General features: G+C 36.5%; 3 protein-coding genes across 4 annotated transcripts in view; 1 reads left to right on the top strand and 2 right to left on the bottom strand.

Moving 5' to 3' along the window:
• LOC121379484 (kelch-like protein 6) overlaps nt 1-402 on the bottom strand; it is a 1,623-nt gene extending 1,221 nt beyond the window's left edge. The window contains exon 1 of the mRNA XM_041508129.1: nt 1-402. This exon is cut by the window's left edge and continues 1,221 nt beyond it. Within this exon, the coding sequence (XP_041364063.1) occupies nt 1-402 (402 nt within the window).
• An 18,437-nt stretch (nt 403-18,839) lies between these two features.
• On the top strand, nt 18,840-53,628 carry LOC121379906 (epsin-2-like). Its single transcript, XM_041508578.1, has 9 exons — nt 18,840-19,028; nt 25,793-26,373; nt 28,164-28,202; nt 31,716-31,800; nt 32,795-33,003; nt 42,746-43,025; nt 44,092-44,316; nt 45,690-45,839; nt 53,399-53,628. Exons 2-9 carry the CDS (start codon nt 25,882-25,884, stop codon nt 53,596-53,598), a joined length of 1,680 nt encoding a protein of 559 aa, XP_041364512.1. The 5' UTR covers nt 18,840-19,028; nt 25,793-25,881; the 3' UTR covers nt 53,599-53,628.
• An 11,247-nt stretch (nt 53,629-64,875) lies between these two features.
• On the bottom strand, nt 64,876-121,577 carry LOC121378526 (TATA-binding protein-associated factor 172-like). Of its 2 annotated transcripts, none has more exons than XM_041506739.1 (40): nt 121,244-121,577; nt 119,269-119,392; nt 117,489-117,603; nt 116,526-116,669; nt 115,289-115,449; nt 115,023-115,147; nt 113,238-113,361; nt 112,551-112,709; nt 109,841-109,936; nt 106,822-106,998; nt 103,909-104,049; nt 102,296-102,420; nt 100,023-100,146; nt 98,599-98,856; nt 97,239-97,381; nt 95,795-95,969; nt 94,871-95,040; nt 93,973-94,131; nt 92,850-92,967; nt 91,748-91,904; nt 90,980-91,047; nt 90,301-90,396; nt 89,666-89,813; nt 89,071-89,162; nt 88,363-88,564; nt 87,123-87,271; nt 86,043-86,195; nt 84,557-84,694; nt 83,358-83,509; nt 81,213-81,290; nt 80,293-80,356; nt 79,376-79,583; nt 75,835-75,965; nt 74,931-75,047; nt 74,225-74,373; nt 73,069-73,218; nt 72,342-72,419; nt 70,756-70,885; nt 69,908-69,999; nt 64,876-67,928 (listed from the first exon to the last, which is right to left on the bottom strand). In XM_041506739.1, the coding sequence occupies exons 1-40, from the start codon at nt 121,252-121,254 to the stop codon at nt 67,661-67,663; spliced, it is 5,469 nt and encodes a 1,822-aa protein (XP_041362673.1). In that variant the 5' UTR covers nt 121,255-121,577; the 3' UTR covers nt 64,876-67,660. The 2 variants fall into 2 exon arrangements, with proteins under 2 accessions (XP_041362673.1, XP_041362672.1); XM_041506738.1 differs by having other exon boundaries at nt 89,071-89,174.
• Nucleotides 121,578-122,219: the final 642 nt, after the last annotated feature.

Raw genomic sequence — 122,219 nt, forward strand, 5'->3', positions numbered from 1 at the left:
CGTTAATGATCTCCATCTGAGAACGCAGTTTCCTGTGGTCAGTGTAAGACTGTTGTTCAGATATCTCAGACAGGCAGACTTGAGGTCATCCATTTGCATCATCTTGGCGAGGTCAAGCAATACAAAACAGTTGACGTCGTTGATGACGTCCTCACCAAGAATATGAAATTTCAGCACATCGTCAAAGGTTTGTTTAGACACTGTCGGTAACGTCACCACTCCAGTGTTCTTCTCCAACATGTCAGACGTCAACATCGCCTCAAAATAGGACGACAGTGCTGTCAGACACAGTCGACTTCCTGTCGTGGAGCCATCTTGAAAGACTAGTTTAATGTCATTGTGGTCACCTTGAACAAGTTTTTCGTAGATCTTTTTCAGAAAGGATTGTTGCACTTCCAACATTTCGTCCACTGAAACTAGATAAGACAGAAAAATATTAAAACGGAATGGATGTGATTGGATAACACTTGTCAAAGAGTGATTAAAATTTCATTTAAAAATTTCAATATGAAATATTTTATGGCTTAATATTTTATATTGTTAAAGGTTCCCAATACAAACTTCATAAAACACATTGTTTTGAGAGGACAGGTTCCTGATCATGTTACAACCCTGGTCCACTCGGTCTTATACACCAACATTAGTTTTAGTTTGCTCCTTTACTGTATTCAGTAATATCAGATTTAATCCCTCCCCCCATTTCTCTCTGTCTCTCTGTCTGTCTGTCTCTGCTAATTTTAAACTTCTCTATTACATTTTGGACCATAAAACGTACGCATGTGTGTTCATGTACATTCTGATTTATGCCATGTATTGTACTTAAGTATGTATGTGTGTGTATAGATGTATGAATATCTATATATTGTATCTATGTCAGGTTTTACTAGTGCATACAAAGATATAAAGGGAACGGACAGGGAATATAAATATTTTTGGCCTCACAAATTGTCTCATGCCATTTCTGGGACCCGAACCGTAGACACCGAATCACCCGCGGTTCCCAGACCACCATAACGAGCCGGCCACCGAGACGTGTGCGTGTGTGCGTATACGTGAATATGTATATATGTATTGATGTATGAATATCTATATATTGCATGTATGTCGAGGTTGACGATTACATACATAGATATTAACGCACCGATGCAGGGGATAATTAAATCCTTTCTAGCCTTACACATTGTCTCATGCCGTTGCTGAGACTCGAACCTGTAGCAGACTTGCCACAATATCTTCTGAGCTATCGAGACATCTATAAAAAGGATGCTCTTTAATTCAACCATATGCATGGGCCTACAAGCTACGCGGTCGATCCCGCTTAGGTGCATACATCAGTGGGCAAATCTGGCACTGGCTAGTATGTATTGATGTATGCATATCTTAGATGTTAGATATGTATTTGTCAGACTGTGAGGTGATATTTAATAAGTTAGCTGGATTTTAAAAAGACCATAAATTTTTATTTTATTAACTTGTTTTTCTTTTCTTTTTTTAATATATTATATATATATATATATATATATATATTATATATATATATATATATATATATATATAAATGGAATATACTTTGAAGTCAGCATTCTTAGCCTAGGTATTTTACAAGCAGAAATCACAACAAGCATTTAACACGACGCTGAAATCAACAGCAACAACATACACAAATTATGAAATTGTTGGGTTACTTAAAAAAGTTTTTTTTTTTAAAAGCAATTTAAACTAACATAAAGATTGCTATTTAAAGAAATAATGAGATCTAAATTAAAAAAAAAAAACTCAAATTTTTATTTGTGAAAAACAGGAAGAAAAAAAACCTCTCCATAAACATCCACCCACACCCATATTTCTGTATGTTTCTTAATTTAAGATCATAGGCCTTAGAAGTGGGGGTGGATGTACGGGGTACTGACTTCCAACTCTGAAGATAATGCACCCCACTCTCCTGCTGAAAAATCGAAGTAATATATTAATTGCTCCTACCCACATTGCTGTCTTTGATTTTGATGAGGTAATTCGGTTTTGTTGTTCAGATTTATTCAGATTTTTTTTTCTGATTTACTTGGAAGGACGAGGGAGGATTGGGGGAGAGGGGGTGGGGTGCCGGAATCGCTCAGCCGCCCACCTTTAATTTTCACCCAACGAGAACACCCTATGAAGTGGCGACAGCGGGTTTCCTCTCAAAATCCGTGTGGTCCGTAACCATATGTCTGACGCCATATAACTGTAAATAAAATGTGTTGAGTGCGTCGTTAAATAAAACATTTCTTTTTCTTTCCAACGAGAACACTGCCGGGTTTTAACAGAATGCTGACATAATAAACATAAAATAATAATAATAATAGTAATAAAATAAAATAAATAATATAAATTAAATAAAAATAATTAAAGAAATATAAAATAAATGATATAATAATTTTAATTTAAAAATAAAATAAAACATGATTAGCTGGATTGATGGCAAACACTTAATTGTTTTCAACCCACTACTCCACTTATTTTGGCTTGATTTGTTTTACTGATGCTAAAAATGTAAGCGCCTTAAAAAAAATCCTGGGGAAAGGCCTGTATAATCTATATATTGTATGTATGTCGAGGTTGAAGATTACATAAATAGATATTAACGCAATGGCGCAGCGGATAATTAAATCAATTGTGGCCTTACAAATTGTCCCATGCCGCTGCTGGGACTCGAACCTATGGCACCGAATTGCCCGCAAATTTCAGACTTGCCACGATACCTTCTTAGCTATTGAGGCATTCATAAAAAGGATGCCCTTCATGTATACAATGTATATGTATAGGTGTAGTTATGTGCTGGTGCACACGTTAATGTGTACGTTTATATTTATGTACGTGATAATAATATGTAACAGTACAGTGTCAGACATTGCCCTTTAAGGTGCGCGGGTGCGATCGCTCTCGTACAGCGCATGTAATTTCAATCTGGCGAGTGTGAAAAATAACGCACGTTACACTTAACAAACAGTGCACGTAAAATAATTTTGTATATTGATTGCCACTACTTACCTTATGTAGCTGATAGAAAGATCCGTTTAATAATACCAGAAAAAAAATGTTACTAGAACGGTAGCGTCCATGCAAGATTTTAATATATGACTGGTACTTATCTTTGCAATACAAATCTGAAAACACAGGTTTAATAGACATCTTTGAAGACGTACCAATCCGATCAAAACTTCTTTCCCTATTTAATTTGTTATTCATTAGAAACGGTCCACTTTTGTAAGGTAATAGATCACAACGTCTGATAAGGAAAACTCATTTATACTGTTCATATAGTTATGACAAAAAGAGAAAAGGGATTGAATTAAATAGTGGCTTCTGTAGCCTACACAAATGAACTCGTTACGGAAATCAGCGAAGTCGGTAAAATTGTCTCGATTAGTTCATAACTGTTAGCCTACAAAGCTTACGTGAGGTCCCGAAAACGACAATTGTGTAATTTTATACTTTCTTTAAAAAAAGAAACAAATGAAATTTAGACGGAATAATACAAGGAAGGAAAAGAAATGATAATAGGTATGTAGGAATAAGCCCAGGTATTTTTTATCTCTATTATTTTTCTTTTTAATCTTAACCACCCCCCCCCCCCCCCCCCCCATCAAATAAAACTTCATTTAACTATTTGTATTTCAGCCAAAGGTTAATGAATGTGCATGCTATTTATATATGTATATATGTACACACTATAGTAACAGTAATCAATGATTATTGCCGACTATTGAATTTTTGTTTCGTGTTAGAAAGTCACAGACCATGTGACTGGAACATGATTTGATGCGCAGAACTCTGTGGCATATTGACCTATCAGAGCTGTCGGGGTCAGATTATTTTACTCTTGGAATTCTGCACGCACGCTGGTCTACTTGACAACTTATTACGCATTGATGATGATGTCTAAAATTATGGCGTTTTTATTATCTTTATTATGGCATCCCGCGTTTAGAATAAAATCCTTCGTAATGACAGATTTTGTCAGAGTTTGTACCTTTTTTTTTAATCAACAACATTGGGGCCGTTCTAGATCAATGACGTCACGCTGTCAGAGCCATTCGTAACTTGTAGCGTAGGTCAAATGACGTGTTACAAAATGTTGAGGGAGGGAGACTGGTTGCATAATTGTTGAATTAAAAATGTCACGTGAATGTCAGTGTCCTAACCAACACTATCAATTGAAGTAATTGTAGGCTTACGTTTCACGAATTTTTTTTTTTAATGTTTTCATAATATACGTGGCACAAAAAATAAAGGAACCCCTATATCTGTATATTTTGCATCTGAAAGGACCATGTTACACTTGACCCAGCCAAATCCGAACCCAGGTCCATTGGCCATAAGTGTTGTCCCACACAGATGCAGCGTTCCTTACCCTTCATGGTTCAGCAGAATCATGCATTGCACGTGCGTTGTAGGGTATAAATTGGACAGGATAACCGGCACTCCTCATTGCAGTAAAAATGCCTCCACGACAATACCTGACAGAGGAACAAAAATAACAAGCAATTGGGATGGTGCAGGCGGGACAGTCCCAGAATCAGGTGGCTCGATTCTTTCGAAAATCAAAAAGCGTGATTTCCCGGCTTGTAACGTTATACCGCCAGACTGGTAACGTTACAATGAGGAGAGGACGGGGACGGCCCAAAAAGACAACCGTCAGACAAGATCGGCTGATACGGATTGTTGCTCTCAGGAACAGGTTCGTCACTGCACCGGATATTAAGAGGGAGTTCCGTACTGCCACGGGAATACGACTGTCCAACTCTACTGTGAGGAACAGACTTCGTGCTGCTGGACTGAAGGCAAGACGTCCATTCAAAGGCGTGATCATGACTTTGAATCACCGATGTCAACGTTACCGATGGGCTCAACACCACCAGACACGAGCTTTGCGTCACTGGCATCATGTCATGTTTTCCGACGAATCCAGGTTTTGTCTGAGGTTCAAAGATGGACGTAAACGTGTTTGGCGGCGGCGTGGTGAGCGTTATGTCAGAGCAACCATCATGGAACACGATTCTTACGGAGGTGGTAGTGTCGTGGTCTGGGGTGGCATCACCTACGACAGGAGGACTGATCTGATTGTCATTCGTGGTAACATGACAGGGCAGCGATACGTTAACGAGATCTTACGACCTGTAGTTGCTCCTATGGCAAACAAGATTGGACAGAACTTTGTCTTCCAAGATGACAATGCACGTCCACACAGGGCACGTGTTGCTACCGACTTCCTCAGACAGCAAGGCATCGCTTCACTTCCCTGGCCAGCCAAATCTCCTGACATGTCCCCTATTGAACATTTGTGGGATGTTTTAGGCCGATCTGTTCGTGCTAGACAGCCTCAACCAGTCAATCTTGACGATCTTAGTGTTGCACTTCAGGGGGAATGGCGGCGCATTCCAAGGGCGACAATCCGTCGCTTGATAGCCAGCATGCCGTCTAGATGTCGTGCATGTGTTGCTGCACGTGGTGGACACACAAGATACTGAGAACATTACGTAGTGATTCTTTGTTTACCTCTCAAATAAAGTTAACTTCCAGTAGTAAATCTGGGGTTCCTTTATTTTTTGTGCCACGTTTATGAGTCGGTAGTGCACACCCGAGATGCTTGGGTCGTAGTTCATGAACCACCTCCTCGGAACCAGTGGGTTTTTCTCTTCCCAACTATCCTAATCATATTCGTTGTACATAATAATGAAATTCAAGACAAGTTGATTCCTATATATGTTTAGCTGCACGTTCATCAAACCATCTAACACTGAAAAGGTATATATATATATATATATATATATATATATATATATATATATATATATATATATATATACGTATATACACGTGTATATATATATATATATATATATGTGTGTGTGTGTTTGTGTGTGTGTGTGTGTGTGTGTGCATCAAATTATCTGAATAGTACATATTGTAATTAAAAAATCAAATTGTCTGCATCAGTGTATACATGTCATAATTATATTTCTATAATACTACTCCTGAAACTTTTTAATAAATTATAACTCCATTCCTGAAAGGGAAAAGAAGTCCCGACTACACTAATGAACCTAAACAACATAAAATCTGAATTAAACATTATTGGTTTATTGGTTCATTTTTGCAACATATGTCTCAGCATTTACATGTACCAATTACTTCATAAATTAATGTTTGGTTTTGACTCGCCTTAGCATTTTGAAGAGTGCGATTTTTCACTCGCCTAAGCATTTTGAGGAGTGCGATTTTTCACTCGCCTTTGTTTTCCAAAAGCCAAGGACTGCAGTGACCGTAAGCCTAATATCGTCACAATGGTCTGGGGATATTAATAATAATAATAAATATACTACTATACTACTACTACTACTACTACTACTACTACTACTACTAAATAAATAATAAATAATGAAAGCAATGAAAACAATAAAAAAAATAAAAATAAAAAACAAACAAAAACACAACTGATTATGCAACAATATATAAATATTTCCATTAGAATGTTGTCATGTCAATAATATCCTCGTATTACCGATGTCAAAGTAACGGACTTGAAATTGCTAAATATTTATTACGTCAATAAAAGGACATAAAATGGAAGGACATATCGATAATGAATTTAAAATGTAACAAAACTTGAATACTATTTAATTCAGTTTATTGTTTATTTTTTTATGGCTGAACTTTGCTATGTTCATAGATCGATCAATTGAATGATTTGTGGTTTGACTGATCAAGCGTTTACAGTTCAGCTGTGTGTATATAAAGATACAGATAATACTAACATGCATATAACTAAGTGTAAACTGTACATGGGCGTACATGGGGGGGGGGGGGGGGGGTTTCGATGGGTTTTGACCGACCCCCCCCCCCCCCCCCCCCCGAAATCGCTTTTTTTTATAATTTAATATATCTGACATTGATATCTGACATTATTATATTTACTCAACATAGAAATATATGCCCAATATCTCTGCAATCTATTTTGGAACCCCCCTTTTCAAAATCCTATGTACGCCCATGCTGTAGACTGACGTCATCTAGTAAGTTAGGTGATATCAGTGTATGTCGTCAAACAGAGAATATTGACTTGTGTAAAGTTGTATGGCACGAGTACCAAAACAGGACATAAATAAAGAGATCAATACCAACACATTCGTGTTTTAAGTTGTGACAAAGTCTCCACGAAGTGTCTAACAACACGTACACAGTCACTGTGACCTACAAGTGTACACGTGTATATAACTGTAAAGACGAGTGGGCAGGAGTTTTATGTAGAAGGGGGTCTAGACTGGTGAGCGAAGTTTCGAAGGGGGTCGAGTCATGCTCTCACAGGAAAATATAGTGGAAAAAATAGCTTTGAGCACTGGGGGGACTGAACCTCCCCCTCCCCCCCCCCCCCCCCCCCCACACTGCCTGCTGCAACATATAATTATAAGGGAACACGTAACTCACGTTTATTTACGTTTCTTCCACGTGGGACTATAACCCTATTATACATCAACTGACAATACCGTTTATGTCGAAATGCGATTAATATAAATGCATTTACCTACTATGTTAGTCCGAAGGGAAGTAGAATGTGTGGTTGGCATAACGTGCCCCGTGCTCTACTACCAAGTCAAATTAGTATCGAAACGGGAAGTAAATAAATACACTGGAAAAGTATTGCTGCTTCAATATGTGATTTAGTATGGTATTCAATACGCGTACACTGTTATATAACATTGTTTTGATTTATTGAAAACGTATAGTCACAGGCAACAGTATTTGTATGGAAATGTGATTTGTACTTACATCGAAACGACCGTGAGGTATTTTCACAGACACAACCAACACATTGATCGACAACAGGTCACAAGGTGTGTCACGTGACAGTTTCAACGAGATCATGGGGTCAGATTGCTAGTACGACACGCATTTATGGGTACTGTTTATATATAAAGACCATACACGTTCGGGACGACAGGGGATTGCCGGGGGTGGTGGTGGGGGGGTGGGGGTGGGGGAGAGATTGATTGGGAGGGGCGGGTTATTTCAGAAGGAAATTGCTCCCCTCTCCGGTGCTGGAGCAAATCGTTTCATTTGGACATAAAAACGTGCCCCCCCCCCCCCCCACTCCCCACTTCCCATCCGCAAGTTGATGTTTAAGTATTTGCTATCTTGTCCTATCTTGATTATGCCTAGATTATGCCCACGCACCCCCTCCCCACCCCCCACCCCCGCAGCAAATGGTCCGCTATAGTGGTGCAAAAACAAAATAGAAAAAGGTCCACTTTGTCCCCCCCCCCCCCCCAGGTCCAGATCACGCTACGCCCATGGATCCCCGTCTGTGACCCATTGGGCTATTTCTCGTGCCAGCCAATGCACTACAACTGGTACACCGAAGGCCGTGGTATGTGCTATCCTATCTGTGGGGTGGTGCACATAAAACATCCGTAGCTACTAATGAAAAAATGTAGCGGGTTTCCTCTCTAAGACTGTACTTCAGAATTATCAAATGTTTCACATCCAATAGCCGATGAGACCGGCCTCGGTGGCGTCGTGGCAGGCCATCGGTCTACAGGCTGGTAGGTACTGGTTTCGGATCCCAATCGAGGCATGGAATTTTTAATCCAGAGACCGACTCCAAACCATGAGTGAGTGCTCCGCAAGGCTCAATGGGTAGGTGTAAACCACTTGCACCGACCAGTGATCCATAACTGGTTCAACAAAGGCCATGGTTTGTGCTATCCTGCCTGTGGGAAGCGCAAATAAAAGATCCCTTGCTGCTAATCGGAAGAGTAGCCCATGTAGTGGCGACAGCGGGTTTCCTCTCAAAATCTGTGTGGTCCTTAACCATATGTCTGACGCCATATAACCGTAAATAAAATGTGTTGAGTGCGTCGTTAAATAAAACACTTCTTTCTTTCTTTCCAATAGCCGATGATTAATAAATCAATGTACTCTAGTGGTGTTGTTAAACAAACACAAACACACTTTGATTACCAGGGCCGTAGCTGGGAATTTTTGTTGGGGAAGGAGGCAACTGAGTAGTTAATAGTCTACACACCCTAGTTACGGCTAGTTGTTAACCATTACGGCGTTGTTTTTCGCTATTAAACCCATTTTTTTTTCACAAATAAAATTGCACTTTACTTACCGTTTATTATTTAGAATATACATTTCCATTCACCTGAAGTGTTTTTTGGTAATCCTGGTAATCCTGATGTTTGTAATACCACAAAATGCATTTTTCGTATTTCTGAAAAACGGACGCACGTTTGAGAAAAAACCGTTGAGCAGACAAGGTCTAATCTATTTTTAGACGGGATATTTCGATTTCAATGTCACAGACGTTGGTATACCACGTGACCGTTATCATTTTGGTTCGGTTTGTTTTCTCGTGCACGGTTCGCGCAATCAACATCCGATTTGTTGTTGTTCATTTGTGAGATTTTTCTTCACAGTTCGTGAACATTTTCAGTAACAATAAAGTTTAGACAAGTAAGTATCTCAATACAAAACGTTACAAACCCTTAAAACCAATAATTTTGCTAAGTCTTACGATATCTGGAGAGGGGATACAACCAGGACAGAACAGTTGGAACATGTCCAGGAGAGGTGAAAGGAACGCACCCCAAGTCTGTGAAATTTGTCGTGACGTAGGCATTGTTGTGCTTCGAGCGACATCTACCGGTGAGATCAGAATACAAACTTTCAAAATTATTTCAAGCAATTGGGACATGGGGATTCCCATGGTATTTATCGATATAAAACCTGCTTTTTCACTCCATTTGATAAAAACGTGATCTAAGTGTGTTACAGGTTTGTAGATTAACCAAATTATAATTTATTTTCGCTGGATGGAACTAGGGTGTGCGGCTTTAAACGGTTAAGAAGAGAGTTTATATAATTTTTCCGTATTTCCCGCTAGCTACGGCCCTGATTACGCCTAGCTGCACAATCCTGCCAATGTATTATCAGAAATATAAAAATCGAGATTCGGACAATTTTGTTTAGAGGTTCATATTTCGGGCAAAAATCAACAGCACCCTATCACAATTTGAGTCCGTACGCCTATGATAAAGACAGGTATGTAGCTTGCTGAGAGAATGTCAGTCTTTTCTCAGTATCTAGATTGAGTTAAAAATAACAGCTTTAAATGGATGTAGTTAAACTTAACACGTGTGGCCCCTTTCTGTGTGTACACATATATAGTAGTACTAAACCAAATAACTTCCGGCTGGGTCAAAGTTCGAGGTGCATCAACTTTTGATAGAGAAGGAAGGAAATGGTTTATTTAACGACGCATTCAACACATTTAATTTACCGTTATATGGCGTCGGACATATGGTTAAGGACCACACAGATATTGAGGGATGAAACCCGCTGTCGCTAATTCATAGGCTACTCTTTTCGATTAGCAGCAAGGGATCTTTTATATGCACCATCCCACAGGCAGGATAGTACATACCAAAGCATTTGTTACACCAGTTGTGGAGCACTGGCTGGAACGAAAAATAGCCCAATGGGTCCACCGACGGGGATCGATCTGATAGAGAAGTTAACACCACAAGTCCTGTGATTGGTGATAAATGTGAATATGTTGGGTGTAATTTATGCAATTTTATTTCATCTAATACCACTGTGTCAGTTAGCCTTGTGCTTGAAACATGTATGGGCAATCTAATTAAAATTATCTTCACTATTACATGTGGATCTAACAGCAGCCCGTTGGAGCTCATGTCCAGTTGACCTTTTATTCGACCAATCAAAACCTTACTTGCAAAATCATGCCAGTGATTTGAAAAGAATTTGAAAACATTCGGGATTATGCCGAGGGTATACGAAATGATTTGAGTGAATTACGAAGTATGCTGTAAACTAATTGCAATATAAAATTTTATATAAAATTCGTTTCAAGACGAAAAACAAACCGTGATGCTATAGCCATAAAAGTTGTATATACTAGTATACAATCCAGAGTTTATTACTGCACTTTTCTCCGTTTTTTTCAATGTTGAAATAGACCAACAAGTTCGCCTATTGCATAAATAGTCTCAACCGATATTTTTTGAATTTTTATACTCCCAAATAACGCTATAAAAGACGAAGTGTAATTGGTCGATATTTAAATTGTTATTTATAGATGAAATGTCACCTGGACATGGGAGTCCACGCAATGCTGTTAAATCTACTGGTAGAGCTAATTTTAATCAGATTGATGTATGGGGTACCTGTAATAAAAAAAACCCCACTCAAATTATGTGCGGAACTAGGTTAGTCATAGACGTTAACCGTTATCTCTGAAATGAGCAGCTTCACCCCCAAAACAATTCTGATTCACTTTAAGGATGAGGGGTGGTAGTATTTATATCCGTAGTGTTTATGTCGATTGATACGCTGCAGGTAGACTTTTTAGCAACATGTATTACTACTGTCGTCTATAGGATTTGATTTGGTAGTATACACCCAGATAGACACTGTAGTTAATTAAAAACGATCGACAAAAGGACTCGTGCCAAAAACTATTAATCTAGCATCATGCAAAAGCTGGCTAATTCAATCCAGTGGACAAGAACAACTACTTTAGCACGATATGGACATGTATTGCCATCTAAAACCAGGATACACAACACCTGCAGCGGATGGCCGAATGAAATGATCCCTGTAACAAGACACTTGTCATTGTTCCTTTGAGCATGACATGGAAAAGGTTTTAGCAACCCACCGTATCCCTTCTCAGTCCATTACTGACCCACCACAATAGCGGTCATGCTTATCAATATACTAAAACATCGTTGTATCGTCTGTGCAATACCTGGACTCTGTGAAGAAGACAGATCCCCTGTCGTGTTGTATCCACTGGACGGACATGTTGTTGACTGAACAACAAACGATGCTGACTGTGTATAAGGGTAAATAGGATGCAGATACAGTCTTCATGACATCAGTCCAACTTCTCGTAAATTATTATATATGGTTTGCCTAGAAATATTGGTTCATCTAGTATTACATAGGTAATTTCTAAACGTTGTAGCCTTTCATATCTGAGTCACTAAATAATTAGTTTCACACTGGATTGTTAATCTTACAGGATACCAACCTTAAACTGTCTGCGCGAATTGGAAATATAATTATATCCTGTAAAATTGAAGTCACTCTTGTATCCTAACCATGTCTCAGAGAGACCAATAAAATGAACGTTAGATGTTAACATAGGAATGAAATTCACACTACAGGAATGCTGGTACACTGGCTATGTAACCCCTTTCTTTACATCTCTGACATACGCTGCACATTGTACATAAATGTATGAACACAAATATCTGAATAGGTTGTTCAGATGTTGGAGTACATATTGGGCACTCTGATGACCACTGAATGGTGGCCTGCTGGTAGCAGTCGCCGGAAAACCCCAAGGAACATTGATGCCTCTACCTGGTGCCTGGGCAGACTGTAATTGAGGTGAGAATAGATAATTGTCTAATGCCTGTTGACTGTTAATCCTGTCATTTGGACATGAGACGATGTTGGCATTATATGGATCATTGTTTGAAATTTTTTGACGATTCATCCGTTCATTGGAAGACAGGTATGCGTTAACAGGGGGGTGGGTTGAGACAGTAATACTTTCGTTGTGTTGGTGCTGGTTTCTGTCAGCATGATCAGTTTGTCCGTGGGGATACCTGTTGCTATTATTGGTTGTTGTAGCAGTAGTTGGATGGTGGTATGTATCACGAGAAAACAATAGGTAGATCTTGGTGGGTGTACCTGTGCTCCCTGGAATGCACCTGTGGATGGATGTCAGTACCACGACTTGATCTGTCTTTGACGTATTTATTTCTTAGACCTACAGATTCCAGGAATAAGTTGGCAAGAACACGATATTTGGATTTGCTGGGGCTGGACGTAGTCATGATACATGTTTTGGGGGCTCTTTCTCTCTCTCTCTCTCTCTCTCTCTCTCTCTCTCTCTCTCTCTCTCTCTCTCTCTCTCTCTCTGTGTGTGTGTGTGTGTGTGTGTGTGTGTGTGTGCACTATTCACAGTAACAAATGGAGCCTAGTTGTCAATTACTTCAATAATTAACGAGTGTGCTAATGTTCTTATTTTCTCACTTGCGCTGTTGGTGACTTTGTGGAGTTGACCTCGAGTTAAGGAAGGCAAGATGATTGAAAAGTAAATGGCTGCACTTAAAAAATTACTTTTTTTTTCAAAAGAAAAACCTGAAGAGATATGACAATCATTTACTCCAATGTTAACAATGACTTTCTTCACAGTTGGTTTTTCAAGGCAAGTGATTGACTTGTTCCGTAAGTTTTGCGACACCTTGTCCTGGGTAATACAACTCATTTGACGTACGGTTTGGAATATGTGACCGATAAAGCAAAGAATCGAAAAACCTATGAGAAGTGATGACAGTCCATCACTTATGTACTCATCGAGTGGTGGGGTGCTAACTGCCTAATTTGTTCGTGTTTACTTTCTTTTTGAAGTATGATGTTTTGAATGGTCTTTGAATTTTGCTGTTTGTTTTTTCTCATCCTTAATAATTTCCTCTTCTTCTTCTGTACTTGATTGCTCGTCTATGTTGTTAGTTGGGTTATTTGTTTCATTACACAGAACAGTTTCCTTTATCAGCTGACGTCTGTGGCATATCTGGTCTGCCCTCAAACTGTCCCTCTTTAATTTCTATCAACCTCTCCGCTGTTTATTTCTGTGAAGACTGGAGTAACCTCTACAGTTACTGCATTTATTTTAGACTGGTAGTAAGGACTTAGATTTTTGTTCAAGTTCAATTGTTCTTTCTAGTGTTTCGTTGACCTGTCTTATTTGGATATTGTTAGATTGTAGGGGTTTTATTTGTTTTATATAGATCTGTTATGGGATTCAAGTATTTCTTTTATGCGGTTTGAGAATTGCACTCTTATGCTGTTGATTAATTTTTCAGTGTTCCATATGTGGTCGTCTATTCTGGACTTTTGGGCGCAAACAGATTCGCGTAGGCATGTGACCTTTTGGCGAAAGTCTAATGTGGAGCCAGCACACTGGTTATCAACCGTGTTGTGGATTTTAAATGGTTAGGTTTCACTGGTGATTTGTTTGTTTTGTACAGGGTTTTTTAGGTTTAGTACAACTGGTATTATTGATTTCATCATCCATATCAACCCCAGAATAGCTTAATTATAGAAGTATAGTCATCTGAGTTATCAGTGGATACATGAACAGGCATGTTAGTTTGCGTGGTGTTATCGTTAATAGGATAGCTTCTGTTCAGTGGTCTCTAGAGGTTTTCTGTCCTCCAGTTTGATTAGTGTGGCAACATCTTTGTTACTATTTCTCGGATAGTTATTTTTTAGACAATTTACAACAGTTTTGGAGCTTCGTTCTCAACGCACAGCTGAACCTGCCATTTGAAACATTAGGCAACATGTGGTTCTGTGTATACATGCCGAGTTCCCCACTCAATGTGCTTTATGTAACAGTCCACAATAATTGCTACAGCTATCTGTCTACAGTGATTGGGTGTTTCATCTGTTACGTCTGTCCATGTGATTCGTAAATGTTTGTCATTTTCAAACTATCCCCAGTATGGGTAAAATATTGTTGGCTATATAACTGGAAAGTGTCAGGTTTAAAAATAACACTTGCACATTTATTGTTATTTTCAGGTGAAGTCAGAACTTTTAGATTTTTTCTTTTTTACAACACAAACAAATGTTGTATTTTGTATTTTGAACAATTCTTTCTCTTTTATAGTTTCTTGTTTCTGTGTTTTTGTTAGTGGTATTATGTTACCGCATGTGGGTACTATCTCATCTGTGTCAGAGTCAAACAATAAACATGCCTTATCAGGGGGGTCCAACACCGCCAAGGCCATCATGGTCGTACAGCATGGATGTTTCACTTACATCGTGTAACTCTGTTTAGGTCCAGCTGAGGAGTTTTCCATCAACACACACACTATCACTGTCCACTAAGTGGGAATTCCCTGTAATCATCTGAAAAGCTTCACACGTTTCAAAATTGTGGATAATCCAAAAATGGCTATCTTTAAAATAATACCTATTTTTCTATTAATGGGCGGGACGTAGCCCAGTGGTAAAGCGCTCGCTTGATGCGCAGTCGGTCTGGGATCGATCCTCATCTTTGGGCCCGTTGGGCTATTTCTCGTTCCAGTCATTGCACCACGACTGGTATATCAAAGGTAGTGACATGTGCTATCCTGTCTGGGGGATAGTGACTATAAAAGATCCCTTGCTACTTGTGACGGTACATGCTCTTACATTTCGATTCTTGCACTTCTACTACGGCTTACGATGCGGCAAGACGTGTGCGCCTGCTCTCTCGAGTTACCCCCCACCTGGGGGGACTCATAGCCAGTTATGGAGTGTTACTCGAATACCGCGTCACGTACACCGGGCCACGGGCAACCGTGACCCTGGTGTACGGTGACCCGGTCAAGAAGCCACCGAGGAAGAGAGGAAGGAGGAAGACGGACGCGCCAGGGATGGCCCGGGGGGGTGCAAAACCGGCAGCTCAACTGCCGGCGGAGGCCCCTTACGTTGGACATCCCCGGCACCGATCTACACCGGGGAGACCAGAGGATCCAGCCCAGCCGGAACCAACTGTCGAACCACCAGGGGCAGACCTTAACCAGGCGGTTATGGAGTCGCCCCCACAAACTCCAGTGAACTCAGCTTCCGGGACTCCTGCGATGCCACCCCCACCTAGGAAGAGTGCCGCAGTCGAGTCCCAGGCCCGAGCGATAGCCGTTGCCAAGCGGAAAGCGATTGCGTCACCAGGAGACCAACCAGTCAAGCCAGGACCCCCGACGCAACCGCCGAAGCCTGTTGTTGTTGAAACTGAGGAGCAGTGGTCACTCAAGGCCGGCAAATTACCAACGCGCTACTCCCAGTTAGTCAAAACCAACATCGAGGACGTGCGGAGCTTATTCACACAACCGAAGCTCAGCGCCTTCAGGCCGTTACCAGCAAGTCCGACAGAGGGAGAATTTTGTGTATGCGCCGTCACAATGCGGGATGGCCAGGGAATCTGTCTCACCGTACGCCGGAGTGGGAGCTATAATCAAGCACTGCTACTCCCAGAAATGGACAACCCGACCATCCATCGAATCATCAAAATCATCGCCGGGAAAGAATATCGAGCATTAGCCAAGTCGATAGCAGGATCCACTTACCGGCCGGGCATCCCGCATTTTGACGCCACCAACTTCATCGGCTCACCGTGACGTCCTCCCCTTTGCCAACATCCTTCACCTCCGTGAGTACCAACCTCTTTTTTTGGGCTAGTTAGACTTTAAACGTTTTGGAAGCAGTTCAAAATTCTTATGTTTATTTTTTTATAAGTAGTCTAACGCATTTTACTTTGGCGCCCGTTCAATTGCTCAAAATCACCTTAAAACCTTTTGGCTGAGCAGTCTTACCTACTTTGGGTTAAATTTTAGAGTCCAGACATGTTTTGGTATGCAGTTACTCTTCATAGACTTAGGTAAAAAACAGGCTTCACCGAGGAATCGAAATTCAGCCAATCAGAGCACGGCTCCCACTCGGTGTACTTCAAGCTTTATGAAGTGTCTGCTATTTGGTCCGCGCTCGCGCTGACCGTACTAAATGGCTTTCTTCCAAATTCCGCCCACTTCAAACTTACCCCCCCCCCCCCCCCCCCTCCTGCTCCGGAGTTAGTCACTGGCGAAGTCAGAGGCTAAATCCGTAGTGGGCGTGCCTGAACCTCTGTGGATAGGGGCACGAGAAAATAGTTCCCACACTCCCACATGCTCTTAATTTCTTTTCGCCTGTGGCGATATTAATTGTTTTAGAGGACCGTGTGCAGTTCCAAATGAGCTTAGCCAGATGGGCAACTTGTTACGTAATACCTTTGCGCGACGGTCGTCGAGCTGTACGCCTAATACACACCCAGAGCAGATGTGGAGGTCATATGGCTAGTAGTTACGTAATATCTACGGTAGTGCTGTTTATGGCCAGGGGATTGCTCGCGGAATGGCGACAGCCAGTCTGACGATCAGAGAAAAATATACCGACTCTGGTTGTGGTGGAAACTCACATGATAAGATTCGGTGCCGCGATGTACCCCCAGGCGATATTCGATTTATAATAAATAGCTAGTGTTTTAGAGTTATGAGGAGAAGCAAAAAGGACGGCTGCCAGGGAACGTTAGTCCGTTTGGACTTTGGTAAATATATTATTTCTGCTCTGTTGTACAACCTTGATGTGATTGATGTGACTTTAAATATTTTAATACTGTATTATACCAATATATTCTTAGACAGTGTCTTCGGTCATCTGACGAAGTAAATCGTAGTCTTACTGTTCTATATTTATACGAGTATTTGGTAATATAAAGCTTAGCCAGTCATCTTAGAAGACCTAGGTAAACTGTAGGTTATTGTCTTTATTGTGATAGGTACCAGTATTAATTCTGTGTTACAAGGTTACTGAACGAGTAGTAAGGGTTAATTAAAAATTAACCAGTTAGGAATAGTGTTGTAATTCCTTTATTAATTAAGTTCCCCTAGAAGCGTTTCTCAATTATCACACGTGTGGGTGTTGTGCCACGGTGAAGTGATTAGCATATTGTGTAAACTAGACACCTAGAGATTAACTAATTAAGTGATCAGTTCTGGGTTGTTATTATTGTTGTTATTAATTAACTACTGCGGCAGTACATTTGTCAGCGTAGGTTAATACAGATTCCAAAGTGTATTGTGTTTTGTTGTGTTTTCTAGTGAACTAAACGTGCTATAATAATATATACTTTATATAAGATCGTATCTCTGATCATACCTAGAGACGAGCCAACGCGGGTATATACTGCCTGCTACAGAGAGATCTAATAGATATACAGTTAGGAGAGATATTTTGACAATCGTGTTATTCAGTTACGGGTATTATAGAATCCCCGTGACACTACTAATGGAAAAAAAATGTAGCGGGTTTTCTCGCTAAGCCTATAATTATTATGTGAAATTACCAAATGTTTCACATCCAATAGCCGATGATTATTAAATCAATGTGCCCTACAAAACTGGAAATTGCGTATTTTAGTTCAATAAGTTCATATTAAAGGGACATACCCTAGTTTTTAAACACTAACGCATATTTTTGACTATTATAACCGTTTTTGATAACTTAAATCATACTTTACTTAGATTTTATTGGTTAGATTATCAATCTCCGTACATTCGAAGTGTTTTTGGTCATCCTGGTGTTTTTAATATCACAAAATGCATTTCTCGAATTTTAAAAAACGCATGTGCGTCTGAGAAGTAACCTTTATGGTGTCGTCGAGTTTTAGTCTATTTTTAGAGGGTATTTCGCCATTTCAAAGTCACAGACTCATGTTTCACTCAATTGTAGCTTTATTCAAATGTGTTACAGGTTTGTAGAGTAACTAAACTTAGTGTTAATTTTCACGGGTTGAAACTAGGGTGTGTACCTTTAAGAACATAACGATACTGGCGGGTGGTGCATAGTACAAAACAAGCTTTATTTTTCTATTAATCCGTTTTTGAAAATATTTTCACAACAGATTGCAACTTAGTGATACGAACAATTAGACCAAGCCATAGTTGTGCAGATGAAAAATATAAATATCCAAGTTTCTGTGGATCTAAACATTCACGACTTCTCTGTAGGGCTATAATAGCAGCCATTATCACAGCCCCGTTTATCACCCTCCGCCTGTTACCGACTCCGGCCGGGCTGCTGGTGATCTCTGGCATCGGGTAATGTTTTTACACCAAACTGGTAAGGGCTGTTCTAACGACCTCCCCTTTATTACTCACAGGAAGTTGAAATTCGCCATTTCTGGATGACAGAAAACAAGAGGAAATTGTAGTTGTTTTGGTGTAAATATTGATAATTCTTGACGTTTAAATTTAAATCGTTACATATTTTGAAACTATTATACAGACTTATAAAAGCTATTGTGTCATTTAAATGATACGTCAGTTCTTCTGATGCCAACCAAGAGATCGCCCTGGAGATAAAAGAGTGTGTGTGGAAATTACGTATTTTAGTTGAATAAGTTCACTTTAATAACATAACGATACTGGCGGGTGGTGCATAGTGCCATTATGAGTTAGTATAAACTCACCCGAATACCGAATTAATTTTTGAATATTTTATAGATCTTATAAACTATTTTAATTGATAACTGAATGTTTAATTATGTTAGGAGTTTTACCAAGCTCTGTTAGACAAGCTGCCCCCCCCCCCCCCCCACCCCCCCACCCCAGTCTGAAGGACATAGAAAGTGTGGTTCTTTCAATACATGTCAGAAAATTGTTACATTACCCAATTTATAGTGAACAAGGCACGTTCGCCGAGCTTTGTAATTATGGCGACCGAGTGTCACGAAGCTTAGCTGAATGTGGGTGCTGTCGGATTTCTTTCTGTAGTATACTAAAACGCAAAAGAAACGCAGGTTCTCATTAAATTGGATATAAAATATTAAAAAAACAAAACGAAATGAAGATTTCAACATTTATTTTGGAGCTACACCAATTCGGCACACATTGGTGTTGGAAATGTTTGATTGAATTCCTTTTTGGCTATTGTTTCATGTCATAAAGTAGGGTGGGGGTCCATGTTAAAAATGTGAAAGAGACGACCTGTAGCATTGTCAAAGTCAGTATCGCGTGTGACCACCCTGGGCATTCAAACAGGCAGTGCAACGTCTCCTCATTGAGTTGACAAGCCGTTGAAAGAATGCCTGAGGGAGTGAGTTCCATTCATGGACCAATGCTGCCTCCAGCGCCTGCATATTCTGAGGTTGTCCGCGAGCCTGAAGGCGACGTCCGATTTCATCCCAGACGTGTTCGATAGGCGCCATGTCCGGTGATAAGGCTGGCCACGGCAACGTTGGGATGTTGTGCTGAGCCAGCAACGCCTGTGTTGCCCTGGCAGTGTGCGGCCTGGCATTGTCTTGCTACAGCAAGCGCACACGTGGGTGAGCGGCAAAGAAGGGAACGACGTGATTGTTGATGATGTCATTTTGGTACACGGCGGCATTAACGCGTTGTCTGAACACATGAAGTTGTGTTCTGTGGTTGAATGAGAACCCACCCCACACCATCACACTACCCCCGCCCCATCGGTCGGCCTGCAGAACGCAGCAGTCGGAGTAACGTTCATGTCGACGTCGCCATACTCGGATTCGGCCATCAGCGTTGGAAAGATTGTAACGGCTCTCATCAGTAAACAGAAACTTGTTGCCACTGGCCACGTCGCCATCTTTGATGTTGTTGCGCCCACTGTTGACGTTGTTGGCGGTGCCGAGGGGTCAATATTGGTCCCACATAAGGACGGCGGTTACGGAGTCCTGCTGCCCTCAGACGGCGTCGGACGGTATCGGCGGACACTGGACCACGTGGACCACGCACCTGGTGAGCGGTGTTAGCTGCTGGCAGCATCCGATTCCTAAGGTGGGTCACCCGGATGTACCGGTCTAGGGCTGCGGTTGTCACCCTCGGGCGGCCGGTGCGTGGTCGATCGTTCACAGATCCAGTGATTTGGTGATGTTGAGAAAGGCGTGCGATTGTCGAAACATGACATCCCAATTGTCTGGCTACAGCAGTACGGGTCTGTCCGGCTTGCAACATCCCGATGGCCATCCCTCGCTGGAGTTGCGTCAGTCGCGGCATTTTTAAAATGTGATTCTGTTGTCTGTCACTACTCAAATTGAATTTATGCGATTAAATCCAGGTGTGTAGGCTTTATAAGCATTTCAATGAGTGTGTTTGCACTGGATTCATGATACGGATGATCCAGCACGTGCAAAGAACGTGTTTTGAGAATTCGTGACGTCACACAGGTAATGAAATTGACACGCAGGTGGGACTGCGGTGTGGGTGTGTGCCATGTCCTTTAACACAGTTGAGGTTCAATTCCACCAAAGATACTGCTTTACAAAGTGCAATTCTTTCGCATTTTCAGGACCTGCGTTTCTTTTGCGTTTTAGTATATGTGTATTAGTGATTAATATGTGGATTTTTGTTAACTCGAAAATGATCGATGTAACGGTATTTGACGTCAAACATAGGATTGGTGTGGTATTGGAGCGGGAATCTTTGCCAACTTTTTGGTTGTCAGGAATTGCCAGAAAAATACATATGTTGATCTCTGACTGTAATGAGAGCGTATAACTGTCCAAATGTCCGTCTAGCTCTCTTACAGTCAGAGTACTCGGGCTAGTTATCTCAATACTTTTCTTAAAGGCGCTCAATCACGTATTTCATGTATTTAGTGGACCGTGTTTCTCTAAATATCATAATATGGATTATAAATGGAAATTACATTTATTTGGAATACCAAACCTAGTTATTGTATGATCCAAAACATTTTAATTGAACTATGATCGAGGGAATTCCATGACATGCTTCATTTTTAAAATTTGGAAGTCTTCTTGTAAAAAGTCATAAAAATAAGGCAAAACAGACTCGTAGTGATGAGGTTATATATGACAACCGTATAATGTATTTTAGAATTTTATATAAACTACTGCTGTGTATAGAGACTTGGCAAATGAGGGCTGACTATATAATAAAATAATAATAATAAAAATTATTTCATGACGAAAATAGCTGCGAATATTATTATCAGGCGCGCGTGCATGGAATTTAGTGGGGGAGAGAGTCTAGATGGTTATGCTATAGTGCTTGGTTCAAAAACGGATAACATGTTTTCCAGCGTCACAAATGTTGTTTTTCGTTAAATGTTTACAAATTATTTTGACTAATTCGCAACGTGGTCATTCAGGTTTAATGTACAGCGTTAAAACAACAACAAACAAACAAAACAAAAAACAGTATAGGGGCCTACTGTTGCATGTTTTGTCGTCCAAAGGTTGGCTTGATTATTACTTAACCCAGATGAATCCAGTTCTAAGTGCAGGGCAGGGCTTCTAGATTATGGTAGCCCCAGTCCCATGGCTTGTGAATTTCAGTGTTGGGCTAGTAAATAACTACTATTGCCATGCCCGATGGCTAGTGGAAATAAAGAGGTCAAATGCTGCAGTTAAGCCTATTTTGTAAATATGAATATCCTACCCCCAACACCACCATCCAATGTTAGTGTTTTAAAGCTCTATCTCCCTCTTTAGGTTACATATTATCTGATTATTACCATTAATTAGTAAAATTGTATTAAATTAAAGTCGGGGTTCTCATTCATCCAAAAATATTGAGAGTCCATGGACTCGTGACCTTATATTTTGAGAGTCCATTAGGAATGTAGGAGAGTCCACATTTGAAGATGAATTGATATATCCAATAAACATGGCTGTTAACTGTCCGTCGTGAGACAGATTTCCGTCGTCAGAGAAATTGTGGAAATTATTTTTTCAGTCTTTTTTTATTTTATTTTTTTAAAATGAGAATCACTTCGGCCGTTTTCGGTTTCCGTAATGTCAACCCGATCACTTCGGCCGTTTTCTTTGCCCCACTGACCCCCCCTTTAGGTACCTATCGGATGGGTATAATCTACCATACATTTTGGGGCTGATGAACGTAAGATTTCCCCTAACGTAAATTCCAAATCCAATATCAAACCTTTTCCCAATTATGACCCAACAGTTTCCCAATAAAGATTCCCAAAGTTGCTCTTATCGCGGATACTTGAACTCATAAAAATGTTTTAAAATTTAGCTAATTGTATATTTTTCGATTACGAATACGTGATGAACAAGTCTGACCTGGATATGCAAATTAGTTTTATCCTGTTTTGATACAGTCTGTTGTGTCGTAGTTTTTAGTAATAATGCCTACATTGTCTGATATAAAAATAATACAGTTTTGGTAGAAGAATACAACTTTTTGTTTTAATTTATCCATTTGCGTTAACACATATTTGGGATCTATCGCAAAATGTCCAATCCGCTATTTACATAGTCCGAACGGACGGTGAAAGTAAAGTATTGACTTATTGTGCACCCTGCACTATCATTTGCTGTGCTATTTTAAGCAGACGATCTTATTTTGTAAAAAGGTGTGTACATATGTTTCGTACTTTTTTTCTCCAAATATTTTATTATTATTATTATTTAAAATCATTTTTGGTATGGTTTTTGTAATTAAAAAACAAACAAAAAAACGTTACTACAGTAGTTGTAAATTAAGTGAAAAAAACCCCACCTTTAATTTAAATGTGCTACTCACTCCCTTTGAAGTAATGGCCGTACCCGATATCACACCATGTGACGAACAGCACGTGCGAGTTTGAACACTGTTACAATGTAATAGTTCTGCTGGGAGATATTAGATTGCGTATTATAGATATTGAAACTTAATTAAAGTTGATCCGGTCAAATATAACATTTACCGACCAGCGGTATGTTACTTCTTTATTATTTACGATTGAATAATGGGAGCATTCGAGAACTACGCAATGTGCACTAAGGAGAGTGGGAATTATGGGATGTGACAAAACATAATTGGGAGGTGGGGTTGTGGTGGTGGTTATTGTGCAACGTAATGTTAATTCATAAAGTAAAATGCAACCAGTCATTGCCATTTTATTTTAACATATATGTATTACTAAAGACCCCAAAGTAAAATATGACACGGTCACAAAACGTTACAAGGGGAGAGGGGTATTGAAACTGCAAGATTTTGCGTTACGTATTGTTATTTGACACAAAGATCAACAAAGGACTATTCAACATTAGCGTAATGCAGTATCAGACATTGGCTTTTACCTAAATTTTTAACGACTCCCTCCCCCTCCCGCTCCCATAATGAATTTGCAATAACACAAGGGCCACCTGATGTAAATGTATTTGAATATTTGATTTGCCGTCCATCAGCTAGCGGTCAAGCCTAAATAAATAATATCAGGTAATAATGCAAACTTAAAAAAAAAATGCCCATACTAGGGCCGTAGCTTATGTAAGAACACCCTAGCAAATGTCAGCTTAATAGGACTATTTCCCAGTGGCGTAGCCCGGGGTGTGTGGGGGGCAGGGGGCCATGCCCCCCCCCCCCCCCCCGAATCCCGGAAATTTTTTACCTTTTCGCTTATTAATAACTAAAAAGGTTTCTGTGTCATATCCCACTACACAAGTGTCCCCCCCCCCCCCCCCCCCCCCCCAATACAAAATCCTGCCTACGCCACTGCAATTTCCATTAATATAGGTTCACTGCAGGACCCATCAAATTAATGTTTTTGTCCAATAAAAAAAATAACAGGGTGTGGAATGGGAGAAATACATGTTTAAAGTGGACTACAATTGTCATATAAAACATTACCATTTTGAATGCCCTGTACCTTGAAATTTCAGTCACAACATTTTACTTTTGTTAACAGCCATGAATAAAATATCAAGTGAATTGTATAACAACTGACAACACAAAAACATTGACATTTAAATGGTTTTATGTCATAATAAAAAGTACATGAACATGAATAAAAAAAATTATTATTAAAATGTATGATAAAATATAAAACAAAACATTTTTTTTCCATCGCGAACCAAACAGTTGATCAGCTGTGTGAATAAGCGCTGTTTGCATGTCCACGTGGCCAGTCTACTATTCAGTAGTCTTATGCCAGCTGCTTGTCTTAAAGCTAGAAAATGCGATTAAATAAAATGAAATACTGTTTAAGACATGTTGCATTTTTTATATTAAATGTTTGATTACTAGCGACAACAAGTTTTACTTTTTATTAGTCATGTTTTGTCGTACCGGTTAATGTTGTAAATCTGGGTCACATGGTAGAGTTCATTTCCACGAAGTGGGTGCATTGTTGAGGGCGGCTTTCTGGAGTGACCAGCTGATTGTACCAATTAACACTAATTTCCAAGAAGGTTTATGAATGTTGCCGATTTACTTTACAGTAAATTTATATGTTTAAAATAAAAAAATTGTATTGAAGTTAAATAAAAATAAAAATATACTGCGTCCACAGGGACGCACGTGTATGCAATGTGGTGTGTCCTATCCTTGATCGCTGTGTTAGGGACCCGGGTCTCCGAGTCCGTAAGAACCCTGAATATGGATAAATCAAATACTTATTTATCGCCGATATACATTTCTGCTGTGAATATAGCCAGCCCTCGTTAGCGGAGGCTATATACACGGCCATTGTATATATTGTCACATCGTATATAAACACCGTCTAGTTCAGAGTATTCTTTCAAAATGTAACAATTCCTATTCCAAGTCAACTGTTACGGCATATTTTGCATAAAATGAATTTGACAAGGTGGGAAATGAAGGTGTTTGTGATCCATATTTCTAGAGTTTTTTGCATACGTCTAACGATAAATTTACCTATAGATACTTGCGCCATTATTAACAAAATAAATCTTCCAACGACAACCTTCAAATTTTAAATTTGCTAAATAGAGGGAAGCAACTCGCCCTGCACATTAGGAAAATATTGACTTAATGTGCATCTGCACTACCCACCCCCCCCCCCCCCCCCAAAAAAAATAAAAACACACAAAAAAACAGGCTATATTCAAAACCTGGCCATAATACACCAGTCTGTTGAGGCCAGATATAACTAAATCCAAACATTAATCTGTCAGTAGACATCTAAAGAAAAAAGTTTTTATCATCAACATTCACATCACTACCCATTTATAGTCCATCCCAATAGCTGATTTATGTTTTATGCTTGGATGATGTGCATTTATTTAGCATCTGTTTTGATATATGTCATATAGATACATTTATATACAGGTCTGTATGTTACTGTTAGCAATTTAACTATAATTTTATTAATGTTTCTAAATCTTCGTTTTTGTTTTTTACAGAAATAATTCTATATTAAACATTATTATGCTTGTTTGAGATCAATCTGACGACACCGACGTCACTGTCCGTTATAAACAAGCACACAACAATGCCAACCATTCGCAGAACACTTAAAAATGTGGTTAAGAACTATTCGGACGCCCAAGTGAAAGTGCGGGAGGCGACATCGAATGACCCATGGGGTCCATCGAGCACGCTGATGTCGGAGATCGCGGACCTCACGTACAATGTGGTGGCCTTCACCGAGATCATGCAGATGGTTTGGAAGCGGCTCAACGACGACGGCAAGAACTGGCGTCATGTGTACAAATCGCTTATGGTGCTAGACTACATTATAAAGACGGGCAGCGAGAAGGTCGCTCAGCAGTGCAAGGAGAACTTTCACGCGATCAAGACGCTCACCAGTTTTCAGTACATAGACCTGGACAATAAGGACCAGGGTATGAACGTTCGAGAGAAGGCCAAACAGCTGGTGGCCCTGCTCTCGGACGACGAGCGACTGAAGAACGAACGCGCCAAGTCGCTGAAGGCGAAGGAACGATTTGCTCAAAACTCCATGGGGATCGGCAGTAACGGCAGGGTGGGCATTGTCTTTGAGTTGGCTGCAATTTATAATATAGTCTTGCAGGCCTCTGAAAATTGCGAGAACGATTGTTCCGTTAGCGTGTTGCTCACGCAGATCTAATTTTGCATAACCTATTTTTTTGTTTGCGCAAAATTTGGAGCACCATTTACAGATCTAATTTTGCTTAACCTATTTTTTGTTTGCGAAAAATTTGGAACACCATTTACTTGGATATAACGGGTTATGCAAAAAGGAACTGGCTTACTTGGATTTATTTCTGCGTAACCGATAAATGGGTCACACAGATTTTGAATTCTCAGAGGTTTGCATTGCATCGTTTTAGTTATTAGCACAGCTTCAGTATATCCAAATAATGTAATCTGCACATACAGTCAGATGGGGTATAGAGGCCACATTGTCTGTAAATGACATATTGTAAATGTATGTATGTATGTATGACATCCACCATAAATTAATATTCCATATTCGTTTATCTTGCCATTCTCTATAAATTTGTACTCTTGAGAATGGCAGTTACCATGTTAGACACTTTAATACTATAATAGTCTCTGTTTAAATTGTTCTGGGCTGTTGGTAAAAGAAACTTGTGTTCCTTTCATAATTATATGCCTTACAAACCACTTCAGTATTTCCATTTAGTGGCCACTGTAGCCATGTTTGACTGTATGTACTTTGTGTATGTTCAATATTATATAATATGTATTTTTGAATATGTATATATCTGACATCGTGTTAATAATGCAGTATGCATTTGTGCATTTTACGTTTCTCATTTGATAAACCTGACTGTTTGCTTTGTGGTATTTGCAGATTGAATGTATTCATTAACTCTAACAACAGTTTCATTAATAACTGTTACAGTATATTAAAACCATCTGGAATTGAGAATATACCATTAGAAATTTGGATAATAAATGTATATTATATATTTTTTAACCGTACAAATACGAAATACGGGCCTGTTTAAGTAGCTTTTCATATAGGTTAAATATGTCCAGAGTAAACATATTAAAAAATAAATGCTAAATTAAACATCATTTAATGTTTGGCAAATAACAACTTCAACCTTGCAATATTGACCATGTTTTTGCTGACTGGACATTAAAAGACAGGTTGCATTGATCAGTCAACCTTCCATAACACCCATCCCCCAAGAAAAATGTTTCTATTACATAGCCATTTCAAAAACCAGTAAACCAAACCCCCTCCACAAAAAAGAAGAAAATCCTAACTTCACCACAAGACATAAAATGTCCATGCTGCATTGCATGTAACTTGACCTTTTTTTCCACAGCAAGTTTATACATTTTTTTAATCCTTCCATCATATTATTGATAAAATATTTGTAATATATACTTATATATTATTAATACATGCATGTTCTAAAAGCACAACCAAAGTCTTTTTTTGTTTTAGTTTTTGTTGTAAATTGTTCCAAATTGAGTAACTGCCAATTTTGTTTAAGACAACAGTAGATATCATATTTTGTCGCCATAGGTGAAAATTGTATTATAAATGTTTTTAAATAGCTGGCAAGTTAAAAATGAATAGGAGATGAAAAAAAGAAAAAAGAGTTGAATTTGTAATTACAATGTAATTTAAATAAGGATGATGAGGTGGTTTTTTTTTTCCCTGCCTGTATAATATTACTCCATGCAGATCTATAGTAACCTTATTAACAGGGACATGACGTCGAACATACTGATGTTAATCTAGGAAACACAATGTTACAATGTATTTAATCTATTGAAGCGTGTAATCACACATTTCTTCTTTCTCCCCAGATTAAGTCCCCTGGACCAGATGCTGCAGAGACACATGGTGTAGGTTTTTACTCCAATATTCCATTACCGCTTCAGTTAATTCGTCTGTCATGGTTCTCTTTGTTTGTCGATGTCTTAGAATATTTTAGGTGATGTATTTAGATTTTGTAATTTTCAAATAAGATTTATGCACATCCATAGTGTGTTTCACAATTTTGATGAAAAATTGAGACATTTTGCTGCTATGAAAAATATGTAAGTTTATATATTTTTTGTATAAGATTAAAATACTATTCATATACCTTGTTAATATCATCTGATGTGCAGTTGGTTATAGGATCAATATCTCTCTCCCCCCCCCCCCCCCCCCCCCCCAATGAACCATTTATATGATGGATGTTTAGTGGCACTTACAATGTAATAGGTCTTACATTTAGAATTGGATGGCACTTACAATGTTTAGTGGCACTTACAATGTAATATGTCTTACATTTAGAATTGGATGGCACTTACAATGTTTAGTGGCACTTACAATGTAATAGGTCTTACATTTAGAATTGGATGGCACTTACAATGTTTAGTGGCACTTACAATGTAATAGGTCTTACATTTAGAATTGGATGGCACTTACAGTGTTTAGTGGCACTTACAATGTAATAGGTCTTACATTTAGAATTGGATGGCACTTACAATGTTTAGTGGCACTTACAATGTAATAGGTCTTACATTTAGAATTGGATGGCACTACAATGTTTAGTGGCACTGGCAATGCAATAGGTCATACATTTAGAATTGGCATCCCACCCCCAGTGAATACATTGGGAAATTGCTGTCTACAGGTAAACCACAGTCAAATATTAAACAATTTAAAAAAAATGAAATCCATATTTATGAAAATAAGAATGAATTTCGACATTGTGTTGACTGCAGGTTTCAATTATATGAACCAGATATTTAATCATTTTTAATAGCGGAGACCAGACACCCAATCTTATAAAACATTACATAGAAAATCTACATATTTTTTTATTGACTTACAAATAATATGGAGTTAGAAGTGTGGAGCCTTATAAATTTCACTTTTAAGTGCTAATTTTAAGAGGGAAGGTAATGTTTTGAATGTTTTTTCCCTTTAAGAAGTTTTGTTCCTGAAGGTATATTTTAAAATATATTGGTTTTTTAAAACTGACAAAACTTCAATATTACTAGTTGATAAAAAATCGTAATTGTGATTTACTTGATGATGTGGATGACACTAGTTTTTCCTGTTAAATTCTAAAAGGGGAGTTTTCAGCCATTTAAAATGTTCAAAACAAAGTCTGTAGTTTTAGATTTGTTAAATGTGCATTCACTTAAATTGTTGTTTGCTCTTTTTGCAACTTTCATTCTTTAAAAGAGAATGTGTTTTGTTTTCTTTGAACTTGTACAAATATGTTTGTTATGTTATTGAAAGTGTAGATATATGTGTTTATTTTAGTCGTAGAAATTTTGTTTTATAATTAATTCAACATTATTATTTCAGGTAATTGTTTCTTTAATTGCAGCATGTTTTTATTATTTAATCAGCATTATGTGCAGATACACCTTGTATGCATGGAACAGTAGTAATACATAATATGTAGTACTACTGTACATATGTAAACACACATGCACGCACACAATTTCCAGGGATTTATCCAAGATATTTCGCCAGAATTCCATGTCTTATGGGATTGGGAAATTAGTATGAGCAAAACATACTTGGGATATGTTTTCAGGCCACTGAATAATGTAATACGCCAGTTGTAAATTGATTTAATATAACAGGCATATATTGGGAATTTTTAATAATGAAATTGGGAATTTTCAGTGCCACTTTCTTTTGGAAAGGAGCCTATGTTCGGACCCAGTAAATCCCTACATGCACACACACAGGATATATTGGTGTGGTTTTTGTTGCAAGATATTGCAAGTAATATGTGTTTTAATAGCACGTAAATTTGTTGTTTATTCCACACAATAGGTTTACTTGTATTGGTAAATACTAACTCCACTAATGTATTTTTAGTTTAGTGTTTTTTCTTTAACGAATGCAGACCATAACCCAGTTGTTTTATATATGTTGTTTTCATCTTAGCACTAACATGGTTGCAGGAAGTGATTTACTACGAAATTGTTTAATTTTTCTGAAAACTGAGGTCCATCTGAAAAAGATATTGAGTTTGCTTTAACCAAACCAATTGTAAATGTAGGTTGGTCAATATTTTATTTTATTTTTAAATTGAAAAAAACTTTTTAAAATTTCATACAGAAATGAAAATGAGTCAGGGCATTTCTTTTCATGCTTTAACATCATCATGTCATATTAGCACAAAGGAAGATCATAATAATTTTGATTATGTTTATGGGTTGTTGTTTTTTTTTGGGGGGGGGGGGGGGGAGGACAGGATGGCAGTGTGTGGAAGATCCTTGGTTTTGAGGTCAAGTTAACTAAGTTTTTGTGGAAATAGAAAATGATTCAGGTTGTAATTTGTGACTAATATGAGTTTGGTTACAGCAAACAGTATTATATTTCTATGGTTGGTTTTATTATTATTTTCTTCCACACTGACTGTTCATTTTGGAAAATTAACAGCATTGTTCTTGCTATTTGTATTTTGATGACACTTTTGTCAAATTATATTTTTATTATAATCACTGTTTACATGTGTAATGTATATTGTGAAGTTATCATTTCTCTGTTCATTTAAAAACAAGAGCTTATTCATGAACAGGTACACATGTTGAAAGTCACTATCCGAAGTTTGTAGCCATTGTAACACAGTTTCGGCAATATTACGAGGTGTTGATAAGATACCTGCTAATTTAGCATGATTCCGTGCTTCCATGAATCCTAAATTTTGGGTCGGAATCATAAAATTATAAGACTGAATCCCAAAATATCTATATTAAATCATGTTTATGAATCTGGCAGAATCCTAAAAATAATTCCCGAATTATTTATCCTACACATTGTTTTAAAATTTACATGTCTACATATTGTTTCAAAACATGTTCTATTTATTATTTATCATAAAGAAAAAGGGTTAAAACAAAATTTAAACTTTTTTTCCAACTAAATTGTACTTAAGGCACTTGTGCTTGCAATTAACTTACACATCATGTAACAATCAGTTTTAATCAGAGCAATACATTTTAGTGCTGCTTATTTCATTAGATAGTATGGCTGTGGTGGCTGTGTCATCACCTGCATGTAGGCACATCCAGTCATATTTCTTTCAGTTGATAGCACGTTATTACCATGTGATATCATAGATAATGCATTATGCTCTCAATAATGGAGGAGTTCGAAAATTGCTATATTTTTATAAGTATTACACAGTTGTATTACATGTAAGTAGATTTATCCAAGTGTTGTCTATTTTAATGACTATAAATCGCGGATAGGCCCTTTATCGCAATAATGATAGCAAACTTGTCTGTATATGTGTTGACAAGTCTTTTATAAATACTAATGTACAGTATGCTATTTAATGTATATTTTTTGGGCTTGTTAACATGCATAATATTTAAGGTTGAATTTCTGTTTTGCAGACCCATTTTGGAAGTGGAAGTCCGACCATGCAGTCTACAGGCTACCCTGACACGATGGGTGGTGCTGGATCAGGTTATGATGACCGTAAGCTATTTCCTTCTCATAATACTTATCCTGACCATGTTTATATTGTAGATTGTGCTTTTATCAATTTCATGCATTTACTAATACCAATAAAGCAAATTATATGAGTGACCATGGGAAAACGATAGGAGGCAGATGTTGATTACAGTGATGTGTTATTTTAGAAGCAGAAGTGGTGTTAGCATTACAATTTGTGTGTGTTTGTGGTTGTTTGTGTGTTTGTGGTGTGTGTGTTTGTGGTTGTGTTTGTGTGTGTTTGTGTGTGTTTGTGGTTGTTTGTGTGTGTGTGTGTGTGTGTGTGTGTAAAGCGCAGCCAGATTTTGTAAATTTTTCTGCTGTCATTTCCGAATGGAGAGGCTTGTAAACATGCTCATTGTCCTATCCTGTAATCCTAAACTTTATGGTAGTCATAATAAACATGTTTGATGTCTTGTCTAATTGTTAGCTTTATTATAGGCACAGATGATTAATTAGTTTTATGGTAGTCACACTAAACATGTTTATTATTTTACCCATTGATGTTCATTAGCTTGTGGTAGTCACAATAAACATGGTCCTTTTCTTGTCCTCTGATGATTTTTGTTATTGTAATTGTGTCAATTTTTTTGCCTTCAGATGATTAGCTTTATGATAGTCACAGTAAGCACACTATCATGGTTAGATTTATGTATATGTAGTAGCATAAACATATTGTTTGTCTAACTCCCTGAATATTAGCTTACAATAGTCACAGTAAACTCATTCATAACAGTAAACATCAGGGTTGTCTTGTCTAGTTGCTCGGAATACAGGGTTTTTGGGTGTAAGACAAGTGACTTGTTGAATTGGACAGCTCAAATAGAAATTAATTTATATACTGCACGATTCCGTCAGTGGATGTATTCAGATGGGGCAAGCACATTTCAGATGAGTTAAGTAAAATGAACAGGAACTTGATAATTAGATGTTGAAAGTTTATAGAGATCCATGACCATGTTCTTTGTCTTTTTTGCAGTGTCTCCTGCAAGTAGCACCGCGGGTCGCCGCCTGTCGACGGACCTGGAACATGCGCGCCCCTCCTCAGTGGGTGAGGAGGAGCTACAGCTGCAGCTGGCACTGGCCATGAGCAAGGAGGAGCATGAGGAAGAGGTGCGCAAACAGAAGAGTGACGATATCAAGCTGCAGATGGCCATCAACGAGAGCAGACGGCATGCGGACGACGAGGTTAGTCTATGATTATACAATTTTTGGGAGGTTAGTCTGTGATCATACAATGTTTGGGAGGTTAGTCTGTGATTATATAATGTTTATGAGATTAGTCTGTGATTATACATGTTTGTGAGGTTAGTCTGTGATTATACAATGTTTGGGAGGTTAGGCTGTGATCATACAATGTTTGGGAGGTTAGTCCGTCATTATACAATGTTTGGGAAGTTAGTCTGATTATACACTGTTTGGGAGGTTAGTCTGATTATACAATGCTTGGGAGGTTAGTCTGTGATTATACAATATTTGGAGGTTAGTCTGTGATAATACAATGCTTGGGAGGTTAGTCTATGATCATACAATGTTTGTTTAAGTTAGTCTGTGATTATACAATATTTGGGAGGTTAGTCTGATTATACAATTTTTATGAGGTTAGTCTGATTATGAAATGTTTGGGAGGTTAGTCTGTGATTATGAAATGTTTGGGAGGTTAGTCTGATTATGAAATATTTGGGAGGTTAGTCTGTGATTATACAATGTTTGGGAGATTAGTCTGTGATTATACAATGTTTGGGAGATTAGTTTGATATGCAGATTGAGAGGTTAGTCTGATTATACAATGTTTAGTAGGTTAGTCTGTGATTATACAATGTTTGGGAGGTTAGTATGTGATTATACAATGTTTGGGAGGTTAGTCTGTGATTATACAATGTTTGGGAGGTTAGTCTGTGATTATACAATGTTTGGGAGGTTAGTCTGTGATTATACAATGTTTTTAGGTTAGTCTGTGATTATACAGTGTTTAGGAGGTCAGTCTGTAACAATACAATGTCTAGGATGTTAGTCTGTGATAATACAATGTTTAGGAGGTTAATCTGTGATTATTAAATGTTTGGCAAATCCAACATGGTTCTGGTCATGCTGGTGTTTGTAATGTAGCTTGTAATTCATTTTATGTGATTTTCAAAAAAGAAGTTGTGTGGCTCAGAAGCTAGGGTCAGCGAGTTTTATATGAGTGTTAATACGGTAATTACTTTTAGAAATTTCTCTTGGGATAATAAAATAGATTTCATGATTGTAACTAAGACTTATGTTTAGTAAATAGAATAATAATATTAGTGAATTACTTGATAAGATCTTCATAGATTGCAAGATTGATATTGAGATTGTGCTGTAGCCAAGGTCACACAATCTGAAATATATTTTAATATGGGTAAAATTTGCTTATTTTTTTAAATTAATTATTGCAATAGTAATGAAAGCAAAAAAAAAAAAAAAAAATTGTTATACTGGCACCATAATGTAGACCGGCGTCGTGGCAGGCCATTGGTCTACAGGCTGGTAGGTACTGGGTTCGGATCCCAGTCGAGGCATGGAATTTTTAATCCAGATACCGACTCCAGACCCTGAGTGAGTGCTCCGCAAGGCTCAATGGGTAGGTGTAAACCACTTGCACCGACCAGTGATCCATAACTGGTTCAACAAAGGCCACGGTTTGTGCTATCCTGCCTGTGGGAATGGCAAATAAAAGATCCCTTGCTGCCTTTCATAAAAGAGTAGCCTATGTGGCGACAGCGGGTTTCCTCTAAAAAAATCTGTGTGGTCCTTAACCATATGTCTGATGCCATATAACCGTAAATAAAATGTGTTGAGTGCGTCGTTAAATAAAACACTTCTTTCTTTCTTTCCATAATGTAGCTTTTTAAACCTAATTGTTTAGGATATGAAATAGCATACTACAGTTATGTCTGTTAGATACTATTTGTTACAACCCGTTTAAAAACGTATCCAACTTGTTTGCACTCATTAGATAATTTTGAAACAACTTGCAATATAAATGGTACATGTATCTGATGACCACTCGTAATATTCTCTATGTGGATGATGGATCAAGGGATTATTTGTGAAGTAAACTTTTTCATAACTGGAATTAGAATAACCTGCCTCTTTAACTTCTACTTTTGACTAAATTCTTTTCATCTCCCTAGAAATTATCTTTGAAAAGTACTTGTTGGCAATTACACAAGATTTTAGAAATAATTTAAACAGTTTGAGAAGAAAAATAACCCACTTATTTTTATATTATTATTTTTAACGTCCCCGAAAGTTTTATTTCTGATGTTTTCCTCTAAAATAGAAGAAAATTGATATGTATTTAAAGTAAAGGAAATGAGAAGAAAATGCATTTAAATTCCTACCTTTTAACTGACTGTTTACCAGTTTGCTAGAAGTAATATTTTATTTTATTACTTTTTTTTAATAGGACAGAAGGAAATTAAGAGTAAGATTGAATGACAGGCATGTTTTTTTTTTGCTTGCGAGTGTGTGCGGCCTCAGTCTCGTAACGAGTGACTCAAAGTGAAAGCTACGTTCATGTGCCAGCTTCCCTCGAGTAGCTTCAGTCTCTTCTCTCTGTTCTGCTCACCTCGGCCTTCACTTGATAATCCAACACAAATCACTTTCAGTTAATAGTCTAAATCATCTACATTTTCCATATAAAATCGTTTTATCAGACACTTTCATATTTACATTTTTTAAATGTAATGATTGTAATTTTAATATACTTTGAGATATCTGATATCTGTAACAAGATTTCTTAAAGTGCAGTGGTGAAGCGTTTTTGCCTGAAGTGCAGTTGGTTGTAGAATCAGTTGCGATCAGGAGAGCGGTTGACACCACGACTGGTAAATAAAAGAATTTGGCTGTCCTGTCCGTGGGGAAAAGAGTATTGAAAATAATTTTTACTGTTCAGTGGGATAAACCTATAGGTTTAATGTTTATTGGACTTAATAAGATTTTTGCTTTTTAATATTTCTCTAAACCAAATGATTGAATGTTGTATGTGGTTTCCAAAATATTAACTTGGTATTACATGTTAGCATGTTTATTATCATTATTTATTAACCACATCAGCATTTTATATTCTGTAACTTCTGATGTTGGAATCTACAGAGTTGGATTATCAAGTCACTGCTGTATATACTAACCACCAAAGCTTAAGTAAAGTTTTTTTTTTTTTAAATACTGTTTTGATAATGTCTATGATCTGCTAGTAAAGTGAAATATAACCTGTCAAACATTGATGTATTAAAAACTATAGCTAGAGAAGAGCTAGTTAATACGCAAATTTTCAACATACACACAATGCAAATGACTCCAATGTAACCTTTAAAAATAGCGTAAAATTGTTGAAAACTTGTATGATACAGCCAAATCAATGACAGTGTGTGTAGCGACCCACTTGGGTCTTCATGAGTTTGCCATTAATGCAGGTCTCTGAGAATTCAAAATTGGCGTAAACTATTTGCGGAATAGCGTAAAATTCGACCCCTGGAACTTAACTCCCTTTCGCAATTTTTAGAGGCCTGTTTATGTGTTGAGGATTAACCTGTTCCTTGTGCAACTCTCTGATAGCTGACTCCAGACAGTTTTGTTGTATGTCAAATCCAGGTGTTACCTGTCAAAATATAGTGACATTGTTTGGTATTTGAACTGAAGCCTAACGTTTAAACATAAATTGAATCTTTGATAGCTGTAGTGAAAAATTGTGATTTCCCTATAGCCTGAAAGTGTTATACTAAAGGTTTGTGTAAGCAGTGTAGAAACCATATCTTTAAAGAATGTCGTGACTAGCTTCATTGTATAACTCACATCACAGAATCAACCACCCCAGCACTCCATCCCCAACCCCATCACTCCATCCCCCACCCACCCCATCACTCCATCCCCCACCCACCCCATCACTCCATCCCCCACCCACCTTTTTAATTTTAAACAAGGTTTTCCACTGCAGAAAAGAAGCTACCCTATATATTTTATAATTAAATTTTTATGTTTTGAGACAAAGAAGAAAGTAAGCCTTTGTTAAAAGTTTTTTTTTTTTTTAATGAAGGTAATAGTGAAGGATTCGGCAACATGAATGACATTTTTTGTACGTCCCTAAAAAGAGATGGTCGGATGTACATGTATAGTTCATCCCATCCTTCTACAAACATTAAAAAGAGATGGTCGGATGTACATGTATAGTCCATCCCATCCTTCTACAAACATTAAAAAGAGATGGTCGGATGATGTACATGTATAGTCCATCCCATCCTTCTACAAACATTAAAAAGAGATGGTCGGATGTACATGTATAGTCCATCCCATCCTTCTACAAACATTAAAAAGAGATGGTCGGATGATGTACATGTATAGTCCATCCCATCCTTCTACAAACATTAAAAAGAGATGGTCGGATGTACATGTATAGTCCATCCCATCCTTCTACAAACATTAAAAAGAGATGGTCGGATGATGTACATGTATAGTCCATCCCATCCTTCTACAAACATTAAAAAGAGATGGTCGGATGTACATGTATGGTCCATCCCATCCTTCTACAAACATTAAAAAGAGATGGTCGGATGTACATGTATAGTCCATCCCATCCTTCTACAAACATTAAAAAGAGATGGTCGGATGTACATGTATAGTCCATCCCATCCTTCTACAAACATTAAAAAGAGATGGTCGGATGTACATGTATAGTCCATCCCATCCTTCTACAAACATTAAAAAGAGATGGTCGGATGTACATGTATAGTCCATCCCATCCTTCTACAAACATTAAAAAGAGATGGTCGGATGTACATGTATAGTCCATCCCACCTTCTACAAACATTAAAAAGAGATGGTCGGATGATGTACATGTATAGTCCATCCCATCCTTCTACAAACATTAAAAAGAGATGGTCGGATGATGTACATGTATAGTCCATCCCATCCTTCTACAAACATTAAAAAGAGATGGTCGGATGTACATGTATAGTCCATCCCATCCTTCTACAAACATTAAAAAGAGATGGTCGGATGATGTACATGTATAGTCCATCCCATCCTTCTACAAACATTAAAAAGAGATGGTCGGATGTACATGTATAGTCCATCCCATCCTTCTACAAACATTAAAAAGAGATGGTCGGATGTACATGTATAGTCCATCCCATCCTTCTACAAACATTAAAAAGAGATGGTCGGATGTACATGTATAGTCCATCCCATCCTTCTACAAACATTAAAAAGAGATGGTCGGATGTACATGTATAGTCCATCCCATCCTTCTACAAACATTAAAAAGAGATGGTCGGATGTACATGTATAGTCCATCCCATCCTTCTACAAACATTAAAAAGAGATGGTCGGATGTACATGTATAGTCCATCCCATCCTTCTACAAACATGGTTTTTGTTAATAATTTTAGTTTGGTTTTACGTAAGAAGAAAAGTAAAAGTGTTTTGGAAATAACACAAAATTACTATTTTCGATCAAGTTAAAAAATAATCTGATGAGAAATAAATACATGTAACTTGTACCAGACCTTAGGATTTCAAATTTCATAGGAAACACTGTTTCGGTTCCGTACCTTGTGATTATGGGAACTCATCAGAAACTGTTTTTAGACTCCATGAAAACAAGTCATAAGAATCCACTTTTAATACCATTAATTTAAATTATTATTATTGCAAAAATCCATGCAAGGAGACATGTTTTCAAACTCAATATAAAGCTGATTATACACATGCTGTTGTAATTTTGACAGCTAAATAAAAATAATAGTTTGGTGATACGTCATTTCCTCCCATAATGAAACTAAAGGAAACAGTGGGGACTATTCCATTGCCACCTTTAGTACTCAAGAAAATGTGTGACGTTGACTTTTTCGACTTCAGTGATTGTAGTCAGAAGGTTAAATATTTTCTACAAAATTACATTTGAAATTAAATACTATTTCTTGACTGCTATATTTAAGACACTACAAATAATTAGTACCAGTAATTTTGGTTCAGATGTGTAACATGTTTGATTGAGCTTGTGTTTGAACTCTGATTCGGGTTTACCTGAACCGGAACACTGAGAAGTTTGGTTAACACAACTATCCGAATCGGGTCTTGTGATTGTGTCAAACACATTCTTCAGTAGTGTGATATTAGAAACATAATAAAAATTTAAAAAAATTATATATATATATATTATTTTCGTTGAATAGTCGTACTTGATATAATAATTGTGGGAAACGAAATTTTGGTTCTGTGATTTTTACCGACGCACTACTGATACGGTACCGGAAACGATCATTACCGTGAAATCCCAAGGCATGTTATAGTAAACTTGATAGTATGAACAGGGCTTCTAGAATTTGTATAAAATCCACTAGTCATGGGATCAGTGATTTTATATATATATACTAGCTACAATTAAAAATTCACTAGCCCTACTTTAGTTTACATTAATACAATTTTACTAAATAATAGTAATAATCAGATATGTCACCTAAAGAGGTAGGTAGAGCTTAAAAACACAAACACTGGGGGTTTGGGGTTCGGGCAGGATATCCATATACTCTTCAAAAGAAGAAACGCAAAACCACATTGTCGTAACATTTGGAGAATTGATTTAATTATTGAATGGTGAGTCCGATAATTACCAAATGTTGCAGGATTGTTCACAATTCACTCTAGTCCATTGTGAGTAAGTGATAGGACACACCACCAAGGTCAAGGTCATCTGGAGTCAATACCAGGTGTGGCCTCCGCGTGTGTTGACAACTGCCTGGCACTGCCTGGCACCGCCTGCCCATTGAAGCAACCAGAGTACGGATGACGTCCCGGGGGATGGTGGCCCACTCGGCCTGCAAGGCTGCTGCCAGCTCGGGCAGGGTCTGGGGCTGTGGTTGTCGCTGTCGGAGGCGTCGGTCCAACTCGTCCCATAGATGCTCAATTGGGTTCAAATCCGGTGATATCGATGGCCAAGGAAGGACATTAATGTTGTTGTTCTGTAGGAAAGCCGTTGTGAGACGTGCTGTGTGAGGCCCGGCGTTGTCATGTTGGAACACTGCGTTGGCGTTGGCCATAACTGGAACGATGTGTGGCCGGAGGATCTGGTCAATGTAGCCCTGTGCATTCAGGTTGCCCTGCACGTGGACCAGGTCAGTTCTGCCAGTGTGTGAGATGGCTGCCCACACCATGACACTACCCCCGCCGAATCTGTCCACTTCCTGCACGCAGTTTGCCGCATAACGTTCACCACGACGCCTATACACGCGACATCTTCCATCATGACGTCGGAGCAGAAATCGGGACTCGTCACTGAACCACACCTGTCTCCATCGCAGTTGAGGCCATTGTCGATGAATCTGGCACCACTGCAGTCGGAGTCGACGGTGTTGTGGTGTTAAGATGACACCTCGAACTGGACGTCTGGCACGAATTCCTACCTCACGTAGGCGGTTCCGTACGGTCTAGTCGGATATCCTGCGCAAACCTGGTATTGCTGCGGCTGTGGAGGTGGCAGTAGTCAATCGTTCCCGAAGGTGACGTACCCGGATGTAGCGGTCCTGCCCGGGGGTAGTGACCCGTGGTCGACCGGATCTAGGGAGGTCACGTGTTGATCCATGTTGCTGGTAACGGTCCCACAGTCTGGAGATGGTGCTTGGGGACACATGGAATGCCCTGGCAACGGCCGTTCTGGATTCGCCTGTGTCTAGTCGGCCGATGGCATTGTTTCTCTGCGGTTCACTGAGACGTGGCATGTCCTGGATTGTCAACTGTCGGCCAGATACAGAGGCCAGGCAAGCGAACACCCTGCACTTTTATACTGTCGGTGTTCATGTTGCACGTGCAGACAACGCACGTGCAGTGGTGACATGATTTGCACGTGGCTGCGTTTTTGCGAATATTCACATTTTGGAACTTTATTGTACAGTAGCTGCGTTTTATCGAATGTAACCGTGGGAATGTGTTTGGGACATGCAATGACCTTATATTCACAAAGCATGAACCGGTAGGAAACATAAAATCGGAGTTATAACCCATTTGAACCCTTTTGTGTTTCTTTTTTTGAAGAGTATATTTACAAAATAGACTTAACTGCAACATTTCACTTTTCTTTCTTTTTTTCTAGTCCTAGTTATTCACTAGCCCAACATTAAATATCACTAGCTATGGGAGTGGGACTACCATAATCTAGAAGCCCTGATGAAAAAAGGCGATTCCTGTGGGACGGACTATAGGTTCTAATTTCTTCACATTTTCTTATTTTTCATGAACATTTAATGCTTGAAGATGACATGATGGCATGAAATACTTTAAAATGTTTGTGTGATTCATGTTTGGCTAGAAGTACACGTGTGTGCATGGAACTGTTCTGGAATTAACTTTTGTTTTAACAGTAAAATGTCTGTTCAGACCTGCTACGTCAAAGCATGACTCATTTCTTGTTAACCTTCTGACTACTGGGTTAATTTTTTGCCAAAACCACAATGAGTAGTATAAATTTACATCTTTTATTTGTGTTATTTTCACTTTAAAAGTTCACAAATACATAAAATAATGTTCAGTAATGTTAAATATTGTTTTCTTGGTTTTTTTTTTATTTTATGATATTTTAAAGTAGTTAATGTGGTTTAAAATAATGCCCCTAAAAAGTGGTAAAATTGTTACAGCCATTATTCTCAATAACTATTTTACTGACCACATTTTGTTATGTTTTTTTAAACATGATTCATATCCCAATATATTGTGATTTTCGTTGTTGGTAAAATGGTAAATTGTATTATAATATTAGCTGTTACAATCAGTTATCAACACCTCAAAATAACTGCAACATTTCACCTTTTTTTTAAAAAGAACATACTTGCCAAAAAAACAAACTTTTTCAGCTAAAACTTCTCAGATATCTCCTATAGAAAAACAAAAGTGTAAAGTGCCGATTTTAGTCCCAATCTAAGCTCTTTTTGGTTGTTTTATTATTTCCAGTGAGAAATATGAATATTAAATGCACTGCATGCAATATTCAGTGTGTCAGCTTGTGTTAATGCTGGCGAGATATCTCGCCTGTGGTAGTCGGAAGGTTAATGACATAACATTAGATCCAAGTTTAGAGTAGCATGTGAGGCAAATGAATATCTGTAAGAAGTATCCACGTGTATAGATTGTGTGGATCCTTTAGGTCAAAAAAAGGATTACTCTGTGACAGTTCAGTTAAAAAAGATTATGCAAGCTGCAAATTGTCTGTATATTTTTAGAATGAATTCAAAGTGTTTACAAACTCTTGTTGTATGGTTAACTAGTTAATATTGAAAATAAAAGTGACACAACCACAACCCAAGGCATGATATTTAAAGTATATTGTACATTGCAGAGTTCTTGATTGAAATCACTCATATGTGAAGAATTATTCAGACATACCTGTTCTCAAATGTCACGTGTAAATTTGCCTTTGACATGAGAGCTAATTTTATGTTACGCTATTCTATTTATCATTATCATATGCAGTACCTCAAAATTTCCATAAATGTATTGTATATTTACTAATACATGTACATGAAAATCAGTGTTGAAGCTTGTTAATAATGATGATGGTGATGATGATGATCATCATCATCGTCATCGTCATCATCATCATCATCATATGGATGTCTACTGAGTGATTGAAATAATTTGAAACAGTGTTATTTAATTCCTTTAATGAATATGGTTTATAGTAATGTACGTCACAGTTCTAGGTACGAGTGACATCAAGCCCATGTAAACATTTTGGTCCCTAAAATGTTTTTTAATTTTTGGGGTAGTTTCTAAGAATATAAATCACTGCCTCCTACTGTTAACATTATGCCGTGGTTATGGCCAATACCAATATTTTTAGCTTACCGGTACTAGTCATTTATTAAACCAATGGGGTGGTGTTAAACGTTTCTTTTTCTATTATCTATATTTTCAGCCACCCGAGCATCCTCAAAAGAATGCAAAACATGGACATGGCAGCCACACAGGGGCAAGGGAAACGACCGACCCTTGGGGTATGCCACTACAGAATTCAGCCCCTACTGACCCCTGGGGTGCCCCTCTTGCAGCTGGAGCAATGCCACGACTCTCACACTCTCCTCAACAGCAACAACAACAACAGGATGTCTGGGTGCCTCCGGTCCCGCCGGTTCAGAGCACAGACCCCTGGACTGTCCAGTCCGAAAGCAGTTCTTCCAGGACAGGTTCTCAACCAGGTACGTGCATGATCTTGTCACAAATAAACCTACAGACTTGAGTACAATTTTATTAATTAATCATTTAGAATTGATACAGTTGTTAGATGTGATTGAGTCAAAGGATCAAATCCCTCCCCTTGACAAATTCTCTGATTGTTTTTTTCCTGTACCAACTAGTATATTATAGTATATGACTGGTATATTAACGGTCTTGCTGTCCTGTCTGGGAAAGTGCATATAAAAGACTGTTTACTACTAATGGAATAACGTAGCATGTTTCCTTGGATGACTCTGTCATAATTACCAAATGTTTGGCATCCAGTAGCTGATGATTAATTAATTAATTAATATGCTCTAGTGGTGTTATTAGAACCAACTTTAAAATAGATGCTTAACATTAATTATATATATAATTATCTTTCTGTCTTGTGTCTTTCAATGTCCTCAACTTTGTACACTAGTATAAGAGCCAAATTTACACGTACACAAAACCGATCATGGCACATTTATTTTAAATGAAGACAAACTAAGATGTTAATGCATGACTAAACACCTGCACTTTTACTAAATAGGCACATATGGTTATTATTTTGAACACTATCACTATATTTGTAAAATTTGGGTATTCAAACAGCCTCATTACTTCGAACATTATATCACTATAGTTGTTAAATTCAGCTTTACAAACGGCCTTATTACTTTGATCGCTATATCACTATATATTTGTTAAATTCAGGTTTACAAACAGCCTCTTTACTTTCAACATTATATATTTGTTAAATTCAGCTTTACAATCAGCCTCATTACTTTAAACATTATATATTTGTTAAATTCAGGTTTACAAACAGCCTGATTACTTTCAACATTATATATATTTGTTAAATTCAGGTTTACAATCTACTTTCAACATTATATATATTTGTTAAATTCAGGTTTACAATCAGCCTCATTACTTTCAACATTATATATTTGTTAAATTCAGGTTTACAATCAGCCTCATTACTTTCAACATTATATATATTTGTTAAATTCAGGTTTACAAACAGCCTCATTACTTTCAACATTATATATTTGTTAAATTTAGGTTTACAAACAGCCAATCCTTGGAGCTCCCCACAGTGGGGCACGTCACCTCCGGCCTCACAGAACAACTCTAATAACGTGAATACGGTTTCATCACCATCACTGCCGGCCACCAACGGAACAAACAATATTGACGATGCATTTGATCTACTGAGTTCACGTAGTGCGGAGGGGTCACCATCAAAATCAGGAGCTGCTAGTGCGGCTCAAGCTTTCGATCCTCTAGGTATGTATTTAACAGGGATGACTTGGTATGTATTTGACAGGGATGGCTTGGTATGTATTTATCGGGATGACTTGGTATGTATTTAACAGGGATGGCTTGGTATGTATTTATCGGGATGACTTGGTATGTATTTAATAGGGATGACTTGGTATGTATTTAACAGGAATGACTTGGTATGTATTTGACAGGGATGGCTTGGTATGTATTTATTGGGATGACTTGGTATTTATTTAACAGGGATGACTTGGTATGTATTTAACAGGGATGGCTTGGTATGTATTTAACAGGGATGACTTGGTATGTATTTAACAGGAATGACTTGGTATGTATTTTACAGGGATGGCTTGGTATGTATTTATCGGGATGACTTGGTATGTATTTAACAGGGATGACTTGGTATGTATTTATCGGGATGACTTGGTATGTATTTAACAGGGATGACTTGGTATGTATTTAACAGGGATGACTTGGTATGTATTTTACAGGGATGGCTTGGTATGTATTTATCGGGATGACTTGGTATTTATTTAACAGGGATGACTTGGTATGTATTTAACAGGGATGACTTGGTATGTATTTAACAGGGATGGCTTGGTATGTATTTTACAGGGATGGCTTGGTATGTATTTTACAGGGATGGCTTGGTATGTATTTTACAGGGATGGCTTGGTATGTATTTTACAGGGATGACTTGGTATGTATTTAACAGGGATGACTTTGTATATATATTTAACAGGGATGACTTGGTATGTATTTTAACAGGGATGACTTGGTATGTATTTAACAGGGATGTGATTTTTTTTTTTAATATGCAATTTCAGCTTATCTGATTTGAGATAACTTCTTCTTTTTATCTGAGTTCAGCTTTTTTTATGTTTAAAGTAATGTACATGTAGCTTGGCAATGTAATATAGTGTATGATGCCCAAGAGAATATGGTTTTATTATCATGGATGATCCAGTGTTAAGAGCAGACCTTGTAAGCTGTGACACTATACCTGTAAGGGGGCGAGATGTAGCCCAATGGTAAAGCGCTCGCTTGATGCACGGTCTGTTTGGGATTGATCCCCATCAGTGGGCCCATTGGGCTATATCTCGCTCCAGCCAGTGCACCAGAACTGGTGTAACAAAGGCCATGGTATATACTACCCTGTCTGAGATGATGCATATAAAAGATCCCTTGCTGCTAATCGAAAAGAGTAGCCCATGAAGTGGTGATAGCGGGTTTCCTCTCTATATCTCTGTGGTCTTAAACCATATATCTGATGCCATATAACCATAAATAAAATGTGTTGAGTGGGTTGTTAAATAAACCATTTCCTTCCTTCTTATGCCTTTAATGATAATAATATATGCTTATTAACGACTTTTTAGCATCTACGTCGGAGAATTCTAACAGTAGCTGGAACATGGAGCCACTGAACCAGTCGTTACCAGAAAGAAAAAAGTCTCCACTGGATTTCCTTGGTGCACATACGGGACTAGTAAATTTAGATGAACTGGTCTCCAAAGAGCCTACAAAAGGTTGGTATGACTTGATGCTGTGGTACCGTCCTCTGTGGTGTCGTGGTTAAATCAGTAGGTACAGGGTGTGTACTACCAAATCAAGTCCCATAGACGACAATAGTAACATATGTGGCTAAAACTCCTACCTGCAGCGTATCAATCGACGTAAATGCCACGGATATAAATACTACCACCCCTCACACTTAAAGTGAATCAGAAAAAATTGGGGGTCAAGCTGCTCGTTTCTGAGATAACGGGTAGCGTCTATGACTACCCTAGTTCCGCACAAAATTTGAGTACTTTTTTTTTTACAGGTACCCCATACATGTTTCAAGCACAAGGCTACTTACACATTGGTACTAGATGAAATGAAATTGCATATTTTTTTTACCCAGATGAAACTTATTTTTTACAACCAACACACTCACATTTATAACCAATCAGGACTTGTAGTGTTCACTTCTCTATCAAAAGTTGGGTGCACCTCGAACTTTGACCCAGCCGGAAGTTATTTGGTTTAGTACTACCTACAGGGTTCACAGCCCGGTACCGGCTCCCACCGAGAGTTTTAATGACTCAATGGGTAGGTGTAAGACCACTACACCCTCTTCTCTCTCACTAATAACTAACAACTAACCCACTGTCCTGGACAGACAGCCCAGATAGCTGAGGTGTGCAGTGTTTCCCCCTGGATCTGAGTTCAGAGGGGTTCTGGGGCATGTACCCCCGAGAAATGTTTTTCAAAATTTTGTTGCTTTTAGATGTATTTTGGAGTACATATGGGTGTCATATACACATATTGTAGAACATTCTAATGAATAATTTGACCACACTAAATAAATATAAACGGTTTTATTAATTTATTTTATCAAACACCTAACTATAAACTAAATACAAACATGATGTAAAAGGTACAAGTAACATTGAATATTTTCATTAAAACACTTTCTGTACATCTACAAAACATACTACAATTAAAAAACAAAAAAAATTAAATTTAACTAAGCACAAGCACAAAATATAAAAAATAGTGACATTTAACTAAACTTAACTAAACACAAACCTGTTGTTCAAGGTAGCACTAAATTATTTAAACTCTCATACTGTACCTCTCGCTGAAGACTGGTCGTAATAGAATTCAGGCATCTGTATACCGTCTTCACTGCTCTCTCGTGTGACAACCATCGTGTGTTGATTGCTTTAATTAGCTTCAGATTTGGTTCATTCAGGAGTGACTGTATTGCTTCTAATCCCGCTGTCCTTACTGCTGAATTTTCATAGAACTGGAATAACTGTAGAAGAGTTGACGAAAACTTTTCTACCCGTGCAACCTCTTTGCTTGCCTGACCTGTTGCCACGGCTAACCGGTGGTTAACACAGTGATTGCCCATTTTTTTGCCCAATCATTACATTGGCTCCGTCACTTCCAACTGCTAACAATTTATCAGTTATTTGCAAGTCATTGTCATCGAAATACTACTTCACAGCATCAAAGATTGTTTGGGCAGTACCGTTTGGAATGGGTATCACCGCCAAGAATCACGTCATTATCTCTTTGTCACTCACATACCAAATATAAACTGACAGTTGTTTCTTGACTGAGGCGTCCGTTGTTTCATCAATCATGATACTGAATTTGGCAGATTTTCGAATTTCATCATGAATATCTTTTCTTATTTCACCACTTAAACAATTTAGATACTCATCTTGTATTCTCTGGCTGGTGTAACACGCATTCTTGCCAAGATTTATGTCGTCCAGAAACTGTAATCCCATATCATTAACAACGGTGACAAGTTCGTCAAAGTTAGTGGTATGCACAGTCTCATTGTTCACTAAGAAGTACATCAATTTCATTTGAGCGATGACAGCTTCTCGTTGCATATTTACTGTGGGTTCAAAACACTGAAGAATTCCGCCATCATTTTTTGACAACGTCATGCTGTTCTCTCGTGAAACAGCCGCCTTGTGGTTGGTACTTTGACTGTGCCATATGAGACTCTTTTTCACGAAACTTTGACACGGAACGTCAATCCATGTCATCTTTCCACGCCCGTGGCTAGTGGTTTTTAAGTTCGGGCTAGTGAGAAACGCAAAACCACTAGCCCTGCGGGTTAGTGGTTTCCCACCCCCATCCTTATCGCTCGATCGTGTTTTTTTTTTGGAGGGGTTTCTTTTTCTCTCGGCTGAAATTTCGTTTAATAAATTTGATTGTGACGTTTGTCATAGAATAATATCAACAACATCATCAGTATATAATAATAATCCACTTAAACTAGGTCTGCAAACTGCAGTAACATGCTATCTCTACATCGTTACGGTTACAGAATGCATTGTTTACTTTTCCCTTTCAAGTTTCTGGCACAGGAAATCAAGTCTAATGACATGAGTGTTTTGATTGGTTGGACACATCATGTGGTAGTTAATCTCGCACATAATTATGTTTTAGGCTAACTTGGAAATCACCAATCGCGACGACAGGTTAATCTCAGTCAAGTAAATACCAGTCATGCTTTGAATTTCAGTGTTTGTTTTATTTACCTATTGTTTTCTAATTTAACAGTTCGCTTACATATGGTTATCGGCAACCAGGAAAACAATTTACTTTAATGGTAACCACACATGCAATGACTCGGCTTGGGCTATTACGTTTGGATAATGTCTCATAGCTGCCGATACAAGATAATACCTTTTTTGTTCATCAATTAACAACGGATTAGATGTCGCCGTTCTATTCTTTTGATATCGGTCTGACATGGGATAATGCCCTGTATTTGAGCAATTGGCAGTACCATTCCTGGCGACATGAATACTAGGCCCTAAAAGCATAACCCACTACCAAATACACTCAACCATCTATTACCGTGTGTCACACTGTCGTACCCTCGTTTAAATTTAATTATTTTGATAGTGGTTTTAGATACCAACCATGAGTTTAATCAATTATTTTTCCCCGGGAGTGGGCCAAAGCGAAAACTGGACAATAACGATGGATCACACTGGACAAAAGACCAAACATACAACACGACAAAACTGAAAGTTACAACATAATTTAAGTGTTTGTTTCATTTTACTGTTATACTCGTAAATGTGTCATCTTACAAAAATTAGATAAAAATCCAGTTATAATTGATCAAGAATTTGGGCTAGTGCTTTATCTTGGTGGGCTAGTGGTTTTCACAAACCCACTAGCCCTGTGGCTAGTGACTTTTCAAAATATTTGTCATACTCTGCAAGTGGTGCACGTGGTGGACGACAATTATGTTTTGTACATAATGCACAAAATACCTTCAACTGTGAGTCATGTTGCTTAAGCTGGTGGTCATTTGGTGGTGTTACGATCACCCACTTTTTGTCAACCTTTTTCACTGGTTTCACCCACGTGAATTCTCCAGACCAACAAGACCAATCATAACCAGACTGTCTAGTTTTTTTATCTTTTAGCATTATTGTTACTATCATCCGGACTAGGTGAACTTTGCCTTTTTCTTACTAACCACTTTGTTAGAGACATTTTATTTTTAATACTACATATTGTTATTTCAAAATATGTGGCCAGTAATTCAGTGTTATATACCTGACATGTATTACTCAAAATTCTTTGAAGTAAATCACATAAAAAGATTGACAATTGGCACAATCAAGTTGTCAAAACATATGATTACTTTCTTTTCATTACTAGGTGTCGGCAATCAATTCATTCAGTAATAGCCACAGAAGCCATTAGCCAGCCGACAAAGAGATGAAATGGCTGCTTTTGTTTGATCTCATAATCTCATGACTGTCATTTATTTTCATGTTTACTGGTATAGATAAAAAATATAATCCGCAAAGGCGTCCTGTTAAAAGTAGTTTGTGAACATCAATGTTCTGGGACGGCAATTGAATTCGGCCGAAAAGAGCTTACGGAAATTAATGTTTTTAATCATGTTGACGGAAAATGGTCGCCATCTTTAATTCTTTAAGTCAACATGTGTTTACATTTGGCCTCAGATTACAGTTATCTTCCCATTTGGTTGTCCAAAATCCGGAAGTTTCACCGCGCAAGTAGTCTGCTGTTTGACTGTGATTATTTCATGGCAGACAGCTATGAAGTGGCAACTGTTTGACTGAAGTGACAGGGGATAGCATGTAGTTTGTAAACATGTGTAACTTGTTGACATTGAAGACTTGTTTGTGGTAATTCCGGCCCATGCAAAAGTAGTGCTTTTTGTGTAAAATGGGTGTACTCCGGCCAGGTTTAGAGGGTGTGTCTGTTTAAACCAATATGCTGGGAGAAAGAGCTGGACAACAGGGGTTGTCCTTTTCAGGTATGTGTCCCCCATGCAGGCAAAGGTACATACAAAACTTCACGGGCCTGCTGATATTAATAAAAATATTATAGCCACTAAGGCTATATAGAAACATATAGCGAAATTAATTGTGGTCTGAGGCCTGATATAGTTCACATATTACACCGGTTAAATGCTTGATTCTGATGAAAGTATTATAACCAGAGAGGTGAAATTACACAGACTGATTGTGCATACCACAAGGAATATGAAAACTAATTTATTTATTTTCTAAATATTTTATTAAATTAAAAAACATTTTTTTTGAATTTATTAAAAATTAAAATTAAAATTTTCAACTTTTAAATTTCAGTATCCTCCAAAATAGCATAAAATGACCTCTGATGTTACTACAGGTTGTTGCAATATTTTTTAACAGTTTTGAGCTAATAATTTGGTAAAAATGAGCAAAACTTGGATTTTGTTAGTCAATATTGAGATTTTTTTTTTTTTACATATTGAATTTTAATGAGTTTCTCAATTATTGCAATTGGACAGAAAATCTAAATATAATGAATATATCACTACTAAATGTAATTAAACACTTTAAATAAATAGTATACAGTTTTTAACAAGATTAAGTACTCTAATAATACATTTCACCTACATTTATGTAAATTACACACTTCAGTAATTTTTCAAAAATGGTCTTTTATCCTTAGAAAATCTAATAGGCTAATATTCTATGCTGTCTGAATGTATTTATTGTGTTCAGTAATCAGATGCTGGTATACTTGTCAAGTTTATTGCAGAAAATGTGCCAAAAAGGTTAACATTTGGCTTGTAATACAGATGGCAGAATAATCCATAATGCATATTCAGTGGTCATTACTACAAACATCCTTCCAATCAAGAAATACTACACTGAGGTATCCCAGACACTGGCACATGACTACACTTGTTAACAGTTATCACTGGAAACTGAAAAAATATGGTGCAAGTACCTCTTGGTAGGATTTATATCAGCATTTTGTGACAAAATCTTCATTTTCAAAGTTGTCGTCAACAAAAAAATATTATGGTGTATACCTAAGTAATATCTGTAGGGCATATTCATATTAATATGCATTTATATGGACTGTTTTGCCTTTTACAAAGTGGCTACATGTCTAATACAGTAAATGAAGTAGATTAAGTAAATACAGCAGGTCAAAATTGAATATGAGGCCTATCATGTCTAATTTTCCCTGAAATTAGTGTGTAAACATTTGTTGCAAATGGCCCCAATTTTGTGACTTTCACCATCCCTCTGACACATTTCTAATAATGTACCATGAATTCAGTCACCATATCTTTAATAAGCCTCCACTTATCATATCTAAAATGCAAAATTTTACAGTTTTAGATTTTTTTGTTTTTCAAAAATTTAAATTTAAGTTTAATATTTCATTAAAAATGAAGTAAAATCTAATGATTGATCTTTTTTCCTTTAAATATTTCAAAATCTTTCCAAGACAACACTGTGCAGATAGAACATATGTAGAAGAAAAAATAGCTGCTCATTGTATGAAGAAATTCCAAAATTTGATAAAGTTATTACATTTTGAAGTTGGTGTCACTCAAGTTTCCATTGCTAAAATTGGCCATGGCAAGGCACTGTGGTAGGTGTTTTAACACAGCCTCTGTATACTCTCAGTTTAAAGGTGACATACCGATACTTACCGAGCATTGCTTTAATATGTATATCATTGGAATGCATTAGTGTGGGCCAGATTTTAGGGGAAAAAATTGACTGATAGGCCTCAGATTACAGTTATCTTCCCATTTGGTTGTCCAAAATCCGGAAGTTTCACCGCGCAAGTAGTCTGCTGTTTGACTGTGATTATTTCATGGCAGACAGCTATGAAGTGGCAACTGTTTGACTGAAGTGACAGGGGATAGCATGTAGTTTGTAAACATGTGTAACTTGTTGACATTGAAGACTTGTTTGTGGTAATTCCGGCCCATGCAAAAGTAGTGCTTTTTGTGTAAAATGGGTGTACTCCGGCCAGGTTTAGAGGGTGTGTCTGTTTAAACCAATATGCTGGGAGAAAGAGCTGGACAACAGGGGTTGACCTTTTCAGGGTATGTGTCCCCCATGCAGGCAAAGGTACATACAAAACTTCACGGGCCTGCTGATATTAATAAAAATATTATAGCCACTAAGGCTATATAGAAACATATAGCGAAATTAATTGTGGTCTGAGGCCATTTCTTGACATTCATTTTTCATTATGGGATTGGGGGGGTGGGGGGGGTGCTAGATTCTTCAAAAAGGTGAGTTTCGTTTTTTTTTCAAGTTTACATTTTTTTACGGACCTGGCATAGAAATTCACGGGATCGGTGCAGTGTCCGAACGGGACCATGGGGAAACAATGGTGTGTACCCAGAATAGCGTGTTTGAACCTTAATTTGATATAAGCATGAAAATAAGTTGAACTACAAATAATGCTGTGGCGTTGTTGTCAAATGTCCTATGACTTGCCTTGCCTTTGCTCTCCTCTTTAAATTCCCCTGTGTAAATTCTCTTCCTTTTTTTTCTCTTTAATTCCCTCCTTTTTTCAGGGGATAATACTTCAAGATGTTGGGTAACCGATAGTCGTTTCACATGTTTTTTACCCAATTAACGATTTCTCACTTGCGTGAATTGCACAAATCTTTTACATTTTTATTAAGTATTTTCAAGTGTAAGCAAAATACAGTATATAATAACAATGCTGAAAATATTTTTAATAAACAGTTTCTTTGATAATTTGATAAAGTGTCTCTCAGAATATGCAAACAGGATGGCCGTTTACATGAAATATGCCCTGCTTTTATTTTCTTACACTTAAAAGAAAAACTTTCTTGTTATGTTTTAGAGATTGCATATTTTAACTTTTCAAATGCATATAAAAGATCCCTTGCTGCAAATGGAAAATGTAGCGGGTTTCCTATGATGACTACGTGTCAGACTTACAAATGTTTGACATCCAATAGCCAATAATTATTTGAATCAGTGTTCTCTAGTGGTGTCGTTAAACAAAACAAACTTTAAATTAACTTTTCACTTTATTAAAAAAAATTATAAATATATTTTTTAACTAAAAAATCTGCTTTATACATTATTTAATTTGCTTTATTCTCCACTTAAAGACATACTACCTTGCTGTGTGTAAGAGATTGTATGATCTCAATGTTGGCATTAAAGTATTTTGTAGGAGTATAATTATGTAGCTGAAAGTATCACCACATGCATTATTAATCTTTTTCTTTTTTAATCTTCAGGAAACAACCCCTTTACTAGCCCAGCTACAAACAACCCATTTGAAGTGTCAACGTCGCGAGTTCCGATGAGTCAATTACAGAACACGCAGGCGGGGTTTTCTCAGCCAGTGAGCGCAGGACTGCTCCCTACCCCCCTCATTCCACTGAACACGACACAGCAAGTGCAGGCACAACCTCAAGGCTATAACCCATTTTTATGAGAAGGAATAGGGATGAGAAAATAGGGGGGGTTGGCCCGGGGTGGGTGGGGGGGGGTGGGAGGAGAGTATTTCTTATATACTAGATCAAAATCTTGTATTATGGTATGCATCGTATTTATCTCCAGTACACTGGGGTAGGAGCAGGATTGAGGGGGTGGTGCTGCAGGGGTGCAAATGATCTGAGAGTATATTTGTTGAGCAAATTTGTACATTTGTTTTTATTGAAATCTGTCGGTCAAAGGCTGGAGACTGATACTTTGGAAGATACATTGATGTGAATGGAAGGTGCATGAAAGGAAAGATACATTCGTATTTCTTTTCTGTTCTTTGTTTTTATACGATTTAAGCACATCACACGTGTGTGTTGTTTGATACTGAGGTCACAATGACAAAAATCTCTGAAATTTCAGAAAAATGTCTTTCAAAAAACAATTGTCTTGTGGACCCTAGGAGGTCGACATTATTGTTTTAGCACATTCTTTAACAAGGGTTAAATAGATTTTTCATCACATTAAGAAATGGTTTCTTTTTTTTGGTGAAGAAATATGTGAATTTTGTACCTGAAAACGTTTTTATCTGTGTGTCACATTGTATTTTCTCACGATGGTGGCCATGCTTAAAAACCTGACTCTTCTGGAAGTTGACAGCTTTAAAGCTATTTAATCTAGGCTTTTAAGTTTTGTAATCCCAGGGACAGATTACATGTTATAAGCATCAGCCTAATATTTATAAATCATTGTTAAAATGTAATACAGATATTGTAGTTAATTCCAGATGTTTTTGGAATTTTTACAGATTTTCTTTTCTTGTTTTTTTTGGTGTTTTTTAAAAGCAAAAACACCTGCTAGTATAATACAAGAATAACACACAAAGGGTGTTTGAATTGAATTCTAGGGGTCAAAATAAACAATGAACTGCCTTTTTAAACAGTATGTACAAGATATGATTTTTTTTCTTTTTCATACCTGTTTATATATTGTTGCTTTTGTAATAACAAAATTAAGACAGAAACATCGACAAAAGTAAAAAGAAAATGTGTCATCGGTAATATTTATTATTTCAAATTAGGATTTAAATTTCATTTTGGTTGCAACCCGTAGATATTTCTATCAATATAATTATGTTCCATTGTTGTGTGGTGTAGTATAAGTATTATAGCTCCTCATCATAGCTTGATTGTATTACAGTGTTAAGGTTGATTAAGATTATGTATAATCTGTGATTATCATATATTTTGCCTTCTTGAAAAACCCATACTTTTGATCTTGGACTTCAACAAACTACACTAAACTCATTATATTAAAACTGAATGCAGTGTAGGTTTCAAGCTTTTAAAGTTCAAACTGACATTCTATGGATTTTGATTATCATATATTTTGCCTTCTTGATAAACCCATGCTTTTGATCTCGGACTTAAAATATACACTAACCTCATTATTTTAACTAAATGTAATGTAGGTTTCAAGCTTTTAAAGTTAAAACTGACATTCTATGGACTTTAACCCAGTCCAGTGAGAAACGTGACCAGATAGATTGGTTTTGGTGATGTGAAGCAAAAATATCAAATCAAACTGAGAAACGTTAGTCCGAGTGGATGAAATACAAAATCAAACCATTGCTACCATGTCACAGGGTGTTGTATAAATCTGGTTTTGCCAGTTTGCAAACCTAAGCAAAAAATTATTAAAGTAAGAAGGGAAGACCACTCTTAAATAGGTACATACACAGGCACAGAGACAGCCACAACTAACAACTAACCCACTGTCTTTGACAGACAGCCCAGATAGCTGAGATATGTGCCCAGGACAGTGTGCTTGAACCTTAATTGGATATAAGCACGAAAACAAGTTGAAATAAAAGAGACAGACACACATATAAATTTACTTAATGTGTTTTCATGCATTTTTCTTTTTTTAAATGTGCACAATTTTTTTTTGGGGGGGGGGGGGGGAGGAGTGGAACATAGATCTTTAAAATAAATTATATATGGGTGGCTGCACATGATTCAGTTTGATCCATGGCACGTGTGCAGGAAATTGTGTGGTTGAGGAGTGTGTCTAGACTGGTGAGCAAAGTTTTTAGAAGGGGGTTCAGGTCATACTCTCCAAAAAATACATTTAAAAGATAGGTGAAGTTTTGACCCCCGTCACCCCTCCCCCTGAACATGCGCATGTCTGCATGTCCCCTCCTCCCAATTGGTATCTGACATAACCTGAATTTAACCACTTGGTTGTTATCGTCTCACTTTACAAAGTAATAAAGCGAGATATAGGTGTTACTATTCTGATGGCCATGATGGCATCAACTTTATTTTAAAGTTTAATGTTAAAGTTTTACATTTACATAAGTTTCTCACAAACTATAAGTCCTAGGTAATTGAAATTGGTTTATAGTTGCACCTTATGGATGTCAAACACTGCTCCAAAAAATGTGGTAGGTGAGAAGACATTTAATGTTGTGGAATTCTTGTTAATTAAAATATTTACATGACAGTATCCCATATTAATACATTTCTAACAGTGTATTAACTATTGACATCCAACAGCTGATGATTAATAAATCAAGGTGTTCTAGTGGTGATGTTAAACAAAAACAAACAAACTTGTGTATTAACTTGGCTGGCGTTAATAAAACCATGTACTAACGTTCTTGTGGCTGGTTAATCCATTATAGGTTCACATAGTATCGGTTAAAACAAGTGAAAAGTTACATGTATTTTTACAGATATAGGAGCAAAAGCAGACTTTTATTTTTATATTATGATAAAATAAATAAAAATTTAAATGACATAGGAGCAGAAGCATAGTTAATCTTGCTAACTATATAAAAATGGAAAATATATAAAATGTTATTAAAAGAAAGGTGATTGTATAAACTTTTATTTTGGAGTCGTAAGTGTTTATAATGACAGTCCTTCATGTTTAAAAATACCAGGCAAGTGATACATCACTCTCCTCATAAGCTCCAGGCAAGTGATTTGCGTTCCATAGGAAGAATTTTGAGTAACGCTTGCACATATTGACAAAAACAAGTTTGAATAGCACATATTGAATATGAACATTAACGGAATCAAAATAATAATATTTAAACACTGGGGCCGGATGGGGTTAAGGGTTATTTTCAAACAACCATATTTTTAGGTGGACAATAAAAACGTTTCTAAGATAAAATTATGGTGAACTTGGGTGTGCAGTCGTGATCACGCACCTCCGATGTGAAGGACTGCTCATTGTAAACTGTCTGGTCTTGCATGATTTTAATGTTTGTAATTATAAAAGCTTTTTGCTGTGATGTAATTTAGTGGATTCTGATTGTTATCCTTCAATAAAACACTGAAATTGATGTCGTTACAAAAGATGATCACGAGGACGAAATAAAATGATTTTGTGTATTTTGAACTAATTTTTTTTTTTTTTTTTTTTTTGCATTTTGGGCAAATTTATCTCTCTATAATAGTCACAAATTTAGTATAAAATCATTTGTTACAAAAATTGACTTGTAGCCTATATATCTTTAATTTATGACTATTATACATTGATAAATTACCCCCCCCCCCCCCCCCCCCTCCCCCCAAAACAGTAAAAATTCTTATATATTACCCTAAAAAATAATTGTCAAAACATTATATACTGGACTTTCAATATTGTCAAAGTAATTTGATTAACTGATCCTCTGTTTACAAAGAAAACTAATTAGCAGTCTGAAACATTTGACAAGATGGACATTTCATATCAACAGTTAGTTTTTCATTATTTCAGAGCCAATAAACTTTTATGAAGTGCCTAAAGAAGCCTTTTGGCTCCTTTACAATATTTAAGTATTATTTCATGAAACATTTATTTTCCGTCCCTAAGAATAAAGAACAAAAAAAGATGAAGAAAGAAGTAACTTAGCCACAGTTTATAATCATATGTTTTTTTAATATATATATTTATTATGTGTATGTGTTTGTATTAGATTTTTATCTTTTGTGAAACACCGTCGGTTAACAGGTTTGCATAGTTACTATACTCAAATTCACCAGTTAATCCTAACATATTCAAAATATTATTTTTCCAAAATATTACAAATTATGGTAAACAATTATGATAGTTGCATGTTCATTCAAAAATTCGTAGTCGCAGCCATCAATTTTTTAAGTTTAACCTGCAAATGTGTTTGTTTAAATTCTATTTAATTATTATATATTATAATATGATATTGTAGTTCTCTGCAGATTTTCATAGTCTGTAGTATTTTCAGTACATTTGGTTCAACAAAACTGAGTTAATAATAATCCTACGAAGCACACATGTAATGACAAGTGTAATGAGGTAATTTTGGGAAGCGGCGTCATAACATGACGTTGCTTCTCCAGTCCTAGCTCAGACTGTGCATTTGAAATATGATGTCATTTTCTCATCTCCTTCTAGTTGTGGCTGAAACATTTTTAGTTGGGTTTTGTTATTCATAAAGAAAACAGCAGTAATAATATGGATAATAAAGGAATTATTACACTCGCATGCGAGTCATAGTGATTTTATGAAACTCGAGCCAGGATTCATGTATTACCCTTGCGTTTGCTTGGGCAATACAAAAATCCTGACATTTGTTTTGTAAAATCAGTACGACACAAACCTTGTATAATAATCTCCATTTATTATATAATATTTACAGACATAATTACTAGTAACGTAACTGTTGACCTAATCACAGACAGTAGACTTAATTGGACAATGCAGGACTTTCGATTGCCTCTTGAATTTAAGTATGGTCCAATACAATTTGAGGTCAACATAAATATCTAATCAGAGGATCTGTCCTTAATGCATTTCATGTGCATTGATTTAAATGCTTCAGTTTTATAAAATATTAATTATATTGAACACAACCTATTAAAATTGGCATCACTGAAACATAGTGATATTTTAGGTATTATATTTGATACACCAATGGCCATTTGAAACAGTGTGACTTGTGATAGATTGATGATGTAAATGGGTGACTGAAACAGCCAAATACAGACCCAGTTAAAAGATACAGGATTAAATTTTGCATTTAAGAAAAATGGCTGCAGAAGTGGGCCCAATGTTTATTGTTTTCAAGTTGTTAGCAAGGAAATGTGACTTACTATTAAAGGCATATTGTCACAGACCACTGACCTATTTAATGGTCTAACAGAGTATTACCTGAACAAAAATAATTTGATTTGTCCCCAAATGTACTTTATTCAACCATCTTCATAACCACCAAACTCCATTTATTAATGATATTTTGTAAAAATAATTTAATTATGGCAATGGTCCATAATTTAAAAACTAAAATTGCTGAGAGGGTTGACATGAATTTCACTCCATCATGGATCAGTTAAGGTGATGTAATAGCTGGATTTGGTTTCCAACAATTAATGTAATTTTTATTTATTATCCATTTTTAGAGAAATAAGATCCTTAAATCTGTGACAGTATGCCTTTAATGCAATTCATGTGCATTGATTGAAAATGCTCGAGTTTTATAAAATATTAATTATATTGAACACAACCTAGTGAAATTAGCATCACTGAAACATAGTGATATTTTAGGTATTATATTTGATACACCAATGGCCATTTGAAACAATGTGACTTGTGATAGATTGATGATGTAAATGGGTAACTGAAACAACCAAATACAGACCCAGTTAAAAGCTAAAGGGTTAAATTATGCATTTAAGGAAACCGGCTGCAGAAGTGGGCCCAGTGTTTATTGTTTTCAAGTTGTTAGCAAGGAAATGTGACTTACTATTAAACATTTGACCTTGTGGATAGTTTGAACAGTTTATTCTCAAATTATTGATAGATGGTGTTATTTGAAATAGAGAAAAACACATGTACTTCACTCTTCCCAGCCGAATGGTTAGAATGCTTGTAAAAATTAAACCACTAGAAAGTATGACTGACATGTCAGATACAGCTGAAATAGCCATATTTGTTAGAAATTTTGTTTTAGGTATGGACGACTGAATTGGCATGTTGAAACACTATTGCTGTGTAGACAATGTTTTAATAACTTTGTTTATGGTTGAATTTTAAGCTCAAAATCTACATTGTTTATGCATACAGTTTTCAAATGTTTATTTCTTTTAAAATCCAGTAACATTATATTGGGAAAAGGTTTTGAATATATAACTATAATTAAACACTTTTTTCATTTATTTTGTTGTAAACAAGATTTTTGCAGATTCAGAATACCTACAGGCTATAGACATTAGATTTTTGTTTTTTCAATCAAAAGTATACAAATTGTACAAGATCTTGAAATTGTAACTGTATACTCTAGATTTTCTTTAAAAAAAAGATGACATGAAATTGTGCAATGTTTTGAAAAATCGACTACTGGTATTGGCACTAAGAAGAGTGTAAGGTGTATGGTTTTCAAATTATTAAGTTATATTGACATTTCTTTTCTTCTTTTTTTTAAATTATTATTTATTTAGTCAGATTTCTGTACATGAAGTTGGTCTTGTCAATTTGTTCCTGTAACATTGTGGCCTTACGTATGCGTGCTGTTTCAGTACTGTTCCCTGTGTACTTCTGGCTGTTTACTGTGCTCTCATCATTGTACTTGCATTGCCATACATTTTGTATTTATTCAAATTATTATACTCTTTGTATCTCATTTAGAATCATGACCGTAGAACACATAGGTTTGCATGTCAGCCAATGTATTCCAAGTTTATGTTTCCTTGATCAGAATTTGTTATCTTCAGTAAAACAATAAAACAATATCTAATATTTTTAATCTCCTGCATTAAAGTGCAGTCAAGCTTGCTGTACTTGTTCACGTGCGTTGAAGCTTATACTGTTGAAGTGCAATGGAGCTTTTGTTGTACTACTGATGTGTAGTAGAGATTCAACTGGAGAGTGAAGTGCATTGGAGCTTGCTTTACTGTTAAAATGCAGTACATCTTGTACTTCTGAAGTGCAAAGTAAAGCTTTTCTAGTACTGCTGGTATATAATTACAGATTTTGAACACTTTTAAATTTTTTTAAAGAGCACAGATGTGGTCAGCTAACGATGACTAAAGTTACTCTTCTAAATAGCTCCATTGTCCATTCTGAAGTTTTAGGCCATTATTTTGTTGATTTCTCTTCAGCAAGGATGTACATTGTACAATAATATGGAACGGCTACTTTTTTAAATTTGATAATGCATCATTACGGCAGGACGTAGCTCTGGTAATGTGTTCTCTTGATGTGCGGTCGGTGGGCCCATTGGGCTATTTCTCGTTCCTGCCAGTGTATCAAAGGCTGTGGTATGTGCTATCATGTCTGGTATGGTGCATATACATATCCCTTGCTACATATGGGAAAAATGTAGTGGGTTTCCTCTATAAGACTGTATGTCAAAAGTACCAAATGCTTGACATCCAACAGCCGATGATTCATAAAATAAATGTGCTCTAGTGGTGTCATTAAACAAAACAAACTTCTTCGATATATCATAGGACATGTAGCACTAACTTGCCACAAATTTACTCACTGCTTTATCTGTGTATTCTCAAACCAAGCTGGATGGGTGTATTCTCCTGCTAATGAACATGACTGTTTCAGAACAGTGACTGGTTACTAAAAACACCAGGGCCCATGCTTATAAAACGTTTTTGAGTCCAGACACAATCTCTAATGACATCACAGACTCAATCTCTTAATGACGTCGCACACATACAATTTGTTTGGCATTGTCATGACATCAGTGTCTCGGAGTCTTAGAGTCCAGACTCAATCTCTAATGACATCACACACATACAATTTGTTTGGTGTTGTCAAGACATCCGAGTCTTTGAGTCCAGACTATAAAAGTTTTATAAGCACCAGGCCAGGATCCCATTGTAAACAATAGTTTTATATACAGATTTTTATAGAGTAGTAAAATTATTATATTTTTTTGTAAACCATTATGATCTGATGTTTAATACCCTATTTATATATAGCCTATGGTCTGTTTACATTTATTATTTACATTTTTCAGAGATGTTTTTAAATCAGATAATCAATATACAACTGTACTGGCACTTAGTTTTTGTTTGTTATTTTGAATGACAACGGTTAGTCGAAACAGAAATCACAATGCACTTTAATCATATTATGGGGAAATAAATATATCAATCTTTTTTTTACTGGGTGTATATACCTTGCCATTACTTATATCTAAGAACTTGACACAAGCCTAATATAGGATTTTAAAAATAAAATTTCAGACCAATTTTCCAATAAATTATGTAGCAGGCCCCGTGCTTATAAACCTTAAAGCCATTCAAATAGCATTACGTTAAAAGTCTGGACTTAAGTTCAGACTTTAAGTTTTATAAGCACGGGCCCAGGTAACTTAAATTCATCAAGTGTTTTTAAGACCTTGAATTTGTTTTAAGATGAAAGTATTTTAAATAAATTATTTAAAGACCTGTGTAAGCCTTATTTGACCTCTTGCAGACTACTTCAATCAAGAATTTTTTTTAAATACCCGATGCCTTAAATAATTAAATTCAACCACAACAATTGTTCAATAATTAATCAGTTTATGAAACCTGTGGTTAATTGGGGGTTTTCATGGACAGTATATTTGATTGTATTTTTTAAGCGAATGTTTTCATTGCAATTTTAAATATTATAAAAAAAGCAAACTGTCTTCCCTAAACAAAACTTAAAACTTGTATTTAATTTGGTATTAGTAATATTGTTTAACTTTCTTTTTAATGCTACTAAAGAGCTACTTGGATTAAAAATAAAACATTTTCACTGGTGCTGGTACTTTTTGTGCAGTTTTGAAGACAAGAGTCAAAATATTTTATTACGCATTCTACCAAGTATCGAGAACATTTTTTCTTCTGTTTTTTTAAAATGAAAACAGCACAAACCTTACATCAAAAGGGAGATAATTAGGCTTGAACAACATTCTTTTTCACTTCGTACCGATGCTTTTGAATCCTAAAACTTTCACTACTGGTACAAATATTGTCTAGCAGGTACATTGTATAAACAAAATGCATCATGATTTTCAGTGTTTACTGAATAGGAATTATTTTTTTCTGTTCAATTGAAATTTTAGGTTTTGTTCTTCCTTAAAGATTTTTTAAAAATTCCTTTTTCTTAAATTTTTTTTTTTAAATATTTGGTGTATTTGAAAGAAAAAAAGAAGAAGATATTTGCCCACTGGCAAAGTGAGGAATTAGGATACAGCAAATCAAATGTCTTAAGGATGGCTTCGTTTGTGTACCTATAATTCTATTTATCTTTTAAATGTAGTGGTCTTGTTCGTAAACAAAAATGACTTAACCGTGTATATTTGAAGATATATTTTTCATAGATATTATGAACTGCTGATCAAGGAATCCAGTGTCGTGACGGTGTATATTTAGTTGGTTTACATTGGATCACTGCTTACTTCGTCATATAAGTGCTTGGTTTTTTTGCAATGATGACATTTGCAATGAAATGTGGAGTATTTTCATCACACACATATATAATTATATATGTATCGTGTATGAAAGATAAAATGAAAAAAACTAACTGGCTGTTTGTTATTATTTCTTACAGATTTTTATATGGTGTGCAAAATGGCTTAATTTGGGGATAACTTTAATAACAATACTGTGGTTTCCAATTTATCGACTTAAATTGATGATCTTACTGTCACAAATTTAGTTTTATAGATAAAATAAAATGAGAAATTTGTGATGGTAAAACCAGTAATCTATTTTGGCATATTGGAATAAACAGTAGGGTTATCCCAATTATAGTGTCAACTGTTAGTTTATTTTATTCAAAATAATAGTTATCCGATTTTTTGGCAACAATAACAAACATCATCAGCTGATGTCAGTAGGTAACCCAATAATAGGAGATGTACGGTAAAACCATTAGTGGTTCTAACATCGATTTATAATTTTAGATTAATCAGCTGTCATGTTTATTTAATCAAAAAATGTAACACAATTGGATAAAGTTACTAGTGAAATATCCTCTAAAAATAGACCAAAACTCGACTCCATAACTTACGTATCAGATGCACGTGCGTTTTTAAAACCATGATAAATGCATTTTGTGATATTAAAAACACCAGGAAGACCAAAAACGCTTCGAATGTATGGAAATTGAAAAAATCTCTACCATAAAATCTAAGTAAAGTATGATTTCAGTTATCAAAAACAGCTATAGTAGGCAAATTCTGTTCATAATATGTACACTATCAAAATTGTCTTCATGATGTCGAGGGGAGGGATTTAGATTCATTCAACTGATTGGTTTTTTTCTCTCGTTCCAGCCAGTGCACAACTGATCAAAGGCTGTGGTATGTGCTTTCCTGTCTCTGAGAAAGTGCACATAAAAGATCCCTTGCTTTATTAGGAAAATATAGGTTTCCTCCGATGACCGTCAGAATTGATTAATCCATGTGCTCTAGTGATATTGAAAAATGCATTTTGTGGTATTGGAAACACCAGGATAATGAGGAACACATTATGTATGGAAATGGATAATCTAAACAATAAAATCTCTAATGTTTGATTTCAATTATCAAAAATGGCTTCACTAGTAAAAAAAATATGCCAGTGTTTTCAAAATCTGTTACTTTAAGAGAGCTTTGTCAATTCTCCAAGTCATTTTTTGTTTAATGGTGACAAACATTCCTTATCCTTGCTTATATCTAAATAAGGTTCAAGCACACTGTCCTGGGCACACCACTAGGCTGGTTGTCCAAGACCGGTTGATTCGAGTGGTTAGAGAAGTCTGTTTAGTTGCCTTACATTGAGTTATTGTAACTTCCTGTGGATTTGAACTGAATCATCTTTACAGCCCAGTCTTAAATACTATACCACCACAGCCAATATTCTGGACGGGATGTAGCCTAGTGGTAAAGTGTGCCACCATTAGTGCAAGATCGATCTCCATCGGTGGGCCCCACTGCACCATGACTGGTATATCAAAGACCGTGGTATGTGCTATCCTGTTTGTGGGATGATGCATATAAAAGATCCCTTGCTGCTAATGGAACAATGTAGCAGGTTTCCTCCAAGACTATATGTAAAAATTACCAAATGTTTGACGTCAGATAGCCTAAATAAATCAGTGCTCTAGTGGTGTCGTTAAACAAAACAAACTAACTTTTTTTAACAGCCAATATTCCTTTCCATCATTCTGTTGAACCTTTTTTAAGGAATACTTGTAGTACAATGGAAAACAGTTTTGCAACAAGAATATTATGGCCAATACTTGTCTCTAGAGGCATGATATTTAAAACAAATTAAACAAAAACAGTTTCAACAGTTGTGAAGTTTATTGCCAAGAACATGTCAGGTGTGCAGATCTGGGGCCTAATTCACTAAACTCGCAACTTTGCGATTTCACAGTGCAATGTTAAAAGACTTGCAAAGAGGATGCTTTGTTGTCTAGCAGAGCCTAAGAGACCTTTGTGAATTAGGACCCTGGTGGAAACTGTTTTTACATGCTCCCTGAGAGAAGTTTGACAACTAGCAGCACATAGCTAGTGAATATGAAATGTATGAAGAAAAAAAAAAAAAGAAAAAAATATTAATTTTTACATACATGTACCTTCCATGTATATTCTGAATATTTTAGCTGCCCCATTATCAATGTGAGTTCAAAATGCATTTTGTGGTGAACATTTGGTTTTGCCTGAACTAAAATACATTAAACAGGGATGTGATTCAGCTTTTAAACTATTTCAGTTCTTTCTCTTTTTTCTTCTTTTTCTTAAACACAAAATATTGACGACAGGCCTACATATATATTTATTTATGGTATCGAATTTTCAGTTTATTTAAAAATCACTTCAGTCTTAAATTAAAAAAAAAAAACAGTTTCGAGAATTCTCAAATCCTTAGGTCTGAATATGTAATACTTCACATAAACAATGTACATGTATTTCAGTGAGTTTGTATCTTACAGTAACAAACAAATTTAATCATCATATTGCAAAATGTATTCAGCCAAGCAACCTGTCCACTTTATTCAGGATCAAACAGGTCAACATTAACAACTACAGTACAAAAACACCCCAGGAGAACATTCTTTAACACAACAACTTTCAAAATATACCTAAACAAAGAAATAATTGAACACCAAATTTCAGTCATTATTATTGTTGTATTGTCGTACAAAGATGTGAAGTGGGACTGAATGTCAGGCAGACAAACTTTCTGACACTGACTCTATGCACAAGTCTTGGCATCGGTCACTTTTTCGTTAGCACTTATTTGATCCTTTATTTCTTTCCATCAGTATAATAAAATTAACAACATTTTAGTCTGACTTATGTAGCCAAACTTGAAAATTAACAAATCTTTTTAATCCACTGCACCCTAATGGAACTGGGACTTGAGAGTCTAACACAAAACATTCTGATTACTGAAATTTCCAGTCAATTGTAAATTGATTAGCAACTACTGTTTAATGTTTAAAAATTTTGTAGCGATCTCTGAACAAAATGTTCCCTGTCTAGTAGCATTATTGAGATGTGGAAGAATATTATTTACACACCAACAATATGTATCAAATGGCATATATTATATAAATTTATTATCATGCAGGTGTAAAAATGTCTTTCTGTATATAATTATCATTATAACTAATTATATAGCATGGTATATCTTTGAAACATACCTATGGCTGAAATGTCTAAAAGAAGTGAGTATATAAACCCCAATATTAATTTAGACATATGTTATTGACCTGTAACTGCAGTGTAAGGTATTTTACATAGGCAGAACATAAAATAAAAGTTAGCTTTTCAGTAAAAGAGGAAAAGATCCATCCACGTGCTATGTATGTTTTGTGAAAATGTCCTAGTATACTGTTCTCAGTTTATGATGCACAACTCGAACATCTCCATCTTAAGAATGAATTACACATTTTTTCATGTGCTCAGCATCCCAAGCAAAAATTATATACACCATTTTGAACATCAACAATTAAGAATCTAACTCTGTGCTTGCAAAACTTTAAAAGTCTTAACTCAATATATGTATTTAAAGTCTAAAGACTTCGTTATAGTCAATTTCAAAGTCCTTACTAAGAGTGAGCAAGGGCATGAGATACAAGGTATTACAATAAGATGTGTAACAATGTTATCGTAAATGGATTTCATGATTTTCTTTATTAACAGGCCCCTTAAGAACAGGGGGTGGGGTGCACCCACCCACATGAGCACCATACGATTTTTTTGGGTGGCCTACTATACAAAACAGAAGAAAACAAAACAACAACAAAAACCCAACTTTTAAAAAGAGCCAAAAATTATGATCTAAAATACTCATATTTTGTTCTCCAAATGCTAAGAAAGCAAATCTGAAGCCACCCCTTGCACTACTCCCCTAATAGGTAGCACCACCCTCACTCACTTCCAATACCCTTCCTATGGATGAGATTAAATCTGCTGACACACTATGTACAGAAGAATCTTTCAAACCACACCACTCTTAAGATGAGATTTACTACATTCTTATTATTAACACAGCATACATACATACAGGTATTTACAACAACAAACCCACTCTTGAGATGAGATTTACTACATTCTTATTATTAACACAGCATACATACATACAGGTATTTACAACAACAAACCCACTCTTGCACAAGAAACCTGATAAGGAATAGTAATGACATGTCTTAAATGAATGTGTTACAAGAGATTTCATGAAATTTATCAAAATTGTATTCATTAGTGAAGTTATTGCAAAGATTTCATGAAATATCCAAACTATATTCATAACATTGAAGTGGTTAGTTAAAAGATTTCATGAAATTATTCACTGTATTATTACATTGAAGTTAATCCAAAGATTTAATTAAATTATCCAAACTGTATTGATTACTTTGAAGTTTTTCCAAAGATTTCATAGAATTATCCAAACTGTATTCATTACACTGAAGTTATTTAAAAGATTTCATGAAATATCCAAACTATTCATTACAATATTGAAGTTAATTCAAAGATTTCATGAAATTATCCAAATTGTATTCATCACATTAGTTACTCCAGACATTTCATACAATTATTCCAAATTGTATTCAATATGATGAAGTTATTCCAAAGATTTCATGAAATTATCCAGATTGTATTCATTTTCATACTGTCGTTCGTCCCAGAGATTTCCGAGTTTTTCCAGGATTGTTTTAATACTGTCTTTCTTTGTGTTGGCCTCGGACAAGGGTTCTGGTGCTGCCGACTCCCCTTTTCTCCTGTCGTCCAGCGTGAACAGATCAAGCAGCTGGTCCGTGCCCATCGACTGCAGACTCGAGTTGTCCTGGGTGATCACTGTGTTGGCGATCGTCAGCTTGAACTTTTGTAACCTGATATAAAAAAACCATTTTAATCATTGGTCTCTTTATAAACTGTTCACTTTTAACTTACTTTTGTAAACTGATATAAAATAATTTTAATCATTTGTCTCTTTATAAACCTTTCACTTTTAACTTACTTTTGTAAATTGATTTAAGAATTGGTTGCAATTATTTTTTGGTTGATCCCGCGTAGAGGGTAATACAAAAGTGTGCATATAATTTTTTCGGTTCATACTTGCATGAACCAAAAAATAATTGCGGTCCAATCTTATAATTAAATTTATATGCATACTTTAACAATACATAACTGAATTTATTTTGTTTAGCTTTAAATACGCCTGTAGTATTGTTTGTGTAAACTTCATTGATACTTATGTCGCGTAAGAATGCGAACGTTCATTCACTATCATTTGAATCAGGTGATGTTTTTTTTGTAAATGACATCATTTCCTCTGAGTGCGTCGTTAAATAAAACACTTCTTTCTTTCTTTCATTTCCTCTAGCTGTGCATTTTTACGGATCGTTTAGTTATATTGGAAGGAATTGTCCTATTCGTGTTTAGTTTATATTTTATGACAGTGAGCAAAGAGAACGTGTCTAACATTTATGCTGTTGGTGGAACCGTTTAATTTTCGCCAACAGCTGTAGAACATCGCTTACAAGTAAGTTTCAGAAGTGAAGTTTCCTACATGATTTCTTTGGCCACTGACCGAGTCTCATATCATGATTAGCGAAGAGGTTGGGGTTTTTGGGTGTGTTTTTAAAAAAAAAATCAATGCGTATATATCTACATGTCTACTCTGCTATAGCATTTTCCATTAATTTATCGTATACATTTTTTGTCGCTTTCACGTGTTTTCTTCAAAATATCTAAATATGATTGCCAGAATAATCCGGCTTGTTGCACAAAAGTAGTGCGAGTCGGGTGTGTGTGTGTGTGTGTGTGTGTGTGTGTGTGTGTGTGTGTGTGTGTTAAGTAGGCGTGGCTTAAATTTTTTCGGTTCATCGAGATATGAACGAAAAAAAGTAAGCACCTCTGGACCAATCAGATTGCCGGAAAGTGTATAGATGCAAAGAAAATTTAATTATATTGATATAAAAATAATTTTAATCATTTGTCTCTCTATAACCTGTTCACTTTCAATTTACTTCTGAACCTCACAAGCTATAAAATCTGAAAAAGATTCAGTATTCCACCATTTATATAATCATAATAAAATGAAATTAAAAAAAAGAAAAAAGAATTATACTGTTTCTTCTATCACTTACCAAGAGCAGTAATTTTTCAACTTCTTACCCGAATTCAGTGTTTAAAAAAAAATCTCTTCAATGTTAAAAAGAAATTTAAGCATCTTTTCCAACTAAATTGTATCTACACGTATGGTCCTAGCAAGACTCTATAATGTCTGTAAACTGATCTGTCCACATGTATGATACAAATAATCTCACACAGTATTCTTTGCAACAGGTGTGTAATGAATTATTTGGCCAGACATCATTTTTTTAAAAACAGAAAAAAGAAAACTTCCCATGTTTTGTAAAATCAGAAGTTCACAAGTTTCATAAAAATAATATCTAACCAAAACAAGTGTGGTATTTTATTTATTACCCACTTTCCAATAATGTAATATCTAACAATTACTTTGAACATAATGAAATAGGCTAAGACCAGGGAAAATGACAAAATGATGTCATGCAACTAAAATGCAACTGGTGACCAACATGGAATGGGGGGAGGAGGGGGGGGGGGGGGGGGGGGTGGGGGGGGAGGGGGGGGGGGGGGGGGGGGGGAGGAAAATTTACAATAAAGTGGTTACTACAATTGCATCTGTATTGTACATTACTTTGTTTGCTCATATTTTCATGACGGATGTAGCAAATAAATGAACATCATTCCAACTCCAAAAAATAGCTCAACATTGTTTATACTAAAACAATCAAAGCAGCATTTAAACAATTGTTTTGATGTACAACAGCAAGCTACAAACCCCATGATCTTCTCTTCGAGAGTTCCTCGTGTAACGAGCCGGTAAACATTAACCACCTTCTTCTGACCAATCCTGTGAGCTCGGTCCATAGCCTGCAAGGGAATCCATTACTCTACAATGTGTTCTTACAATAGTCACAGAATGTGGTAAACAAATGTATACTTTTTTGATAAATATAAATAGAGAAAAGGAATGAAATATTTGTTTAATGACCCATCAGTTTTTTGGTGTCTAACATTTCTAATTTTGAGTGAGAGAAATAAAAAGAGATACAAGAAAGAAAGAAAGAAAGAAATGTTTTATTTAACGACGCACTCAACACATTTTATTTACGGTTATATGGCGTCAGACATATGGTTAAGGACCACACAGATTTTGAGAGAAAACCTGCTGTCGCCACTACATGGGCTACTCTTACCGATTAGCAGCAAGGGATCTTTTATTTGCGCTTCCCACAGGCAGGATAGCACAAACCATGGCCTTTGTTGAACCAGTTATGGATCACTGGTTGGTGCAAGTGGTTTACACCTACCCATTGAGCCTTGCGGAGCACTCACCCAGGGTTTGGAGTCGGTATCTGGATTAAAAATCCCATGCCTCGACTGGGATCCGAACCCATTACCTACCAGCCTGTAGACAGATGGCCTAACCACGACACCGGTTAAAAGAAATACAAAGACACAGATAGGGAGAGAGACAAAGACAGACAGAGAGAGAGAGAGAGAGAGCGAGACAGACAGACAGACAGACACAGAGACAGACACAGACAGAGAGAGAGAGAGAGAGAGAGAGAGAGGAGAGAGAGAGAGAGAGAGAGAGAGAGAGAGATTTTTGTTGTTCACACGAACCTGCAGATCTTTCATGGGGTTCCAGTCATGTTCTACAAACACCACAGTGTCGGCACCAGTCAGGTTTAGACCCAGTCCGCCTACATGGGTCGTAAGAAGTAAGATGTCTATAGACGGGTCATTGTTGAATCTGTGTAACACAAAAACCATTTAAGATCATTACATTTGATTTTTTTTTTAAATTAGATTTATTGTGTTGGAAAATGTGTTAATAGGGTACATAATGCAGTTCTCAGACTGGTAATGAGTTTTGAAGTAGTTTAAAAGAAAAACTCAACCTAATAATAATAATGTGAGTTCGATGCAACAAAACTGATTAATGTAACCATTACAAAACCCCCCCCAAAAAAAACTATAGTAGTGTCGGAAATAAAATAAAAATTATTTTCATCAATTATTTCTTTCATATTAAACTGACATGTAAATATTTTGTAAATACCTATTTAATGATACTCTACCTAATTTAGCATTTACTTGTTTTGGCTCTCATTGATGTACAAGGTGGTGTTTACTCTTGAAATTAAAATAAAGATGTCAGTAAACAGAAGATTGTGACCTTTATTGGAACAGACTATAACACATTTTGATCGATATGTGTCAATTTCATTTACCCTTAAACAAACTTTTAATTTAAAATTGCATATTAACTGATTATTTTGAATTGTAACATAAATTATTAATTAATTATTAATTATGACCAACATAAATACATTAGAAATTTACACAATCTTGCAACCACTTAAAGGTGCTATATCAGACGTTATATGTGAGCATCTGTTTGTAATAAAGATTCTCCAATAAAAACGTATTTTCTACTAGTAGATCAAATTATTTCCTATAATCATTTATGGGCATATAGTTAAAGGTGTAGTCTTTAAATGTTAAAGCAAAATTTAATAAAAACATGATTTGCAATAGCTGTCATTATGCAACTTTGAGATAACTCCTTTAATACCGGTATAATAGATCATAATCTCAGAATAGTTCTTGACAGTTTTGCTTAAAAGTTACTTATAAATATTTTGTTTTAGAGAGGGATAGGGATAAAACGTCATCAGAAACGGTCCCTCACATATCATAAAAGCAATGAAATTAAACCGTTGACCAAATGTTTTTATAGTCTGTTCCAATAAAGTGCACAAATCACCTGTTTACTGACATCTTTCTTTTAATTTCAAGAGTAAAGAGCCAAAACAAGTAAATGCTAAATTAGGTAGACTATCATTAAATAGATATTTACCAAATATTTACTTATCTGTTTAATATGTAAGAGATGATCGACGAAAATAATTTTTATTCTATTTCTAACAGTACTTTAGTATTCAAAATAACTGTTGTTGGAGCACTATGCACTACTCTGAAGATCTAGAATTTCTAACTGAGTGACTGAAGTGAATTTTTCTGTACGTTTTGTTCTCATCATATTAGATTCAATAATCTACTCTATGAAATCTGACAGACATACTCGAAATCTCTGTGGTGTATGAGCATGATCCAAAGTTACACACACACTCTATGAATTGAAAAATGCTGAACCCTTATGTTTATAAAAAATATGCAGTAAACTGAATCGTGTTAACTGATACCTGTGAACAATATCTTGTCTGGAACCAGCTGGGACACTGCCATCCAGTCGCAGGTACGTAACACTGGGCATGTGAGTTCTGAAAATACACACAATAAATTTTAAATTAACTGTTTCATAAAAATAAAAATTTAAAATTAAAATAAAAAGTTATTCACACATTTTTACAAGAAATGTAATATACAGAGCAAAACAAAATTTAGATATATCAAAAACCAAACAAACTCTTCACTGTGGTAACTGTTTTAGCAAAAATTTTAGTCAAACTAAATAATGCTAAATTAATACTTCAACTGTAAACTAGTTTAAATGTAGGGGTTCCCATTACCTAATCACACCATTATCACAATAGCCATCATTTGGTTAAGAAAATTATTATTGAAATTGTGTAGTCATCTTTTCATTGTATACCTTTTAGCCCCCAATTTACATACATAAAATTTGAATAATTTTATAAATATTATTGCTAATCGAAAAGAACCAATTTCAGAAACCTTAGAAACACTGTATGTATCATGAAATGCATTGTAACATTTAGATGTTAAACTTCATGACACTTTCATATTCCACCACACCTTTTGTTGATTTTCTATAATATAATTTCAAGCCTCGTAAAGTTGCTTTTGGTCGTCAGTATATAAATGATACTCTGACAGGGACGTTATTTAAACACATTTATTTTTGCTTAATACCATAATAAAAAGGAAGGAATGTGCACACAAACTGACTTGAGCAAATCGTGCTCGACGATGTCGAGTAAAGACTTGAGCTGGCAGAAGAGGAGAACTCGGTGTTGATTGACGACAGGGATCTCTGTTCCCAGCTGGCCGGGAACCGACGAGCCATTCACTCCAATACCACAGTCCTGAAGCAGCTGTCTGTAATCATGAAAACATTGTTCAGTTGTTGCCTAACATCACAACAACAAATAAAGGTCTCTATTATTTTGCAGCTGTCTGTAATCGTGAAAACATTGCTTAGTTGTTTCCCCAACATCACAATCAAAAATAAGGTCTCTATTATTTTGCTATCGGCCTCAATAAAATTAATACTTCTAATTTTTTGAAGGCATATTCTTCTCATAAATCCCTTTTAGAAAAAGAAAAGTTTTGTTGTGTGCAATAAATATTTTAGAGCTGTGAGTTTTGGTGTGTGTGCGCTACATACTTGAGAGCTGCGAGTTTTGGTGTATGCTACATACTGGAGTTTTGGTGTGTGCTACATACTTGAGAGCTTGAGTTTTGGTGTGTACTACATACTTGAAAGCAGTGAGTTTTGGTGTGTGCTACATACTTGAAAGCAGTGAGTTTTGGAGCGTGTGCTACATACTTGCGAGCTGTGAGTTTTGGTGTGTGCTACATACTTGCGAGCAGTGAGTTTTGGAGTGTTTGCTACATACTTGAAAGCAGCGAGTTTTGGAACATGTGCTACATACTTGAGAGCTGTGAGTTTTGGAGTGTGTGCTACATACTTGAGCAGTGAGTTTTGGAGTGTGTACTACATACTTGAAAGCAGTGAGTTTTGGAATATGTGCTACATACTTGAGAGCTGTGAGTTTTGGTGTATGCTACATACTTGAAAGCAGTGAGTTTCGGAGTGTGTGCTACATACTTGAGAGCTGTGAGTTTTGGTGTGTACTACATACTTGAGAGCCGTGAGTGTTGGGTGTGTGCTACATACTTGAGAGCGGTGAGTTTTAGAACGTGTGCTACATACTTGAGTGTGTTGAGTTTTGGTGTGTGCTACATACTTGAGCTGTGAGTTTTGGTGTGTGCTACATACTTGAGAGCCGTGAGTGTTGGGTGTGTGCTACATACTTGAGCTGTGAGTTTTGGTGTGTGCTACATACTTGAGAGCTGTGAGTGTTGGGTGTGTGCTACATACTTGAGAGCTGTGAGTTTTGGTGCGTGTGCCAGGTCATGTAGACTGGAGTTCTGTTGCTGAAGCTGGGCGGTGATCTCCTCGTACTTGGGGTGGTTGGGATTTAGCACCAGAGACGGGTGGTTACACACTTTACGCAGATACTGCAGAGCCTGTAAAATGAAGCATAACTTCCAGGTGACAAAATCTACTAAATATTTAGAAAACAGAAATATTGGAACTGTAGGCAGGAAAGCTACCTAATTTTGACTGATTACCCGATACCCTATACACACTGCAATCTTCTCTTTCCTTTATGCAAAATGTAATGATAATATGAAACTTATGATCATTCCTGGCCACATTTCAATATTCGACTGACTTACAGAGGCACATGCTGTATATAGCAACGTCAGATGGTGACAGCTGCCAACTATAAAGATTCACTCATAATACATCTAAATTCAAATGTGCAGTGAATTAATTTCGCCACCTGCAGAGATAAAAATGACGAAAAAAGCTGTGACAATGGGTTCAAACAAGAATTTGTATTATTTTCTTTACAGAAAATTCTTCATGAAATATTGTGTTTACTTAATTTATTAACGATGAGTATCATTTTATTTATACGTCATGCACCTAAAAATGTACACATGCAAGTATTTTTTCCATTTATAGAAAATGAATTCAAATAAAACTGTGCATCATTTCCTCTGTATGAAATTCTAACCTGAAATATGTGTGTTGTCGCTTGCATGTTGACCTTCTTTTCATTGTCGTCTTCTGACAGACTTTCTTCAACACCTTGCTTAGCCCGAGAACGAGCAAAATCTTCATACAGTTCTCGCTGTAAAAAAAAAAAAATTAAATCCCAATAAGTACACAGAAAAGTATAAGAAAAAACAAGTTAGAAAATTATAAAACTTTTTTAAAACTACACGTGATATTTAGAACAGTGCTGAATCAAAAGTATCTTACTGGTAAAATTAAATGAGCAAATATCTGACATCCAACAATAAATGACTAATAAATCAATATGCTCTAGGTTGCGTCTTTAAACAAAACAAACTTTGGAGAAAACCAAAACCAAAAGAGCGAAAGAAAAAGAAGGAAGTTACATTCATGTGACTGGAACAAGAAGGGGTGCGCAGTAGAAGAATTTTAGGCCATTGCATTGGCTGTTGTGATGTTCGAACCAGACTACTATCCATAAGGGAATATGCACTAGTTTGAGGACAGGTGATGTTGAAAAGAAATAGCTTTTCTACATACTGATTACAAATTGATACAGTTGTTGAAAATAGTTATATACCATTATTATTATTATTACTTAGATATTCTAATATTTAGCTTTACAATATTTTAAACATAAAAAAAACCCTAATAATATATTAGTAATTCTGACATGTCTTCAGAGGAAATCTGCTACATCTTCCAATTAGCAGCAAGATATTTTTACATGCATTTTTTCACAGCAAAACAGATAACAAAGAAGTCTTAAAACAGTCATAATTTATTATTAAATTCAAACCTTGAATATCCTCATCCAAATCTGTAAGTTTATATCTGTGATAAACAATGATAATTAAATAAATTATTAAATAAATAGAGTAATAAACCATTTTATCGAGTACCTGTAATGGACTGAGATCACAGTAGTAGTCCTGTATGATTTTCGGTGGTAGATCCTGTAGGACATCGTCTTTCAGTCGACGCAGGATAAACGGCAACACCTGACGGTGCAGAGATTCCATGGCAAGAGCACCTGTAACATTACACAATATTATTGTATAAAACAGGGTTCTCTTACACTTGCTATAACCAGGGCTTCTAGATTATGGTAGCCCCACTCCCATGGCTAGAGATATTTATTATTGTATAAAACAGGGTTCTCTTACACTTGCTATAACCAGGGCTTCTAGATTATGGTAGCCCCACTCCCATGGCTAGTGATATTTATTATTGTATAAAACAGGGTTCTCTTACACTTGCTATAACCAGGGCTTCTAGATTATGGTAGCCCCACTCCCATGGCTAGAGATATTTATTATTGTATAAAACAGGGTTCTCTTACACTTGCTATAACCAGGGCTTCTAGATTATGGTAGCCCCACTCCCATGGCTAGAGATATTTATTATTGTATAAAACAGGGTTCTCTTACACTTGCTATAACCAGGGCTTCTAGATTATGGTAGCCCCACTCCCATGGCTAGTGATATTTAGTATTGTATAAAACAGGGTTCTCTTACACTTGCTATAACCAGGGCTTCTAGATTATGGTAGCCCCACTCCCATGGCTAGAGATATTTATTATTGTATAAAACAGGGTTCTCTTACACTTGCTATAACCAGGGCTTCTAGATTATGGTAGCCCCACTCCCATGGCTAGAGATATTTATTATTGTATAAAACAGGGTTCTCTTACACTTGCTATAACCAGGGCTTCTAGATTATGGTAGCCCCACTCCCATGGCTAGAGATATTTATTATTGTATAAAACAGGGTTCTCTTACACTTGCTATAACCAGGGCTTCTAGATTATGGTAGCCCCACTCCCATGGCTAGTGATATTTAGTATTGTATAAAACAGGGTTCTCTTACACTTGCTATAACCAGGGCTTCTAGATTATGGTAGCCCCACTCCCATGGCTAGAGATATTTATTATTGTATAAAACAGGGTTCTCTTACACTTGCTATAACCAGGGCTTCTAGATTATGGTAGCCCCACTCCCATGGCTAGAGATATTTATTATTGTATAAAACAGGGTTCTCTTACACTTGCTATAACCAGGGCTTCTAGATTATGGTAGCCCCACTCCCATGGCTAGTGATATTTAGTATTGTATAAAACAGGGTTCTCTTACACTTGCTATAACCAGGGCTTCTAGATTATGGTAGCCCCACTCCCATGGCTAGAGATATTTATTATTGTATAAAACAGGGTTCTCTTACACTTGCTATAACCAGGGCTTCTAGATTATGGTAGCCCCACTCCCATGGCTAGAGATATTTATTATTGTATAAAACAGGGTTCTCTTACACTTGCTATAACCAGGGCTTCTAGATTATGGTAGCCCCACTCCCATGGCTAGAGATATTTATTATTGTATAAAACAGGGTTCTCTTACACTTGCTATAACCAGGGCTTCTAGATTATGGTAGCCCCACTCCCATGGCTAGAGATATTTAGTATTGTATAAAACAGGGTTCTCTTACACTTGCTATAACCAGGGCTTCTAGATTATGGTAGCCCCACTCCCATGGCTAGTGATATTTAGTATTGTATAAAACAGGGTTCTCTTACACTTGCTATAACCAGGGTTTCTAGATTATGGTAGCCCCACTCCCATGGCTAGAGATATTTAGTATTGTATAAAACAGGGTTCTCTTACACTTGCTATAACCAGGGCTTCTAGATTATGGTAGCCTCACTCCCATGGCTAGAGATATTTATTATTGTATAAAACAGGGTTCTCTTACACTTGCTACAACCAGGGCTTCTTGATTATGGTAGCCTCACTCCCATGGCTAGTGATATTTATTATTGTATAAAACAGGGTTCTCTTACACTTGCTACAACCAGGGCTTCTAGAATATGGTAGCCCCAATCCCATGGCTAGTGATATTTAATGTTGGGCTAGTAAATAATTACTATTGCCTAGCCCCGATGGCTAGTGGACTTTTCTTTGTCAAATGTTGCAGTTAAGTCTATTTTGTAAATATGAATATCCTGCCCTCACTCCAACCCCCCAATGTTAGTGTTTTTAAGCTCTATCTCCCTCTTTAGGTGACATATCGGATTAAACCATTATTTAGTAAAATTATATTAACTTAAAATAAAGTAGGGCTAGTGAATTTTTTTGTGACTAGTACATTTTTAAAATCACTCATCCCATGGCTAGTAGATTTTATAAACATTCTGTAATCCCTGCTATAACATTAAATACTTGGCGAGGAGAGAAGTAGCCCAGTGCCTAATGTGCAGTCTGTCTCAGATAGATCCCCGTCAGGAGTCTATTGTGCTATTTCTTGTTCCAGTTAGTGTACCACGACTGGTGTATCAAAGACCATGGTATGTGCTATCCTGATGGTGCATGTAAACGATCCCTTGCTACTAATGGGAAAATGCAGCTGATTTCCTTGCCAAGACTGCCAAAATTACAAAAATTTTGATATCCAATATCTGATGATTAATAAATCAATGTGCTCTAGTGGTGTCGTTAAAAAAGGAAAAAGAAAAAGAACGATACTTGGATATTAAGATGGGAAGAGGGGGTTGGGGTGGGGGGTTGAGGGATGACGTAATGAAAAGATGAGCTGACTAGAATACTAGCTGTATGAATGAGAGGGATATGATGTTGTTTGGGTGTAGTTTGCATCCAAAACAGAAATCTGGTGCCAAGTCGCTCCCTTCTCCACCTGAATACGATACTGAATATAAAAGACACAAAAAAATATATATTCTTTAATAGGCAAACATTTACAGTAAAATTTTATAAAACATTTTAGAATGGCTGTCATAAAGTATTGTTTTTTCTGAACAATAAATTCATGTACTTTTTTGATGTGGTAACAAGGTACCAGGGCCCGTTGCTTATAAAACTTCCGAGTCCAGACTCAATCTCTAATGACATCACACACATATAATTTGTATGGTTTTGTCATGATATTAGTGTCTCAGACTCTTATCGAGTTTTATAAGCACCCAGGGCCGTAGCTAGGATTTTTTGGGGGGGGGGGGGGGGGGGAAGGGCAACTGAACAGTTAATAGTCTAAAACTCCTTTTCTTTAACTTTCTATAATGCTTTCCGATTTTTTTCGGGGGTGGGGTGGGGGGGCAACTGGCCACCTTGCCCCCCTGCTAGCTACGGCCCTGGCACCAGGCCAGGTACTACTACAATTATAATGAAACATAAATGGTGCCACAGTGACTACAATGGCCAAGAACATCGTTGTATGAATGTATGAATGAACAATTGAATAATGACAACATTGAATGAATGAATGAATGTTTAATGACACCCCTGCTCGAAAAATACATTGGCTATAGGGCGGTTATTGGGTGTCAAATTTGTATGAAACCCGTTGCGGGTGTTGGATTTGACACTTATATAAGATAATCAAGATACCATATTTAAAAAATTATTTTCATATATTGAACACTAAATCTCACCAGCTTCTTGTTCCTTCGAGGTACTTTTGGCATCACGGCTCTGCAGAATGGGCTTCCCGTACCGTGACTGGAACTGTCGCTCGGTGCCGAGGAAGCCCGGCATCAGGAAATCAAACAGCGACCACAGGTCTAACACGTTGTTCTGGATCGGCGTACCAGACAGTATCAGTCGGTGGTTGCACGTCAACTGCTTCACAGCTTTGGACAACTGAAATAAAATATAATAAATAAAGTAAATTATAATAAAAAGAAAAAAAAAAGAACATTTAAAACAAACAAATAAAAAATAAACTAAGTTCAATCTCAGGGCTCTAAGAAGTGAAAATGTTCAGAAACATATTATGACCGTACAAGTGATATCCTAAATTTAGTGCCAAATTAAAAAATATGCAGAACTTAATTTCAGATTCCAATAGATAAATGAAATGGTTATTTGTGTCGTATTTACAAATTCATGACCAACATATTTTTCAAGACATAATTTAACTATAAATTAGCAGAACATCACTGTATACCAATTCCATTATAAAACTGGTCTGGAGGTGAAGTGACAGATAACAAAACCAATATCTATTTTAAATATAAATTAAAACTTTTTGCTGTTATACAATTTACTGTATTCTGATTGCACGAACCTCAAAAAATTACATCATAACTGATTTAAGTGTAAGTGTATTTTTAATCAAATAAATTGTGTTGTTTGTAATTATAAGACTTTTTTGTTATTTTAAAAAATTTATCAATGTATAACAGTCACAATCTTTAATGTATTATAAAATCACATGGCATAGCGAAGCAATTTTATACCAATTTGTGACTGTTATACATGTTTAAATTTACAAAAAATGACAGACAATTCTTACATTACATAACAGCACTCAGCTGCTACTTTCAAACGTAGCAAATTTATACATTACCTTTGTTTTTCCATTTCTGATAATGTGACCCTCATCAAGAATACAATAATTCCATGTTATATTGCTGTAATTACATAAAATAAAAAAATTAAACAATAATCATCTGGCTAAATCAAACACTATAAAAACAACTTGCTCTACTGAAAAAAAAAAAAACCCACTATGAGAATTATGGAAACGAATGACTGCTTAATGCAAATTGCCAAAAACCATGTATGGGTTACTTAGAAATCAAATTTAGCCAACCCATTGTGTTTTTGCACAACCCGTCATGACCATATAAATTGTGTCCTAACTTTAATGTGTAAATGAAAAATAGGGTATGCAGAACTAGACTTGAACAAGCGACGTGCGAACTCAACTATAATTCTCACAACTTCCATTATAGTGCTGTGATGACAACTCAGCACATTCTAAATTGTGGCTATTCGCTGTTTAGCATATCATCATTTCATGTTCAGTTTATACTTCATTGGTTGTTGCTTAATGTTTTTGAGGAATATATATTTATATTAATACATTAAACCACTTTAAAATCTGAACCCTGTTGAAGAATAAAGATAAAGTTTGTTTTGTTTAACAACAACACTAGAGCACGTTGATTATTAATCATTGACTATTGGATGTGAAACATTTGGTAATTTTGACATACAGTCTTAATGAGGAAATCCACTACCTTTATCCATTAGTAGCAAGGGATCTTTTACATTCACCATCTCACAGACAGAACAGCACATACCACAGCCTTTGATATACCAGTTGTGATGCACTGACTGGAATGAGAAATAGTCCAATAGGCCCACAGTTGGGGATTGATCCTAGACCGATCAGGCATCATGTGAGCACTTTAATACCACTGGGCTATGTAATACGTCTTGCATTAAAGAAAGAAGCACATAAGAAGACATTTGTCTGCTTACCTGAAGAACTCAATGTCATTTCTAACAACATCATAGGATGCCACAACAAGATCATGCTTCTCCACTTTCTTCTGAAGTCTGAACAAACAAAACAAGATCTCAGTTTACAGTCAAAATAACACATACATGTACCACAGCCATTGATATACCAATGGGAAAGTGTTTAGAATGGAAAATAACTACATGAGTACTTTTATCCCACAATCACTGTATACATTGGCAAGATATGGTGACTAGATAAATCTCTGCATTTTCGGTCACTGACCAAAAATATACGTCACGTGACATAAGCCCAACTTGAATATTTCAGAGAAGAATTTCAATAAACATACCCTGATTTTCCGACTATTTCTGTAGGATTGCAGGATAAAAGAAATAATTGGTTACTGTCTTAAGATATTGGGTTTATCCTGCTCAGGTCAAAGCCAATATCTTAAGACATTAAACAGTTATTCCATATTTATACCAAATAGCATCTCACAGCAAAGTAAAACCTTTATCTTGTCTTCTGCCTTGAACAACCAAAACCAAAAACAATGGCTTAAACAAAAAACCTATACTGTTTGAGTCTTGCTCTTGTTTTTCAGAAAGAGCACAATATCTTCAAAAATAGCAACTACATTGTACAGTCATGTACACAAATGGGCAGAGTTAAAATACTGAACAGACAAAACATAAAAGTTTTCATAAATTTGCATTTTTAATGGAAAATATTTGTAATTATAAAAATCTTCAGTTACTTTGCCAAACCCGGGCAACCTAGGGAGACATTTCAACACCTACTAGATCCCCTTAACGAGCTGCTAATCTTACAAAACTATACATAGCTCCCTTTTTTATCTTTTGATGGACCATTCAAAATTCCGTCAAACTTCCTTCACAAAAATGTGCACCATTTCTCTTTGGCTTAATCCCACGGACATTCCAAATTTCATAGCATCATATCACCCTCTGCCTGTTACCGGCCCTGGTTGGACTGCTGGTACTCCCTTGCACTTGCCAGTGCAGGGGGTCCCACCTCCAACCCACCCCACCCCTGGCACCTGTGCCAAGAACAGGCATGCACTACAACAGCTTGCTCTGAATGTGCACATTAAACACTCTGACCTGACCTGACCTGACCTGACCTGACCTGACCTTGCAAAACCTCCTTTGTTGAGAGGCCAAGTCTCTCTCCCTACCAATGTCCATGATTGACAGATGATTAAAAAACCCACAATGTAATAATTTATGTGTGTGCCACTTTACAATAATATGCATGTGATGCTTTACATAAAGATGAAAATGGATCAAAATTAATCATAATGAACTGTGTGCCAGCAATATGCATGCAATTTTGTAAAGAAAGGTTTCACTGTACAAAAACATAATTATTAAACTGTATGACAAAGAAATGAGTGCAATGCTATATAATAAAAAAGAGAGAGAGAGAAAAAGAGAGAGAGAGAGAGAGAGAGAGAGAGAGAGAGAGAGAGAGAGAGAGAGAGAGAGAGAGAGAGAGAGAGAGAGAGAGAGAGAGAGAGAGAGAGAGAGAGAGAGAGAGAGAGAAAAACAACCCAGAAACATGATACAAAATGATTGTGCCATTATGGAACAATCATGCTGTGGATATATGTCACAATAGTCAAACCTGTGTAAAGCCGCCAGAAAAGTGTGTATCAAAAAGTGGCCTTGTAAGACAGAGGCTGCTTAATACAGGTCAGTTTAAACTGCATTAGATAATTTGAGAGAACAAGCATTCTGAGAGTACTGCTAAAGCAATACATGTCCCCTACTGGGCTGAACAAATATTAATATCTCCGAAATTCAAGGGAAAATGTTTCAGTAAATTGCCATGAAAGTCAAACTTGATCTGTAACAGTACATGATAAAGCTATACACAAAATTCCAGCCCAATATATTGAGGCATTGCAAAAAAAAAAGTTTGGAAAACAAATATTTGTATCATCTAAGTTCATGGGCCGTAACTATCAAAAATGGGTAAATAACCATGAAAGTCAAACTTGATCTGTAACAGTACATAATAAAGCTATGAACAGACAGACGGACAGACAGGTAGCTGTTTAATAATGATAACTAGAATAGGTTTGATTGTACCAGTAAAGATTAACTCTCTTAACCCAAACTAAACATTAATCCTCTTACCGCTGTCTCTCTCCTGGGGGGCCGACATACATGAGCGGGTTGAGAAATTTCTTGTCAACAAACTTGTGAATCTCGTACACCCAGTGCCCGACGAGCGTTGGCGGACAGACTACAATTGATAGATGAGGTGCACAGTCCGGGTTTCCAGTAGCCTGGAAATAAAGGAAAGGAATGTTTTAAAGGCAAGGAAAGAAAAGTTTAAAGTTTGTTTTGTTTAATGACACCACTAGAGCACACTGATTTGTTAATCATCAGCTATTGGATGTCAAACATTTGGTAATTTTGACATATAGTCTTCGAGAGGAAACACGCTACATATTTCCATTAGTAGCAATGGATCTTTTATATGCACCATTCCACAGACAGGATAGCACATGTCATGGCCTTTGATATACCACTGACTGGAACGATAAATAGCCCAATAGGCCCACTGACAGGGATCGATCCTAAACCGACCGCGCATCAAGTGGATCCTTTACCACTGGGCTATATCCCGCCCCTGAAAGGAATGTTTATCGACACTGCACCGCATTTTAAACTACGGTTATTGTCTAGCATGTCTATTTCAACACATGATTAAAAAGAGAAAGAGAGGAAACCAGCTCCTACCACACAAAGATACTTCTAATGCTAAAGCAGCATGGGATCTTTTATATGCACTTTCCTATACATGACAGTACATACCACAATGTTTGAAAAACCCAAGTCTATAGAGATAAGTGCTTTACCTAGCTACATCCTATCCCACGAATGTTTGATCACTGACTGTACAGAACACTGAAGAAATATTTGATTGTTTCGCTTTTCATGAATAATTAACTTGACTGGTCTCTTATAATTTACCATGGTAGTGATCATTCATTTAAAATGTTTCATTTAACAACACCACTAGCACACATTGATTAACTAATCACTTGCTATTGGATGTCAAACATTTGATAATTCTCAGTTTTCAGAGGAAAACCACTATATTTTATCATGAATAGCAAGGGATCTTTTATATGCACTTTCCCATAGACAAGACGGCCCATACCACGAGCCTTCGATATATAAGCCATGGGGCAATAGGATAGGACAAAAAAACGAACAAAAACCAATGGGTCTGCTGAGAAGGTTTGTTCTTATGACCCAAATACTTCAGTTAAATGCTCTACCACTTATCCCGCCCACACATATATTTAATGTTAATGTTTACTTACTGCGAAGGCCTGACAACGGAGAAAGTGATCGCTAGCGAGAATACAGATGGACTGTAGCGTTTTGCCCAGACCCATGTCATCACACAGGATTCCATGTAGCTGATATTTGTTGAGGAATGCAAGCCAGTTGACGCCATCCTGTAACAAAGTATGACAGTCTATAGTACATGGCACCAGGAAAGGAAAGGAATATTTGTTCAACAACACCCCAGCACATTTTATCCTGCAACCACTGTTTCTACTGACAGATTATGATGACGGATAAAGCCAAGTCATATCCTGCTACTCTAGCTACATTACAAAATTGCTCATTTGACCTCTAGGTCATCGTACAATGTAGCTTAAATAACAGAAATAATAGCTTTTCCCCTTAGTTTTTATGGTCTGATAATGATAAAGATAATAACTAGTCAATGGCATTGGTTATCTGCTTTATCCTGTTCAGGCCGAATGAGAAATTCTGTGGAAATTCCCATTCTTACCTTCACAGGATAAAGCCGATATCCGACGTCATTAACTAGTTATTCTCTATTTAGACAGGGACTATTTGGTATTTAACACATGATTATTTCAATGATTGGTCTACGGTATGAAAATGAAAATGTGTTGCTGCCAGTCTACTCCTACTGAAAGGCTCTGTTCCATGAAAGAATTGTTGCTAAGATTAATTGTAGCGATGTACGGTGAGTTTTATGGCTGGCATGCTTAAGCGTTACAACTGTTCCACAAAGCAACCTTACAGTAGTCGTAAGCGCCCCTTTAACGATTAAAATCTTCTTTGAAAAGAAGTTAGAATAGGTTGAATAATAAATTGGTTATTCGGAACATCACTAGTATCAGACATCCAGGAAGAAACTTCAGTTTATTTGCTAAGCGATAATTGCTGAATGCATAAGACATGAGAGTTATCTCACATATTTGAAAATAGGTATCAGCATAAAAATAAACATTTTAACATTAGGCAACATATTTTAATTCATACCGTATACATATTTTATGGTACCCACAGTAACAAAATAATCGAACTAAAACATGGAAAACATGAAAGATAACTAAACTTTTAGATTTTAGAATATTTTCTTAGAAAAAAACCCACTTACTTTTTTGTCGCTAGTGAAATATATATAAACCCCAATAATATGTTAAAATTTGTTTTGTTTAACGACACCACTAGAGCACATTTATTTATTAATCATGAGCCAGTGGATGTCAAACATTTGGTAATTTTTACATAGTCTTAGAAATAAAACCCACTACATTTTTCCATTAGTTGCAAAGGATCTTTTATATGCACCATCCCACAGACAGGATAGCACATACCAAGGCCTTTGATATACCAGTCATAGTGCACTGGTTGGCATGACAAATAGCCCAAAGAACCCATCATCCGGGATCGATCCCAGACAGACCACGCATCAGGCCAGTACTTTACCCGTGCCCCTATAATAAGAGACTCAGTAGAGTTAAAATATTTTTAAGGATTCACGTGTTGATATTTTCTAAGTTCTGCCAAGATGGGTACGGCCACTTTGTAGTCTTGGAGCTTTGATCCATCAAGAAGCTGTTCTAAAAACTGACGCTCTCTTTGCTTCTGCTCAATCAGAGATATTTTCATTTCAGGTGGGTCAGGAATTCCAGCCTAAAACAACAACAAACTCTTAGTACACAATTCTTGTTCTTTTTCTAGTATTATAACATGACTGAAATGTAAAAAAAAAAATATCAATCAGAATTTGTTTTATTTTCTGATGAGATAGGAATTTCAGCCTGAAACACAACAAACTCTTTAGTAGACAATTCTTGGTAAATACACAAGTCATTTTCTATAACAGTACTGTAACATAACTGAAATGTAATTTTTTAAATAGTTATAATTGTAATTGTGACAGCACAAAAGTCTTTGAATAAATTAATGGACAAGCTGAAACATGCAATGATAATCATGTTCATTTAATAAATTCAGCAAAATATAGTGGAAAATGTCTGGCAGACCTGAAATTTACAATGTTGTGACTGCCATGCTAAAAGTTACTTAAAAGTTTGTTTTTTAAAACAAAGTATTACAATTATTGATTACATATTTATGGTATTTAAAGGCTACCTCAGGTCAACGTTTCTGCATCAGCCTGCGATTGTGCCACAATTGCATATCTTGTGGCATTTGTCAGCAATCAAAAAAATCAACAACAAAAATCATCCATCACAAGAGTTCAAAATGCTGAACATCTGTGATGCGATAAAACAGGTTCCCTACAATCAAACACAGATCATAGTCGACCAAAGTGTGCTTGCAAGTTTCTGTGATTCATTTGTGACCCAAGCATCATAATTTCTTTCTGATCCCCATCTGACAGGGTCTGATCTGCGTTAATTGTTAGGTCGAGTGGTCTACATATTTTATTCCCCTTAAACCTTTAGCGCCGAATTTACAAAGCCTATTTATGTCTTATTATACTTGTGTAACTACATACATTTACAATGCTTAAAGACCTGTGTTTAAGAAACACAGGCTTTGAAAATTCAGCCCATTGTGTCTGTGAAAACATTTTTTTTGTATGTCACATACCTCGAGCGGCATGAGGCGTATGAGCTGAGCGAAGCAGTGCGTGGCCATCAGTCTGACCGCCTCGTTGTGGTCACTCATCCGGCCGAGGATGGGCACCACAAGCAGGACGATATACGGCACCAGGTCCATCGCTAGCAGGTCGATAACATGTACCAGCAGCTAAGGAATCATTTCATATACACAAAACAGGTTTATTTATTATATACAAAGCCATCAAATATATAGATTTACAGAAACCATAAAAGTGATATTGGGTGAAAAGTCATATTTTCACTGTATATTAGATAGTGAAAATAAAGAAATCATATTTATACTTTTGTGAACAAAGTTCATCATTCAATTATCTCTCTTGCAAATTATTAGTTTAATTATTGAGGTCACTGATGTTACGTCGTTTTTATGTTTGATTATTATCAATGCATCTAATCATATTTGAAAAAAGAGAAGACAAAAATTTAAACTATTGTACCTATAAAAATGGATATTCAGTGCAATTATGATAAAATATTTAAAACTGATGGAGTATGAAGCTAAACAATGATGAAACAACATCCTGTCGTTGAGTGTAAGTTAAACTAACTATTCGATTCATGGGGGTTTTTTTAGGGTTTTTTTTAGGTATGTTTATACATCAGTATTATTAAATAATTATTAATGTAATAATTAAATAAAGACAATTTTAATTCATATTTCTTTTAAAAAATCCATGGTCAAGTAAACTTTCTGGAAAAGTTCCAACGGAACAAATATATCATGGTGTTATGTGTTTTCGTTAGGATAAGCAAAAGATATTGTTAAAAATTTGGAAAGATGTATATAATAAATAGACCATTTCATGGTGTTTTTTTAAATACAAATTTTATGTCATATCTCATAAAAGTTGTATTCGAAAAAAAAACACAAGAAATAGCCTCTATATATTAACTGGTTAAATTTTTTTTTTTTATAATGAAACTTTTTGAAAAATAAAAAATACTGATTTTGCCATATTCAACACAAGTTGGTTAACATTTCCTTAAATATACATCTTTAAAAAAAAAAAAAAATATATATATATATATATATATATATATATATATATATATACATATATATATATATAAAATGGAGGTACTGTGTTTTGTAATAATTAAATTGGCCACTTTGTTTGATTTTAGTATTATTAAGAAAATCATTCTGAAACAAAATTCATTACCCAGATTTAAACATTAAATAATACTGCATATCTATGTAAGGATATTTGCAAGGACTTCGGTAGCTCCCTGCCTGTGTTTGTCACTATCAGTAACCCCTAGCATCAGGAGAATGTCTTCAATGATGAACTGCATCAGCTGCAGTGTCTGGTGTTGTGTCAGAGCGGCAAAACATCGGGCGACCATGTGGCGAACCGTCGTAAACGGATGGGAGACATATTTCTGCAGTGCCGGCAAAACGTCCACAATCTTAAGTAAAAAATGAAACAAGTAGAAAGTAAAAACAAAAACAAGTAGGAAATGAAAAATAACAAAGTAAGGATAAAGTGAAAAAAAGAAAAGAAAAAAGAAAATTAAGTAAAATGTACAAAATAAAATAGAAGACTTTGTGCAAATGTGTTTAAGGGACACCACTACTCCACTTAGTGCAAAATAACTGAAGGGAAAAACTAAACAATCTGCTACACAGGTCAGCACACACATTGGTCTTTTGTCAAAAACACTGAAAATAATTAACAACTCCTATACAGTCAAATGAGTATTAAGCAGTCACCTGTGTAAACAGGTCATATTCGTAATCTTCCAAATCATCTAATACAGTATAAACTGACCTGTATTAAGCAGCCATCCATCTTATACGGCCAATATTTGATACCCCGTTTGGTATCTGATTAACACAGGATTGGCTGTAGTATTAATTAAATGGGATCCTTTTAAGGAATATCTAGGATTCTTGATCAATGTTAGCGACAAACCTGCAAGCGCAGTTTTTCATGTAGAGCTGGCAAAGTTGCCTCCAGCACATGAAGAGATGTCACCACACTTTGAGCAGTTTCGTCATTTTCAACTTTATCAGAGGTTACAAATGAAAATGTTTCAGTTAAACATCTTACCGGCATATATTAAAGGTATGTTACAATGAATACTATAGTAATTTAGAATTGTTTAATATAATTGTACCACAACTCAGGTGAAACAAGAATTAATAATATTTGATTAAGAATACAAATGTCTCAAGATTAAATTATATATAGAATACATAAAAAAATCATCAGGATATGCTTGTTTAATATTAAAGTCTAGACAAGACTCAAACGTTACAGCAACATCTATCTGTAAGTGACATAGGGAACAAAGGCTATGCCGTTCGTATCAACTAAGACGAGAACAGATCTTCAGAGCTTAACTGGTTTGTTCAACATTATAAAAAAGCATAACAATTAACAGATTCCACTTGTTGGAGTGACATCAACTCATCAGTTCTCATTAGATAAAAGTGAACCTGTAAAAGATTTCTGGTGTCAGTTATATGATATCACTCTATCAGTTTAATAAACAAAATCATAAAACCTGTGAACGACTCGACTTGTGTGAGTGGTTTCATGCACATCTCCCACAGTGTCGGCGCTTTGTGTGGCAGAGATTCTCCGAAGTGTCTACAGATCGTCAACAAGGCAGCTTCAGCTCCTAGACGCTGAGTTCGAAGCTGATTGGAAACCTGAAAACAATGCACATAGAGAAGAAGTTTGTTTAACGAAACCACTAGAGCACACTGATTTATTAATCATCGACTATTGGATGTCAACCATTTGGTAATTTTGACATATAGTCTTAGAGAGAAAACCCACAATATTTTTCCATTAGTAGCAAGGGATATGCACCATCCCACAGACAGGATAGCACATACCCGGACCTTTGATATACTAGTTGTGGTGCACTGACTGGAACAAGAATATCCTAATGGGCCCACCGGCAGGGACTGATCCTAGACTGACCATGCATCAAGTGTTTTACCAGAGGGCTATGTTCTCGCACCAACCCCAGATAAAAAGAAAAGTCAATAAAGGCCATTCTTGTGAGTTCAAAGGGATATAGGAAACCATTCTTTAGATGAATGTTAATAACAGAAAACATACTTAAGGATAAATAAATCTAAACTCGTTTAATGGGGGGAAATTAATGCAGACTAGAACTTGCAAACCTACTTCAGCATCCTCTTGGAGAACATCATCAGAAATATCAGTATCATTTTTCAAACTGAGATTCCGTCGCAAAAAACGCCGACTTCGCTCAGATGATGCCTGAAAGTATTAGTACCAGTTAGGGAATCACTTTGTTCATCACAAAGTTAAATAAAATTTTATAATTCCCCCTGCACACAACACCTACAAATGCAGATGCAAAATTCCAGATTGAAACTTTAATAAATGAAGCATTTTTAAACAATATAGAGTACAGAATTTACTTATGTAAAGTATGTCTCTTATTATCTATATATATATAAAGAGAGATTATGAGCATACATCTTGCTGTGATAAAAAGTTTAAAAGTTTGTTTTGTTTAACGACACTACTAGAGCACACTGATTATTAATCATCGGGTATTGGATGTCAAACATATAGTCTTAGAGAGGAAATTCACTACATTTTTCCATTAGTAGCAAGGGATCTTTTATATGCACTTTCCCACAGACAGGAAAGCACATACCACAGTTGTGGTGCACTGGTTAGATCGAGAAAATGTCCAACCAGTTGAATTGATCCGCTGAGGTGGTTCGATCCTACCATGCAAGCACCTCAGGTTAGCACTCAACCGACTAAGCTAAATCCAACCCCTGCCTTTGATAATGTCAAAGCCAGATGAAAATGTGTAATGCATACAAACCCTTTGCTGAATGACCAAAGTGAGGATTCCATTATGTTTATCACAAGTCACTTCATGTGGTTGTTGCTCTGTGAACAATAAACAGACAATAAATTAAAAGTACAGTAAAGTACACTTGTAACGAATATGCTTAGAATGAACTACTGCATAGAATGAACTGATCGTAAAGTCTCGTTTTATATCCCTATATATTAATAACCAACTGATGTAAATGTGTACAATGAACTATTGCTATAACGAACTAACTATCATGGTCCTTTCCGGTTCATTAAAAGAGTACTTTACTGTAGATAAGTATTAAAGGTTAGTACTAGTACTAGTCCATGTCAACAGCAACATTAACTTTTGAAATTATATGTGCTCTGCATTCTCATCCAAATCCACCCCTCATCTCAGAAAGACTGTTCCAAATTGAACACATAGGGAGGAGTGTAGACAATGCACAGGAACACAAATGTGGCGAAACCACCAAGCAACAACCATTATGGTTTCTCCAACCCCCTACTCCATGTAACCTCCAGCTTCTATCTCAACTCCATGCGACACCCAACCCTTTACGTTAACTTTTCCATCTAGGAGCCAAATGGTTCCTACTTGTATTTTTATATAGATAGTATGAAATGTTTTAGTTGCCAAACAAAAATATTGGTCACTATGTAGAGGGCTGGTGACACCCATCCTTTACTCTGAAACTATAAGCCCTAGTATAACTTTCTTAAAAAGTAAAATTTTTTAAATTATGTGATAAAATAAGCAGTATGTAACAACCTGTATGTTTGACAATAGCCGGCTGGGATATGGAAGGCGTTGACGACGGGTCGGAACAGAGAAATCCACAGATATTAGTGAGCACTTTGGAATTCGGACTCGGTGTTCGGTCAACGCACTTCTCAATCAGTCTCGCCAGACATTTTGAAGCTTCACTCTAAAAAATACAAAGATACAAAAATAAATATTTTAATAAACAAGCATTCTGAGAGTACTGCTAAAGCAATACATGTCCCCTACCAGACCCAACATATTTTTGTACCTACTAAGTTCAAGGGCCATAACTCTGTCAAAAATGGATAAATCATCAAAACTGATCTGTAACAGTACATGATAAAGTTATACACACTTTTAGCTCAATATCTCAAAAAAACATTCGGTAAACAAATTTTCATATCTCCTACGTTCAAGGGGAATAACTCTGTCAAAAATGGGTAAATGGTCATGAAAGTCAAACTTAATCTGTAACAGTACATGATAAAGCCATACACAAAATGTCAGCTCAGTATCGGGAAAACTATGTGTAACAGCCCGATGGACAGAGGGCCAGACCGACAGACAGACAGGACATAGATGAAACCAATAGTTCCCTCTGGTTAGTGACTAATAAATAAATAAATAAATAAATGTGTTTTTACTATCCTGAACAGATAGTTCATACAGCTGAGTAGGGCTAAAGCTGCCGCTCACCAAAGGTTGGATTTGGCAATAAAATTTCATTACTAAAACACCAAAAAGCTGATCCAAAAATCATCTGTTGTTTATAGATGTACTGCTAGTTTTGCTGTTTGGCTAAATGAACTTGAATTTGGCAACAAATTTTCTTAGCAAATTTGCCAAATTGCTAATATTTTATGGGCTTCAGCCTAAACCGTATCTGAGGTGTGTGCCCAGGACAGCATGCTTGAACCGTAATTGGATACAGGTACAAAAATAAACCGAATGAATCTGGTGAGATCACTTCTCATTTCATGTCTTTTTTTCTCTTGTACAGTTTGGAGTAAGAAAATGAACTCTAGCGACTAGCAAAATGTAGTTACTGTAGTATTAGAGCAGAGTATAGGTATTTAATTTAATGGTCTTATAAAGAGAAGATGTTTACCTGTATTTCTCGATTTGGTTCTTTCTTTATGCACTCCATAAGGGGTCTGATAACAGGGTTGAACTTTTCTGGCAGCACATCCATCATGACAACAGCCATAGCCAGACTGGTCAGAACTCTATATAAACACAACAGCATATACCATTATTATTAAACACACCACAACCATTTACCAGGAAAACACAACACTCAGGATTCAAGTTTTAATAAAAAATATTTTCTTTTTTACTAACAATCCTGATAATGGTGCATTATGTTACAAAAGCTCTGACTCATCAAATAAAACTGTAGTACCCCCAACCCACCCCATACTCCAACAGCTCTAACTCATCAAATAAAACTGTAGTACTCCCAACCCACCCCATACTTCAACAGCTCTGACTCATCAAATAAAACTGTAGTACCCCCAACCCACCCCATACTCCAACAGCTCTAACTCATCAAATAAAACTGTAGTACTCCCAACCCACCCCATACTTCAACAGCTCTGACTCATCAAATAAAACTGTAGTACCCCCAACCCACCGCATACTTCAACAGCTCTAACTCATCAAATAAAACTGTAGTATCCCCAACCCACCCCACACTTCAACAGCTCTAACTCATCAAATAAAACTGTAGTACCCCCAACCCACCCCATACTCCAACAGCTCTAACTCATCAAATAAAACTGTAGTACTCCCAACCCACCCCATACTTCAACAGCTCTGACTCATCAAATAAAACTGTAGTACCCCCAACCCATCCCATACTTCAACAGCTCTAACTCATCAAATAAAACTGTAGTATCCCCAACCAACCCCACACTTCAACAGCTCTAACTCATCAAATAAAACTGTAGTACTCCCAACCCACCCCTTACTTCAACAGCTCTGACTCATCAAATAAACTTGCAGTACCCCCAACCCACCCCATACTTCAACAGCTCTGACTCATCAAATAAAACTGTAGTACCCCCAACCCACCCCATACTTCAACAGCTCTAACTCATCAAATAAAACTGTAGTATCCCCAACCCACCCCATACTTCAACAGCTCTAACTCATCAAATAAACTTGCAGTACCCCCACAGCTCTAAGCACCCCCAACCCCAATTCCTTCCTGAAACAGCTCTCATATCAACCTGACAGTCCACATCTGTTGCTCGTGACTAGTGCTGGAGACTGAAGTCTGCAGCTGGCGACATCGTTCTTCCAGTGTGGCAGCAACACGCGGCTTGAAGCTGGCTTTCACTTCGTTATACACAGAACTCAACTGGGCTGCTTGGTCCAGAGTCAGTATGCTGAAACACGAAGATATTTCTATTAAAACTAAATGACAAAACAAAATCAGAATGACACACCAAAACACTATGGTTCTGAAATTAAATGCACAGTAATTTAATAGTAACACCATTGCTTACAAGACATAAAATTATTATTTCAATTCTTAACTCGGACAATAAATTTAGCTTATGTAAAGCTATCTTTTACAGTAGGAGACCGCTTTGAAAACATAGATGGCCATGTTATTTATTGCACAAGTTTATAGTGCACAAGAATATTATACCACGAGACCGTGTAGCGGTCGAATGGTTTACATCTTGTGCACAATAAACAAGTGTAATAAAGAACATGGCAAGACAACTGGTGTGTGGTTCTGTATTTATTACATACCACCTTTCTATATTATGATTAACAAATGTTTAATTAAATAACACAACTAACTTAGTTTGGAAAGGCGTTTGTATTTTATGCAATTGACAGAACATCCTGGCTAGGAACATGACGTCATTCCTAGCCAGGGAAATGACACAATTCAGATGAACACGTACTGTGCATGCAAGATTTTGTATCACACATATATTCAATAAAATACTTTTTTATTGCATGGTCAGAATTGTCTTTATTACTGTAGTAAGATTAAATGGGTATGTAATAAAGTTCTATTCTGTTCTGACTCTACAAGCCAAATAATACATCCCAAAGAGGGAAGCTAAAGACCACATCTAATACCAACCTAACACTTGAGGTAACACATACCCTGGTGGGAACTTTGAGTCCATATCAACCCCCTGACACTTGAGGCTGGCTATGAAATCCTGACAGTCACTCTGCATCCTCGTGAATGAGACAGCGATCTCGTCAAAATATATTGCTTCATTCAGACACTCTAGTAACCGCGTCTTCAGTTCGACAGGGCATTCACAAGGCTGAATAAAAAGACCCACATTAATACATGCTGAAACAGACGTTCAGTAACCAATATGATTTACAAACAAAGCATGTTTAGTAACACCTCAGCACATTTTAAACTATAGCAGCTGCTATTAAAAATATTGTGCCTTGATGGTCAGTGGTAGAAAAAACCTGTACACCTCACTGATATTTGCATATCATGAAAACAACTTAGTTATGGAAAGTACTATAACCTAGATTCCTATCGACCCATAATGTATTGGGTTGCAGTTTTGGTACACAATGATCTGATATATTCATTCAGAAATAAAATTTGAACATCTCCTTAAAAAGCATACTTTAATGAAGGTCATTTTTAGCAGCTCTGATCAATTCCAATCTAGTTCGTAGAAATTATTTTATGCAAAACAAGCTGAAATGAGATAAAAAACCAGAACATTCGCGTCCCTCGTTACAGAAAGAACCTAACTGGGCAGGCCATGGACTACTTGTTAAAGTATATTACAGAGCGCACGCACGCACGCACGCACGCACGCACACACACACACACACACACACACACACACACGAAGGATGGACTTGATTTTCAAACAAACCTGACTGTGAACAGCTCACGGACTACTTGTTAAAGTGTATTACAGAGAGCACACACACGAAGGATGAACTTGATTTTCTAACAAACCTGACTGTGAACAGCTCACTGACTACTTGTTAAAGTGTATTACAGAGAGCACACACACGAAGGATGAACTTGATTTTCTAACAAACCTGACTGTGAACAGCCCACTGGTAGGTCACTTGTCCCACAATGAATCGCTGAAGTGCCGACTTGGTGTTCAGATGGAAAACGAACAGCTTTGCGAGGGAAATAGCAGGTTTCTCTGCTTCTGGTGGAAAGTTTGACAGTGGACGGGTGATGTAAGATGCCAATCTTCCTAGCAATCTTTAATAGAATAAGAATTGAAAAAATAATAACAACATATATTTGCAATATTGTAAAAATAAATTAAAAAACCCCAGAGGGCATCTTCGCATTAGGGAATAGCTGACTTTTATAGATAAAATAATACACAAAAATATTTTATTATAATATATAATACAGCAAGCATAAACAGCCAAGAATGTGAATGATGGAACCTCAGGAGATGATAAAAATAAAATAAAATAAGGTAACCAAAAATCAGTTTACATGACCTTTACATAGGTAACCAATTGTTCGGTTACGTGAAGTATATTTGCTTAACCTAATCAATTTCCACAAACGTTTAGAGCTTACAGTTTAATAACAGTATTTCCAGCTGATACTATTAATTTACAAATTACAAATCATAAAAAGAAAACTTTCTTTAATACTTGATAAAGTGACTTTCAGAATGTACAATGGTTCACCAGGTTAGTGATTTTCTTAGCTATCTTAGCGCTACAAATCATAAAACCATTGTAGGCTATGGCGTGTGCTGTAGTGACATCATAGCTTACGATGGTTTTACAACCTTGATAATAATGGCCCAGGTAACCAATTTGCAGATAACCGACACACAAACCACTGTTCTGAAATATGCTTTGGAATATGCAATTAAAACTTTAAAACATGATATATCCATCAGGAGTTTGATGGAAAACCATATCTATATCAATGAACATGTTACAGGTATGATTCAATTCTAATTATATGCAATGTTATGGATGAACAGTTTGTTTTGGACCAACCACCATCCCAAGTTGTTCATACATATGAGGTTTGATAGTCCTGTATGCATCTGTATGTAAAATATGATCCGGACAATGATTTAATGTTATGTGCAGAAGACAGCGAAAAGTAGGTCACAATGACCTAATAATAGAACGTGACACACCGCCATCCCAAGTTGTTCCTACAAGTGAGGTTTGATGGTCCTGTATGCATCTGTATGTAAAATATGATCCTGACAATGATTTAATGTTATGTGCAGAAGACAGTGAAAAGTAGGTCATAGTGACCTAGTAATAGTACGCGACACACCGCCATCCCAAGTTGTTCCTACATGCGAGGTTTGATGGCTTGATGGTCCTGTATGCATTTGTATGCAAGATACAGTTCGGACAAGAAAACGTTAACAGATGGATGTATGGATGGACAATGCCATACCATAATACGACCCATCGATGGGCATAAAAAAAAGAGAGAGAAATATTATGGACAACACAGAATGTACCTAAGCCTCTGTTTTACCTTGCCCCTGTTATTCTTGCTTTCATCACACTGGGATCTTGCTCAGACATCAAGGTGTTTGTCGATATCCCACCAATGAAGTCTCTCTGTTCTTTTATTGCTGGTGTCTCGGATGGATGGTGTGATTTCGGTGTTGAAATGTCCTACAACATGATGGAAATACACTGATGAGAAAAAGTTATAGCTGCAGGGCTCATGTAGGAAGTTATTTATTTATTTCAACTTATTTTCATGCTTATATCCAATTAAGGTTCAAGCACACTGTTTTGGGCACACACCTCAGCTATCTGGGTTGACTGTCCAGAACAGTGGGTTAGTTGTTAGTGAGAGAAAAACCCCAGTGTGTAGTGGTCTTACACCTACGCACTGCGTCATTAAAACTCACTCTAGGTGGGAGCCGGTACAGGGCTGCGAACACAGTACCTACGAGCCTTGTCCGATGGCTTAACCACCACACCACTGAGGCCGTGTAGTGGTCTTACACCTACCCAGTGAGCCAGTGAGAACCCAGTATCTACCAGACTTAACCACAACACCACCCAGGTAGGAAGTTATATAGGGCCTACTGTTTTCTTTAAATAGCAGGTCAAAACAAATATGTCCTGCTAAGAAAAAAATTATGGCCTGCTGGAAATAACCCATGGAGGGTTGGAATAGTGTGAGAAATGAGAACCTCTGAGGAGCCAAATAGCAGATGATAATCGTACATATATCTCCCTCTTGAAATATTACCTGCAATGTTTTGGTGGTTTTAGCAGGTGAATTTCTATTTGCTAGATTTAAAAAACAAACGGACTGCTTTTTACAGGTCTCTATTTTGAGCCCTGTAGTTGTTTTGTATAACAACACCACTAGAGCTGATCCACCACCAATCACTTAATCACTGGCTATTGGATATCGTAGAAAGTTAAGAATTTCAAGAAATAATTTTTGTTATTTTTAACATTCATTTAAGTGTGAATCACAGAATTTCTTAATAACAAACTCTCTGATTTATGATGTCACAAATACCATGGCTACTTAATAAAGGTTAATTTCTACATTATGATCTTAAAGTTTTTTATATGTATTTCAGGGGTACAAAAACAGAAAAATTTCCTATGCGTCAGCTGCACCAAAACTTAATTAAAGTTAAATGAAAGTTTGCTTTGCTGAAAGACTTCACCAGAGTACACTGATTTATTAATCATCGCCTACTGAATGTCAAACATTTGATAATTCTGACAAATAGTAAATTTCTATATTATTATGTTTAAAGTGAATATTAAAGTGGTCTTTAAAGATAGTTTGCTACTTAATATAAATATCTGCATGGTAATGCCTGCCGATGTTATCTGGCTAATATTTCAGAATGACTTACCCTAACTCGATGTTTGGCTTCTATGAGGTAGGACGGGTCGTACGGTACTCGAGCAGGTTGCATCAGAAGACAGAGCCAGACTCCAAGCCAGGGAAGGGAGGCTCCAATGAGGTAGTCGAGGGGGGTCCTCTCCAGCAGCTGGGCCCACACCTTCTCCACGAGGTCCAGTAACTCGGGGCTGTGTTCCAGTAGACTGCGCTGGTAGATGTGTCGCAAGGCGTCCTGCAGCACGGCAGGCAGCCAAGACTGCAGAGCATTCTTCAAGAAGGAAGGAAATCTTTTATTTAACGATGCCATCAAAACATTTTATATACGGTTATAATGCGTCAGACCACATATGGTTACGGACCACACAGATACTGAGAGAGGAAACCCACTGTTGCCACTTCATGGGCTACTCTTTTCGATTAGCAGCAAGGGATCTTTGATATGCACCATCCCACAGACAGGATAGTACATACCACAACCTTTGTTACACCAGTTGTGGAGCACTGGCTGGAACGAGAGAGAAATAGCCCAATGGGGCCACTGATGGGGATCGATCCTAAACCGCCGGCCCCTTCTTCAAGATGTAATCAATGTAATATTAGTCCTTCCCATAGGGAACACCAGTTTTCATACTATGGAATTTATTAAAAGTTGTTTATTTCTGAGCCAATTGCATGCAAAAATAGTACTATTTTTTGGTTATTTCCAAAACACTTTTACTTTTCTACTTACGTCAAATCAAACTGAAATTATTTATAAATAACATTTTTGTAGGAGGATGGGACAGACTATAGGTAACACTCAATGCACATGTAATAAAGTTCACAATGACTATGCCCACAGCACAAAAACAGATGGAAAATGGCAGATGTACAGCACAGGAGACAAGCACCTATAGTTGTTGGATAGACAAGGACTGGAATGTTAAAGCAGACTACAAATTTTAAAAAGTTGAAAAATTGGAGCTGCCAGATTTTGAAGAAATGAGATTGAAATCAAAGACCGAAAGAAAAGGGGGCAATGGGAAAAACATAAAACAATAAAACACAAAAGACCAGATACATCATTAAGTTTTGATCCTAAAAAAATTTCGCATCATACTTTCAAAAATCCAGAAGAAAACATTTTCTCTTTTCATGAAAACTTAACTTGACCTTTCACCTAACTGCACCTCTACCCCTACTCCAAACCTTTGACCGGTCCAACCATTCCAACAGACAATCAAATGGCTATAACCTTTCATTATGTCAAATGTATTTGATTCCAGTCACGTCATTATTCCTTCCCTCACCTTATGAACAGATATATTATTTCTACAATTGTAATGCATCAAAACTAAAATTTAAACCCAGGAAAAAACATAAGTATGATCAATTAAATTATTTGTTTGGTATTACAAAAAAACGTATTCCATCTCACAACAATATTGTACTGACCTGCTGGCCTTCTGCTGACAGCAATGTGTAGAATGTTTCTAAAGCCGCTTTCCGCACAGACTTAATGTTGTGTCGAAGAAATGGCCACAGCCTGGGAATGAGCTCCGACAGTGACTGGGAAACACTGGAAGGAAGGCAATGTTTTATTTAACAACGCACTCAACACCTTTTATTTATGGTTATATGGCATCAGACATATGGTTTACGGACCACACAAATATTAAGAGAGGAAACCCACTGTCGCCACTTCATGGGCTACTCTTTTTGATTAGCAGCAAGGGATCTTTTATATGCACCATCCCACAGACAGGATAGTACATACCACAGCCTTTGTTACAACAGTTGACACTGGAGGACAATGAATTGTAAATTACTGACTGCATTTCTAAATAATTGCCTCTATTTTAGGAATGTACGCCAACGTTTTAGAAGGAAAAACATGTAATTTTTTAAAAACCAAATACAACACTGCACTCTAGTCTGTCAAGATAATACTTTTTTTATAATTTATTTTTAAAATATACAACTTGCATTCTCTCACGGATACATTGATACTTGTAAAATAAATCATGAATGGAATGGCCACTCATGTAGTATTCTCTATTATCACTTGAAAGAGGGAAAGAAAGGTTTGTTTAACAACACCTCAGCACATTTAAAACTATGGTTATTTGGTATCCAGCATGGCTATGCTGATACCTGGGTAAATCCGCTGATCCAGCATGGCTATGTTGGTACCTGGGTCAACCCGCTGATCCAGCATGGCTATGTTGGTATCTGGGTAAACCCGCTGATCCAGCATGGATATGTTGGTATCTGGGTAAACCCGCAGATCCAGCATGGCTATGTTGGTATCTGGGTAAACCCGCTGATCCAGCATGGCTATGTTGGTATCTGGCTAAACCCGCTGATCCAGCATGGATATGTTGGTATCTGGGTAAACCCGCAGATCCAGCATGGCTATGTTGGTATCTGGGTAAACCCGCTGATCCAGCATGGCTATGTTGGTATCTGGGCAACCCGCAGATCCAGCATGGCTATGTTGGTATCTGGGTAAACCCGCTGATCCAGCATGGCTATGTTGGTATCTGGGTAAACCTGCTGATCCAGCATGGCTATGTTGGTATCTGGGTCAACCCGCAGCCACCACACAGGCTACACAAAAAACCCACCCAATAAAGCATCACGGGATCTTTTATATGCATTTTCCCACAGAGGGAACAGTACATTGTACAACCTTTGATCTACCAGTCATGGGGCACTGGTTTAATGACAATTTTGACAACAATCATATTTTTTACTGTTTTTGTTTGGAATTACAATGAATATGATGATGATTTTTTTTTTATAACAATAAAAATGATGTAATTTATTTAGAAAATACTCAACGAGCTACAAGGCAATACCATTTATTTTGCACTCGTGAATCGATGCTGTCCTTCCCAAGCCTTTGTAGTTGCTAATCAATTTTCAGTTGACCAGAAATATCGCTAATCAAGATTTTGGAAACAAAATGTTCCCTGAATTTTAATTGTCACGATTTTGATTACCAAATATTCATTGATATTCTAAGTAGGAAAATGTTTATTACCCATAAAATATATGGCTAGGAAAAGACAACATCAGTTCACGAATGCAAGATAAATGGTATTGCCAAGTAGCGAGTTGGGTATTTTCTAAATAAATTACATAATTTTTATTAATATAAAAGAAATTTATTATCAATCTTTATCATTTTATGGAAGATTTTCAAATGATACTGTTATTGACAACAAGTTTGCAAGTTGAGAACAAGAGACAGCGTGACTGACATATGTTATTCTGACGATGTAAGTTAGTTGTTGACATGACTGGCACCATGGAAACTATTCTTACACTTAAAAAAAAGAAGCTACATTTGTTTGCTGTTATGCTAAAACATTTTCTTACTTAGAATATCAATGAATATATGGTAATCACAATTGTGACAATTAAACTTCAGGGAATTTTGTTTTCAAAATCTTGATTAGTGATATTTCTGGTCAACTGAAAAATTTATTAACAATGCTAACTAATGTTTAATGTTTTAAAATTGTGTAGCGATCTCTGTAACTTGTGTAGCAGATTGTGACATGATACTGAACAAAATATTCCCTGAAATTATGTTAATCCACTGGTTTGGATTTGAAAACCGCCGAATCTATTGAGTGGGATCGACCCTGCTACCCATCACACAGCATGCGAGTGCTCTACCATGGAGTTATATCCCATCCTGTATCACTTCAAAGACAAACCTGTCGGCAGCGAGGTGTGGGTGGGCTAGGAGGGTGGCGAGTAGCGTCATTATACTGTTGGTGGATGCAGTCAGGTCGTCTAGGTCCAGCAGAGTCTCCCACAGACTCGATATCACCACCGGAGTCTACAAGCAGAACCACGGAAACACATATCACTTTACAAATACAGCAGTATCATTTAAACACATAAAATACAGAAATTATTAGCCAACAGGCCTCTGACCATACAAAAACATCTGAAGTTACAAATACAGCAGTTATCATTTACACATATGGTCTCCAAACACAGGTCCAAACACAAGGCTCCAAACATTTAGCAGAAAAATAATTTTGTTTGTGCATCACTTGTGCAAATCTGACTTGGAGTAACATATTATTTTCATTCATGAAGTAATTTAGGATTTCATTTACTTGGAAATACTGGTACCAGGTTATTGAGAAAAAAAAATTGAAACAAGTTACCTGAATTTATTTAAGGAATGAATGAATGAATGAATGAATGAATATTAGCCATTCTCAAAGAGAATGCTACACCCCTGCACCACGGTGATGTTACAGAACGCGCAGGGGTTATTTAAGGAAGTCACGCACATGTTTATTTCTCAGAGGCCTGGCTATGTAACAGGTTTCTTTGAAATTAATGAAGAAATTGTATCCTCTATCTCACACGAAACATGAGTAAATTTTAGTATTGTCAAACTGTATTTTGAAATACAGCTGAATCCCGTCGGTGCTCGAGATAATGTTCGACCCAACCATTCAGTCACCAATGTTTAAGTGTAACTTGGGTCTTCAGTCTTGGTTCGAGCCTTACAAGTTCAACCCAACGAGATTCTACTGTAATTTGAATCACAATATACAAGACCTAGATTTGTGAGAAATGGATCAAAATGAGAAACCTTAATACAAATGCAAAAGTTGATGCTGTTGCCATCGGCAAAGTAATACCTATATCCTATGACACCTGTTTAATTTGTAAAGGCAAGACAGAAATGGAAAGACACTTGTTAAATGAAACAAGCCGAGTTTGAGAGTTAATGCAGGGCTCAAAACAGTGGCCTGTGAAAAGCAGTCCTGTTTTTAAAACGAGCAGGTGAAATAGAAATTCACAGGGCTAGCTCCGACACTCGCCAAATTCGCCAATTGTGAATTTCAAAAACAACTGGCGAATGCTCTTTTAATGATGAAATAATTGCATAAAATAAATTATGTTTTGTCAGAAAATAACTGAGCTTCTACCATTTTTGAAGTTTAGTAGATAATTTGGCAAACTTTTCTGCTAACCCAGAGCCAGCCCTGAATTCACCTATCAAAATAATGCAAAACATCATAGGTCATTTTTCAAGAGACAGATCATCTCCTCTGCTATTTAGAAAGTGATTCCGTTATTATATTTCAATTTTATAATCTCAGAGGTGCCAATTTTCCACACACTATCCTAAACCCTCTACTCAACCTATGCTGTCTTTATTTCCAGCAGGCCATATTTTTTTTTTAGCAGGCTATTTTAAAAAAAATAACAGCAGGCCAGATTTTACTTCCTATTTCGAGCCCTGATTAAATGTACAACACTGATTAACAAAAAGTGTGAGAATAAAAACTTCACTCTCTACCTGCTGTGGCATCAGTTTAACGAAGCTGTCAGTGACAGGGACAAGAGCAGCAGCAGCCACAGCACGCACATCGTCGTCAGGGTCTCGCAGACCAGTGAACACACCGGGCAGAACCAGGGGCAGTAACCTGTCAGTCAGGTCCTGTCGGAAGGAAAGAAGGAAGAAAGAAAGAAAGAAATGTTTTATTTAACGACGCACTGAACACATTTTATGTATGGTTATATAGAATCGGATATATGGTTAAGAACCACACAGATATTGTGGGAGGAAACCCGCTTTCGCCACTTCATGGGCTACTCTTTTTGATTAGCAGCAAAGGATCTTTTATATGCACCATCCCACAGCCTTCGATATACCAGTCGTGGTGCACTGGCTGAAGCCAGAAGTAGCCCAATGAGCCCACCGACAGGGATTGATCCAAGACTGACTGCACTTCAAGCAAACACTGGGCTACATCCCGCCCCTTGTCGGGGACAGAGCATCCACGTCAAACATGGTGGTCACTCAAACAACTACATGTAGTAATTTTGACAACGTTAACTAGATGCAGACCACAAGAGCGAAGGAAAAAGAAGGAAGTTACAGTCATGTGACCGGAACAGGAAGGAGTACACAGTAGAAGAAATTTAGGCCATCCCATTGGTTGTTGGGATGTTCGAACCAAACTACTATCCTTAGCGGAATATGCATTTCTTTTGAATTTGAAAAGAAAAATTATATATGACAATTTTGACATTAAAAGCTCATATAGACTAGATGTATCGCGTGCATACGGACTGGCTAAAAACAAAATTGAATTACATTAATTTCAATGAGAGTCAAGACTGGATGTGTGCGATGCATGTATCTGCAAAATAATGAAATAATTGTATTTGATATATATGCCCAAAACGCAAGCCACAGACGCAACAGTCAGACTGCATGCACCACATATCAATCTATATGAGCCATAACACTACATATTATTTCTTAAATTTTCTAGGTTAGAGTAACAATGAATATGGCAATGAAAATTTTGATAATTAAAATTACAATGCAATGTCTGATATTCTCAAACATTAGAATGACCAGGAAAAAGAAGAAGAATATGCAGACATTTAAGGAAAAAGATATAATAAATATGCAATTTAAACTGTTGTCAATGAAATGTAAATTAATATATGAATGAATGAATGAATGAATGAATGAATCTGTTGATGCCATTAATATTACTAGCAAGTGGTCAAGCTTGTTCCCAATCCTTTTGTTGTTTATGCAATAAAATAATATTTCAATAAAAAATGAATGAATAAAAGAATGAAAGAAAGAAAGAAAGAAACATTTAAGAAAAATGTATGAATGGTATAACAATATCATAACACAAGAATTTTTTTTTTATTCCTGAGTAATTAATTCATTTGCTAATCTTTGCTTTTGTCACAGCGGTTGCAAAATGAAGTACTAGAAGGCGTTGGAACTGTCAGAGTAGGAGTCGGGGTGGGGGTGGGGGTGGGGTGTGGGTATCGAGAGCTACAGACACTCAGTAATGGGGGCACGGGGGGGGGGGGGGGGGGGGGGGGGGGGGGCTCTATGGGCCAGAGTCGGTTACCCCAGAAGTTTGCAATGTAGTCCACTAGTAATACATATAATTGGTGAAATTGTTGGCCCAAGATTGGAACAAGTATGACTCACATTTCTATCCTTGAATGTGATTGGTCAGTGCAGGAATAAGCGATATTCAACTGTTAAAGCGTTCCATGTACACGGGGTTCTAGATTTGTTTTTTTTAATTCACTTGCAACAGGACCAGTGGATTTGAAAATTTACTGGTCATGGTGAAAAATTCAATTGCCCAATTTTAACTGTTTATAAAACACAAAACCCCATTAAATTGAAATAATTAACTTTTTAATATACATTTTGCATACTAAGATCATGTTAAATCAATTTGTCAATTTACACAACATGCTCATTGGGCATATTTTATGCTATGTTTAGAAAAACATGCAAACAATTTTCATCAGTTTAGAATAAAGTTATTTATTAATATTTAAAATTAATTGTTTCCACTAATACCACCTAAGTTATAAAAACTATCCATGTTACCTATTAGAACAATTAACAGCATTAAAAACAAAATAATATTTTATCACTTATAAATGTATATATATTTATTTACTTATAAATGGGAATTCCTCCACAACCCCCCAAAAACATAATTAAAAAAAAAAAAACCTCAAAAACAAACAAGAACCTTTATTAGCATAAACTTTACATGTATTATAGGTTAAAACATACAATTCCACCCCACACACCAAATTAGTAATTTTTCAATGTAGATACTTTGTTAAATTTATCTATTCCATGATATTGTGTATTTAATTTTTTTTTTTTTTTTTTTGTAATTTATTTGATATTTTATAAATTAAATTAATAATTTCTACTTTTAAAGTTTTGCAAACGTAAACGGTGGCTTGCAACCTTTAAACTAATAAAATACTGGTTACTCTATTAATATTAGTATCAAAGGAACAAATATTTGGATTCCAGTGCCAGAAAAACAACAAAATGGCGGCGATACAATGAACTTGGGTTTTTTTCAATGTTTACATCAACCATTTGTCAGTGAAATATTGCATGTGACAGCAAATTGAAAAAAGTGACTTTTAGATGGGTTTTTTTTGTATTTGTACGATAGTATGTGTTCAACAAAATATGAACTGTGGTGAAAATAGATGTCGGAAATGAGGGTAGTAAACGTCGCATGCGACGCCTTGTTTTGCAAAAGCTGTGTCAACACATTAAATGAAAAAATGAGAACACACTGCAAGATGTTAAAAACTAACATCTGAAAATAAAACAGCTACCATATGACAGATTTATAACAGTGAGTTTGGTAATGAAGTAGAACATGAGAGACATGTGACATCTTACCCGCCTGACAGCCAGCAGGTACTTGAGACTGAGTAGCCCCCCGTGGCGCACCTCCCACCGGTTCTGTGACAACAGCTGCAGCAGCACCCCCAACACCCCGTGGACACCGTCAATATCGAGGTACTTCACGATCACTCCCAACGTCTGTGCACACGTCTCTCGCACTGGGGCAACAACCTGACAGTTAATAACAAATATATCTGGTACTAAACTGACGATCAAAAGAAAGTATACCAATTGTTTTTTCAAAGTATTAAAAACAACACAAAACACAAGTTGATGCAAATGTTATATTTTGAAAGTATAATAATTTGGCGATAAATAAACACAAGTATACCAAGCCTTGAAAAATATAAAATGGTGTACCTGACACAATGTCCTGCATCAATCAATTTGTGCCTGACATAAAAGAAATTGTACCTGTCACAAAACATTGTAAATAAAAATGAAATTAATAATGTTTTATGTTGTTTAATAATTGATATATTTAATTACTAAATGCAGCAATTAAGGCAATAGTCACCAAATGATGACATTTATTATTGTTACATACTTACTAGTCTATGATGCATTAATATATGTCCTCTGGTAAAACTGTATCCTAAGCGATGTGAGCTATAATTTTAGAAATCATGGATTTCAATTTGTCGTATCCTAACCACACGCGTGCGACGCCTTTATATGTGGCGTCGCGCGTGTGCAGTTAGGATGCGGCAATAATCGCCTGCATCGCTTGCAGCTGGTTAGGATAGGGCTTAAGAAACCCATGAAACTGTCGTCACTATCACTTTGTGTTGAACTTTCAGATTCATGATGATCTGACTCAGACATATTTTTCAACGTCATCAGTGTCTTGTTTGTGGTAATATTCTATATTGTTGGTTGACGAGTGATGTTTAGCATTTGACACACGGAGATTTGTGGACCCTTTGATCCATGCGTCCGAAAAATCGCCTTTGGTGTTTTCTTCAAACTGTAGCCACAAAGAGGCATTTGTTTTAACTAAATCCTCCTTTTGCCATTTTAATTCAGTGCTAGATTTTAAGATACTACTCTGCAGGATATTCGTTTGGGAATTTTTACAATGTAAAATCGAGACTGAAAAATCCTACTAAACAGGTACGCGGACTGTAGATGAACTTTGTGTTGGACTGTCAAGCGCCTCGCGAACCGGTTTGAATCCCACTGGTACACATTTGTGTTTTTTCATTCGTAATCAAATTTTTTTTTAATCGGTGCATCAAGTGTATTCGACTCCAAAACAGCCGGCTTTTACTACAACGCGAGCTTCGGACATGGTGACCGGCGCAATCGACATTGTTACTGACAAGTTACAAATTTGTACCGGACAATGACCATGACCGGCCGCTTATTTCAAGGCTCGGTATACTCAATAAAATCCATAAAATGATAATATCACAGTTCACAACAGCACTAGGGGTGAAATGTGCCATTTCAATAGCGTGTATGTCCACCATGTGCAAGTATGCAAGCATGGACCTGACGTCGGACAGATTTCCGTCAATGACAATAAGGTCTGTCCACTGTTGGTCACAGATACCGCCCCAAACCATCACAGAAAGAAAGAAATATTTTATTTAACGACGCACTCAACACATTTTATTTACGGTTATATGGCGTCAGATATATAGTTAAGGACCACACAGATTTTGAGAGGAAACCCACTGTCGCCACTATATGGGCTACTCTTTCCGATTGGCAGCAAGGGATCTTTTATTTGCGCTTTCCACAGACAGGATAGCACAAACCATGGCCTTTGTTGAACCAGTTATGGATCACTGGTCGGTGCAAGTGATTTACACCTACCCACTGAGCCTTGCGGAGCACTCCCTCAGGGTTTGGAGTTGGTATCTGGATTAAAAATCCCATGCCTCGACTGGGATCCGAACCCGGTACCTACCAGCCTGTAGACCGATGGCCTAACCACGATGCCACCGAGGCTGGTAAACCATCACAGATCCACCACCAAACGGTTCAGTCTCCTGAACACAGCACAGAGCTGTTCTCTCTCCTGCACGTCGGTATATCCGAGTCCTGCCATCAGCTCTGAATAACTGGAACCTGCTCTCATCAGAAAAGAGTACACGCTGCCAGTTCCATGTTGCCAACGTTGAAACTGACGTGCCCAACGTAAACGTCGAAGTCGATGTTGCCTCGTCAATGTCATCCCTCTGAATGTCTGAATGGTCGATAGGCTCTGATACCGTGCTGTCGTAGTCGACGACGTACAGTGTGACGACTGATGACATGTCCAAGGCCAGTCGCTGCAGATGACGTCAGTGAGGAATCTGTTACGTAAGTGTAAGATGCGGAGATGGCGGTCCTCGTTGGCTGTTGTGACGTGGGGTCTTCCACTTCATGGTCTGTCTGCAGTCCTGTCAGTCACCCTGTAATGCTGTATCAACCTGGTGATCGTCAATTTTGTGCAATTCAGGATTCTTGCCACATGGGCATAACTCGCACCCAAATGCACCATACCAATAGCTCTCTCTCTTTCTTCAGCAGTTAGCCTTGCCATGTTCTCTGGTGTTTTACTGTTGACCGAGGTATGTTCTAAGCAATGGCACCCTTTTTTATACCCTTATACCCTTAAATTTCTCGTGCAGTATAAATTTGATGAATAAACGCATTTTGCACGTGCGGCATCACCCAAATGCAGCAATGTGCGACTATTCCTCATTGATTGCATTATAACGAAGAATATTGGCACCTATCTAACCTTCCATGAATGTGTATCGTGTTTATTTATAATAAAAATAATTGGTATATTTTCTTTTGATCGTCAGTTTAGTTGAGTATACATACACATCTGGTTAGTTGCAAAACACACACACACAGAGAGAGAGAGAGAGAGAGAGAGAGAGAGAGAGAGAGACAGAGACGGAGACAGAGAGACGGAGACATACAGATATATCTAATTATACTGCCCCTATTATGATGTGGTCACTGACTTGGGTCATCACGAACAAACAATTATCTAAAACTGATCACAACAAACCTCATCCGAGACGAAGTCACCGAATCTGTCAAGAGCAAGAACACACAACAGCCTGAGTGACAGGTCCGAGAGCCAGACTTGATTAATCGAGGAAAGCTGAAATGACAAATTTAATTATGAAGGGTAGAAACACACACATTAAAAAAAAAAAAATATTACAAAATAAATATATGCACACATATTCAGTTTTGTTATTTGATGGATATTCACATATAAACTAGTCAAACCTGTATATAACGGCCACCCAAGGGACCTGACAAAAGTGGCCATCATAGAGAGGTGACCCTTATATACAAGTTCAAAATTAGAACCCATATATTAAAGAATATCACAACTGTCATAAAAAATATGTCATATTTTAAAACCATTCCCACACTAGCTTGTTTATGTCATCCTTGCCTGTTGCTTTCTTCTGCCTTTTTCTTTCGGCTGAAACATTATTGTCAAAATCGGCCAGAACATAAGCTTTCCTTTTTAAAATAGACTTAATCTGAAAACGTCCTACACATTCTTGTTTTACCGTCTGTACTGTTAATCAACGGATACGCATAAATCAACTTTTGACATGTCGTCTCCTTCAGAAATAATGCAAATAGAATGTATTAAATTAACCATTCCCAACAAGTTTGTTTTCTTTTTCTATTTAATTATTTAATTCCTACTTCATCGGTATATTGTCATAGTAAGTGAACCTACAAATCTCAAGCGTAGCCTGCAGTGGCAATTGGATGCACTGCAGTCATACTTTCTTAATTGATATACAGTAGAGATGTCGGGACTGAATGGGTACTAGTATTCGTGAAGGTGTGAATATCAGTTATTGCTGCACCTTATCGTTGTTAAATATCCTTTTTTATATAATAGTAAAACTTTACTGTGGCTGCTTAATACAGGTATTTTAGCGATTTGGGATCCGATTTAGGTGGCCACTGGCCGCGTTAGACAGGTGACAGCTTATTACCGGTGCATTTACATTATAAATTGTTTGGGAGGGGAAAAAAGTGGCCGCTTAAGGCAGGTGACCGCTGAATACAGGTGGCCGCTAGAACAGGTTTGACTGTATTAGCTTCATTAAAATTTTGCAGTATCAATACTGCCATGTTTATAAAATGAACAATTAATCTGTTGCCAGTCTAAAATACCAATGTCTTGGCTTTGGCTGGTTCTCAATGCTGAGAAGAAAAAAAAGGGAATATACTGTAAAATGGGTGTTATTTGTGGGAGTAAATGTTTGCGATATTGAAAATACAGCCATCTCGTGGGGGGTTTTATTTTCGCTGTGAGCAAAAAAAATAAACAAAACAAATTGCCTATTGATTAATGAGCGCTGCAATCACATGCCTTTTAGGCCTAACCACGGGTGACAGCATGGTACATACTATTAATTAATGTAATCCTAGATGTGGTTTAATCAACTCTCCAACAAGAGTGAAGAAATAAAGACAAACACTTGTGCTATTACACTAATACTAAAAAAAGCTATTGTCTTGTGGTTGGCATTTATCGGAACTTACAAAACAGTTTGTGTCCCTTATTTTGATAGACCAGTTAAAAATGGAAAGTAGTACTGAGTGAGAAGCATGTTGTCCAAATTCTATTTTGGAATAATAACAAAACAAACTTTATTACTTGTTTCGTAGCAGTTGGCTGTGTTTTGTGTTTGTTTTACCATATTGGTAGTACAAGTATTTTTGAGTAAATGTACTATGTTGCATTTGTTTTTTTCTTTCTAGCAATTAGGCCTATTCACGTAAGAGTAATTTTTGCGGTTAAATTAAAAATGTGAAAATTACAAACGCGTAAATAATACCTGTTTTACAGTATTGACATTACTAACTAAAATACTTAAGTACACCAAGGTGAAACATTTCAAGATTTAAATCATAAACTCCAATTGTATCATATACTTTCTTTACATTGTTAGAAGCTTACTCAAAATACTGTTGACCATGTTGTAAATATTAAGTATATTATAATGCACATTATTATGTTTACAAAAGAATTACATCCTTAATACAGTCTTTCACATTTGAAAATATCAGACAAGTGATTAACATTGTACAGAAAACATGCTGAGTATAGGATGCACATTGACGAAAACATGTTATAATACCTCAAGGGTGTACCAAATACTGGGGCAAGCTGGGGTTAAAGCAACTTCTATTCAAACAATCAGCGGAAGGCATGCTGTTGCCACATTTTAAGTGGACGATAAAAAATGCTCGTGGAATAAAATTAAGGTGCACTTGGTGCACAAGTATGATTGCACACCTCAGATGTGATGGACTGTTCATACTGTTATGAGATTTACTTGATTTGGACTGACAGTACATAAAAACCGTAATGTTATCCCTGGATAAATTGAGAAAACCACATCATTACGGAACACAGATCATAGCAATCACAAACCACATCATTACGGAACACAGATCATAGCAATAACAAACCACATCATTACGGAACACAGATCATAGCAATAACAAACCACATCATTACGGAACACAGATCATAGCAATAACAAAAGAAGCTGATTTATGTCTGGTGTTGTCCTTAACTATATACAAATTATTTGTCTTCTTTTTTTTTTTTTTTTTTATAACAGTCACACATTTAGTATACAATCATTACCAAAACCAATTTTATCAATTTTTGACTGTTATACATCTATAAAATCACCAAACCAAAGTACAAATATTGCACTCAGTGATACCTCATCTGAAGGGGTATCACTGGCCATCCCTGAACTACGTCCATGTAGTTTGATGACGTCTCGTAACCCCGTAGCTGCACCGTGTCGAACCTCCCACGCGTTGTTGAAGAGATCATTCATCAACAGCTCACAGAATGATTCAAACGGCCATTCATCCATCTGGAAATTGAAACAGATGGAAGACAATCAAAGAAAAGAAATGTACATTCACACTACAACATACAGTTAATCAATGGTTATCAGAAAGAAAGAAAGAAACAAACAAAGAAAGAAAAAAAAGAAAGAAGGAAAGAAAGAAAAAACAATTCTGCAGAATGAAAGGTCTGATCCCCAATAGTTTCATTGTTTTAAGACTTATAGTGTGTGATGAATGAAAGTAAATGGGAAAAAATCATCTTGCAAATTACAAAGTGGTTAAAATGCTATGCAGAAAAAGAAGCATTCTGAGAGTACTGCTAAAGCAATACATGTCCTCTATCAAGCGAAAACGTAAATCAGTTCATACTTCTTTAGTTTTAGTGGGTGCTGTTGTGTTACATTAAGACACTTGTTGAAGTTTGCTTTGTTTCTCATCCTTCTGGCCCACTAAAAACAAATCTCTATCGATCTAGACCAAATGGTCTTTCCCTCTAATTTGCCATTGCCATAATTGATACCTGAACATAATAAATCTGGTTTTCCACTTACTTCCTCCATATTCAAGATGGTGTCTGCCTGATCAAACACCTTGTCGTCTGCGATCTCCTCACTAATCTGGGTACCTAGCTTCTGTTTCTTCGACGGTGGTTCAACGTCGGACACGCTGCTCTCACTGCACATGTACAGTTAAAAAATATACAAATATCACTCCTGCGGAAAATGTAGGCAACGTGAATCATTGAAAAGAAAACACTGTGACCAAGACTTGCTGATAATATAGTAAAGGAAGAAGTTTGTTTTGTTTAACGACACCACTCAAGCACATTCATTTATCAATCATCGGCTATTGGATGTGAAAGAGGGTAATTTTGACATTTAGTCTCAGGAAACACATTTCATTAGTAGCATGGGATCCTTTATATGCACCATCTCACAGACAGGATTTCACATACCACAGCCTTTGATATATCACATTTGTGGTACAATGGCTGGAACAAGAAATAGCCCAAAGGGTCCACTGACAGGAATCGATCCCAAACCGACAGCACATCAAGTGAGCGTTTTACCACTGGGCTACATCCCATCCCTACATCCAAGGAAAACTGTGGTTTAAACTTTCATATTTCCTATTTCATATGTATTGCAAAACAAACAGACAGAATATTTTAAAGAAAAAAAATTTGTAAGGTATATTATTACCCCAGCGGTCACTCATAACAGGGAAAATATTTTCCATATTTTCTCAGTGAGAAATATTCTGCATTGGTTTAACGAACAATACTATTGGACAATTTGACGCTTACAAACCAATGACTTTGTCGGTACTAAATATGACATCACGATTTGACAAACACAAAATGACGTCATGTAGTTTAACGAGTTTGCCTTTACAGGTCTCTGTTTTTGGTGTTAAATTAATAACAAAACGTCATTTTAATGCAATTCATTATAGATTTTGAAGCAGAATAAAGAGAACTTGTGTGTTTTTTAAATTATCTATGAACGTGATTAAATTACAACGTTATAGTAATTCTCAGAACAGTGCGTAAAGTGGTTTACATCGTTTCTATACAGGTTGGCCTTCGTGCATGTGTGTGGAAAATAAAGGTTTTTAGAGAAAAAATAGCTGAGGTAATAAATAGAATAACAAACTCGGTTCCAGTTATTATCAAATTTATGTCCCTCGTGAAATAATTTTCATTTGTCACTCGCTAAAGCTCGTGACAACTGAAAATTATTTCACTCGGGACATAAATTTGATAATAACTGGTAACTCGTTTATTATCCTCTATTTAGCTATGGGGAATGGTTATATGATAATAGTGAATTAATTGGGCAAACATTACAACCAGTAGTCCAGTATTACAGTAGGTTTTATGACTACCAGAGATCTTGAAGGACGATTGGGGTCAAAAGTGAAATTTGAAAGTTGACGGGGTTTTTTTATCAGTAACTCGCAAATTTTATACAATAAAAATGACTAAAAACAAGACAATAACAATTGTATGATCAACAAAATGAAAACGATTGAAAGAAATAATGTTCCACAGTGATTAATAGACCTTCCTGGAAATTGTCAAAATCGAGAATGACACCCTACGCATGTGTATGGGGCAACTGCGTGATGCACGTGCAAACTATGGAATGTGTTTCGGTGTGTTGATAAACAGACCTGAACATTCTTTACTAGGATGTCTGGTCAAAATGTATGTTTGGTCTAATAGTTGATATTAACATTAATATTTCAGGTTCTCCTACTTTTTTTGAAGAGTATAGATTTAACTATAAACCAAGTGAACTGAATTGACTACAAATGTACATGTTTCGACAAACCTTTGGTTCTCTTTTGATATCTGCTTGGCAAATTGACGAGCTTTTCTCTTGGCACGATTTCTCTCACGGGCACTCATGCCGCACGTAACACTGAGCAGCTGTTGTCGGACAAAGTCAGTCACTGGCTGCAAAAAATTGAAATCAATAAATCAATTAGTAGGAACTGGTTTTTGTTTTGCGGTCTACCAAAAACCTGAAAGAAAATGTAAATATAGATAACCAAAATCTATATTTCTTTTCACACATAATACTGAGTTATGCTTTACCTTAGCACTTCCAATACTGCCATTGTTGTTACTGCGAGTGCACTGGAGATCGTCATCGTTAAACAGGTTACCAGTGTCAATGCCAAGATTACCTGCCAGATCGAGACCAAGGCGTTTGTTCAGAAGTTGACGCTGCTGGGATAACCTCTCCTTATCAAGAGCTACAATTACAAATAACAAGAAAACAAAATAAATAAAGTTTATCAGAGATATTACCACTATATTCATTTGTTAAATATATGTTTGGTAAATGGAAATTAACTTTGTACATTAAAATAAGTTTTTAAAAAGTAAAAGCGTATAGCGTAAATTATTTCAAGTGTATATATTTACTACAGTTGTGTATACAACTTATTACAATATTTTATGAAGTAAGAAAAGCAACACCTTTTTGAGGGTACTCTTTATTACTTAAAAAAGGGATGGGGGGAGAAGAAAACAGAGAGAAGGGAAATGGGAATAGGTTCATGTCCTTATATAAAATAAAACTGAATCAAGGTGGATTTTGGGGATAGGGGAATGCTTTCAGACCACAGATCAGAATAACACATGAAGACAGATTTTAAAAACTTCTTTAAAAAATGACATGAGATACAGTGAGTGTATTACAGGATCATGTCTGTTGTCTCATCCCAATCTCTGAATGAATGCACGGTAATAAATTATTAAAACACTATTGTAAAACCATTCTGATTCTCAAGTGTAATACTATTTATAGCATATCAATTGAACAAGCTCCAATGCTATATCATGTTTATGTCCTGAGTGAAATAATTTTCAATTGTCACATTATTTATCAAATGACAAAAAAAATATTTTACGTGCTTTCATGAAATAGTAGCAAGTTTAATATCCTATTTATTACCCATAATCAATTTTATTTTTTATCACTGATCTCGTTTAGTTGACGTTCCGGTATAGGCTGTAGTGTGCCAATCTATAAAGTCATTGTATGACACTGAAACAAAACGTCCCACTAGATGTTTTAGTGGGAAATAACACTTTGGTATGTACCATAGAGAACATTTTCTTCTGTATCGTGTCACGATTCGCAAGTTTTATAGATCGCTAAACAATTTTAAAACATTAAACAGTAATTGCTAACCAATTTCCAATTGACTAGAAATATTGCTAATCAAGATTTTTTAAACAAAATGTTCTCTGTACAAGATATTTTTAACCATATGGGTAAAAAACATAATATTAGCAGGGGAGATAATTTGTCTCCTACACTTACATGTACCACATGCTGCCTGTTCCACATCGTACTGACCACCCTCGGATGCCAGCAGGGAAGCTCCAAACGCCAAAACTTTGTTGACATCAAACTGGGAAAACAGAATGCGTCCAGCTGACTGCAGTGAGGCCACAGTCCCCGGCTCTGCAAATTAAAAAATATAATTGAATACAAATTCTAAATATTTAGTAAATCTATTTAATACAATTGAATATAAATTTTAAATAGTTTCTAAACCTATTTAATATAACTGAATACAAGATTTAAATATTTTATCAACCAATTATTGCTACCTTAAAAGTCTACACCACATTCATACAAATGTAAATATAATATTCTTAAGCTGTATCCCAACCAGACGCGAGCGATTAGTTTTGAAATTATTAATTTAAATTTCCGTATCCTAAACGCACACGTACGGCACAATGTATAAATCTGTTGCGTCACATGCGTCCCATTAGGATACAGCTGTAGCATCCCAATGAAATCCAGTCTACTTTTTTTTTTAAAAAGAAGAGAGAGAGAGAGAGCTGTATACAGGTATCATATATAATTAGCACAAGTAGGAAGATTATTATTACTTTAATGTATTTTTAATTTTACAGTTTGTTTGATCTCTTGTGGTTGTTTCTGGCTTTCTTATGAAAAATAAATAAGGTGCAAGCCAGGGAACATTTTGTTCAGTATCGCGCTACTCAAGTTTGAGAGATCACTACACAATTCTAAACATTAAACAGTAGTTGCTGATCAATTTTCAATCGACTAGAAATGTCGCTAATAAATTATTTTGAAAACAAAATGTTCCCTGGAAGCCATGATAACAATAAGCAATCAGTGGGACAAATAGCATTTACTTTTCTAATTTTCTATAAATTTTATAATCTAAAAACTAAAATCTAACAAACAAAAAAAACTAAACAAAAAAAACCCCAACTGAAAACAAACTATTGTTAAGTTTAGTACCTGACTTGGGGGCGCCTCTTGGCTGCCATTGTGGCACATTTTTTGCGATAGCTTCTACCGCTAACCCTGCTGCTATTCTGGTCTCCCAGTTTGTACTGCAGAGGTACTGGTGAACCTGTAACAACCAATCGGTCAGTCAATACACAAAGTTAAAACAAAATTGATTCAAAAATATCTCTTGCAGCTTTTTGGTAGACCACCCCAGTATTAAGACCACTTTTTTAAAGACCGGAATATTTCCATATCATTTTATAGGTAAAACTACCCCGGTATTAAAACCAACCCAGAATTACAGATTACGCCCCATTGATTATTCTGAAGTTGCCTCGACACGTGTGTATTATTGTTTAGTTGAATATGCACATTCACCGTCATCTCAACGAGACAGGGTGGATCCAATTGTTAATTGGAATATTGCTCCATCAAGGTAAAATATCAATTTAGGTGACAAAACAAGTGTTATTTAGAGAGGCGACATTGACAAAGTGAGTTTGTATATTTTGAGCGAGTTGTATCAAAGCACTGAAAACAAAACATGAATGTTGTAATCGTACTATCACCATTTCGATATACTTTTATACACAACATCGTTATTAGAAATGTCAAATTCAACAATCGACACATATAACTGGACTAATATTCAGTATTTATAAATTCATATTGATATTATATGTAGTTCTTAATTCTATATTCTGACGGACGAGTTAAAAAATGCAACTATTTATTTTTATTTTTTACATTGAATCCGCGACTTTGCATCAGCCATGCCAGAATTCAAAACCATTCAAACAAAAGGGTCAGAATGATGACGAAATAGTTTAATACACAAGACATGTACCGCATTGCCAACTTCGGAGTTCCAAACTGTGCAGGTGCGGCATTCCGGAAACAGGTTATAGCATAAACAGAACAGTGCCAAAATGGCCCCAAACGAAAACAGAACCAAATTGGACAAAATGGGACAAAAAATTAAAACATGTATGACTAAAACAGCATTACAAGTTGTGAATGATGATACATTCAATAAAACAACAGCTATATTAATTATTTATTACTTTGTAACACCGTTTCCCCAATATATACATTGAAATGCCGTTATAGCTAAGCAAAAAAAAAAAGAAAGAAAAAAGGTACCATTTTCACAAATACATTTAGGTACCATTGTAGCCAAATCAGTTCGATTTTGGTCAACAAAAATGGTTCCGTTTTGATAGTAATTCCGATTTAGCCTCATTCCCCAGAAAAAGTCGTTCAAAGGTCAATAGTTCCTAAAAAGTATTTGTTTACGTCCAGAGTATGTTGCCGCTGTGTTTTGAATAGATTTTTTCTTGTTAAATACCTTGGGGATGCCACTTGAATTTTGTAAATCTATATGAAAGAAACGTGTAACGGTTAGTCTTCAGTAGAATATTTCAAACTTTATTTGCCAATCAAGGTTTGGGGTTTGATTTTGTTCATTTGCCACATGATGTTGATCACTTATCAAGTGTCTTTAACAATGTTTTTGTCATGTGTGTGTGTTAAACGATAATATATTGTTCTATAGGCTGGCGGACTAGTAGAAATTCTGAAAGGCTAGTCAATTTTAGTTAGTTCTGGTCCGGCGGGCTTGTGAAATATTTTCCATTTCTGCACCCCTGCTAACCTTGGACATTATAGCTCTAGTTTAATTAAAATATATTGAGCTGTTCTTAAACATATTTCTTTCAAAATAGTGCTACACCATCTGGAAAAACTTGCAAAATGTGAAAAGGTTACAAGTATATTACATATTATTAACCTTAGCAAGAAGATTGTTGAGTTCATAGGGATGTAGTTTTTGGACCTCTCCTAACTGTTCAGCAGCTGATTTGCGAATCAGAGGTGTTGATCCTGTTTCAAGCAAGAGGAACAGTCGATCAAGCCTGTAAATAAATACAAATTTAAATATACAATTTTAATCCTGTCAAACTATACTATATATATGAATGAAGTTTAGGCGCAAAACGCGATATATCAATTTTTTTTCATTTTCAGTAAAAGTTATTTATTTAATTGGCGTATATCGCGTTTTGATAACAAAAATGGGATTTACCGAATAAAATTTCATAAGGATCAATCGTGTTTTGCGGCAAATCAGCGGGCCTACGATTAGCGCTTACTGACATACGACAATGGCTATAACTAAAAAAAGAAAGAAAATGGTTTATATTGCATTTTGCGCCTGAACTCTTCATTCATATATATATATATATATATATATATATATATATATATATATATATACACACACACACATACATACACACACACACATATAATTGTATATAATGGCTTCTGATGTCAAGAATGTGTTTAGTCCTTATTTCAGGTAGTGTATTAATTAATTATCAATTAACATCACAGCTACAGTTCAGACTGTAGAGCACCTGCCAGAGGTACTTGCAACGAATCTCCTTGGTAGAACATTTGGGGTTTTCCTTGTCCCAACCAGTGCCCAACAATTGGTATATAAAAAAAAGAAACAAAAAAAGAAGTTTGTTTTGTTTATTAATCATCTGCTATTGGATGTTAAACGTTTGATAATTCAGACTCTGGCTACACTTTTTCTAATGCAGCAAGGGACCTTTTATACACATTGTCCCACAGACAGAAACACACATACCACAGCCTTTAACCAGTTGTGGTACACTGGTTGGAACAAGAAAAAACATCCCAATCAGTTGAATGGATCCAAAGCTCGGTGGGTTGATGCTGCAATGCAAGCACCTCAAGTGAGCCCTCAACTGACTCAGCTAAATCCCACCCCCTGGTATATCAAAGACCATGGTATATGTTGTCTTGCTGTGTCTGTGGGAAAGTGCATATAACACTAACAGGTCCCACTGCTGCTTATGGAAAAATGTAGTGGGTTTTATCTGAAGACTACATCTGACGATATGTACATGGCAGAATTACATTTATGGTACTGAGCGAGAACCCCTGCTTATCAACACCCATTTCTCAATTGTGGGCATGGCTACTTTTTCATCCAGGCAATAGGATTCTGATTTTCTGTAGGATTTACCCCAGTCGCGTATTGTAGTAATAATATTAATAATAAACTATAACATAACAGATTACAAGAGACCAAGCAACTTTAACGATAGTTTATTTACACACTCATTAATAAATACGAAGTCAATAATTATACTAGTCATTAAATTAGCTAAATATAAAGTCCACCCCCAAACCCACCATTACCTAACGAGTCAGTCTGTCAAGTGTCAGAATGTTATCATCTGCTGTCAACGTCACCCTCGGGTTTGACATGTCAATTCGTGTTACGACCCCGCTTCGGGTACGTCCGCTCTGTCCAACAGTCCAGTCCCATCCCAATTTTAACAGATCCGAACACTGATATATACGGCTTCGGGGTGCCCGATCATCAGTTCCCCTTGCGCGTGAAGACGACGTCATCAACAATCATACTATTTCGCGGGCTAAATGTTATACACGTGTTGGCCAGCATTGCCAAACACAATAACAATTGTAATAACCACAAACAAATATGATTCCCATCACAGTACCAAATGGTTAACACCCAATAGTTGCTGATTAATAATTATCTAGTGGTGTCGTTAAACAAAGCAAACTTGTAACTTTGTATTAAATCATATATATATTCATCACCATCATGATGATAGGAATTTTTAAATAAATAACTTTATTTAAAAGAAAAAAAATGGAAAGAAAAAAGAAAAACTTTAATTAAAAAATAACATATAAGCAACTACCTGGTACTCATTCGTTTGTAGACAGGTTGTAAAATTACAAAAGTTAAACGTGTCTCTGTTGTCAGACGTTCTAAACGTTAAAGGTTTTCTTTGAACATTCGAAGTCGGTACAAACGAACGCAAGCAGCCGACCGGATGCTAAAGGAGAAACACCTTTTAAGCGCATACAACTATCCAAACAATAAAATTTTGTATGGGTGTGAGGTACATTTAATGTAATAAAAGAAAGCAAACTTATTTTGCAGTTAACTGTTGTAAAAATATCAACAATTTTACAAAATGGCTTGAAGTATGTACAGATCTTGCTCTCAGCATGTTTTGTATTTATACTGACAGCCATTTTGAACATAGTGCCTCTAATACCAGAGGGAAATCGCTTTGATTGGTCCACAAACCAAAGACTTTTCTACTTTTAACCAATCATAACTATCGAGGAAGTGGGAATGATTTTCGGATCGTCGTAAAACATAAAATAAAACATTATTCTACGATGTATTGAATTAACGTGATAATATGAAATCATTTTCAATCAACAAACAGAAACTGCATTAAAACTGCATTCATACAACATGTGGTACAAATTAACGCAAAGTTTATTTACTTCCCAAATCAGTTATTTCCCTTTGGTAGTGAGATTTGACAGGGCCTTGTTAGGGATATTATATTTTGTTCACTAACTGGACAACATTAGAAACGTCCAAGAGTTTTGATTTTGTTTTTTGATTTATTAATCATCGGCTATTGGATGTCAAACATTTGGTCATTTGTTTTTTACACATAGTCTTAGAGAGAAAACCAGCCACATTGTTCCATTAGTAGTCTTTTATATGCACCATCTCACAGACAGGATAGCACCTATTACAGCCTTTGACATACTATAGTCGTGTTGCACCGGCTAGAGCGCGAAATAGCACAAATTGGTTGATTGATTGATTGATTGATTGATTGAAAACATATTTTATTGTACAAAGAACAA

The sequence above is a fragment of the Gigantopelta aegis genome, chromosome 8 (genome assembly GCF_016097555.1).
Source record: "Gigantopelta aegis isolate Gae_Host chromosome 8, Gae_host_genome, whole genome shotgun sequence".
Taxonomy (NCBI): Eukaryota; Metazoa; Mollusca; class Gastropoda; order Neomphalida; family Peltospiridae; genus Gigantopelta; species Gigantopelta aegis.

Excerpts from the sequence above, each read along its gene's own strand:
- LOC121379906 (XM_041508578.1), top strand. The coding sequence starts at position 25,882 with ATGCCAACCATTCGCAGAACACTTAAAAATGTGGTTAAGAACTATTCG. Across the intron at positions 28,203-31,715 it reads ATGCTGCAGAGACACATGGT|ACCCATTTTGGAAGTGGAAG; the intron begins GTAGGTTTTTAC and ends TCTGTTTTGCAG. Across the intron at positions 33,004-42,745 it reads GACGGCATGCGGACGACGAG|CCACCCGAGCATCCTCAAAA; the intron begins GTTAGTCTATGA and ends CTATATTTTCAG.
- LOC121378526 (XM_041506738.1), bottom strand. Across the intron at positions 112,710-113,237 it reads CCATCTTGAATATGGAGGAA|ATGGATGAATGGCCGTTTGA; the intron begins GTAAGTGGAAAA and ends TTCAATTTCCAG. Across the intron at positions 109,937-112,550 it reads GTGATACCCCTTCAGATGAG|CTTTCCTCGATTAATCAAGT; the intron begins GTATCACTGAGT and ends TTGTCATTTCAG.